At 45.6% G+C, this 144,179-nt stretch overlaps 1 protein-coding gene across 2 annotated transcripts; it reads right to left on the bottom strand.

Annotated features, from left to right (window-relative positions):
- Positions 1–5,935: 5,935 nt before the first annotated feature.
- On the bottom strand, positions 5,936–118,766 carry SYNPR (synaptoporin). 2 transcript variants are annotated; one of them, XM_064453570.1, is made up of 6 exons: positions 118,649–118,766; positions 118,491–118,556; positions 37,172–37,296; positions 17,837–18,035; positions 8,461–8,652; positions 5,936–7,716 (listed from the first exon to the last, which is right to left on the bottom strand). In XM_064453570.1, exons 1-6 carry the CDS (start codon positions 118,664–118,666, stop codon positions 7,450–7,452), a joined length of 867 nt encoding a protein of 288 aa, XP_064309640.1. In that variant the 5' UTR covers positions 118,667–118,766; the 3' UTR covers positions 5,936–7,449. The 2 variants fall into 2 exon arrangements, with proteins under 2 accessions (XP_064309640.1, XP_064309641.1); XM_064453571.1 differs by lacking the exons at positions 118,491–118,556; positions 118,649–118,766 and adding an exon at positions 52,348–52,482.
- Positions 118,767–144,179: the final 25,413 nt, after the last annotated feature.

Below are 144,179 nucleotides of genomic sequence, written 5' to 3' on the forward strand. Positions count from 1 at the left end.
CGCATGAGAGGAGCTTGAAGGGCTCTGATGAACTTTGTTATTTATTGGCATGGATATCGCTATTAGAAAACACACAGCTTGTCACACTGCCTATCTCTGCGCATGGTGTCCTTTCTGCAGATCCTTTGCCTAGAGGTGTCTGGACAGGATAACTTCGACCTGAAAGACCAAGCGGCTGTTTTAAACCCAGGGCGGTCTGTTAGTAGGTAGTGACTTCAACTGCTTCATCCAGCTCATCATTCCTGGTGAAAGGATAAAACACTGTTGTTAAAACTACCCAGGATGAGACTTTATGTAACAGGACATGAGAAGGAGACTGCAACAGATGGCCTAGAGAATTAAAATGTTTTCTTCATTTAGTAGAAGCTAAATTACTGAAGGCTAATGAATAAGGATGTTCACCACCTTACTGTTCCTGGATTTTAATTATCTTTAAAAGCATGGGAAAAGAGAACCTTTAATTTTCCATCTAAGAGTGTCATTACTCAAACAATTCAGAGCCTTTTCTGAGAGGTTTAAGCTGTCTTAGATCTCTAGTGCGTTCTTTAGGACTGGCTCATGAATAAAACAGCCTGTAATTGCAATGACGCAGCCAAAACACATATAATCAATGCTCATTATCCCATCAATTAACACACTAAAATTAAACAAGAATTCAGGCTTAGTAATCTGCCATCAGCTAAAAAAAAAAGAGTCTTGATATCATGTTGAAGTGATAATTCCCTTTCACATCTGTTGAACCGTACAACAAGGCATGAAAAGCCTTACATGCCGGTTAATCCGCAGAATGGTAATGTTTGGTCTTAGCATCCAAGGTAAAAATGAGAGTGAGAAACAGACTCTGTTGCATGTTTATCAGCTACAGGCAGTGCTGTGAGCTCGCTGGCAAAGCCAGCCCTCTGTGTTTTGGGCTCTTTCCACCACAGATCAGATTTCAGCTCACAGGTTTTTTAATCTAACCAACTTCTGAGAGCCTGAGCTCTAGAACAGGTGATTTGCTTTGCTGCGGTAATAACAAGTTCAAGCAAGCCTGGGGTACGTTATCCCTCTAGGATATACTAATTAGCATATGCAGGAGCAGTAGTGCCTAATAGATAACGGGTACTGCAAGGATAACCCTTGCCTTTGCTGACGATCATCTTTGAAGACAGCAAGATTTTGGCTGCGTGTGTTGCTCGGTCAGCAAGGTATGCAGGGCGCCAAGCCATCTGCTCTGTATCTATTTTGATACACACTATTTATGTTTGAAATATCCAGGTGCTTTTATTGGTCAATTTTTAGATGTTTCACACTTTAACAATATTGTCTGTGCAAAATACGCAACCTGACACTTAAAACTGCAAGTCCTTTACAGGCAGTTCACTTAAAATAATTGTCACTGCAAAAAGCTGCAGTCTCCACTGCACTTTTGGTATTTTCCCAGAGTTTTCCCATTCTTTTAAGTACTTTCTGAAATTCAAGATGATGTACGTTGTGAAATACATGTGTGATGGAGCCCTGGCTCCCTTAGAGATGGCCCTGCAATGCTCGGCAGGGGCAGGCGTGGGCATGCCTGCGGCGGGCAGGCATAGCCGAGGGACAGAGCCACAAGGGAATACTTAAAACTGAAGATGCATTCACACCGTTAGCGACTCAGACTTTATTTCTCAGGTGAACTGTTCAGCAGCTGCAGGAGATGTGCTGCCAACTTGCACCCAGGGAGGTAGTAGCTTGATTTCTTTGTGACCAGAATATGGTCATTTTTATCTTACAGGATATGTGTATTTTTTTCCGTTTTCAAGACTGAGAAGCCCTCTGCTCCATCTTAACCCACAGCTACAGCCCTATACTATTTTTCTCTTGCTCCATCTCTTTGAAATCAATGACTTAATATAGGAAAAGATAGCAGAAGCAGCAGGTCTGATGTGCTCACTGCAGTTGGTCTCTCAACACCAGCCACAACCCGTGGTGCCCCTGCACTGTCCGTGCCCCTTCTGCTTGGGCAAGCGGGCTCAGCCCTGCTGGGGAATGATCTTCTTCTCTTCTGCATGGTGGTGTGCAAAGAGAAGACACAACCCAGCACAGGTTAAGGAGGGGATTTAACCAGCTCAAGGGATCAAGAGCTGTGCTGCTGCAGCAGGCAGTCTGCTTTGCACGACTAAGTTAGCTAATGGCCACTGACCCCTCTGGTCGCAGAGCCAAACTGGCTGCTGCTCACCAGCAGCTGGTTTGCCTGTGCTAACATACTGCTGAGCATCCAGAAAAAAATAATCAAAACCTGAACCCCTGCATTTATTCCACGAGACAGTGAATGTGGAGGATAAATAAAATCAAAGGGTGTTTCCTACCCATTTGTTTCTTCATCACCATGCCTTTTGGGGAGCGTGCTGCTGCTCCCATCTGTGCTGGGATGGCATAAGTGATGTGTTGTGTGTCCCAGGAACATCTGCCTCTTGGCCATCACTGTGGTGTTTTAAAATACCTTTTTGTAGCCAATTTGATTTCACTCAAGGGTGAAATCTGCACCAGTATTTATCTGCATCGGTTGTGCCAGGCACAGTTTGCCGACCGGTGCCTGATGGTTAACCTGTGACCAGTGCTCCTCCGGGTAATGCAAAACGCTGCCCCGCAGGGCACGCTCGGCGGGTCTGTGCAGGGGTTGGGGTGAGAAGGAAACCCTGGCTGGGAGGCATCGATGGGTCAGCCCGTCTCTCCTACCGCACACGTGGGAGATAACTCTGCCCAGCCTGGAATTTAGCTCAGGGGTCACAAATATTTAAAATATTTATGAATCCTAATGCTGAGACAGAGCAGGTAAAATGTTATTTAAGAAAAGCTGTTAGAATTGGTCTGTCTGCAGGGAGACGCGGTACAGCACTTTGGCCAAAATACGCTCATGCCTCATATGGGAGCAGCCAGGGAGCAGAGCGGCTGCGGGGATCCTCTGCGTGCAGGCACCCAACTCCCCCAGTTTCTTTGAAAAGCTGACGGATAAGGCATGAGCCCAACATTTTTGGTATGATATTCATTTTCAGAGGGAAGCCTGAAAATGCTATTACCAAGTAATTTTTCCTCTGAGAAATGTTTTATTATAGGACATTTAGACTTTAAAAAGGCAGTTAAGCTCATAAAAAAACCTAAAATCTTATTAAAGGACACAACAATAAAAATGTAAGAAAAGAAACTGGTAGCTAAATGCAACAAATGGGATGCCCCCTGGTCGATTATTAACATTTCATATCAAAATCCTAAGATCTTCATACTGAGGCTGTATGGCATTGACGAATGATGGGACAATCAGCACCAGATATTAATCCTAAAATACAGATTTTTGCTGCAGTTAGAAAATTGTAGGAGAAAAAGCTCTTGGGTTTAGTAGCAGGAGAGAATAATAAGTAACCTTGAAAAAGAACAGTTAAGTGAGGGAGAGCATAAGGTAAGTAGCCCATCCATTCACATAAATAAAGATTTTGATTAAAATATGGCTTAAAACTAGTGCACAGAGGACTAAACACTTATGCCGTGACATGGCATAATATGAGAATAACTTTTTCCCTGAAGGATGAAACAGTAAGTGGCAATTTTTACTACCTGTCTGTAATATTAACTGTGAAATTCTGGAGATGTTGTCAGAAGCAGAATATAGACAGGTACAGTAAGTGTTCCATGCAACTGCCTTCTCCACCAGTACATCAGAGATTCAGCCAGTGGTAATTCAGGGCTAGAGCCCAATTTGCTCAGTCAAATTGAGAGCATATACAGATTAGAAATAATTAACCTAATCAGGTCAGGCAATTGCAATATGAATTCATGCAACAGGAGCACAAACTTTCTCCAAGCCCTGGCCATCACTGAGACTCTGTTATGGGCAGCTCGATGGCCGTGGTTAAGATTTGATCAGTCATTGGGCAAGAATCTCACAATAGAAAAAATACCCTGTCAAGCAGGGGCACAGTCCTGTGGGCTGGATTTGTAGCTAAATTCATCCTTGCCTCCCTGTTGTGCTGGGCAGGGAGCAAAGCAGGCTGCAGAGCCACTGGGTACCCACAGTGGTGCTCCCTTCCCCCTCCAGCCCTCTCCACGGAGGGGATGATGCTGCAGCTTTGCAAAGTGCATCCCCTCCCCAGTCCAGAGCAATGGGGCAACCCTAGAATTGTGCCTAAGCATGTCCATTCCTTGGCCTCTGAGGCACCTGGAGAGAAAGTCCTGTGCTCCCACCTCCCCTGCCACACTCGCAGAGGTACCTGCCTCTCCTCCACAGCTCAACCCTTGATAATGCAAACACGTTCCCATCTCGGGTAGCTGAGAAATGGGCTATAAAGAGAAACACATGGGAAAACAGGAGGGACAGCACAGAAGATCAAGGAACATGTTTTTTCCCAGGCTGACCTAGTTATTTAACTAACTGGCAGATGAAGTAGGTAGATGAACTGGTAGATGAAGAATGATGAAGTAGGCAAGCAATCATTCTGCTAGCAGCAGTTTCACAGAGGATGCTCGAGTTTACTTAGCTATTTGTCTTAAACCCAGGAAACACCAAATACAGCCTTTTCCATCTTGCTGCTCAACACTTTGCTAAACAGTCACTATTCCCAGTTCAAATAAACTTCAAATTTCTCAACAATTGCCAAAGGGTGTGATAAGAGTTGAATCCAAAGGAACACGGAGGAAACATTCAGATACATTTTCTTATATAAGAGAGACAAGCGCATGCATCATTTTTGTTTTCTCTTTTGCTGCTGCCATACTATATTAATCTGAGAAGCTATAGATGAAGAGGTTTTTCATGCCTCCTAATTCACAGTGAAGACTATAGTCCCCAAAGGATAGCAACCAGCTCAACTGTTCTGTGTGGCAGCAAGGACCTAACGTACCTGTGAATGTCTGGCCAACTGGGTAAAGCAAAGGGCGAGTCTTTCATGAAAACTCGCGCCCCTTTCACTACTTTTGCCAACTCTTCTACCAGCTCTGCCCTTCATGAGGAAATCTTAGATTTAGAGTTCTGCAAATAATACCCAAAGTAAGTCATCATCTTAATTCTGTCCCCAGTCTTGTATTAGAAACTGCCCTTTCTCCAGGGGTGTCACTCCTGAGGGCTTGAAAGCTGCAGTTCCTGTGCTCACATGGTTACACAAGAATTTCAGCTTCTTTGAAATGCAGGAATGAACTTCAGCAAAACTCAAGTTTCTTACCCTCAGCATTGGATAGAAAAGTTTGGAAATGGGACTTTACTGATCTAGGTGGAAAAGTTGATGAAGAGAAAGCTAGTTGACTAAAAAACCTCTATCTATTTCTAGTGGAAAGGCTTTGATGACCCAACTTGGGATATTCCTGATCAACCAATACAAAGTGGGTTAAAAAAAAAAAAGTATGACTATGTGGGAGGGGGCATCAAAAGCATATATCCCATCCCCACCCCTTGCATCCCGTGCTACACACACAGATTTTACTTTCTCCTGGCTTGCCTAACTATTTGCAAACTAAAAAAAAAAAAACAAAAAACAAAACAAAAAGCAAAAGAACTAAAAGCTGAAATAAAACTTTTCCTTGACCCAATAAATTCTATTTTGCTCTCATTTGGAATACCAGGACATTTAGATATTCCAGTTTGTCCTCTCTACTGCTCAAACATGACTTTCCAGCAATCCACAGAACTGAGACAGCACAGTACTGGGCTAGTCCTACTGACAGGTGGAAATAGAGGTAAAGAGGCAGGCAGGTATTAAATTGCACAGTTTTAATTTTTTTTTAAAACTTGTGATACTGACCTTTAATGACAAATGTCTGTAGAAGTGTCATACTCCACTGTACATTAAAACAATCCTCAAAAACGTTGGAAAACAATAAGAATATGACCAATAAGGTCAAGCACAGGAATAATTATTTACCTTTAACAGTTTTCTTCTTAGTTATTTTGCAGTGACATTTTAGTATTAACGTACTCTGAAAACATGCATTGTATGCAATAACTTTATTAGGGTCAAATAGATATCACAATATAGATTCATCCACCGAGTAGCCATAAACTGGTTACAACAATCATAGAAGAGACTAAGCTGTTTTAAGCTAAGATGCTTTCAACATTACAGCTCATACAATAAGATTATATATCGATACACTTTGATTTAGAAATGCAGATGATCAGTTTTGATTAGTATATTGTGCTTCAGGCTTTCATTTGTGTCAACGTGTCCCACACACTGTAGTGAGGAAGGGCTGCATTTCCCAAGGGAGAAATCCAAATGGGCTACAAGTCTGGCTCTGGCTATTTTAAGATGAGCTCCTCTGAGCCTGGGTTATTTGGTCAATCCAGTTACATTCTCCAGTAGCACCAAGCTAGCGCTCAGAGCAGCAACAGAACAGAGGGATTTCTAACAATCTTGAAAGAGCACGAATGGAAAGGTTTTCTTATTACAAGCGGGTATAAAGGAATAGTTATGTTTTGTAAGGTCACAACAATACATGCGGTTTTCATGTTTTGCTGTATTAAGAAACAGGGCATTTTCACATGGTTTTGTATACTGATATCTGCACCTCTGTTATCATAGTTAAATAAATACCTTTGTAAACATAGAACACAGTTACTTGGTCCTTATTTTCCACAGCTCACATTAAAAGATTCACAAAACATCCATAGAAATAGTGATTTATAGAATGAATACTTAGCTGAGTTAAATGGAATAAACATTGGTCAGGTACCATATATACTACTGAATGCCATTTGAAAGAAAAACATTTCAGTTACAAAGCATTCAGAACTTGGGTAAGCCATATATTCAACTCTGCAAAATATATAAAAGATGCATACTTCTTTTAAACACACATTTAACAAAATGTAGTGGCAGAAGTTGAGAAGTTCCATTTACACAGTCCAGACATTTGGTAGTATGAAACTGCTTATCCATGCACTAAATTATGGATTACTCAGTTAACTAAAATAATAGCAAAATCTTCTGAAACAAAAAGGTATAACCAAAACAAATGTTCTGAAAAGTCACAGACAGGCAGTTTTGAAAATTTAGGTGCCATGTTACATGCATGGATATACAGAATAATCCGTAGAAATAATAGTAAAACACTTTTGTTTTTCACCAAAATGCAGAAGGAAAGTCAGTTATATTATGCATATTAAATACTACAGACTTGAGGCTACAAAATGCTTCTACCATCTTAACACATACAAAACTACCATAAAGTTATCTCTACGACATACTACAACACTGACTCCAGGTCACCACCTGCGATGAGCACATTCCCTGTATCTGGCTAGTCAGGGAAAAAAAGGCCACCTCCAGCCCTCCGGCCACCTCCCATCTGTCTCAGGAGGTAGGCTTAGATCTTCAATTGACATTACACAGCGTGTTGTAGTATTAATTTGTGTAAAACCCTTAGAAACCTGGTGCCACTGAAACTTGAGACCTGTTAGACTCTGTATGTGTGAGGGATGCAAGAGCTCGTGCTGTGTGAACCCTAAATTTGATTAGCGAAGGAGGTCGGCCCGCTCTGGCCGTAGCTCTGGGACTGGCCGTATTCACCCACCTGGCCGTAGGAGCCCGGCTGGTTGTAGCCACCAGCTGGCCCGTAGCTGTCTTGGTTGTAGCCACCTTGGTTGTAGCTGCTGGACTGCTTCTCCATGGTGTCTGGAGGGTGCCGCTGGCCTGAGGAATGCCAGCCCGTCTCTTTAAACACAAACCAAATGTTGCCTGCCCAGAGGATAAAGTTCAAGAAGCCAAAGACCTGGGTGGGGAGAAAAGGAGCTCATCATCTGGCAGCCATGGTCTCACAGCCCAGCCTAATGTTTTGGACGCTGCACTGTCCTGGGAGAAGTCAAAGCTGCTCCTAGTCCATCCTTCTCCCAAAACCTGCTGGAAAATTTTCTCAGCTTTGGAGCAAATTCCCAAATTCACCTCCCTTAGCTGTAGTTCACAACATGTCTGTTTTCCTTTTTGTTTCCAAAAAAAGTTGAGTTTTTAGGCCAAAATATTTCTTTTGTTTGAAAACATAATCTAGTTTAAAGAAACTGTGGAAAGACAAAATTGAAAGAAAATATTTAAAGAGGGAGAAATTAACTGCTCCACTGGCCTAAAGCATTTTTTTGTTGTTTTTAGACATTCTGAAGACCAATTTAATGTTCTGATTTTTAAAGGAATCTGCAAGGCACAAAACCTTTTCTTCCTAAAGGAGTGCACAGAGCTTTTTTCAAAAGCATTGTGGTGAGCAAGTTAAAAGCAGAGATGCCAACCAATGCACTTGGACAGACACTTTGCTTTCTTCCCGTCCCAACCCTGCACGCTCATCCCGCTGCTGCTCCACGGCAGAGACCTGATGTGAGTCACACTGCCTTTCCCTGCAGCAAGATTTTACTTCCAATTAAATAATTTCAGCTAACTGGTTTACACCAGCTGATTTAGGTCAATACATGGGTAAAAGAAATGAAAATACGTTTGCAAGGTAAGGGTGAAATGTAGTAAAGTCACTTACAACCGAAGTGTTGAGGCTTGACATAACAGGGCTGCGAACAGGCAAGCATTTGTTGGACTGCTGTTTGCAGGCAGACATCAGCAATAGCACTTCGTCTGGGTCGGTTGCAATCTTTACATCTGACAGTCCTTTAGCCCAAGCAGATGAGCCCACTAGCCACAAGAATGAGAAGACCACTGTCACAATGAAATCCTAAAAGACAAATTAGTTAGAAGCATTATACTGGTGTGTCCATTGAGAAGAAAAAACATATTTTAAAGTACTAGAAAACTGGAAGCTTATGTCAGAGGAGAAAAAAACCAAGAGCTTGTTATTTCGTGGAAGGTTGTCATTACTATCATCACCTACAGAGCTAATTATCAGAAGTGCTTGACGTGCCTAATGGGGCAGAGCCCTTCAGCTGCCATTTGCATTTCCAACCCTGAGGCCAGATTCCTACAAGCATGAGGCTGGTACCCAGGATCCTAAGCTGCCTCGGAAATCTGGCCATTCATGGCACCTGGCTGATGAAGTGGGATAAGTTAAAAGAATATAGGAGCCTGGAAAGGAGCTGGGGCCTCCTGAGGGCTGGCTCTTGCCCCACACACTCCTACAGACAGCCAGGGTGGGTTTCCGATAGGAAGCTTTTCCATCTATGGCAGCATCTCAGGGAGAACCTGAAACTGGCTAATCCTCAACTACCAGCTGAGGAGTTTTCTCACCAGCTACAGGTAAGGCCAAACGTCCCTGCTCTGCACGAGCCGTACAGCCGCTAATTATCACGAGTGAACAAATAAACAGCAAGACTTGCCAAGCACAGAGACTCCTCAGCTCCTCTCTGTCCCAGTAAAACATTTGCTCCTAATTCCCATCTACGTGAAGAGGGGAGAAGAGGTGGCGGTCCCTCCAGGATCCAGCGCCTCCGAGCAGCTCTGCTCTGAACCACTCTGCTCGCTTTTCCCTCGGAAGACTCTCAGGAGCACGCACAGGCATAAACTTCTCCTTGTCTTAGCCAGAACAAGTGGCCAAGTGACACTGTTGTTGTGTGGGTTTGGGGGGAAAGGAGGGAGGAGGTGTGATTCTTCAAGCTTTCTTGTGTCTTGCTAAAACAGAAGAGCCTTTCTGCTGTCATATTTCATTCCATCTGTCAGCCCACAACAGATGGTAGAGGTGCCAAAGTCTAACATACCACTAACTGCATCGCTGCGTCTTGATATCCCACCTCCCCTGGGGGCTGCTTCCCCTTCCCCCTTACAAAGCAAAGGTGCACATGGAAGGAAGAGAAAATGGTCATTAAGAACACAGCATTTCCAGGTTGCTATCCAAAGAAATAAGTAATCCCTGGGAAACATCGTTCTCCTCTTTTACAAGCACAGCTGACATTTGGGGAAGGTGCTCTCCGCAGCACCGCAGGGACAGAGGACGTGAGCTCCTTCCACGATGGAAGGTGCACCAGTCAATAAACCAGCTGCACAAGTGAGCCATGAACAAAGGATTTCTCCGTTCACGCAGATGGGATTAAATTAACTGTGCTTGGGTGCTTTCCCAAAGGATACATCCTTCTCTTTTAACAGTGCCACAATTTGTTTTCTGCAGCCTGTGTCTGCTGCCGAGCTTTGAGCTCCTCTGACCTCCCTTCACGCTGGCCAAATGGGCCTTCTTGAAGAGTGTGAATCCCAGAAGCTGACAACTATCTTAACACCCAGAGACACTCTGGGTAGGCAGAGGCATACAGCCCAGAGTAATTTTTCTTCTCAGGGAGATTTCCAGCAAAAGAAATTACTGTCTTATATGGCCTAGCAGTAACTGAATGAGAAATGGACTCCTAGAGGCAACAGTTCAATTGCAAACATTTCCTAAAAATTCCAGCTGGTAGAAACACCAGATATTCACTGAGATATTCACATATAATGGGATATGCTCTTTATTTGCTATGAGGCTTGACATGTTATCTACCTGGATGCCAAGCCCCCATGTAGGTACTGATTGACATAATAGACAGGGACACACCAGAGTTTTGGGGAATACATTTTTAAAATGACAAGCAATTCTCTCTCAATGCTACTACACTATTAGGCTTCGCAAGCTAAATCAAGCTCTGCAATCAGTGCATTGGCAATAACAATAAAATAAATGCATAACAGCAGGTAGAAATTTGAAGCAGAGACAAATTGACCAAAACTAACACAATGTAGGAGTTTAAGCTTGCTAAAAAGAGGGAAGTTCTAAAAGTGAGCAAAGTTCTTCAAGCAGGTGAAAGCGGCAGGGGTTCAGACCTGCTGTCGGGCTCTCAGATCCTGACCCCATGTTGGTGAGGCATTTGCACAACTCTGCAGTCTGCATGAGTCCCTCACTCTAACTGCTATTAGCTTGTGTCTTAGGCTATAAAGTACTGCTAGGAACATCCAATAGCACTGTCCAACTGAGGGGCTGGTCCTAAAGAGACCAAGTATTTAATGTTATTTCTCAGGTCTGGTCTTCTCCATCTCACTCCATCCTCCAGCCTTCTGCTGGCTTCCTCTGCTCTCCTGCACCAGGGTGTCCGCACAAGCCTAACCCTGCCCGATCCTGCCCTCTCTACCTCTAATGCAGAGAGCAAATCCTATCTGAGAGCAAATGAGAGCCTTGGGGAAAGGGTCCATGCTCCCGAGGGGCTGGGATCAGGCCTTTTATACAGGAACTCCCAAAACATGTAAAGTCTGGCTGGATGCAAGAAATGCGCCGAGCCAAAAGGGAAAGACTGCACAGCAGGACTTGGGGAAGAACCTACCCAAACCCCTCCACCAGCTGGAGATCATGACTGCTCCCAGAAACATGTTACAAGGCCAACAGCTTGTCAGGAAGACAGGACAGAAAGGCTAATGAGACATGAGGAATTTTTCAGTGGGTGCTCTCACCAAGGCTACATGGCCAGACTCGGGCCCTTGAAGGATTTGTTCCATCCCCTCTGCATGACTAGAGCAAACTTGTGTCTTCCTATTTCATTTGAATCTTTGCTAACCTTCAGCTTTGGCTGGAACTTGAACCTCTCTTGTTTTCAAGTGGGTTTGGATTTCTGGCTGAACATTTTCACAGCTCTGGGTGGAACAGAGTTACAAGATAATGACATGCTGAAAATAAAAGTGAATTTCAAGCTAAGCTGTTCTGTAGCTTAATGTCTATCTGGGGAATTTCTCCTTGGTAATTAAAGCCAGAGTGCCTGCATACTAAAACAAATCTTACATTTGAATGTTTAATATCTCCATAGCATGGGTGATTTTTTTTTTTCCTTTGGTACAAAGTAATTTTTGTAGTTGCTCTCTTGAAATGGTGTCTATAGATCTCTTCAGTGTGTATTGTTGTATGCTTACACTGTACTCCTAATTGCAAAGTTTCTTTCTCAGATCTCAGCTGAGATACTTTGGTCTGCCTACAGGTGCCTTTGGGAAGGAGGCAAAATAGGAACATGTAGGAGAAAGCAGAAAACAAGATCTAAAATATGCTGAATATCCAAGGAGGGAGTTTTTAAGGGCCTGAAGTATATGTAACACACACAAAAAAAATATCTTGCTGCCTTTTTCAAGTTGAAACTTGCTATAACTGAGTTTGCCAAAAATGCCTACTTGGAACAATTTTATATATTATATGTTTTAGAATAGAACTGTGAATGTGCCTTTTCTTTTCATGGTAACTGAAACATTTCTCCTTGCTATCAAGCTACTAGCTTTTGCAAAATGCCCGTCTTGGGAGGGGGCAGTCGCTTAAGTCTCCCAAGCAGAGTTTTGGGTCCCCCAGCACAATCTCACCCAGCTAAAGGCAGCTGCAGAAGCTGCTTGTTCGCTCAGAAAGGGACACATTTCGCCTGCCCTGAGCTGGTCGGTGGCTTCAGCAACCCCCGGAGGCCTGTAACACACATGTCCCTGCACGCTCTCCATGCCCTGCTCTCCCTCCCAGCCAACATGGTCCAAGTTTGGCACAACAGCCCTGGGCTGTTATGTTTGAAGACATGCAAAACCTCAGCTCCAGCCTGGCCGCAGGGCACCTGGCACCCTTGCCATGCTTGCGCTCTCTCCTCCCTTGCTGAACCACAGCTGCTGGCCCCGTAACTGGCTTCTACACAGGGCTTTCAGTGCCTCTCCACAAACATTTCCATCCACTAATGTTCATGCTACAAAACCTTTTCATTTGACAAAACCCTTTCCTCCATTCACAGCATACAAGGGAGCAAATCCCCAAATGCCAAAGCCTATAAACCTTCCCAGCCAGAGCCTGTCTAGCCCAGCAGCACTACCAACAGGTTTCAGGCACAGCCACGCAGGAGCAGAGGGAGGTTTCTTTACTCCAGCCAGGGCAAACTGCTCAGGGGATTTGCTTTCACAGTCACAAGTGACCTAAAAATTCAAGAACCACCCCAGCGAGAGCCATAGCCCCAGCCCGGGAAGGTGGCCAACAGCAGGTCGCTGCAGGCAGCGAACGCCCTCCTATGATGGCATTTTAGCTCTTTTTTTGTTTGAACAAGGTCCCACCCCAGATTTTCTGCATAATGAAGCTTTAAAAGAATTACACACTTCTCGCAATGGTGTATGGCCTTGCGAGCTTGGTTCTGGCAGGGACATGGAGAACCCTTTGGGAGGCACCAGTGGGTACAGCAAGGTCACTGTGGCTTGTGTTTCAAAAAGGAGATGGCAAAAGCGGGCTGAAACAGCTCTTTGAAATGCAAATAATTATTCAGGTTATTCATAATTTCATTTTTTAATTGCAAAGGATTCAGTCTTTGTTTTTACAGATGGCTCTTCATTCTTTTCCTATCTATTTTTTAGAAAGCAGGACAAAGGGGAAGAAACAAAACATGTTTAATCAAAGACATCTCCCAAGAGCAGACTAGGAGTGTACTTAACTCACTGGGTCCGCCACACATGTAAAGAACCAAAGGCCTTTCTGCTTAATGTGATTATTCACAGGACTCCAGATGCAAACCAAAGATCTCATCATCTTACATGTAAGCATCTTTATGCACTGTAAGAATGAGATTATCAAGTAATCACCATAAAAATGAAATATCTCCTTTCAGGGCTACACCAGTCACTTTTCTTGACTAAATAATTTTAAGTTTTTATATTAATTGATTGGAATACTAATAAAGAGACTTACATTTATACATGAATGCATGTGGTTTTTCATGGTCAATCTATAACTTCCCAAAGACAAACTTGAAGGCACACAGAGACAGAGTTGTCAGGGTGTGAGATTTTAAATGAAATATATATAGGGTATAGAAACTATGGGAAAAGTTAAAAGTCTGGGTGATGGGTACTGATACACATGTACTGTGACTTCTTTCATTTATGTTCCCACTCCAGAGATAAATGGAAGTGCCTACTCCTGATCCCCTAAAACCTCAGCCCAGGACTAACTGCTGAGTTGGTTACTCTCTGCTTGCAAGCAGCTGCATATATATAAATCTGAAACAGGGCATCAAGGCAGAGGTCCTTGGGGTGGTATTCCCAGGGTGCAGGTCATCTCTGCCCTCCCTGCAAACCAGCAAAGCCTCCCCAGGGTACGTGGCATTACACAAGTGGAAATCAGCTTAGGTTAGGCTTAGTGATGCAGATATACTGAAAACTGGTGAGATTTTGTACATCACATTCTTTAAAATCTAATTCACCGTCTCCAATCAATTTCTTTAAAGATGTTTCTGGCTCTTGAGCACTAATCAGTCATCTGAGAAACTGGCTTGCACTTGTAACCGCTGAGGCGAGCCCCCCCAGCTCCTCGCTGCACACGTGCATCGGGTGAGAGTTTGCAATGAAATTAAAATCACAGCTGCCATTTGCAGAGCTCAGAAACACATGGCACATATCTATTAGGTATTTAATCCCAGGTAGACTGCTGCCTCCTTCTTCCTTTAGGAACTGGGAATCCAAGCTCCTCTCTTAGGTGTATGTATCTAGTATGAACCCCCCTGAACGATCTCTCCATGGAGCCATTGAGACAAACAGAGGGCACACATGGCAAGGGCTCGATGCTGATAGCCCCGTGGGAAGGGGTGACTCCCACCTCCGTCGCAGACGAGTAACACAACTGGGGCCCTGTGTGACCGAAAGGAAGACTTTTATCCCCAAAACCTGACAGGCAATGTTAGCAACAGACATGGCTCACTGCAGAGTGAATAAAACATGCCTGTGCCGTCCAAACTGCCATGGAAGGAGTTAACGGCTTCTCCTACTGGAAATATTTCCTTGCTATGATGTCTCACTTCACACTGAACATTAAAATATTTTTCTACAGTTAAAGTGATGCTTTGCTGAGTTGGGTTTCCCTATATCTGTATAAACCAGATAAACTTGAAACACTTGTGACAAATTTTCTCTGCAAGTTTCTTGTGACTTAGTGGTCATTAAATTCTCTATAATCATATTTTCTGCATCCAGTCAGGCCACTGCTAGTTGGTAATGCATTGATGGTGCTCTGACTGCCTGTGCAAGGGTTTTTGAAAAAAATATCTTAAAATTTCAAGTGAAAGGGTTTTTCCCCCCTCTCCCCACTTCTCCTGCTATGCCCCTTTTTAAAATCCTGAATATTTGTCAGGAGGAAAGGCAGCCAGCTCTGAGAGGGTGCCACTTAAAGGCAGATGTCACCCCAGACTGAGCAGATATCAAGCCAAGAGGAAGTACAAGGCTTAAAATGGGAATGGTTTTAAATACGGGATTGTGATCAGGCACTGCATCAGAAGCAAGGACAGATGAAACCATGATCTTCTAACTCTACACTAAGAGGCAAAAGACTGGTACTCTGGAAACCCCGCCTGACACACGGTGACGAGGAAGGAGCAAGGACTGCCCTGCCACCGGCACCAACACGTGCTGAGTGACTGCTGGCTGGACTCAGGCGTGCACAAAGCACGTGGGATTTCTGCAGCATTTTTCTTTGTGAGGAACAACCTCGGGGATGAGACATACTCACACATCTGATCTGATATATGTGTGATCTTGCTGGGTATGCCAGCTCAGTGTAGCATCTGCCTGGAGCTGGAGGATGTGTCACCTGCGTCCTTTGCACAATATGTTGCATCCTTCAGGTGAGCCCTGCAGCCATGGGAAGCTGGTTTTCACTCTGAGTTACCCTTGAATTCCTCCTGGCTACAGCTGCATGCTTTTTCTCTGCCTGGGGCTCTGCATTTTTCCTACATCTCCACTGCACAGTAGAACCCACACCCTGTCCCAGTCAGGCTGTGGTGCTGCAATCATTGCACTGGGCAGCCTCCGGGGAGACCAGCAAGGATGGGGGCCAGGTGAGAAAGGTTTGGGTTTTTTTTCCCCTAAAAATACCCAACACAGAGCTGGAAGTGCAAAGGAGATGCTGGTTTGTGTGGCTGGGGCAGATGGGACTCCCCTCCTGGCAGGTGTAAGCTGAGCATAACCTTCAGCCACTTCCCAACACCACTCACTGGCAGGAGCTGCTTTTGCTGTAGGACAGGCTCAGAAGCATCTTTATGTTCTAAACAAATGAGGTAATTTAGGCTTGGTTTAAAGACTGGGAAATTGCAAACAGAGGCTTTGGTAACAGACACCGGTTAAATTTAACCTGTAGATTCAATTACAATCCATTACACAGAACAAAGCAAATCAATGCCACATTAATGCTGTAGCGGATTGTACCATGCATCCTGTGACAAACATGACTGCAGCAGCTGATTCAGGGAAGTCCTGAGCAACAGCAAACAGCCACATCATGATCTGACATACTAGTATTATTTTTTCTTTCCTTTTTCTGTTGCTACACAGGACAGCGTGGTTGGTCAGAAGAAAGAATTATTTTCTGCAAGAAAACTAAAATGTCAGATCTCTGCAACTAATTCTTTGATGAGACAGTTTGAAATGAGATATTACTTGATATCAACTGAACCAAGCAGAAACAAGGCACTTTATTTATTCTGTGTTTCTGTAGGGACCCCTTTATCTTGCCTCTTCTACCTCTCCTATGTGAAGAGCTCCCCTCCTTTCCTCATGATTTTCTAGGGAGAGAGGAAAGGTCCCAACAACCCCCAGATGAAGAGGATTCATTTCCTTTGATGTGGAATGAGAATTTTTCCTTCTGTAACAATTAATCGGTTTTGAATTATGCAAACTTAATTAAAACAACTCATGTCTTGCAGTAGGAAAATCTTTCCCTCAAAACTCCACGATGCTAAGTTTACCTACCTAGAGTTTAATCTTCTGCTTACTGTTACTGTAGTTATTTCCTTTAACAGGTACAGCCCTTCTGCATTGGTGATTTATTTTCCTTTCTGTTATATTTTCCTGATGCTCTTTATTGTTGGCTTTCAGTCACTTAAGGCACAAGTCTCAGCCAAATATCCGGTTTCCGTCAGTCATAAACTTTACGTTTTTCTGAAATCCACAACTCACTCTTTCCTTACATCAATCCCTGCTCAACTCCCCCACCTCCCCTTTGAATGGCTCTCTTCACATCAAGACTTCAGAGAAATATTTCCTCTAGCTTAGCGTAAGGGAGAGGAAATCCTTGCAGTTTATGGAGGAGAGGGTTGCCCGTGGAAGGGAAAGCGTGATGCAGCCCTACAGCCCGCAGATGCAGACACCTGACCCAACTTCAGCACAGGGGAGGATCAGCACACAGCCCTTAGCAGCCTAGCAAGGCCAAGGGGTTTATCACGGAGCGTGATGTGCTGACAGGTAGCAGACACCTGGAACAAAATAGCTCCCACTGCCTTTACAGTCTTGATTTATGAGAAAATGAATGCACAGGAGCACTTTTTATCACAGGCCTTCAGGAATCAGTAAAAAGAAAAATAAAGGCACAAACAGCCACAGCTTGATGGATGTATAAAATGATAACTGGAAAGTGAGGAGCCTCATAAACCAGTGGAGACTCAAAAGTGCTGGGAGCCTAGGGTAATACTGAAAAACTAGCCTCATAATTGTCCAAAGCAAAATCATTTGGCTGAACCCAGCAGTAATTAGCAATAAGCAATCTCCCTGGCTAGGCTCTGGTCAAGGGTGTGGTTTCATTTGTCTGCTAGGATGATGCCAAAGATCTCCTCTTCCAGTTTTTCCCCACCAATGAAGCTCTGCTGTCCCAGACATGGCTCAGACCCTGATCCTCCAACCACCCAGCTACATCCTCATTCTTTGTGTGAACATCATCACTGCAGGCAGTGGGAGAGAAGCAGGGAATCCCACACGTACATATGGGATTGGGACTATACTCCACCTGTATATAGTCTCTGTTACCCTTGAGGCTAAAAGTTTAAATCACCATTAAGATATCGAAGCAGGGGAATACAGAGATGCATTGGGCATTGGACCACTTGGATATCCCAGACCGTGCCACAGCCTTAACCACCAAAAAAGCAAGAGATTAAGACCTACATCTGAAAACGCTGCAAATGCACACTTACAATTAGAGGCCCTCTGTTGTTTTCACGGTACTTGTTCTGGAAGAAGATATAAACCACGGTGGCAGCCAGGGAGTAGAGGAAGGCAAAGACTGCAATGGTGACAAAGAACTCTGCCGAAGAGGAGAAGTCCCCTATCAAGGAGAGCTTTTCTCGGTGCTTGCCTTCACAAGTGGGAACATCGAAATTCACTTGATACAACCTGGAAAACATCCCAAAGAGCAGCAGGTGAAGTACAGAAAAAGGAAACTGTTACCTGAATAAAGATATAAATACATTTGCTCTGTCTCCCTATCCCATTCCTGATGCACATTGATCCCCAGCTCGAATAACTGGCTCTATAAGTAGTTGTGCGGGCTGTGCTCTCCAGAGCTGCTTATACGTGTGAGGTTACTTCCATGCAGGCACCTACGTGAGACTGAGGACCTGAATCTATCTTTTGATCAATCTCAGAGAAAAGTTGATGTTCTAGTGGTTTGGTACACCCCCACCCCCCTTCCTCTCTGGGGTTTTGCCATGGCAACAACTGAAAAAGGATAACATAAGAAACAATTTGAACCTCAGATTCTTACAATCAAGGCAGCAGAAAACAGGTCGTATCCTCTATATTAAGGCTATGGGATACTTGTATTTGGAAGCTCACAACTTCCTCATGTAAAATAGCTTAGTGCACAGCTACCTATGGCTATTAGCCCATGGGACTGTGAGCCACAAAGTGCCTCTACATTAAAAGCTTTTAAAACCAAGCTGCAGCAGAAATACACAACTTGGGTCAGAGAAACAGTCTGTGTGCCCTGGTTTAAGCAATCAAAGCCCTAACCTTGTACTCGCACAATCAGCGACTGGGCTAATAGGTTTGTGGTTCTGTCTGGCAGCTCTTGCTAGACCTTTCTTTGCTCTAATGATTTTGGTTTCTGATTCAGAAAGAGAAAGGGGATCCTTGGAGGGGGTACTGTGGCTGGTCCTGTTGCATGGCCCAGATTAGCATCACTGGGGACATGGGGCCCAGCAAGGGATCACGCTGTTCTGCTCTGCACAGGGAGAGCGGAGGGGATGAAGCCAGCAGCAAGTTAACAGCAGCAATTAAAGAAGTTATGATCTAGTGCAGAGAAAGGATGAGGCCTTCTGGGAGACATTCCTCTGCTCAAGGGCAATTAATGTGTGCAACAGCAAGCCAACAGCAGCAGCAGCCATAAATATATGACTAAATAAAAAGTTAGGTCCCCAGAGGGAAACCAAGTACCCGCAGTAGAAATCACAGAAGATGGATTAATGGACGTTGGAGGATTGCATGGCTTTTTGCCTTTCCTGGTCCAAACTAAATGTACCCGAACATGTAGGCAGAACCTTTTCATCAGCGGTTGATGCATAACGCCGGTTATTTGCCTCAGGCGTTTTCTTCCCTCAGCTTCTGTCGCTATAGTAGTGGTGGGATGAAAACAAGAAATGCGTCTGCCTAGATTGCGGAGATGAGCAGCAGCTGACTCGCCTCCCCTATGTGAACACAGCAAAGACTGATGAAAACTGAACACTTCAGAGAGACTCCAACGCTCATGATCAGACAGTTTCCTGACTTGGTTTCAAAGCTTCCTGGCATCAGTGTGAACACACTTTTCATCAGGGCTTATTGTTCTTTCCTAAAGTAGGGGGGAAAACGGGGAAGGAAGATTTCCTAGCGCCTGTCATGCCAATTCTGCAGCCAGGAGAGAAAGTGGCTTTGCTTTATCCATCACTAGGATTATGGAAAGATTTGAAATGCATGATTTTCATGGTCAGAAAAGAAAGTTTTCTCTGCTTTCCTCACGCACAGCTGCTTGGGCATTGTATTGACATGGCTGGGGGCTGACCTACTGGAAAGCGGCTCTTTTGAGAAGGACCTGGGAGTGCTGGTTGACAACAAGCTGACCATGAGCCAACAATGTGCCCTTGTGGCCAAGGCCAACAACATTCTGGGCTGCATTAAAAGGAGTGTGGCCAGCAGATCAAGAGAGGTTATCCTCTGCCTCTACTCTGCCCTGGTGAGTCCACATTTGGAGTACTGTGTCCAGTTCTGGGCTCCCCAGTTTAAGAAGGATGTGGAACTCCTTGAGCAAGTCCAGCAGAGAGCTACCAAGATGATCAGGGGACTGGAGCATCTCCCTTATGAGGAAAGGCTGAGACACCAGGGTTTGTTCAGCCTGGAGAAGAGATGACTAAGGGGGGATTTCATAAATACCTATAAATATCTAAAGGGTGGGTGTCAGGATGATGGGACCAGGCTCTTTTCAATAGTGCCCAACGACAGGACAAGGGGCAACGGGCACAAACTGGAACACAGGAAGCTCTACCTGAACATAAGGAAAATCTCCTTTCCTGTGCGGGTGCCAGAGCAGTGGCACGGGCTGCCCAGGGAGGCTGTGGAGTCCCTTCCCTGGAGACATTCAAACCCCGCCTGGACGCGGCCCTGTGCCCCCTGCTCTGGGTGTGCCTGCTCAAGCAGGGCGTTGGATGAGATGATCTCCAGAGGTCCCTGCCAACCCCCCCATTCTGTGATTCTGTGACATAGAATAAAACTGGGAACCTGCTTCAAAACCCCTGGAAAACAGTGGCAGCCTCCGTGGAGTTTTGGACTGTGAGGGAACTTGGCCCATCCCTCCTTCCCCAGAAGAATGCAATGCTGTGCAGCCAGAGACTGTGCTCACAGCCCTCCTCAGCTCCTGTTGTCAGGGCTTGAGGCTGGGTTCAAGCCAGGTTTCACCTTGCACCCAGCCCATGGGGCTGCAGCCCAGGGCAGGGACGACACCTGTGATGGTGTGCAGAGCCAGGCTGGGGACCATCCTACGCTCCCATGCAGTGGCAAAGCTGGGGTCCCCAATCAGCCCAGACTTTGCAGCTCAACATAAAAGCATTCAAGGCTGGGTGTGGGGTTATTTTTGTCTGGTTTTTTTTTTTCTCTCCCCTCTCTCTCCCCAGATGCTTAAGTAAGATTTTCTGGTTCTTCAATAATTAATCACATGTGCTGTGTTTGTACGGCCACACTCAGGTACTGCAGCTGCCTTTTAAGGGCCCCGCTGCAGCGTGCAGTATCTGCTTTTCCAGCTAAGCACAGCAAGAAGGCTCAAGCCCCTCACAGGAAAGCCAGGCTTCGCTGTGATGATGGGAGCTCCACGGTTTTATGTTACCACCTCACACTGCAAATAGGCTTTAGAGAATTGCTCTGGCCCTCACATTGCTTTCACAAGCACTGTGGAACTGAGATGAGCTACATTAAATACAATCTGATTGCTTTGGGGGGAGAAAAAAAGAAGAACAAGGCAGTTCTGCATTCATTTTAGTGTGTAAAACACGTCTTTAGGGTGGTTGGTTTTTTTTCTCCCCTGGAGTCCTGAAATAGCTTGCCGGGCAACGCATGGTGATGCAAGTAGCAGTTCAAACTCCTGCACATACCAAAGATGAAATAACTTAAGGAATGTTTCTACCAAGATTTAGACCAGGAGTTCCTGCCCACCCCCTGCACCTCCAGCTGGCCTCAGCCACCACAGCCCCATCCCATCTAATCACCAACAACCTACCAGCCTTTCTGAAACATGGTAAAGTAACTGAGATCACTTTCCTTTTCCATTCCCTGTTTTCCTGACTACACCTTAGTTCTGAATCATGATAAGCCAGAAAAAAATGTTCATATATTATACTAACATCTTACTCGTATCTTCCCAGCAGTGCTTTTGTGGCCAAGCATCTGTCAGTGAACCAGATGACAGAAGCCTTCTTCCATCAAGTTATTTTTATTCACTTGCTTTTCTTTTTAGATTTCCCTAGCCTCTAAGAGGATGTGCAGTAATTGGTGTCTCTTGTGGCCACCTCACCTCTGCCCAAACAACTGAGATCTCAGTTGTGCAAAGGGCCCCAGAATAGACCATGATTCAGCCCTGCGAAGAGGAGGCAGTGGCAAGGAAGACAGGCGAGCGACCCAAGCCCTGGGGTGGTTAGGGTGGATGCTGACTTCACAAGATGCATTTGAAAAGTTTCTTTAAAGCAGGGGAGGATCAGTGACGAAAACCCAGTTTTACTAATCGAAACCTCTTTGATCTGGAATGGCATCTCAGAGAGAAAGCCCTGATTTTTCCACTGATGTTGCAGAGTCAGCCTTTCTGGGGGCAGGATGGCTTGGTGATGACTCACAAAAGATTAATTGTCTCTACCTCTGCCTCCCACCTTTGATGTAATTCTACCTGTTCTGCCTCTTACTTCCTCTAACTTATTCTTCTTTCACCTTCTTTTATCTCTCGTTCTTTACACCCCACCTTTTCCTTCAAATCATCCTTGGCCAGTGTTCATTCTGCTGCTTTTCTATCTCCAGCACCACCCCTGCCTTTCACCTTTGCCTTCCATCTCCTAAACAAAATCAGGAGCCCCGAGAGTGACCCTTTGCAATCACGCCCTTTGCGCTTTGTTAACATCAGAGCAATACTGTTGGGCTGCATTAGCAGAAGTTATTTTCACTGATTGATGGATGATGCAAATAAGGAACACTTCAGTAATAAACTTACCCAATTAGGGAAAAAAAGTAATGAAAAACCTTTCCCCCCAAGTTCCTCCAAAAATGAGCTGGACAGCACTTTTTGCCTTGTATTGCACTTAGTATTGTTATTAATTCACAAATAAAGCTGATGACTCAGGAAGGAGACCTGGCAGCCCACACTCAGCAGAGCAGCACTAAGGTCAGCCTCGCCGCTCATCGCTGCTGACACCATCCCCTTTGCCTGCTGGGTCTGTTTGTTAACAACAGCCACCATTGCCAAGCCATCCAGGTCTGAATTCCCTCAGATTCACTTGACTCTGAAGCCAGTCCACCAAAGACAGTCAGGTTTCACTGATGAAGTCACAGTAATTAAGGGCTTCTGAGGTTTCTTCTACCATTTGGCAAACTTTCCTTTGCCGTGGGAAATATGATGACAAGACAGCTGTATTGTCTAGCTTGACAAGATCAAAAGAGGGCAGGAATGTTTTACAGTAAAAAAAAAAAGATTTTTACATTGTTCCACAATAGCAAAGAGCAGTTACGTTTTCAGACACTAATTACCCCTGCTCTGAAAACAATACATGAAGCCAGACATGCCGAACAAAGCTACAGCTGTTACATGTGCGTGGGGGAGCAGAAGCTGTGCTCTCTCCATATAAACGTGAAGTTGCCTTTAATTCCTGAACTTCCTTAGTACAATATTCAAGGCAGAATTTGCTTTTAATTATAGCCCCTCTTTTTTTTTTTCCAAGCAGCCCAGTCCACCTAATGATCCTTGAGCACAAAAATGGTCAGAGCCAACCACCCCAAAGACCTATCTTGTCCCGTGTCCCCAGCAGACACAGAAGAGCATGCACCAAGTGACCTAATGTCATCTGACTCACAAAACCTCCCCCTTTAGCAATGCACACAGGGCTTAGACTTGAAGCCAACAGAACATGCAATTAACGGCAAGTATGTGCTCAAGTATTATTGATGAACCGGCACAGATTTCCTCCCCTGGGCTTTGATCAGTGCCTGGATTAATAAATAACAGATATAGTTCTGCCTCCGAAAATTCTCAATGGGGGTTAGTGTTCCTCCGTTCCTTTACTAGGACGTGGTGAAAAACAGGCAAGAAAAAAAAAAAGAAGCTGTTTTGGCAGGTTGTCCTATTTTCTGAAAATAGCATCTTGTCATCCACCCCCCAGCCCGTCTATGACATGCTTGAGCAAAATCTGCAACACCCACACATGTGCTTGCAAAAATCCAGAGATCCATTATCCTTTCATTGGGCTTTAATTCCCCCTCACTTGTTTCTGGTCAAAACTGTCAATTGCATTTACTGTCTGCAAAGCAATGAGAGAAATACACCACTGGAAATTAGTTACTGCAGGTAGCACTTGTGGAGGAATTTGTTGTGAAATGTTTATCTTGGCTGATGATCTCCAAAATGAGGGAAAAATGAAATTTCAAAACACAGTAGTGAAATGCTGAAATGCACAGGGCCCCTTAGCGAGTCAAACTTCTCTAGTCAGGCACAAGAACAGGACAGGGGGTTTTGCCTGGGATACAAAGTAAAGGCGTTTCTTTTAGCTAGCCCTGGAAAAACCGTGGCTCCCTTGTTCCAGAGGACTGCGCTGATGTACTTGCACACCGGTGCCTCCAGCCAGCCAGTCCCTGGGCAAATGTCCCTTCTCAAGGTGCCAAATACGGATATTTTTTTGTAGGTTTAGTGGAAGAACACTAATAAATGGGAGCCTTTTCCTCTCACAGCAGAGCTCATCATTCCCATAAGATCTCTCTAGAGATGTTTGTTCCACCTTGAGAAAAGGAGGCTCAGAGGGGATCTCACCCCCATGTACCAGTACTTAAGGGGTAGCTACAAAGAAGATGGAGACTCCCTTTTTACACAGAGTCACAAGGAGGAACGGACACAAGTTGCTCTTGGGGACATTCCGATTAGACACCAGAGGGAAATTTTTCACAGTGAGGACAGTCACCACTGGAATAATCTCCCCAGGGAAGTGGTTGACTCGACCACATTGGACACTTTTAAGATTAGGTTGGACAGGGTGCTGGGCCATCTTGTCTAGGCTGTGCTCTTCCTAGAAAGGTTGGACCAGATGATCCCTGAGGTCCCTTCCAACCTGGGATTCTGTGATTAGTTGCATGAAGAAAAATATTTTTAAAGTAACCTTTAATACTCAGGTGAAAGTAGAAATCTGCCTGAGAAGGAAAGGTCTCTAACGAAATCAAGGTCCGTTGACTCTTCCAACACCCTTCACAGCCTGCTCTCAAGGAGGAAGCAATGCACACAGTGCTCCTCACTGCAAAGAACATTTCTCCTGGTGCCAGGCATCCCCGGATGTTCAGTGCTAAATCCTGGCTATCTGAGAGGCTGCCCCCACAGCAAGGAACAGGCTACCTTCCAGCCTTCGGGAAGGTGGATGGAGCTGACCTCTGCAGCTTTCTCCTCCTCCCCCCAGACCTGGTCTCTGAGGACAGGCTCCTGAGGAGGGGAACCCTGCAGCAGTGACGCCACACTACGAGCTCTCATACACACTGTGAACTCTTGCAGAGGGAGCCACTGCTAAGCAGTTGCTCTCAGTCCACATTTTTTTGCCAGTTATAACCCTTATCCAGTAATTCCCACAGGATCCGAATCTTTGCATCCAGGCATCCTGGAGCTGTTGAAGCCAGCCTTTTTGGGGTAGCCAGCCTGTTAATACCACCTTTGAACAGTGTGAAGTCGTTAATGAAGTTCTCTCCAGCTCTTCAAAGTCCAGTAGCTGAAATGTTAATAGAGCCCTGGACAGTTGGGATGTTACGGGCTTAGCGCAGCAGCCCTTTTGCACCTGTGATGTTCTGGCAAAACCAGAGTTTTCCACCCCTTTGCTAACAGCCACAAAACAGTTTCTCACCCCAAGCCTGCTCTGTAACAGCTCTTTTCCCAAGATGAAGAAATTACCATTTACTCAAGCATTCTTGTCCCCCACCTTTCCCACTGCCCATCTGCCACAATGCACATCCCAGTGCTGCTTGCATATGCCACAGCCATTCGAAACTGTGAGGTGCTTATTAATATTTCCTAACTGTCCCTGCAATTTTCCAGACTTCAATCTACCAGCCCCCAAAAAGCAACACCCTCTCCAGACTCCCCACCATCCAAGGGTGCCTTCAGTACCCTCCTCACCTTGGTCTCCTCCCCTTCCAGAGCAGCAGCACAGTAGGTTCTACCACATAGCTATTCCTATGAAATCAGTTCATTTTTCTCTGGAGACAGGAAACAAAAATAAAATTCTTCAGCTGACTCAGCAATCTAAGCTTGGTCTTTTGTTTCTTTGCTTTCTAAAGGAAGAAAGAATAGTTTGCTGATCAAAGAGTATTTGAAAGTATTTCACTTTGAACTTCTGTCCTCTCAATGAAACCTATCCATTTCTTCCAAAAAATATCCCAAAGCCCATATCTCTAGAATTAATCAATACAAGTAATTTCACACAAATACATACTTCATCTTGCAAACATTTATTCCTAACTCCTGTCCTGGACATTTGAATATCCTAAAGATGTCCCCTTTGTCACAGATGTCTTCAGTGGCTCATACCCATCCAAATGCATGTCCATCACTAAAAACCACCAGAAGACACTGCTGGGAAGCTGACCAGGAAAGCTGTAGCAACCTAGATTCTCTTCTGATTTATGTCCAGTCAAAATAATGGAAAATATTTCCCCCCCTCATATTTTCATTTTCTTAACTTGTCAGGTTCCCAGCTCTTACTCGCACATAGCTGTTGTGCAAACATTTGGCCGGTACTATTTTCCTACAGTACTGTTTTTAATAGGACAAGCTGTCAGCCACAGTTGCTGTCTCAACACACCACATTGCGTGCGCCGTGCTGGGAGAGGTGGTAATTCCTCCAGTGCTGGCAGCTCGGAACAGGCACGCCGTGATGCACTGCAACAAGTACGTCCTCTGCTCCGTCCCCCTCCACCTCATATCTCTTCTCCAATTAACACAGCAAGTCAGAGACCCTCTGAGGTGCTCGGGTCTCCGGGAAGGGAAGCTACAAAACCCTTTTGAGGATGGCGTCTAAAGACACGGGAATAGGGACAACCCCAGTGGTGGTGGGGAGAGGGCACCAGTGCCACACCTGCAGCTTGGGACCCCTCTTGCAGGACCTGCTCCCAGTGATTGTGTTTACAAAACTTTTGAAAAACAGCCCGCACAACAGCTTTGTCATGCTCCTGGAGGAAGAAATATCCCAGGCATGTGCCAGCCGTAGCAATGAACCTCCCCAGACTGTGCACATAACAGCAATGCAAAGCCTAGTACTCCGCCGTAGCACCAAAAAGGAAATAAAGCGGCTCATTTTAGAACACGCGCCGCCGGGAGCACTCAGAAAGCTGAGTGGGTGATCCCCAACCCCACTTCCAAGCCTACATCCAGACCCAGATTTATCTCCCGAGATATTTTCACAGCTCTTTTCGGAAACACACGCTTTTCCTTGCTGTGCAAGCAGAGCATAGCACTCAAAGACATGCTCTACTGGTTTTTACAAACCCATATACCATCCCAGATTGGGCACTTCCATTCCTTGTGGTACAGACTGGTGGCATTGCTCTGATTTCCCTCCACTTAGATATTTTATTGGGGTGAACTGCTTCCTAGTCACTGGGAAGCTTAGCTACTCTCTCTCAAGGAAGATAACCTTTGATTATCTTAAAAAAAAGTCATTGTGTCCATGGAAAAAGGCAAATGAGGAAGCCTGGAAATGCCACAGGCATGTATTTGCAATGCCACATACACAACGGTCCAACATTACCTGGTCCCACCATGAGATCCTGACTGAACCCATAGCTCTGTTGTCCCTCTTGCTGCCCTCTTCTCTGGACAGACGTGGGAAGCAGCTTCCAGACTAACAAGCCTCTGCCAGAGCAGAACAAAAGCATCCATCCAGAGAAATATCTACAAATATCTAAACATCTAGAGATACAATGAACAATAGAAAGCATAAAGCAAAGGCCTAAAAACCAGTCATTGATCGTAATAAGACCATTTCTGGGAAATGGGTGTATCAAATCCCTGGGCAGTGCATTTGTGTGGAGCAATGTAGGACTGCTGAGACCCCCTTCCTGCTCCCCAACATGCTCTGTTGTTGCTCACATTGCTTCACATTTGTACCACCTCCAGTTCACCCACAATGAAATGAGCAATGAACTCCACATGAAATCAATCCAAATTCTTGGGCATCACCTGATGTTCAGTCAGAACCACCTGAAAACATAAATCCTTTGCCCTGTGAGAAGCAGAGTTCACATACAGTTTAACCTAGGTCTATAAACCCTGAAAACAGTGATTTCACCTCTAAGACCAGCTGAGATGAATGCATGAGCAATTACAGAAGATGCAGCAATGTTTATTCCTTTGTATTGTATTTTAACATTATCTTTGTATTTTAACAATAATTTTCCCAAGTCTATGGTCCTAAGGTACTTAAAGCGATCAAGTTAAGTCCTCTGTAGAGTTTTAGGGGATGACTCCAATAAAACTCCCAGTCAAAATATTTTCATTTGAAGTACACATCAAATTCTTTTCTCGGGGAGCCCGTGGGCTCAGTCGCAGGCTGGGCAGCGCACAGGGCAGGAGCCAAGGCAGACCTGCGGGTCTGCTGACGGGCCTGCAGCCAAACTGCTGGCACCTTCACGCTAAATAACCCATGAAGTGTCACTTCTGGGAATCCAGACAGGACAGTGAGAGGTACCTCACCGACTGGGGCGATGCTGGATCGGGTTGGATGCCTGCCCTCTCCAGCCTCTATTGAATAGGAAGAAATATTGCATTAAACTCTTTGCAGATAAATTCATGTAGAAGCCAGGTGTGAGATGAGACCAAAGACATCCCACGTATTCAGTTCCCTACGGTCCTGGGGAAGCCTTCAAGGCTGCTGCACAGCGAATGCACATTTGGGAGCAGGAAAAAGGGGAAGAACATGTGTTTGATTGTCCCCTAGCTGGGTCATCACATGCTGTCTGGGGTATGGGATCAAACACCAAACAAAGCAAAGCTGAAGGGTTTCTTCTTTGGTTGCTTCTGTACTGACAGCATGAAAACGTGCAAAAAGAAATTTGCAAGGGAAGTTGTAAAAAGCCTGACTTTTAGAAAAAGCCTTTGTGGCAGGCACAGATAAAACACCATCGCTGCTCAATTCCGCAGAGACTATTCATGAATATATATTAAAATTTCAAATTGTGAAAAAGCTGCATATATTAAGAAATCCAAAAGTGACTTCCACTTTAAGAACAAATTCTGGCTAAATTATTAATGATGAATTTTTCTAGCATCAAAACAGTGTTAAGCATAAAATATAGCCTCTACGAAGCACAATAAACCAGTCTGGATCAATACCATCCAAATTAATCACAAAGCCAATTGTTTTGAGTGCCAAAAGGAAATTTTAACAAGGATTTAAGCAGCAGCGTTCTCCCTTCTCTGCAGCAGACACCATCTCCAGAAAGTTGCTACCACTTTCCTTCCCCATTTACTTACCAGCCAATTGCGTGTCTGAGCTCTGTGTTCATGCAATGTTTGTGCGTGGACATTTGTAACAGAAGACAACAGCCAACCAGTCTGAAGAGTTGCGAAGCAAGACAAGCCTCCTCTGTGGTGCCAGGCAGCACTCAAGGATGTGTTTGTTTCAAGTTTTAAGGGATTAAAACCACAAAGTAGAAGACGGAGAACACTGAGGATAGCAACTGAGAAGACCTCAACAGCTGGAAAAGTTGTCTTGTCTGCAGAGCTGCTGCCCCATGACGAGCCTACTGGCCGGAGCGATCAGCTGCTCCCTGGTCGCGCAATGGACCGGGGACTTCACAGTTTTACAAATATTGGCAGCCAGACCTTCGCTGACCTGCTCAAGCAGCATATCGTTGTGTGCAGCCAACACACCAGCGGCATGAATGAGCGAAGACTTTGCCACTTATGTAGCCACCCTTGGGCGGTGGCTTCTTGGCTGTGTACAAAATAGTTTGGCACAGAAGCTAAGCCAGTCAGATCAGCTAGCAAATTGTGGGGGCGGTGGGCGATCTTCATATGACAGAGTGCATCAGTTGTGCCAAGGACCACGTGCACAGGCTCAGCCTCAAAAAGAAGGTGAAGATGTGGCTGTATCAGATTTCTGGTGGTTTTCTATAGATCTCATGCAGGAACAAAGCATCAAGAGACTGGGAGCATGTCCCGGTCCCTCACTGCCAGGAAAAGGGTAGCTGCATTTAGGTGCAGTTCAAAAGTACAATCTGGCAGTAATAGCCGTGCTTTGGCCAAGTTGCCAATCTTGAAGATTTCTACAAAGTAGGTTTTGAAGATTGTATCTGGGGTCAGGAAGAGGCACTCAAAACTAGAAAAGCCACAAAGTCATCCTTATTTTATCTGTTTTAATCAGACCAGCAATGATTTCACCTAACTCCCTGACAACAGGAATCAAATGGTACATTGTGCTCACCGACAGCCTCTACTGTGGACCACAGCTGTCCAAGTACAAAAGCACAGACATTTTTTCCCATTCTACTATCCTCTTAGTCTAAAAAAACCCCAAACCATCCCACAGGACATGCAGGAGCAGAGAAAAAAACCAAAGACAGTATTCGCAGAGCTAGTGCGGTCCTTGAAGACCCATGAACACTGGAGAACACTGATTTGCAGATTTTAATTTCTTCAGTAGTCTGTAGCCATGCACAAGTAAAGAAAAATCAGATCAGGGCTCTGAATTATGGCATTCACTCTCTAATAATAACTGGAACTGGTTACAAAAATGTGAAATATTCTTTCCTATTAAAAACTATGTTCATTTAAAGCTGAAAAGAAATATATTTATTCTGCAGACCTGGATCACCTTTCCCCGACCCAGGAGACCATGTAAGAGCAAACAGCTCTAACTAAGCCAATAGCTCACTGATTAGAGTGCTCAGCTTGGCTATGCGAGTTCCACATCCAGGTTGCTTATGAACTTGCTTCAGTACAGACACTTTACCAAGGTCTCCAAAGCCTTCACTACCAGGGAAGCCATGTGCTGGAGCTGCACATTAAATAGTTCAGAGTGTTCTTGTGTTCATATCGCTATGGAATAAAATATTTTTACTGGGTTTCTATTAAAAAAAGATTTTGAAATTGGAGCTGCAGTTTTCTGGACAGCCCATAAATTACCAAAATGTACTAATAACAACTAAGAAAAAAGTCTGTATTTCCTAGTTAAAAATACATCTTAATGCTTTGGACAGCTTTGCATCATTAGGTCACATTAAACATGAAGAGACTTTTGTGAAGGTGTCACAATTAGATATATCTGTATCCTGAAGGATTTATTTCCTGATTTTTTCTCAGCAGGATGCAACAGTAGGCTCCTCACATCATTTCCAGTTTCCACTAACAGCAGTTAAAACCTTGAAGTCCTTGTCAGGCAAATCTATTCAACAAAAGGCCAAAATTAGGTATAAAAAGCACTGCTGAGATCAGGGTTTGAAACTGTTGTGGAAGAAGATAATTAAAGCCATGACCGAGCCCTTAGTGCCCAACCTGAAAAGCCAGTTTATATAATCGGGGTATTGATGAAAATCTCCAGCTTCACTGTTGTATTACTGAATGCCCTTCCTTGTCAGCTCAGATGTTAACCCCAGATCTGCAGTGCTGGATGAGGTGGCCACAGTTTAGCAAGAAAAGGGACTAAACTGATGCAGCTTTCATGGACCAACCAGTTGCAGAGCCAGAAGGGACCACTGCGACTGCACAGCCTGTGCTCTTCGCTGCCGAACTTCACCCGACCATCCTGCGACCCGTTTGTACAAAAGCACAGCTTTTCAAAGGGCACCAGGTTTCGATCTAAGGAGTTCCAGGATGGAGATTTCTTCCTTCATTAGGCTGGAACGGGTCACACAGAGTGTAACCAGTGCCTCTCACGTTCCCAGGAGCTCTGCCAAATCTGCCTGGGAACTGGGGCAGGCACATTTTGGCAGAGAGCACAACTGAAGCTAGTGCAACTTCTGCTGGCTTGCATTTGCTTCTGCCTACCCACAGAAGTGTTATGAGGCCACATTTTGCCTTTGTAGAAGGGGCATCGTCTGTGTGATGAACACGTGCAAATAAAACATGAACCTTAGGGAGTTTAACTGATTACTTTATTCCTTCCTATCTTCCACCCTCAACTGGTACAGCAGTCCAAGACAGCTGGGAGGAGAGCCTGCCATAGTCACCTGAAAGTCAGCATTGCAGGCAACTAAAAGACCTTCTATTTATCAACAGCTCCTGGTCTCCCAGCCATAATAGCCATTTATAATCTCTTGTTTTCCAAAATGTTTTCCACGGAATTCTGAAGCAAGATTTACTACAAATGGATAATGAAAAAAAGAAGGCTAGTACACTCTGGCACAGGAATGTGCTAATATTAACAGAGGCTTTTTCCAAAGAAAGATAGTTGCAAAGCACAGTGTTAAGCTTTTTCCTTAATTATCATCTGTAGCTTCTAAGTAGGCAATTTAGATCCGGCTGTCATATTTCAAATGAAAGACTAGCCTACCCATCGCATGCAGATGAGGCGTACATTTTAAAGGGTGCTCAATGGGAATGTCTTTAGTCAAATGAGAGGCTTAGTGAGTGAATGAAAAGCTCCCATAAAATACAATTTCCTTCTCCTTCAGAAGCAGGGATTACTTTGAGACAGTTTTACTAGCACACTGGAAAGATACTAACAGATGATTTAAAATAAAATGGAGAACAACATTTGTTTTACTCACTGCTGGTATTTAAAGATGTCCATAGACATATTCTTTCATCAGGCCCTCTCGTTAGCAGCACCAGGCAATCCCATGCTGTCCCACTAGTAACTATGGCTCAATTTTCCTAACACCTATGCACATACTTACCTTAACCATTGACTTAGGTGAGGCTGTGTTTAAAATTTAATCATATGATCCTCTGGGCCAATATTTTCCAAGTAGCTTGCAGGATGACAGCCACAAGAAAAGGCAACATATACTCCAAATGAATTCCCATGCAGCATTTAACTTGGGGATATCCTGTGTATGTAGGCTGGGCTAAAGCACCTCCAAAAGCTAACGGCAAAGATATTTTAGTTCAGGATCTGCCTCAAGACTTAACAGACAACACACTTATGGGACTGTATTGAAACGCTCCTCCCTTCCATTGCACTGCAGACCCCTGCAGCCCAACCCCTCCCTCCTAGTGCTCACCCCTACCACCGGCCCTGCGCAGCATCACCCTACAGCCAGGGTCTGAGTGAGGCATTCCTCCCTTGGTCAGGACAGGGATTTGCAGCAGTGAGGTAACCACAAAGCAGCGGGTGATAGCAGATAACATCTCTGGCCGGCAGTGTGCTGCCTGTCTGTGCAGCACAGCATCATGAGAGCATTTCTGCTAAGCAAAGTTTCATCTACATCAGTAACTGAAGCCCAGACATTTCAGTGCAACTCTTCCAGTTACAAGAAAAACACTAAGTTTGTGACCTGAACAATTATACAGCAAAAATCTTCTGTACAGACTTGGTAAGTCAAGCCTGACAACGGAGCTGGCAATCAAAAAGAGTTTGCTTTTAGGAGGATTGGTTAAAAAGCACTTTAAAATAATGAATATCAGCAAATATGTGCATGGCAGGTATATTATTCAACAACTTACTATCAAAGTAAAACCAATGAACAGCAAAATGCACAATAAAAATGTCGCTGGAATCAGTAGAAAATAATAAACAAATAAATAGGACCTTCATCAGGACCCTTAGTACAGAAAAAATATTGCTTCAGGGCACTTGGATGAGTGACAAATCTGATCTGAAAGGGTGATGGACTGCAAGAACAACAAATAATTCCAAGATGCTGATTCCCCCCACCCCCACCCCACCCCTCAGAATCATTACTGGGGTGAGGGTCAAGCTGATGAACATCCTAATGCTTGCCAAATTTGCAACAGATACTGTTCCAAGCACAGATCCTAATGCTGAGAAAAACTGCTAGTGTGGAATCAGAGCAATTTTTTCCTTATATGAACTTGTAAAACTTTTGAAATACATATACAGGTATCCAGAAGAAAGATTGATTTGTGTTTTAAAGCATGAAAAAGTAAAGAAATCCTTTGTGATAAAACTAGAAGTGGGTAGAAGAAGGGAGAGAAAACTCCAGGTGTTCATTTGAAATGGCCTTATGAAGATCCACTTGGATGAGTCTGGCAGGGTACGTAGAAAAGCATGGCTGAGCTTGAGGAGACACTGCTGGTGGGTACTGGGGTTTGGACTACAGGTTGCTTTGCACCTGACAGGGTGACTACAGCATCATGGATCTGGGTTACAGGAAGCTTAAATGAATCAGTGTAGTTGTACATGGGAAAAGCATCACCTTGTCTCCTATTCCAGGCGACACAGTGGAGCCAGATTTGGGTTCAATTACACAGCAGTGAGGTGGGGAGACTCCTCTGCAGTCACTGCACCCCAGTAGCACAAGCAGAGAGCAGAAGCCCCAACACGGGGTACCCCTCAGATGGGGAACAGCTCTGCCTCCCCACCCCCCTGCCACACAACAGCCCCGCACAGGTACCCTCCTCGTGGGCTTTTCTCTGAAGCGACCACTTCTCCCAGCGGTGCATAAGCACCACTGCACCAGCTTACTCTGATCATCTCCTCTAGCAATTAACGTACTTATCTGTATTTCCTCACTTCTTCCTTTTCAAAGGGCATAATAATCGAGGTCCAGAATTAAATTGGAAACAGAATGTGATTCTGGCACAAATGAGAAGCAGCCACCTTGTGCAGCAGGTTTCTTTGGGTGCTCCACATTTTCCTGCTGCCAGAGTTACAATGGCAGTAAGATAATGCAAGAGCCAAGCACAACTATCATTTTACCATAACTTTAATATTATTTCTTGATTTTTTAACTGTACTCTTCAAAACTCCCTGTCTGCTGGAACTAAAGATTACTCTTGAATACATTTACATTGTTTGCTGGAGACTTTTGCAACTTGTAGGTTGCATCTGAGAAAAATTTCAGTAAGAGGGTATGGAGATACTCCTTGGTTTGCAGGAACATCTGGAACTACCTGCTGTGAAGTGCAATGCTTCTTCAATACATTCAGGGCTGGCCTGGGGCTACATGAATTACTGATTTGAAGTCAGCTCCTGGCAATCAGTATGTTTTAATCACACATCCCCAGACTCCATCAGCACTGGTTTTGCACTCCTGCATCCTCCCTTTCTTTATCTACTGTGATGGGTCCCAGAAGCACATGGTCACAAGTGAGATGTCCCCCTTTCAGTCTGGAAAACTCCTTCCCCATTCTGATCTTGCTTTAGTGGGAACATTTCAATCTCATTTCCAAAACATCCAAGTTGTTCTTGTTTTGCCAAGCTGTCCTGTTGAGCCTTACACTTTTGTTTTCTTGCTTAAAGGTCTTGACACTTACTCATCAACTAGCCAAGGTCTAGCACTTCAAATTCTAGGAGAAAACAAAACCTCAAACTCACAGCAACATGAAGGAAAGCAGCTGCTAGCAGAACTGCATGGCTTTCTTCATTTCAAGTCAAGCTCAGAAGGCAGTGCTCAGGTATTCAACTGCTTCGGTGTCATTGCTGACAGCCACAACAGCACTGCGGTGTCAGATGCTCAGCAGCATCTCTCCTTCCACCTACACCTCCCTCAGCTGTCAACAATAATGAGAACACTGAAAGCATTTGAAAGGAAAATGCCATGTGAATACGGACTTATTCAGACCTGGATGCAAGGTAAGTGGTAGAAAATTCATCCTACCCACACAAAGCTTACATGCCCATGCAGGCGGATGAGCTTCAGGATTGGAGTCTTGATGAGGGGGCCTGACCTTAAAATGTGTCTGCTTCTTCCAAGAATATCAACTGCTCTAATATGAGATTTTACCTTTCCCAGCTAAGCTCACCTCTGTTTTTAGAGCATCCCTCTCCAACCTGTCAAAGGAGCAATGGAGAAAAGTGGAAAGAACAAATGTATGAGGAAGTCATGGGAATATTTAGATAAACAGTAAAACTACAGCAAGTTCCACAAGTAGCGCCTGGCCAGATTTTCCAGGCACACATCTGCTGCCCTACGTAGTCTGTACACATTTGGACACTTTCTGCATGTGTCTCAGGTTTGCTTGCAGAGTTCCAAATTGCATAAAAATTTAGTATCTTCATGCTTCTCCCAAAGCACCAGCTGGCTAAGTGTCATCTCCTTTCTCACCTGCAAATTGCAGGTATATTTCCACGATGTGGTCAGCCCTCCCACCGTACATGCCATACACCCAATCTTCAGGTGCAGGCTCCTCCTGTGTGCCACTCTGCCCTGAGCACACCCAGCCGCAGCTGGGAGCCACACAGACAGTTCAAGGGCCACCTACAGCCTCAGCTGGATCTCTTCACAAATAAATCCTATTTTGCATCAACTTTCCAACACACTGGAATCCTACAATTACTGTTTGCAGTTTTCTAATAAGCAAGACTGTGGGAAATTGCAGATCCAGCCACATCCTTCTAAAAAGCAATGGTTGACATGCCTGGTGTAACTCCAGGAAATACTTGCTGGCTGCTTCTCTCCGTTTTATTAACTTTCTACATAAAGTACTATTTTATAATCATGCAAATTAAAAGCACTCTACTGTAGGGTGTATTCTGTAATGAATGCTGAGGAGATGACCTATTTGGAAGTGAATCACATTACAAATTCACATAACTCAATTTTCAGGATCTCTCTCATGCATACTAAGCAGAAATGAAAGAAAATGCAGACAAGTTCCAGACAAAAAATAAACATTTGTAATACCAGAAAATGTGACTCTTTGGAGTAATAAAATGTGTGTCAAGGAAGAACAACAGTTCAAGGAATCAAATTCAGTTTCCATGGTTTGGAAGATGCTATATTTTACAGCATGTTAAAGAAGTAGATGCCATTACGTCTGGTCTGTGCATAGCAATCATAAGCAAAACAGCATGTGATTTCCCAAGGAAGCAAAATAATTTTAGAGTCACAGTGTACTGGGCCTGAGATTGGATTATGCATTCTTTTCTTAATCATCTCAATTCCTTAAAGAAATCACTTATACAGAAGTGAAAGGTTTCTAAGTGGACTTGACATCTTTAAAAACAGAACTGTGGATGTTCTCTTGAAGCAGGATCCTAAATGGCACGATTATTTTTATAAATATATTTATATATTTTAACCTCACTACAGCTTTCTGACTTACTTAAACAACATAAAATCTGCTTTCCTAGGTCACTAGGTTCCAAGGTTTAAAGTATTCAGGCACTGAGATATGTAGACAGGTAATTAGTAGAATTTTCAAAAGCATTTCAAAAATATGGTTCAAACTTGTTTTGTCTTTTGCTTCCCCTTCCCCATGAAGTGGCTCTTCCAGGTCCTTGCTACTCCTGTGACTAGGGATCCTCCCTCATTTCCAGCTTAGTTAATGGCTACACAGTTAATGGCTACTTTATCTCCATTTTTCTTGGGCCAGTGGTTTTGTTCTTTTTCCTTCCTTTTGCCTGTCATTTTCCACCCCGAGCTGTCCAGGCCTTTACAGGGCTCTGTATGCCCACAACTGCTCTCTTCTCCTTTGCTGAGCTCCCATTCCTCAGCGGTTCCCGTGACCCCATCCACACCAGGTCTAGCCAAACTCATTCCTCCTGCATACCCAGAGCCTGAACAATACTGTGAGGAGAATTCAGGAGCCCCAGATTTGTGCTTAATCAAAAGCTGCTATAAATGATGGGAAACCCCACTGAAAATGGGCTTCGCATCAGCCCCCGAACACCTGCCTCCCTGCAAACAAACCGCCACGGACCAAACCGGGTTACCTGAAGGGGTAGGCAAAGTCTATGTCAATGTTGAGGTCACTCTCTGACTTGTTTGCACAGTCCACACTGAGGCGCAGTCCTCCAGAGTACCCACCGCATGTTGCAAATGCAAAGATTGCAAAAAGCTGTCAAAAACAAACAACATTTTTGTTTTATTTCATTTCGGCAACCACCACAAGCAGATCCGTGCAGCAGCACCAGCCCCCTCGGGTCAGGTTATCCATCACTCCGTACACTCGAGGTGCTGCCATGCATTACTCCTGCACCCCTCCCAAAAGCCAATACAAACAAGTACAAAACGTGAAGCTCTGTTGCCGCAGACAGACACACCACCTTTTGCCTGTGCCAGGCAACTCGGCCCTCCCCTCCTGTCCTGAACCCCATCTGGGATTCACAACCCAGGCAGCTACTTCAATCATCCAACTGACAGGCAAGCTTGGACAAGAGAAGGATGAATACTGACTGGGCATAACGAGTCAGTCTTTACCCAAATAAAACACTGGCAGAAGTACTTTTCAGGAGCAACCGGGAGCAGCAATAGTGGACCTGTAAGACAGTTCATGTGGCTGCCATCCCATTATATAGCAAAACACAAAATCATGCTGTCCCTCTTCCATTTAACGTATGACTTGGAAAAAAAATACAATTAATTTTTTAATTATTTTTCCTAAATTACTACCGTAATCTGGGATGGACACAGAGGTGCAGTAAAGTGCCACTCAGCGAAACAGACAAAAAAAAAATCAAGGAGTAGGATAAGCTCAGGCAAACTGGACAGGAACAAAGAGCTCGTGTGGTTCTGATGCAAGCCTCTATCAGATCTTCATCTTCCAGGAGAAAACAGTGGAGGAGGGCGTGTGCAGGCCAGAGACACATCAGCATTTATATTTACATCAAAGGTTCAATCAGAGGAATTGGAATCAGGAAACGGTATCTTAAAACATCATTGATGTAGGCTTCCTTGGAAGCCCCTAAGCAGAAGTGAGGACAGCTTATTCATGCAGTTGTAATTTAAATTAAAGGACGGGCTAGATCTTTTTGATTGTAGCACTATAGATCTGAAGTAACCCATCGGCTCTAACAGAGTTATTCCGAGATCTGCAGTGGGGCAGATATGGGAAGTGACAAGTAGACTCCTGATCCCAGTCACAATTAAATAAGCTAAAAGCCAGCGACACAGAAGAAACAAACTGTGCACACATGTGAAAAGAAAATGTGTACTAGGACACTGAAAAAATATACACCAAGCAAATATAATGGCAAAATACAGGACTGAATGATTCAGTAAAAGCAATATGAAAAGATAATAAACAGAAAAAATAGACCTATCCTTGCTGCAGAAGGCTCTGCAAAACACACTGTTAATCTGAGTTCTCCCAGTTCGTAGCATGAGCAAGGCCAGGCGTTTGAGCAGCCTCCTTGGACCTCAGCTTTGCATGTGCGTGCTTTCCCCAGACACTGCCAGGTTACAGGGGCGACTCCTGAGCACTGGGGTAGGGAAAGCCTCCCCAACTGCTGTGATGTGCTGAGCACAATGGAGCACAGAGAATAACAGGAGAGCAATGCAATCCCCCACCCTGCTACTTGCTTCCAATGTGACCAGGGCGTATCACACTGCAAAGGTATTTAGGTGCCCAATGACAAGGAAAGGTGATAAAAACTTTGACTGAATCAATTCTTCATGCTGAGCTTGCTGAAAAGAAGGAAGGCTGAACTTTACTGTGAATTGACTTGTTAAATCTGTGCCATGAAATAAATGTTTCTACTATAACTTTAGTTATGACTATAACTGAACAGTATTCCTTCATCCTGAGACGCTTCCTCTGTAAATACAAGAAGTTTCTGCCCTTACATGTAGCACAGCAATGAAAATCAGTATTAATCATCTCAGTTTAATTTGTAAGGCAATGTCAGAAAACAATATATTAAGGAGAACAGGATAGATTAGTGCTGACCTGCTTTCAGGCCTAATTAATGGAGTTGCAAATGCAAGTGTTTTGCAGATACACAGGGAGACACAAAGATTAATGCAGTGATATATAAAGAGGGAACTGACGCTGCGGTGCGAGATGGACCTGCCATAAAGGAAGAGCCATCCCCTCTCAGCATGGGGACAAGCAGAGGAAAGACATGCAATTGAAATGCATCTCCTTTAATAAAGTATTGGAAATAAGCAAAAACGTATACCACCATCTTTATTCACCAAGGCCATGAAGCCATGCCCAAAAACACAGCTCAGGCTGCTCCTTCTCAGAAGGGATCTCCTCCAGAGTTCCCAGTTTCTCCTCTCCCCTATTGAGAATATCTTTGACAGCAGACTCAGGCACCCGAAATCTCAGTCCCTCAGCCAGTTCAGATCTAGCCTTTACTCACTCTTTAGCCCCACATTCAGCTCTTAACCAGAGGCTTTTCAGATGCTTTCACTTGTTCAGCCTCCTTCCTCTCCAGCCTCAACCTACCAGGGCTGTGCACCAGTTTCCATCCTTAGTCAGCACAAGCTCTGCTACAAGCACCCAGGCAGCACCCACAAGGCGGGTAGGAAAGGAAAAAAGACCCAGCTGGAGATTTTTATACTGAACTTCAGCAAGGCCTCAGCCAACCCGAGCTTGGCTCTCTGCCGTGGCTGAAGTAGAGGCTGCTAACGGCTGGGATTGCCCAGCTGCCAGTAACGCCCCGTCGGTCCCCACAGCTGTGTGCCAAGGCTATGCAGCACCTTTTGGAAGCATATTTGTTTTGCATTGCGGGAGAACAGGATGAGGGCTGTAAATCTCTAGTATTTCACTGGGGTATCTTGGCCAAGCAGCAGGTATAATTCTCCTCTTGACCAAGCAACCTCTGCGTTTTCCTTTCCCCCCCCCCCCCAAGTTTTGCTTTTTTATGTTGTCAGTGGAGCGCCTGGTGCATTAAGCCAAGATTTACTTGTTGGTTTTTGTGCACGTTGTAATTCTGTTGCAGTTGCAGGAATGCTGTAAACACCACTGTATTTTATTATAGCAGGATTTGTGTAAATGGCAGTTGTAAACCCCATAATGGGAGCTTTATGGGCCAGATTCAATGAAACCTCCATCTGTGAGATAATTTTATTGAATCTGGCCTCTCTGAAATTGAAAAGTTTATGAAGAAAGGCAAAGCCTTTCCCTACGTTCCTATTTACTCTTTGCCTATAAATCCACACTCAGCTCTAGTCCCATCTGCAGTATGCATGCACATTGCTTTTCCCCTCCATATTAGATAAATCTCCCCAGCACAGAGTTACCTCTGGTTATCACATGGCTGTTGCCTCTCAAAGCTCAGCCCTGACAGCCAGTACTGCGCCTGCCTTTCCCAGAGGAGCAGCAGCCGCAAGAAACACGGTGCCCTTGAGGCAACAAATCTTGCTGCTGTGGCCATGCTGGGCTGCTCCTGCCCGCTGGCATGGGAGCAGGGCAAAGCCCAGCCATCCTCTGCACACCCCGTCCCTCCTGCAACAGCGATGCAATGGGGAGGTTGGTGGCTTCGCCCCTGTCTGGAGCCTTGCGGGAAATGGAAAATGCCCATTCCCCAGCCTGAATCAGCAGTCCACGGCTGATGTGGGCTAACACCTCAAGCAAGCATCACACTGTTTGATGTGCACTGTCGAAGCACTTACCAATCCACCTGGTGAGGGCATAGACCAAAGGGAGGGAGAGGAAGAGGCATGGTTTGTGCTGCCTGGCATTGACCGGAGCAATGCGCATCTCCCATGTCCAGTTCAGCTTGGCTGGAAGATCACCCTTCTTCCACATGGTTTCAGACACATCCCTAATGAAGCAGCACATCTCTGAAGTTCGCAATGCCTTTCTGTATGGTGATTAACACCCCATCCTCTGCTCGAGTTATGGTGATATTCCCTCTATTAACTTGCAGCCTTGGCCTCCGCTATTGGTAAATTTTTGTAAGGAAGTCGGGTAAATCCCGTAGTCTAACTTAATCAACAGAAATTATATTTATTATGGTACTGTGCAATAATAAACAGCCTTCACTGTCAAACCAGATTTGCATGTTTTAAATATCAGTTGGCTCCTTAGCACATTGAGAAAAAATAGCAATATAATTTCCCGCAGAGCATGTGCTTCTCACACCAGCTCAGGGCAGACAAAGCTTCATCAGCTGATTTATGGGATCAGCTGGAAGACCTCCTTCTTCTGATGCCAGGCTTCAACTCAATGGCAATGGATCCTCTAATTCAGTATTCAGGAGCTGTTACTTATCCAGACTCCAGACTCAAGGGTGGTCCCCTCGTTTCCCCGCCCAGCTGTCCTCGGTGGTCGGGGGCTCAGGGCGTGGGATGCCCTGGGGGAGCTGAAGTCCCAGCTGTGCATTAGACAGTTGGCAGTGCCTCAGCCTGTGACCCCAGACATCACTCATCCCACTGCGGAAAGGAAAAATGGTTTGATTTCCCATTGCTTCTCTGTGCTTGGCTTTCCGACAACTCCTCTCAATGCCTGCTGAGCGACAGGCTCTATGTGTGCACCAGAAGAAGGCAGAAGGGTTCCTGACAAGGCGAATTAAAAGGCTTATGCAGAGCATGTTACAGCTAAAACATCCTGTTAGGAAGATAACACTGTCATTTAAAATTGATGAAACTTTTATATAAGCCACTTGCTTTTCCTGGGAGCACTTCTGCCCCGTGCAGCAGCCTTTGGCACCTCGATGGCTGATGAGATAGAGCTGACTTGGAGATGCATCCCGAATTCCCCCCACCGCTGCAAAGGGCAGATCCTCGCTTCGCCTGAGGGCTCCTTGGCCACTTCTCCAGGACGGTGAGATCTTAAAAGGAAACCCTGTCCGTCTCGCCTGGAGTTAAGCTGTAGTGGCTGAAGACACGCTGTGAGGGACACGTAACTCACTATGTGGGTTGGTCTTCAACACTTTCACTTGGGGCTGAGGAAGGAAAATGGCAATGAACCTGCTGGGTGCTTTCCCCAGGAGGTCCCTCCTGGCCCCCCCACTCATGCCCTAACATTGGAAAGGCGAGGGGAACTCCTGACACTTTTAAAGAGCAACCTGAAATATTTGAAACGCCTACTCTTTTATTAGTCATTTTACACATTCAAAGTATTTTACAAAGACCTAATTTTCTGGCATCATTTCTGGATGTAAGACTTCCCTTTCTTTGGATCTCCATAATAAAGAGACTGCAAAATGTTTGCCAAATGTTATATTGCTTTACACTTTCTGCCGCTCACCGTGGCTGACAGCGCATGTGAGAGTGGGGAGGGAGCACGCCGCTCCGAGGGCCCTGGAGACAGGTCCCCGCAGCCAGCATCGCTAACCCTGCAGAGCGTCTCATTAAACTGAGATTATTTATTTATAGAGCAGAACCAGTAACTGAACATTATTATTAAGACTGTAAAAGGATGATTCAAAGGCACTAAATGATTGTACAGGAAAACATTTACTGCAGAGCTGATGGCCCAAAATATGTCACCAGTGAAGGATTAGGAAGCACTCTCCTCCAGGTCCCTGCCTGTTTCTTTTTTAAAATCTGGCATTTTTCCTGCTCAAATCTGAGCTGCAGACTTCCTGGAATCACTTCTCCTACATACAAGCCTTTGTGCACTGGAGATTATCAGATTATTGACTTTGGGATTCCTAATTATATCAACTTGACTGGTTGATGAATTAGAGTTGGATAGCATCGCAGCCGACGCAATGCTGGGAGGGGTAGGCGATGACTAGCAGGAGTCATTTTCTTCCAACAGCTATACAGGGAGAAAGCTGCAATATATTCTGCTCCTACTGAGAAATAAACCCTAAAGCAATTGTTCGCTAATTGCTGGGATTTAGTGTGCCCCCTTACAAATAAACAGCAGCATTGCAAAGAATAATCCTGTGCCTGCCCAGACCTGGTCTGCATGGAGGAGAAAGTCCAGGGATGAGGGAACATCATGGAGTTTGGGGCTTGAAGAACCACACGTGCCCCGTCTGGGGAACACTGTATGTCTGCCCAGACATCAATCCCCAGCGGTGCCTCGGTTGTAGCACTCTGCTGAAAGACCACTCAGGCGCCTGTCCCGCACCAGGAGGCACTTGCAGACCACGGGCACCGCCAGGATGTGGTGGCAGCTGGGAAAGGGCTTTTGGTGTCACCATGCTGGAGATGGGGATGTACAACCTGTCCAGATCTCACACAAAGCACCTCATAGCTTGCACCTGGCTATCAAACGTAATGTTTCCAACGTCTCCTGAAAGGGGAATGGAAATGTGGCTGCAGTTGTGCTGAAGGAAAATTTTTGCATCAACAATTTTGTATGGCTTTACGTTGAGCTAAGCGAATGAGGCCCTTTCTTATGCACGCTGTGTGGCCGGGATGGTGAGACCCGCCTGGAGGAGACCAACTTCGAAACGTCCCCACTTGGCTGGGGACTTCGCCAGGGTGTTTGCAGCAGCAAACCTCTGTTTTGGATTTTAGGGCACCCCACAGAGAGCAGCCCTCAATGCCACCAGCTGGACAGAAAGACCTGACCCCACAGTGGGCAGGAACCCTGCAGCATCCTCTGTTTAAAGCACAGCATTTCATTTAATGTTTTGCATTTTTTAAAGAAAAAAAATACTTAATTTGATTCTTAATGGAAAGATTTATGGAAATGAAATTGGGGTATTTTTAGTGAGTAAAGATCATGTTATAATAATTTGGTTCTACAATACTTTAATCCCAAGGAGACAATTTTCTCTCTTTTTCTTCGAAGAAAACTGTTATCTTTTTTATTCATCTTTCATTGATTATTCTAAAAATCCCATTTAGATCCACCACATAATGGCATGGTAGTCTTTTCTCATTATATTTTAATAGAATAAAACACAACTGTATATGAGAGGATTAGATAGCCATTCATTGAGGTAAAGAACATTGTTCCTCCAGATGGCCAGACAGAATCTGTGTAATGCCTTTCCTATTTATTCAGTTCAAAATGTAATGCAAGCTGATGAGATGTGTTTCATCCAGTATTTAATGGGTCAGCCATAAAGTTGAAAGCTAATGCTAACATTGGCAGCATGCATGGAAGAGTTAACAAGCAGAAAATAGAGACATATTTAGCGCATCCCTTCTTGGACTCAGTGAAATGAAAAGTTGTCAGAGACAAAGCTACTTACACAAGTGGGGCAGAGATGCTAAGCTCTTCCAGCCCCTCTAACAATTTGTCAAAGGTTTGAGATAATTGAAGACATTTACAAGGACCTGAAGGGTTTTTTTTATTTATTGTACAAATTGCTTTCTGCACATGGACATTGACAGATTGGCAACAGGTCTTCTATGAAACAAAATACACTGATACTTGCTGCAAGCAGATTGAAGAGTACCGGGGGTAATTACTGGGTGCACAGTGCTTCATTCGGGATGTATCACAGAGTGATGGTTTCACTGCCTTTACAGCCTGCAGACCTTTCTTTTCCCCAGCTGTAGAGCAGTCTGGAAGCTACAGCTCTTCCTCTGCAGTCTCTACAACTCCACATTTGTACTCTCTTCTTTTAAGGAGGTGGGAGCCCAAGTTGGACAGATTTGTTTAGATTTGTACATATGATCCCTGAATAACTCATGTTGTGACATATATCACTTCAGCAGAGACATGCGCTCCTTTTTGGGCCTGAATACTTTTCCAGTCCTAGACTGCTAGCAAAAAAGACAACCGTGGTGGCCTCTACCAGGATCCACATTGCAACAGTGCCCAGAGCGTCGCGAGTGCCAGCCCGGGAGAACAGCCACCCCCAGCCTGGGTCCCCTCCCTTTTGCTCGTGCCAGCCATCCCGCCGTGTGCCCACATCATCTCATGAGCTGCTTTGGCATCAATCACCTATGACCACCAGAGTCGAAAAGCAAGGAAAGCCATGGTCAGGTAAAGGAGAGGTTTTCTCACAGGTAATCTTCTTATTTTATTAACAGGTAAGGTTCAGCAACCCAGCACACACTCAGGTTCATGCATAAATGTAATTCTGTTCCTGCTCCTCTTGAAAATACAGATTTTGTGCAGGCTTAACAAGCTGATTATATGGGATTTATTGTGTAACAAGTGTAAACATTTAATTATAAAATAAAAAAGGTTGGACGGTTGCTCATTTCCTTGCTCACTTGGTGGATTTAAAAGCATCTGGATTTAAAATGGCCCACGATAAATGCATACAGAGCATGATCCAAGTTATTACTAAGTAGGATTTACTCCCTCTAATGAACACAGGAATTTACATTATGGCTGACTGACATCTACACACGGGAAGCACTCTGAGAAGGGAAAGTGCCCCCAAACGTAATGTTGCTAAACCCCTGATGTCAATACAGCCTCAGGGGCTCAATAACAACCAAGACTACACCATACCTCCTCCGACGCAGCATTGAATGGCAGGGGACTGCAAAACCAGGTTGCAAAAGCAGTGCTGTGCACGATGCACACACCGTGTGCCCTGGGCTGGGTCAAGGCACCTCTCCCACCTGCAGAGCCAACCCCATCCCCAGCTCTCCCAGCATCCCCATCAGGCAGCACTGGGCAGGTCGAAGCCGCTGGCAGCACCACCTGATGACTGCTGCAATTGCTTTGTTATCTAATTTGTGTCTTTGTTCTTTCCATTAGCTTCAGCTCCTCTTTCCCAGCACTACCTGGTAGACCCGGGCTCCAGTGGAGCATTTTCCTGCTCTGATGACAGATACGCACAGCAGAAGCAAGAGGTGGGAGCATTTCTCTGACCAGAAAATGCTCTGACAGCTCCGTCCCCGCAGCGTGGCACAGCATGGGGGCTGCAACAAAACCCTCCCCATGTCAGCACCGACCGAAAATGATAATTACAGGAAAGGCTCCTGTCCTTCAGTCACACTGTATTATTTATGACCTAATGATCGCCCATTGACTAGCAGGGATTATACGTTCGTTAAGATGATTCTGGGTGAATGAAAGGGCATTAACCTCATTATTATCACATCCGTGCTCATCAGAGGCCATTAGTAGCTTCCTTGCAGCTTCCTGCACTGCTGTGTAGCTATCTGGTGTCATCTGCCGCCTCTCCACACGCCCGCCCCACACGCATGCATGCCTGCATTCGGCTCTGTCTCCTTTCTGAAGCACATTTAAGGAAATGGGTGAAAATTATTTCACTTGGGAAGGAATCCTGAAAACCCTTGGGATTAATAATCTGGCTCAACAGATTTTCCCGTGAGGATTTAAGAGTGCTTTCAAATTGCTAAGCACTGGGACCTCCAATCCTTCTTCCACACCCAGCACAGCACTCTTTCAGACAACGTCTGGCCATTTTTAACCTTTATTTCAGCCCCACAACACCTGTACAAGCAGGACCACTGGCAAGCAAAGCTCTGCTTTTGGAAAAGCATGGCTGGTTTTCTAGGCAGTATGTCTGCAAAGCCCCGCAGGGACCACCCAGCCCTGGCCACAGAAGTCCATTAGGGGTGTGCTTCATTAATCCAACCATCACAGATGTCCCATTCTTGCTCCAGACCCAGCCTCGCCATGGCACCTTTGACAATGGAGGATGGCTTGAGCCTTCTGTACTGGAGCTCTGCCCAGTGTCCTGTGCAGGTGGGACCCAAACGTGGGACCCGTTGGCTCATCTCAAACCAGTTTTGGATGGAAAATTCCACTGGAGTTGGCTCCAACCTAGGCACCCGCCTCTGTGCAAAAGGCTGGAAGAAGAATTTGCTCCTGGCTAACTATCAGCCCACATGGTAAAAATAATTTCCTTTCTAATAATTAAAATGATGGGCTATAAATGAATGTTTGCCTTGCTGAGCTCTGGGAATTCACAGGGAACATTTTGAGCAAGAAACATTTTTAAAATTAAAACCTCCCTTTCCTCTTCTTTTCCACCACTCCTCGTATACTCTGTCCCCAGAGATGGCATTGCTCTCCTTCCCCACACTTAATCATAAGAAGCAATACCTAAACATGAACATTTTTAGGAAATGCTAATAACAGTGTCCTTAAACTGAAAAAAAAAAATATTCCTTATCTCCCTAACTCTTGACATGCTTCACCTGGACAGCTTAAGCTGTTCTTTTTCCTGTACATCATCCCTCTTACTGTGCTCCTCCACAACTCTTGCCTATCTCCTTCTTTTTTTGCCCTTTCATTCACATTCCCTGAAATCTGCAGCCATACCTGCTTCTAAACACACAAAAAGATAACAAAAAAACCTTGGCAAAAACCTTGTCTAATGTTCTTCATTTCCTTCATGGTTCAAAATACTTAATTCTGAAATAACCAGGCATCCTTTTCTCTCTCTCAACTGCTAGTAGCTGCTGGACATCTTCTGTGCCACTTCACAATGTACTTCAAATCCTCCCAGACCCCAGAATAAAGCAAGCACTTGTACAAAACCAATAATGCATCAATATGTTTTTGGCTGTTGCAATCTTTGTATCTGCACTGCTGGAGATGATTATCTAGCTTTTTTGTATCTGTAGATTCAGGCCTGTGGAATAAAACCATGGCCAATAAAATAAGGGAGCAAAGAAAACACAAGCAGAATGAAAAAAGCAATTGAACACGCTATAAATTGAGAATCAGGTGAAAGCTAATTATGGCCACACTCACTAGAAAGATGAGGACACAGTGAGGGAGATAGACTTATTAATTATTTGTGTTATGGTAGCACTTAGAAGCCCCAATCCTTTATCTGGGACTATCTGTGCTATACATGGCAAACACTTGAATATATCTTTGGGTAATTGCACACAGTTTTAAGGAAAATGTGCAAATGCTCTGTTCTTTCTCCTTCAGCAGTTTCTGGTTTGTTAATGCTGTTAAAGGAGACTGAGTTCACCATCAGTCTCATTCTGAGCAGCTCGCGGGATGGTCTTGTGGGTCAAAGAACAAATAATTCAGCATGAGGGCACCCTCCACTCATAGCTGGATTGGGCAAACCACAGCAAACCCCCCAAAGTGGGCTTGAGATACATCCATCACCAGCCCCGTCCCCTGGCGTGGGGGACAGACAGCTCACCATTGCCAGCAGGGACGTTTCATCCTCATTGACTCTGTGCAAGTTTGATTGCTTTTCTAATTAAGATACATTTTATGGTAATCTACCAAGCCCCTTAGACTAAATCACTCACTTAATCTGTTGTTAGTGCCCATATGTTTACAGCTTTCCAGCCTGCTGCAGCATATTTGCTTTGCCACGGCGCCAAGGAAGTTTAGTGACAGATGAGCCGCTGCGCAGCCATTCAGGTGGCGCAGAGCCCTCCACCCAGACAGCCTGTGCACAGCACGGACGGACGGACGGACGGACAGCACCAGCACCCGGCGGTTTGGAGGGGAGAGGAAAGGCACAGCACTGCAGATACGGCACCCCATGCTGATCACCTGTCTCTTCCTCTGTCTCTGCAGAAGGGCCCAGCACATCCTTCTCATTTTCCTTTCTTTCTTTTTTTTTTTCTTTTTTTTTTTTTCCTCAAAATAAGAGGTTGTACATGACAGGAGAGGAAGGCTGGAGTTTCACAGTATCGCCATGTCTCCAGCCCCAGAGCTCACTTACCAAGGAGTCTCACTGCAGGTTCAAGGGCTCTGAACAGCCTTTCAGGTGAAGGGCAACCATCACATTTGCGAACTAAGGATAGGTAGAGTCAGACCCTCCATCTGCACTGGACACCGAATTAAACAAAAACAGAGCAAGCAGTCCACAGTTCTGCTGCCGCTGTCTCTGCAAGCCCAGGCAGAAGTGTGTGTCCCCAGCCCCAACCTTGCCTGCAGCCCAGGCACACTGATGGGCCCCTTCCAAATTCTTCAGGGCTGGGGCTATGCCACCGCATGCCCTGGCAAGGAGCTAAATCTCTCCTTCGGGCTCACCTGGGCTCTCTAGCAACACTGCATCCTGCCTACGGACATGCATGTGCTGTGCTGGCAGGCAGTAGCTTCATCTCTTCGTCTTACATCAGGCTGCCCACGCTGGCTTTAGATGAAGAGGCAGGGGTGCACTGATTTGGGATGTGCCTCTTGCCCATCCCCAGTCCTCAGCTCTCTTCATGCCCTCACACACGCCTGCATCCCGTGGTGGTACCCGCACAGACAGAGCTCAGGCAGGGACCTGGGGACCCCAGTTCAGACTAGCTGGGCTGAGCCCTCAGCCCACCACACACAAATGCGTTGTATTTATGAGGGTGTACCACGCTACTGTTTGAAACGACTTGTGCTCAGCTTGCTGCGGGATAGAGAGCCCAAAGGCAGAATCAGGAAAGACCAAACTCTAGGTCAAGTTGCCATCTGCCATAATATGTACAGGGAAACATTCGCTGAAAAAAAATGGTCATATAATTGTACAGGAACTCCTAATCAAGAGTGACATGAAGGATAAAACACCACCTGCCATCACCAGCAGTGACAGGCAGCTGCTATCCAATATCAACACGTATACCTTTCCCCCTGTGGAGCCCCTATTGATCTGAACAGGATTAACAGAGGTGAGGAAAGTACTCATTAAGTCTTCCAAGGACTTGGCTAAAAAAAGAGTATCTGGCATTCAAGAGGAGCCAGATATTTAAGAAATCAATTTTTAAAGAGTTTAAGGAATTTTTCTAGGAACTGTTTGAGCTGCTAGAGGAGCAGCCGAGGAGACAGATCTCAAAGGAAAAGAAGCTCCCGAGGATCCAGACACGCCTAAAATAATGCTTCAAACTCCTTTCAAACTCTGATGCACCTGCTAGGAAGGGACAGCAACTCCTCCATCCCACTGGCACAAATCTCACATCTTCAGCCCTGGAGCTTGTGAAGCAAGCCCTGAGGTCACCTTGCAGAGAGGATGTCACGCTCGTGGGGAGGTGATGGGGGCTGCTCCAAGGCCCGAGAGGCCAGTGGTGGCTGGGGTTGCTGGACTGGGGAGAAGCCACCCCCAGACCTGCTACCAAGTACCTGGAGATGAAGGAGCACGACACATTGCAAAGCTAGGACGGGCAAAAGGCAACAAATGGAAAACGATGAAGACTGACGACTTTTGTATGCACAGCATGAGGAGCAGGGCAAGCTCTCCTGTTCCCCTGAGTCTGTCTCAGCTGTATCCTGTAGAGATGGCATGTAGGGCTGAGGGGATCATTTCTGCTCTGCCACAAGCTCCTCCGCCAAGGAAAAGTCTTGCAGTAATGGACTTAACCACATTATTCACTTTGTGCCTTACACTCCCTTGGCTGCTGGCAACCTGCCTTCAGGGACAGGGGTGAGACCTGCCCCCTGCCTTCCTGCAGTCAGACCAACCATCCCTGGTCACTTTTCCTGCTTCAAAGCTATTAAGATGAACTGAACCAGATTCTTAACAAACCGCAGCATGCCGAGCTTTCAGGGCAGTCTGGCACCCCTGCTATGATGAGTTACATGGCACAGAAGCCCCAGGCCTGTAGTTTTGCAGGGTAGGAAGCAGCAATCGTGCTCCTCAGTTCATGCTATCCAGCCCCTTCCCCTCCAGGGTTACTCAAATGTGCACTTTGACCATCATCCTTCTGCTCACCTGGAGGACACTGCACTGAGCCAGACACCAAGGCTCAGCAAAGTAGAAATGCTTAGTGCTGTCCTCAAGCGAGAAGGATTATACCTAGAAAGTGTGTGATGTGCACTGCTCAGACACCCATGTTCTCCACACCTGAGGAGTTAAACTGTAAAAAAGGCAATTATTGTTATGTACCATGTTCTCTGACACTGTGCCGAGCACATACATTCAAGTTATGCAGCTGGTATAAATATATATGGTCCTTATGAAACAGCAGTCATGCAAATACCAAAAAGCCACTGAACCGAGTGCCTGCTACCTACACTCCTGGGAAGGAAGCAGAACCGAGCTCATGGACTTGCCTGTGCAGTGCCCTGTGCCCAGCTGGCTGCCCATCGGATGCTGCAGCTGCAGCACCAGCTCCTGCCCGGCCAGGGCTTGGGCAGCCACAGCACAGAGCCCAGCAGAGCTCCTGAGCCCACTGCGGGGGGGCACACCACAAAATAGTCCCATCAGCCCCTCCTCAGGCAAGGGCAACTATTCTGTTTTGAAAAAAACAAAATGACTAAGCAGTTATTGCCAATTTGAAATTCCTCTCTGGAAGAGTTTAGCTTGGACTGGCAGACACAACATCCTTACCTTCTTCTGTGGGTTTAATAAACCCAGTCACAGTCTTCTAACATCTTATTAAAGTACACTTTATATGTCTATTAGCATACCCTGGTATCATGAGAGTAGGCAGATTATCCTGGGTGTAATATGTTGATTTTCTAAGCAGGTATTTACTCCAGCATGTTGTCACAGCAGCTCCAGCTTGTGCTACAGCTGGAGTTTTTAAAGACTTCTGCAACACCAAAGAGATCGACTCCCATGAATATGATGCAAGTATGAAAGAATCAAAGTGCCAATAAATAAGTTAATATAGAGCTGCAAATTCAAGTATTTATTATGCAGTCTAAAAGTATTACAGCTATACATTTTGTGTTCCTCAGCCGCACTATTACAATCACTGTCTTGTACTGCCTGGAAAGCACACCAGGAGCTATGCCGCGGGGAGATAAATAACTGCACCTCGCTATTATTTACAGGTAACAAAGAGGTCTCCAAGTTAGCTGAGATCGCTGACGAATGAAGCTGCTGAGCTGTACAAAGCAGAGGCAAGGAGCAAAAGTCAGAGCAACAGTCTATCAACCTGTATTAATGATGTTACACTCTGAAAAAGAGGCTATTTTCTTAATTACTTTAAAGATTTTCTTTATTTCATTACTACATTTTGATGAGGAGCATGTTGCTGCCAACGTGCCATACTTTAGATTGATCTTTCTAAGGCAACATGCAGTCAGATATTCATACTTCAGCTTGATCAATATTAAATAGATCTTGCTGATTCTTTTTATATCAAATATTGCTGCATTAATTTTGAGGCATCCTTTATTTAAAATGCCAGAATGAACATGATAAATCAGAATTCCTCTTCCCTTTAATCCTCACTCTCCATGTTTCAGCTGTAAAATGAAGTGCAAAACAAGTTTTCAAAGCAGGCACCCCCCTCAGCAAAGCAAAATACAAACCAAAAATATTTCAGCGTATTGAAAAACCATGGAACAGTTGGGCTCAGCATGAGAGTAGAAAGAAACCAAACCTAAAAACAATTTTGTGGGCTTCATGATTCTCGTAAAGCCCCGCTTCTCCCCCAAACAGTACATTTACAGAAATAGATAGAGAAGCATATAACTTACCGGAGCAAATATCACCATACACATTTACAAAAGGATTTATAATCCAACTTGTGTCTCCTGAAATAAAGCAAGGTTTGTCTCATACTAAAAATAAAGGCTCCCAAAAGCTTCTCACAGGAGAGAGAGAGGGAGGGAGGGAGGGAAGGAGGGAGGGAGGGAGGGAGGGAGGGAGGGAGAGGGAGCAAGCGAGCGCTAGCTCCTTGCCTCGCTTTTTATGAAGCAAATAAGGAGAGCAAGAAAATCAATGCCGAGAGAAAGTGAGATGATATACCAATCAGGCAGCAGCCTCAGCCTTATTTGCAGAGGGATGGCAAAACGCTCATATTATTAGACAATGACTACACACAGCCTAAGTGGAGAAAGCGAGTACTTTCCCCTCGGTGAGAAGCTGATTGCTTTGTTGTGGTGCAGGTACCACCACAGCAGGCTGAGATGCAACCCCTTCCTCCCCACCGCTAATGCAGCATCACTTTATTCCTTGTGCGTGCTCTATAGGAAAGGAACAGTTCACAGTTCTGGGCTAAAGTTGTACTAAGCTTAAAAAGCCTCCAAACCTCTGGCACTTACAGAGTGTCATCGGGGCAGCGCGTCTTTGTTGCTGGGTTTGGGGGCTTTTTGGACTCTGTTATATTTTCAGAGCATTTCAGGAATCTGTCCTGCAGCTACAGCAAGGAGCCCATCCTGAAAGGGGAAAAGACCTCTCAGTTCCCCCATACTTTAATGTGCACCGAGTTCCTCCTGTGCTCACACAGGACCAGACCTCCAAAGCATCTCCCTGGAACTTGAGATTTTGCCCCTTTTTGTGTATCAGACAAAACCTGTGGGAATCCCATGGGTGCCCTTGCGCCAAAAGGGAAAACTTCTGTGTTATTAACCCACTCAAAAAAACCTTTTGCTGTGCCCCTGTGTGTGTTGGAAGAAGGTAGGAGGAGGTAAGCTCATTGCCTCCAACATGCAGGCACCTGCTTGCAGGTAGGACACCTTGGTGGCAAATGCACGCCACTTCTTTCGACAGATGCCACATTTGCTCTCCCTGCCAGCAGCTGTACAAAGACGGAAACCCCAGGCTCTGCCACAGCAAACCTCCTCACGAGAGGGGTTTCAGGCTAGTCCCGTGCCTCCGCTCTGCGTTCAGGACATCAGCACGTTAAGAGGATCCACAGATCCCTCTCTGCAAGGTGCCCGGCTGTGCGCTTACCCTGTGAGCCTCCGTCATCACCAGCCCAGCGCCCCAGCGCCGTTTGGTGTAACTGAGACTGTGAATCACGCTTCACGCTATTTATTTATCAGCCCTGGGTTTATCGCTGTTTTGCCCTCTTTCCTACACACTGCATCAAATATTTTCAAATACTTGTGACTTAACAGATGAGACGCAAGGTGAACTTCTTTTATTTGGAGACAGAAGTTACATGCTGGTATACAGAAACACCTGCTGGGTGACAACAGCTCTCTACGCAGCAAAATTGGAGCACAATTGCTTTTCCCCAGCATCTTGGGATTTACACTGTGCAAGAAGAGCTGGAATTCACTGGGAAAATCCTGAAGACAAAACCAAGGAGACTGAATTAATCTGATAATTCAGTCTCTCTGTTCGGGGCTTGCACTTGTAGCACAATCCAGGCACAGAGGAGATTCCAGCAGCCCTTTACGAGCGCTGAACCTCCAGGCCCCTTTCCCACGAGCAGGAGCCACGCTGCCACGCTGACAGACGTCACTGCTGACGGTGCGGCTCCCCATTTCCAACAGGTACAGCCTGATGCCAGCTGATGCTGTAATGAGGAAACATTGTGGTGCTGAGACAGTTCTCCAGGCTGAAGCACTGCTCTGCTGCTCGGTGCATTTGAACGCACATGAAAGCATTTGCCAGCTATTGTGCATACTGCCCGAGTCCCAACCACAAAGATTAAACAATTCACCACCTTTGGTCTGCAGAGCTGGGCAGCATTTGTCTCCCACTGCACCATGAGCAGCCCTTTGATGCCTTATCCACGCGGGAACTGCACTCTGCAGCCACGCGCAGACCACACAGGCTGCGGTAGTGTGTTGGCATTTGCCTGGTTTGCATTGGCCAACACACGTTCCTCCTCGAGGACAGGGCTCACGCGTCGCAGTCCTCCTCCCTTACCATCTCTGGAAAAGACAGACCAGCCCAGACAAGGCATGGAGGAGGTTTTGTAGGAATAACGCAGACCCAAAAGGGAACACGAATAAAAAGCCAGCCGTGGGCAAAGGTGACTGAGGACCACACAAAACTTACCATCCACTGCATCAGCACAAGGGGCGATGCTGGCTCTCCCACACCCCTGGGAGAGCTCTTTGCCAGTCTGTGGGCACCTGGGTTGCTCCCACACATTGGCAGAGGATGGCGGGAGAATGCTCAGCCTGCCTGAGCTCCCCAGCTGAGACATCTCATTGCTCGTGGCCTTTTTCATTGCATTCAGCTCTCCAGCTGGCACCGAAACATGCTGTATCTCATGGTGACCAGCTTCTTGCTGCAAGGTGTGACAGTAAGTGAAATGCAAACACCTCTCATTTTCATTTTCCAGTGAGATAATTTTATTTTCCCTTCCCACAGCTACACAACTGCTGTTACTTAAACTCACTAAAGTCTTCTGAAAACTTTGGAAAACATCCACTAAAATAGTTTTGCAGAGGTGCCTCTGGGAGTTGCTGTGTCTTAGCCCTCCAAATCAAGTGCCCACTTGGGCACCTGCGCGAGATGCCGGGTTGCAGGACGCAGTTTTAGCTAAAGCATGATGTGTTGCAGCAGGTGATGACCCATCTTGTCATACAGCTCCTTCAAACAATGCTGCAAAACAGACTCCACAGCATAAGGAGATCAAAGCCTGCTTTTTTTCCAAACCAGTAACGTGCCATGAATTCTGTGGATCGGGTCTAATACTGCTGAAAGCAGATGTGTCAGCGTTTGCTGACAAGGCAAAACAGTTGTCGGGCTGCGGCGGACCCTGCAGCACTGCAGGCTGGTGCTTTCTTCAGGTTTGTTAGATTCCTTTGCAAAAATTCATCTGAAATTCTAGACGGGACACTTGGTACCACCAAGCAAAACCAGCTGCTGTCAATGCCAGCACAGTTATGCCATGCCTCTCTCTGTGCTGTATCACAGCTTTCTGCTTTTGATTTTTAAGTTGGTAGTTTCAAAGCAGACTGAAAAGCTTCATGAGATTTAATCCCCAAACTCCTTTAGATACTACTGAAAAGCTGTACACATCCAGCAGATTTCCACCAGCTTTGCTACATCACTCGAGGGCCTAAAGAGATTTAATCCCGCGCCTGTTCACGGCCAACGTAGCTAAAAGGGATGCAGCAACACCAGTAATGGTAAGGTCTGCAGCCTGAGGAGAGCCTTCCCTGCCCTGGGTACAGCAGTAGTGATGGCAGCATCTGCAAAAGGACAGCATGAAATGGGGCTGCTCTTCTCTCAGCTCCCCACCATGCTTTGCATCTCTTCCCACAGCCTGCTACAGGGTACCTAAAGCCCACATGGTGGGAGCCCGAAAGCACCGGTTGCACATAGACCCTCTCATTGCTGATGCTTTACTCTTAGCATATTTGCTCATATTACACTGGGAGCCCTGTTTATGCTTGCATGTGTGCATCTGGTTTTATAGATGCCTGCAAAATCACACATGGCATGGTGGAGATGAAGTTTTATTTGTCCTGCCATGGAGGACCTGAGCTGGAGTTCCTTCAGCATCACGGTCCTCAGCTCCGCCCGAGGCTGCATCGCACCCACACTCACCCTGGGCAGGCTAAGGTAGGGGCAGGCAGCACCACCATGGGCCCTTTGCACCATGCCACTACAGCTGTGCCCGCTTCACATTTAGTAATATCAGAGCCTCCATCGCACCTGTGCTGTAGAGAAAATATCAATCAAGGCAGCAGTGGCTGTGTGAGCAGTCGGGAGCCTGGCAGAGGGGCTGCAGCCCTGGCTAAAAAAAAGAGGGGAGTCAGCCAACCTGGAGATACTGCTGCAAAGAACCCACCAGTCCAGGAAGTATTAAGATGGGGTGCCTGTTTGCCAACAAAGATCTCCACGTTTCCCTCTCAATCTTTATTTAAATTTGGGAAGACAGAAAATTAACGAAGTCTGAGATATATAACTGAAAACCATTTGTTTTTCTTGTGGAAATGGAGCGTTTCCTAATGAACTTCCCCTCCCCCTGTGCTGTTCAGCTCTGGATGCAAATATTGCTGCGAGTTTATCAATCTGCGGCTTGTTTCACGCAGTTTGCAATGCTAATGAGTAAACCAATTTTGACATATTATGTAAGCCAGTTTTTGAAACAGAGATTCTTGGCAGGCCAAATGTAAACACAGACACCCTCTTGCATCCAATTTAAATGAGCATGTTGCTGAAAGCACTAGGGGCTTGATTCTGTTGACTTATTCCTGATTTACTCCAGTGGGAAGAAGGGAAGGAAAAAAAAAAACCAATAAAAAAAGCCACCCCTCAATTCAATTACTAGTGCAGCAGCAATTTGCAAAATGGATTTAACTTTGTAACACGGAAATGTGCTGGAATAAGCTAATGCAGGGTGGTGACTCGGGCACTGTATGAGCATCACCACAGCACACGACGGGGAGCACACATGCCATTCCAGATGGAGCTAATGGGGAAGATGACAGATCACCTCTCCCTCATCCTTCCAAGCCAAATTTAGGTCCAGGTAGTGCCCCATGTGTTGGACCAACCCCAGAGGGTGACTCCTTTCAGCTTCCCTCCTCTTCCACCATGGCTTTGCAGAAAGACTTTGCCTACCTGGGGAGCAGGCAAAGCCCAACAGCAGCACCAGGCATTTTGAGGCACAAGATGCCCCTGCTGCAATTATGCTGAGGGTGGTGGGAACCCAGGGCATGAAGGAATATTTGGTCAGCAGGCACTGAAGGGCTGTGGCCAGTACATGGCCAGGTGCCAAGACCCCATGAACCACTCGCTACCTTGTCCACCTGGCCCAAAACTGGCAACCAACCCCACCACTGAGACAGTTGGACACCTGATTAACAGATTCTATCCAGTTTTTACAGACTACGAGCACCAGAATGGCATGCTGGAAGTCACATGTGTTGGATGGCAGACTGCAATGACCAGCAGCATACCTTCCAATGACACGGGTGAGCTGAAGGTCACAAGCTCATAGTCAGGGGTAGGAGAAAGGAGAAGGGATGCATTTTACAGGCCCCTTAAATCCTGTTCATATCTCTAGTAGATCCTTTTTTTTTTTTATTAAAGCGAGGAAGGGCTGGAATCAAATCTTTCATTCGCGCTTTTCCCAATACCATCTGGAGCATTTGCATCTGCCAAGAGCACAGCATATTTTTGTCGACAAGCAGAAGCAAATGGGGTAGCAGCATACCTGGAGATGGCCTTTGTCCTGCTAATGGCTCTGGGCATCTCCAGAGTGTTTTAAAACTAAAACAAGTTTGAAGTTGAACTGTGATGTTCCTGTCATGGCAGAGGAAAAGAAATAAAATGAGAGACATGCTCTGCTGTGAGGTCGGGTGTGCTGCTGCAGAGCACACTTATTGCATGTGTCAGAGATCCCACGAGGCACCAAAGCTGCAGAGCAAAACCTCACACTCAATCGCCTTCACAGTATCAGGACCAGGATATCATTTATCATACCTGGCTCTTTTACATTATAAAAGGAGAGCAAGAGGAAGAATACTTTTAGCCTCCAAGCAAATATCCCATCCTGAGCTTTCAACGATGAGAGCAAACCCGAGAGCTCTTTCCTTTGTGCTGTGTAGTGCTTTCGAGCTATGATCATAAGCAGCTAAAATGCCACACGTTTGCTGGCTCATCAGGTTTTACCCTGCAAGTTTGGAAATAGATAGTTGCTAAAGTAATTCAAGTTTTTATGGCATAAAACTCACTGCTGTCTAGACATAGAAAAGGACAGTGCTTGAAAGGAGGGCAGCTGACAAGTAACATCATTTGGAATGTAAAGGACAGGGAGACCAGATTACCATCTGGCCCCAGCCTGCCAGCACATCGGTGCACCTTGCAGCACTGTGGGGCTGCGGAGCAAGAGCAAAGATTGGCAAGAGAAGATGCCCTGCAGACCTGTGGGACCATGCAGGTCCTTGCCTGAACTAGCGCAAGTCCAACTCTTTGCCAGCTGACAAACACTCCCCCCCGCCACGCTGCCATCCCAGCACAGAGCCACAGAGGCCAAGGTGGGAGCGAAGCCCAAAACCAGATCACTACGTCGACTCGTACCCCACGAGGGAGGCGAGGGCAGTGAGCGACTGACATGCAGACTGCAGATGCACCACAGCACTCCCCTCCTTCCTGTTTATCTGCACATGGCACATTACAGTAACAGGCAGGCAAAACAATGCTTAATTTCTAACAGCTTCTTTTTACTGTACTTTTAAATGATCTGGAATAACTTCTACAGTATAGATGCTTAGAAGTGCGGCTATTATTCAGGGTGAGTCAATTTGGAAGCCCCCACTGTCCATTTAATCATCCCTTGGATTTCTGGTGTCCAGAAGTGTTACTGCCACCCCCTTTAGTCTTAGTGCTTTCTGCATTTTCAACATTAAGTCCTGGTATAGAAGACATGCAAAAAACCAGACACTAAAAGCATATAAAATAATGATCTGAAGTCCAAATGGGCATGGACTGGATGATGAAAACAGCATGGAATAAGAGAGAAACGGATGAGTTTCTGTTGTAATTTTTACAGCTATTTAACCGGAAGAATGAAAAAATCTAATTACTGTCAACTGTAAGTTTTCAGCTACCCAGCCATCAGAGTGCTGTTATTAAACTACTGTATAATTGCCTCTTTTACTCCGCTTCCCACAGAACTTGTGTTATTTCACTCATAGTTAAACTCATAATATTGGCTTCATAACTAATCCTGTCAATCGAAATCCCTGGGGGCTGGTGCAAGGGTAAAAATAGCAAGGAGTTGTTTCTTCCCTCAGCTTTCTTTCAAAGCCCGTTTCTGCAAGCACTGGGGCTTGGCTCAGCAGTGCCCCGGGCTGTTGCACCCACCACCAACACATGGACACTGCTCCTCTGGCTCAAGCCAAGCCCAGGAGAGGGACGGGTCCTTCAGCAGGCAACACATCCCTCTGCACTGTGCATCTGCCCCAGACAAGATCAGTCCACTCTGTCCCTCCCTCCTGACACAAGTAGCTCAGGTAAGATATTTGATGTTGCATAGCTGAGCCCCACCTCTAAGCCCAGATGTGACTGCTTGCCCTGGGACTTCACGTCAGCACTGAAGTTCAGCCGACACTTGCAAAGTCTGCAGATGCATGAAAAGTGCAGGTTTCTGCCTTCCCTGAACACCAACTGCTAGGATGGTATCTCACACACAAAACCACACTAAGACACCCAACTACATGTTCAAGCACCAAAGATATCCACTGAGATATCTGTGGGACTCGATGTTACGGTCTTTTCCAGCCTAAAGTATTCTACAAGATGAGCACAGCTTATCTGTGCACTTACTGAGGACACTGCATGGAGCACTAGATTTTTTACCCATCCAAGTTTTATAAGCTGTCTGAACCCCTACTTGCACCCTGTGCGTTGGACTGATGCTCCGGGATAACTCCCAGCATGGCCCTTCCCTGGAGGTGACAGGGGATTTGCCTCTTGCCAAGACTTCACATGGCAGCACATCCTCCCTGCCTGGCAGGATGCTCCACTTGCCCAGGACTCAGCATGCACAGTGGGGCCAAATGTACCGTTCAGGTCAGGTTTGGAATGAGATGATAGGGCTGGAAGGGGTGAGGGAAGATGGATTTGGCCTCCCATGCAAACCTACCATTCCTCTCTCTGTCTCTCTGGAGACAACAACCCTGTACCGGTGTTGCTCTCTGGTGGGCGCGCACAGAAACTGCTGAGAGCTGGCAAGGAACAGATGGGAAACAACACTTTGGGAAAAGTGGTGTCCCAGAGCGAGGGCCCGGTGTCCATGGGGGAACCACAGGCCACTGCTTCAGCTGTGGTGTTTTTCCTCCTGGAGCCACCAACCTGCCTACTACACCCACAGGCAGGTGATATCGCACCAAGCTACGGTACTGCAACCTTCACTCAGGGTCTGCAGTGTCCATCGACCCAGGAGAGAGAACAGCAGAGCAGCAGTTTAAAATTCTGTGCAAAAAAAACCTGCTCAGTCTCTCCCCCACCCTGCAGCAAGGAGGGACCAGCCCCAGCACAACGCTTTGCAGCCACACAGAAACCATTGCTTCCCACACAAGGCTGAGGTACCCTTACCAGCATTCAAGAGGGATCCCAGGGTTTAAAAACCCCTCTGCATGCACTGCGAGAGCCTGTGTGCTCAGCGCAACCCTCTGCGAGAACAGAGCTCTCCCCTGAGCTGCCTCACTCCTTCCTCCCTCCATTATTGTATTCGCTTTACTGTTTGAGATAAGAGGATAGAAAATTTATGCCATTGCCTGGGCTGCCAAACGGCACCACGGTGCTTTCAGACAGCCAGGAGAGCTCCCAGCAAGCCCAGCCTGGAGAGCCCCAGTGCCCTCAGGGACTGAGAGCCAACTGCCTCCCAGGAGGTGGTCCTCACAGCTTGCAGATAGCAAGACTACAAGACGACACTCCTGGAGCCAGGACCTGCACAACTGCCTTGACTGACACGCAGCAGGCCCTCAGGTTCAAAATAAATGCAGCCTGATGTAGCGGTCTTTTTCTCACCCATGGTGCTTTTGCAAATGAACCTCCAGGCTGATGGGCCTCCTCACCCATAAAGCTGCAGGGGCCCAGAGAACTGTGTTACAGGCCAAAGTTACCCTGGCAATGGCTCTTCACTGAACTGCCAGCCCCTGGCCAGAGAGCAGAGCCCACAGCCTCCGCACCTGTGCCAGACATCAAAAGGATTAAGGAGGGAAGCACCAACATACGGGGCTGAAGCAAACCCATTAGCATGACTGAGAACTGTCCCCGTGTCCAAGTACATGAGAGGAGAAGAGCAAAGGGCAAACAAGGAGAACTGAAGCTGCCAGGCACAGGGGCAGCAAAAACTCCTACGGGAACAAGTGTTGGTGATGGCATAGCATGCAGAGAAGCTCAGAGCACCAGAACAGATAGGGTGGCATGGGCCATCCTGCCTCCGCTGGAGGTGACAGCATATACCTCCTCTTTGGATGCTCAGCCAGGTCCTCAAGGAAAGCATGGCAAAGCTATCACTCTTACAAAACACAGACATTAATATCTAGCTGCACATCCTCTGGGATCGATTCTTCAAAGTCTCATACACTACTGGGGGGTCCTGATCTTTCTCCATGTTCCCCAGACTCTACTGCTTGTGGTGTGTCCATTCAGATTTGTCAATTCTTCACCTCCAAAGAGGAACAAGAGTCCCAAGCTACTCTGTGCTCCTGCTGTGGCACAATGCATTTCAGCAGCTTCCCATCAACCAGCAGTAGATCCTTCAGGAGGAATCTGGAAGAGGAGAGCACAGGCCACGTAAGCACTGGGTAAATTAAGGCCAGCACAACTTCCGATTTTGCACATTGGTCTGAGCATGCAAGAAAACATGTGCAGGGTTTCACTATTCCCCAAACTAAAGTACTGTAGATAAAAGGGTGAAAACATATTTGAACTGACTACTTAGCCAGGGAAAAAGGGGGGAAAAAAAGCACATTCCTGCTTCGATAACATCTAATTAGCAGTAGGATTTTAGATGCAAAAGCAAAGCATTCATCTTGCCAACTACTTTTTATTTAACAAAGTTCAGTCAAAGAGACCATAAACTTTCCTACATAGAAGTAATTAAGGAATACAAAGGCTGTTGTACTTGCAGAAGGGAGCCTTTCCTATCACAAATCTTGTGCCCCTGGATGCATCCAACCCACCAAAATTTCTCAGCCAGATGTTAACCCAATACTTGTTCCCAGATGTGGAGCTGCTCATTGCTCCAACAAACAACTCCCTGCTGCTCCAGCTCCCTCAGATTTGTAATCCTTCCACCGCCATGCAACTACATCCATTATGCAAGCCAAACACAGCTGCTTCTGACCAGTGCATGCTGTGTGACAGACATACCCATGTGCCTGGGTGCAGGAGAGCAGAGTTGCCTGCACACGCCTAGCTCATGATGCAGGTCACTTGCACTTTGGTCCTGTGATGGATGCACTTCTAGTCACACCCGAAGGAGTACGTGGCCCCACATAACAAGACTAGGGACCACTGAAGAGCCTCCACATGGAGAAAGAAGCTGGAGGAAGGTAAGGGGTTGGCCATGTGGTGAAAGACTACACCTTTCCAATTGATGCCCAGGCAGACAGGGCAGTACTAGACCAAGAAGGTATCTATGCCAGTGTGCGGGTATCTGTTTAGCTCTGAGACACGCTGACCACTGAATGTCATGAGGATATCTTGTATGGTCCCAGTGTCCAGAAAACAACCAGCCATGCCCCTAACAGCAAGTAATGCAGCCAATGCAAAAAACCAGATAATATCTTACCTGAATCATCATCAGCAAGGGTCTTCCAAACATCAGCTTCAGGAAGGTCAGGTGGTGAGGTACTGTATTTCCCCTGTGAACGAAGGGGAATGGTGCATTTTTTTTAAATTTCACACTAGGCAGCCACCCAAGTGCTTTAGGTGGACCTTCCCTGTGGATCGCAGGTGACTGTCCTTGTCCAACCAACAAAGGGTTTCCTCAGGCTTTTGTGCATTTTTGTGCATATAAGATTCAAGCGTGTTGTTATTTCTTGAAGTGAGGAACCCCCAGGAGCACCTAGAGGGTTTGCATGGAAGACAACACTCTTGCACACCAGTCATTTCCAGTCAAGTATTCCATAAAAGTCTGGGTGTCCAGTACATGCTTGTTGGGAACTTATGCAAATGTATTCTATGAATAATCTTGACAAATAATGCTAAGAGTGAATTTGAGCTGAGTCTGACTGAGATCGCAGGTGTTGGTTAGGTTATCAGACATAGTGGGTGGCATGCTAATGAGTTCACTTCTTAACTAGTGGGTATAAGTGAGAGGCTTAATCTACAACTGAAAGAAAAAACTGAAAGAAAAATTGAATTTAGAGCACAACAGCTATTCCTGAATAGATTCACATATAAGCACTTGTTTTATCGCAATGCCTATATTAAATATGCATGGAGCAACTGTTTCAGGGTAGCCCGGTGCATGGACTAGCCTGTAAAATGAGGTTTCTTGTCTAAATATTAAAACTGGCTGTCTGCAAATAATATCAGGTAACAGTCTCTTACAAAATCTCTGTTATGAATTTTACTGGCATTTATCTGTGTAATGTTTATCTGTGTAATACAGCAGGGAGGAGGAAGGAAGAATGGGGAGAAGCAGCATCAGACAGGCCTGAAAGCTAGCAAAATAAATTCAGAGTATTTTCAAGAGGACTGCTTGTCTCACAGTTGAGAAAGCACCAGAAGATGGAAGAACAGGTGTGGGTCTCATCTCTGCCATGGTCTATTTATGTCAATTGTTAAATCCATGCAGTCTTACACGCTCAGTTCTCTCACACCCTAAATACTAAAGATTAGTGCCCCAAGCCCCGGCCTTGTTGATCAAGGCTGTGGTCTGAGTTCAAGACGCTTCCTGGAAAGTCAGGATGTAGAAAAGCAGGATGTATTTCTTGCACTAGACACAAAGAATTTTCTCTTAGTTGATCCAACACTAATTTTTCCTGAGCATTACATCAAACAACTTACAGTCTTTGCATCCTACTGTAGCTTCGTTTTACTGTAATGGCCCTTGTTTTAAAAAGGAAGAAAAAATACCTTCCCTCTTCCTTAAAGCAATTAGAAATGTCATTCACGTTACCCTCTGGATGTGAATTGAGCTATTCCCAACAGCCACTCAAAAAATACATAATCACCATAATTACTGGTGGCATCTAATTAACATTCAACTTCCTCTCTACAGCAGCTACAGCTGGACAACCCATTTATTTCAACCTAAAACTAATGGTCTCCTAATTATTTTCAGTCACACTAAGCAGCCCACCTGTGTCTATCTTCATCGACATCTCTGGCTGGCACAGTGGTAAGAGGGCAGAGTAAGCCAAGCGAGCACCTCCGCACGCACCATGTGCGCTCAGCCTGCAACAGGCTCCTTAACAAGTGCCCCGTGAAAACGCAGGGACCTGCACCCTTAATCATACAGCTGCTGGCTCTATTAACCACCAAAGTAGGAAAAAAAAAAAAGGCAAAGGACCTGCCTACATCAAATGCAAAACACCCCTTGCTTGGCACCATCGCTGGGGCAAAAGGCTGCAGCCACCCTGAGGTACCCAGTGCTCTGGGTTTGACCTCACGGGAGAGGGCACAGGATAAACAAGCCCATAAAACACACGTGCCTCTTGTTCCTGAGATTCTGGGGGGTATTTGCCCCTTCCCATATCCACGGTCCACCCTGACTGTCCAGGGTACTGCAGCTGAGCAGAGGGCTTTGCCTATGCATGCGCTGCGCCACCACCCTGCGCTCACACCAAAGCTATTTCTTAGTCTGCAAGCTGCCAAAATTTACTCCCATCAGATCGGGGGTAATGGGCTCAGGGTGGGCAGGCTGATGCCCCAAAGCATGGTGTGTCCTGGTACTAGTCTCCAGGCTGGGGCAAACCCTCTGCCAGCACCTTTGTTCTCCTTCCCTGGTCACTCTGTAGTAGCAACAGGATCAAAACTGTGCAACCCAAATGTGATTATTTTAAAGTAAAGACAGACAAGGATTAGACAGATTATAAAAACAGGCTGCTTTATCTGCCCAGTATCAGGCACTCATTCTGAATAAACTGAAGTACACGTAAATCCATGATACCCCTTTTCTTTCAGTCTCCTCCTGGTTCTTCTTTGCAGTTCATTCTACTCCCATCCACTAATCAGGCAACTTTTTAATTCTCTTTCACTCTCCAGACACTCATCACCTCTTTTGGTAGGAAAAGCAATGCCTGCTGCTGCCATCTAGATGAGCTCCAACTCATTAGCTCTCTGTTTCTTTCCAAAAGCTGGCAGAAAACTTATTTTCTCTTTTGCTCACGCCTCCCCATTTTCCTCTCTCTTTGCTATTATCTCTCTAATGATATTATTTCACCCTATAATGATTGTAGTACTCATAGGAATGATGCTCTGCAAAATTACCTTGTATTTGCATTTACATTTGAGCTTTCATCATTACACCAACTAGATATATCAAGGGGGATGAGAAGGGAACTGACAGTTACCAGGGGAAGGTCTGGCTGAACTTCTCCTGAACTCAGGAATTACTAATGTTTCTTTCCCTTCTTTCCCGCTTCCATTTGTCATCTTTGGTGTGAACCTCTGCAGGCACTAAGATGTCTCTGCTCAGCCCAACCACCTAGGGTCACAAAACACACAGCAAAGCAGTATTCACCCCCAGTCAAATTTGGTTATGACAGGCTAATGAATTTCAAAAATCTATGGAGAAATGGAAGGGGCTCAGACAGCATGATCTTGTAGGATTCACTTGCTTCAGAGATCGATGAGAAAAATACAGAAGATCAAGAGTTGTCATGGATGGCCTGAGTTTCAAGGGGAGTGGGGAAATCAGTCAGTGCATGCAGATTGGTGGGCTATTTATGCAGTAGTCAAGTAGTTACGGTTTTGATGCCAACATAAGGTCTGCAAGCCCCAGTTAAACTCAGAAATTCAGTATCTTTAAACTCTGCATGAATTTCCATATCCCCCCCCATCAACACCCAGAGTGGTAAAATGCCTCCAAACTGAGTTGTCCAGCCCTCCCCAAACAAATTTCCAGCTCCACAAAAGATAATATCATCTTGGGAGCTGACTTGTGAAACATTTTAGACAAAGCTATAAGCAGATGATCAAACTTTATGAAAAAGCCCTAGCTCTTATCACAGCAAATCAAGCTAAGGAGGATCAGAACATTGAAGTCCCAGCATTTCATAAATCAAAGATCTGCCAATGTGCTACACTGGCTGTCCAGGAGCACTTGTATTTGAAGGACTAATTGCAAGCCAGAATACTTTTATGTGTTATTTTTCCAGAAAAGAACCTAACAGAGTTACCACAACAATGCTATTCTCCAGCCAGCAAAACCTTGCTAAGGTTGCCCAGGTGAACCACTTGCTCACCTTCCCAATGCAGCCCAGGTTTGCAGACGCCTGGTTTTTGGGCAGCTCTGCAGGTACCAGCAGCTCACCCTGCATGCTGCCCTGCCCAGCATCCCACTCAGGGGCTCCTGATGCTGCCTGGGCTCAAACCTCCTGCTGCACATCATTTCTCAAGGGAAAAGCACCCAAGAGCATCAGCAGGGAACGAGCCCTTGCAAACCCCTGAGGCCTACAGCTGGCCTGGCAGGGGATGAGGTGTAAAGGTGTCCAACACAGCACAGCTGCCTTGCAGCTCCACCACCACCATAAGGACTCAGCAGTGCTGGCAATCAGCCTGCCACCTCTCACATTCAGCAGATTTGGCTCCTTCGTGCATGCTTCCATGGCCAAAGAGGAGACATGGCCTCTGACAGAGGCTGTTGCTGTCAAGCCACATGCAATTTATTGATCAAAAGAGAAGGCAGGCACTTTTTTGAAGACAGAAGCTGGCGGTGCTAAGAAATTGGGGAAAATACATCACAGCAAAGAAAAGCATGAAGCATTAAATCCCAACAGTCTCCCCAGCCCCTGGCTAGCACTGGCAGCTCTGCATTTCAGCCGATTAAACTTGGGTCTGCAGGGCTCCGCTGACACACTTTGCCAGCACACACCAGACCTCGCCCCGCTGCGCTTGCCTGTTTTAATTGCCAACAAAGCAGAAGAAACCAGCTCTTCCCTTCCTCTTGCATTAGCCCTGGACACGGCATGCTCCGTGATGCAATGCCTCGCCACACAACCCTTGCTTCGCCGGATGTAGTGACTTTTTATGTGTGCACTGGGGCTAAAGAAACCCCGTGGAGCTGCCTTTCCAGTCCTCTCCACTGTGGATTCTCTGGTGTTTATAAAAAATTGCATGTATGCTACCTCTGCAAGTACTCTCAGCAGGGACTGTGTGGGAATTGTGGGGTTTCATTTTACTTATGTTTACAAAACTTCCAGAAATGCAGACTCTTTGAAACCACACCACCCTGTCCCATCGAGTTGAAGCTGGCCAGCGGGTTCAAAATACATTTGTACACCTTGTTGGGCTGCAGGGAGCCAGCCACCACGCAAGCTGAGTCACAACCAAATTACTTCAGCTGATGCTTAAAGACAGGACTTACAGACAATAAAACAAACATTCCCTTCGAACTAATGTCCCTCTCCAAAAGCCAAGCAGGTAGCAACCTATCGCTTCAAACCTCAGCTAGCACTCGCCTGCCTTCCTAATTGCTTTTTGTCTCCTCTTGAGGCAATTAACTCCACACCCACCCTCTGACACTTTCTCACTCCAAAAAGCAGTTCCCATTTTACTGGCACAGGGCTCTGCATTTGGATCTCAAGGTTCCATACTTACTCCCTTTCCTCCACAAGGCTCTGCATGTGTTTGTGCCTGGGCATGTGTTTTCTCACCCTGATGATTTCATTATTTATGTGGCTGAAAGAGCAAAGCTGCTGAAATGGTTGTTCATCATTTAGCTCTTCTACATGTCTCTCAAAGGCATAATAAACATTATGGGAAAGCAAATATCCATCTCGACAGGGTTGCCTGAGTGAAAACACAGAAATCAACTTGCAGATGCTGTGCAGAGGGTATGCCGACATGCACCACGCTTCCCTGCCTGGCATGGGCCTAAAACCCTCCCACCTGGAAGCTGCCAGGTTTCAGCCATTCCCAGCACCCCGGCACGATGCCCAGAGCAGCCCCAGCCTGGCACAGTCAGTGAGCTCCAAGGGATGTGTGCTCTGCGTGAGGCATGTTCCCAGACACACGGATGTGTTAGGTTTTAACAGATTTAGCAAGCGTCACTAGAGGGCAGAGCTGTTTCCCCATAGCATATCCCAGAAGGAAAAAAAACCCATGACTTTCAAGCAGCTTCTGAATTCTCCACAATCCTGTCCAATATCAAAAGCCTGTTAATATGCAGAAGCCACCCAATGTATTTCCACTTAGAAGCAACAAGCACAGACATTAATGAGCCAACTGAGAGCCTGCACTTCCTTGCTTTGACTATTTTCACTAAGATTGGAAGACCTCCAGGTGTGGCACAGCCTCTTGCCAACACAGCAGCAGCATTGCCAGCCAGGGTCAGCCCCGGCTTCTGGCAACCCAGAGTGCACAGAGCAATACAAATAACCACCGCAGCAGGCAGGGAACAAAGCCTGTTTTCTTCCCATCACTGATGTTGATAAAAAGGCTTTACTCATCAGGAAGCTTTGATCAGAGACCTGAAATTAGGGGCTACACTGATACTTCACTGCCCAGGCTTGCTGCTAAGCATCTCAACAGATTAAAAAAAAATAAAAATGCTTCCAAACAGGCAAAGCCTTCCAGGCTTTGTTCAGCTGTGGTTTTCAGCAGATGACCACAGCCCACAGGAACCCCTGTAGCTGGGCAAGCAGGACTGTTTGAGGGCACATCCACTCCACCTACAGCAGGATCTATGTTCCAGAGAGCAACTCCACCAGCCACTGCTGCCAGACCTCAGCTCGCTGCACCTTGCTCAGCAGGGCTGGGAGGGACTGAAATTCCCAAACCTGAGACGCTTCTGCTGTTACATGCACAGGTTTTTGGACAGTATACCCTTGCTAACTTTTTTATTGCACTTTGCTGCAGCGCTCCTGGTACTGACACCTCCCTCAGACAAGGACGCCAGCCCTGAGGATCCCGCTCCAAACCACTCACAAATCGTTTTCTTCTTATTTCCCCAGTGCATACAGTGTGCTTTTCTTTATTATTATCAAAATCAGTTGTACTGCAGGCCTGCCACCTGTTGAGTAGGGAAGCAACGGTGTCTTGCATCAAAGTCACTGTTTGTTCCACAACCTGAGGAACTTGTTCACAAAGTACCTGAGGCACCTGGCTCCACTGCCTATAACGGCACTTTGTAAGAAAATCTCTCCTGAGAGGGGGAAGAAAATGCCTGCAAAATACAACTCAAAGCATAGTGCATTAATGGCTTAGGCAACGGCACAGAATAATGCTCGCTATTTTGCCAGAGTGAAAAAAAAGTCTATTATTAATATTTAAAGAGAATGAAGGAAATAATTATTATATTAGTTTTATGTCTCAGTCACATCTTGGTCCTTGCCACAGCTACTTTTTTCCATATCTCTTCTTCCTGGGCACACCCTGCATCTCCTTCCTTGCAGGGGAAAGGCAACACATTGACTCATTTTTGTTCAGAATGTGCTTTCAATGCCATCATCGCAAAGAGGGCTGGAAGGATCCCCAGAGCAGAGGCCAGGCAGACCATCACCCTGCCTAAGGTGGGGTCAGATCTAGCTTCTCTGGCAGATGTTTGTCTAACTTCTGACCCCCAGTGACTGCAACTCCACAACTTCCCAGGGCAAATCTACCCTAGTGCTTCTCCATCCTCATCTTAAAATTATATATCCCTTAATATAGTTTCTTCTTATCCCAGCCACCACAGACATAGAGAACTTCCCATTCCCTTCCTTTCTGCAGCAGCCCAGGAGAACTCAAACAACATGACCTCATCTCCTTGCAGTTACCTCTTCTTGAGAGTAAACAGCCTTAGTCCCACAACTTTTCTCCCCACAACCTCTATCCTCAGCTCATTTTTGCTGTTCCTTTCTGGTCCCTGTTTCCTCAATCATCATTTCCTTTGAGGATGAAGCTCAAAGTGGGATGCTTTCCCAAGCTCTAACCAACAGAGCAAAGCAGGAAGGATTGCCTCACCTCCCTATTAGGCAGGGCTCCCAGTTTGCTGTAGCCCCCTACCTATTCAGCTACTTTGCAATAGCATACTCATTTCTTCCAGTCTGTGAAGCATCATCTCACAACCAAAATATTTTCACCCCTTAAATTACCTTAAGGAGCAGCCTATCTCTTTCCACTAGCTACATAAAAAGCCCACCCAGACTGCACAGCACAATTTAATTATCCTAAAAATCTCTTGATCCCCTTACTCACTGGTCACTTTGGTTTGCCTTGTGCATATCTTCAGTCCCACCCCATATATCTCTACCCAGAAGTTGTGCTGCAGATAAAGGCAACAAGAAGGATCAGGCAGGTCTGACTTACATGAGCACATCACCTGTTCAGCTTGCACTTGCACCAGCCACTTGGTCAAATTTGCTGCTTGCTCCCTCTTCCTCTCTTAAAAGCAATGGCTGAATGAGACGCTGCAGATGTGATTAATGAGAGTCTCTTAAACTTTCAGTCCAGTTGACCTGAGCTCACATGCACTGACTGAGGGATTCAGGGTTCGGTGATTTAATTTCATGCTCACAAATCCCAAACTCACTGCAGGTGTGGCCAGGCTCCTCCCCAGCTCATCAATCACCCCTCACTCCCTCCCTGGGCACCTGGCTTGGCCTCACCAAGAGGCTGTGTGCAGCACAGGCAATTTCGGGTGTGTGCAAAACCTGAGCAACATTTAGATTTGCAGATAAACTTCCTTCACTCGTTTCTGCATATTGAACAATTTGGCATGCAGTTATCCTCTCTATACAGAGTTGGGCAGAGCACTGAGATGGATGCTGTCCCTGTTCCTCAACTAATTATGAACAAATTACTCCTGGAAAGCAGCAGTAGTATACTAATATTAGATACATTTCTTTCACCAGCTGCATGGTCATCCCTCTAACTGCGACTGTGGTTATCATGTACAGTGGTGTTGGAGCACTGTGCTGGGCTCATTTAACTTCACTTTACCTCCAGGTCTGCTGTAAAGTCTCATGACTAGTCTGAAAAAAAAACCCTTCATTTTTTCATAGAAGCTGACTCTGAATTACAGATCACTCTGGGGGAGGAAAAGCTTATGAAATCAAAAGTGGTAAACTGTATATGCATATGAGTAATAAATTAAAAAACAATATAAAAGGACTAGCTCCCTACCAGGGAGAACACAAAATACTAGCACCCCTGCATAAAATGAAATTAAGCCAGACAAGGTTTAGGCAGCATTACAAAGATAACATCCCTCCAATATTAATGACTAAGCCTGAGCCTGGTTCACCCGACACTCCGGGTTTTAGCATATAGCAGTTCTTGACTCTAGCCCAAGTATACCTGCCAAACCTGCTTGCATGCATTTGCAGAACCTCGTATGGTAGTTGTTCAACAAAATACCTGATTTGCACATGCAAATTCTCATGAAAATCATAAGTGCACAATTAGCTTAGACAATTTTTCAGTGCATGCTCAGAAATTGTTCAACAATTTAATAATTTTAAGTGTAAAGCACCTTTTTTATGACTGCTGAACTCTGCCTGTCATGAGGTTCCAAATAAAACACACACAAATTGCTGTCTGAGGGGTATGAACCATCAAAGCCAAAGAACACCAAGGCCTGGATGGATTTAAAATCAGAGCAGGGCTGGCATGCATCAATAGAGGTAAACAAGACAGTCTTCAAACAATTGAACGCACAAGTCTCCATGTGTATGCATTTGGCTATATGTATTATCACATTGCACGTGATGCGCGTAATACATGCTTATGTATTTAAGCCTAGGTGGCCGTGCAGGAGGAGCTTGCGGAGTGAGCACGCAGGTGCCATCACTCAGCGGTTTCGGAGCAGACGGCGCCTCTCCTTGCCCATGCAATGCCTCCCATGCCCGTAAAGGCTGCCTCTCCCCGCACCTGCAGGCACAGCCAGCGCTGCGTCCCACGGCAGGGAGGAAAGGGGCCCAGCTCAGGGGCTCCGATGCGGAGGACCTGGGCCTGTAGGCCCGGAACGTGCCCCTTCTGAGCAGCCTCACAAGGCAGATGGTGCTGCAGGCAGATGGAGCGGATGGGTGCAAGCCGCCGTGCAGCAGGGATGGGGCAGGACAGGTGGTGGCCAGCCTCCGAGCTCAGGGGCAGCAGGCATGGGTGGTAGGAGCTGCAGCCGTGTGTTCCCCCCCGTGCTCCCCACGCGCTCCCCGGTGGGTCAGCAGATGTCGGGCTGTTCTCCCCATGCCCCTGGGTCACTGCCTCTATCGTCTCTCTGCCTCGCACCCGCAGCTCGCTGCTTCTTCTGTCTCAGATGGCTGCCAAGTATTTCTGAAGAGTTATCTCATCAGTTAGTTAGGGAAAAAAAGAAAGGATTAAAGGACATCGGATGTGACATTAAAAACTGAGAATCACCTTGTAGCCACTAATCCACATAATTAACAAACCCATTTTCTCTTCTTTATCATGAAAGTATTTTTAAATTCAGACATACTGGCTTTAATAAAATCATGTTCCATATGAAAGAAAAAAAAGTTGCTTTATTTGTAATATAACTATTTGATTCTTTTCTCAAATATTTGCATAGTTTTGTTTAATTTGATAGAAACCCAAATTGGAGACTGAGCTCAAAGAGACTGATTTCACTAGAGACGATAGGTTTTATAGAGCCCTGTAAAGTTGTACCATCACCTGAAGACATTTTAATGCAGGAAAGATCTTTACATTTCCACCCTGCCAGTTTCAGTTCAGACTAATAATTACAGTCATAAATGGACTGCTGGTTCTTACCTGAACTGTGATTTTAACACCCAGTTTGGAGGCGACATCTCACTGTTCGTACTGGGCAATATGGGGCAGGGTTAGAAATGTTTGTATCAGCCAGGTCGCTCACAGCAGACAACACCAGCGCCCATGTTTTAGATTAACTCAAACTGCAAATACTCCACTGTACCTTGAGAAGGAAAGAGTGGGAAATAAGAAAAAAAATCTCTAGTCCTATGTTTAATTCAGCCAGTCATATAGTATTCTACTATTTTATTACATTTTCTTTTCATTTTTTCTAACTGGAGTTTGCTGGCTCCTTCGTATAAGGATTGTCAGTGACAATATTCAATAATAATCCGCAGAACATGACTTCAAACATACACAGGATTAAACGAGGCCATGGTATCCACCCGGCAAAAAGCTGTGCCCTCAGCATCCCTCACGGCCCCTCCAGCTGCAAGAACTGGTGCAGCCACCCAAACAGAGCTTTCACAGGAACATGCAGCCACCCAGGCCCCGGGCTGCAGGGAATGCCCGAGTTTGGGTTCAGTGTCTGGCGGCAGCAGGGAGCTCACCTGTGGGAAATGTGCCAAAGAAAAGGAGCTGCTCAGCCTGGTGACAGAGCTTTGGGAGGAGGTGTCCAGGAGGAGTATCAGCGAGTCAGAGCCCCCACATGGGGCACGGCCGCCCTGGATGTACAGACAGACTGGGGATTGAGAGGCTGGAGAGCAGCTCTGCAGAGAGGGACCTGGGGGTGCTGGTCAATGGCAAGCTGAACATGAGCCAACAGTGTGCCCTGGCAGCCACGAGGGCCAACTGTGTCCTGGGGTGCATCAAGCCCTGCATTGCAGCTGGTCGAGGGAGGGGATTGTCCCGCTCTGTCCTGCGCTGGTGCGGCCTCACCTCGAGTGCTGGGTGCCGTGTTGGGCACCACAGTACAGTAAGGATATAAAGATACTGGAGAGTGTCCAGAGGAGGGCCACGAAGTTGGTGAACGGTTTAGAGGAGAAACTGTATGAGGAATGGCTAAAGACACTTAGCTTGTTCCCCTGGAGAAGAGGAGGCTGAGGGCAGACCTCACGGCGCTCTGCAGCTTCCTCACAAGGGGAGGAGGAAGGTCAGGCACTGATCTCTCTGGTGACCGATGACAGGACCCGAGGGAATGGCAGGAAGATGTGCCAGGGGAGGGTTAGGTTGGATATTAGGAAAAGGTTCTTCCCCCAGAGGGTGGTGGAGCCCTGGAACTGGCTCCCCAGGGAGGCATCACGGCACCAAGCCTGATGCTATTCAAGAAGCACTTGGACAGTGCCCTCTGAGATATGGTGTGAATTTGGGGCTGTCCTGTACAGGGACAGGAGCTGGACTCAATGACCCTTGTGGGTCCCTTCCAGCTCAGGGCTTTCTATGATTCTATCAGGCTTCGTAGGCAGTGATACTAACGGCTATCAAAACAAGTGCATTCACTCACCTTTGGGGGAATTGATACTGTCTGTGACTAAAACTAGTTGCATCAAAATCAAACAAAAGTCAGACTCTGCCCTTACTTTTACACCCATTAAGTGCTGGGAGGTGGTGGAAGAAACAGGCCATTATTCATACGGCATACGTTTTCAGCCAGCCCACTGAAATAACCATGGCACTGCAAAATTAATTACAGTTATTTATTTTTTTAAACCATCACAAAAACAAACAAACAAAAAACTCCCTAAAAATTGAGGATCATTTTCCAAGCCCATGGCTAAGGCTCTCTGCCGCCAGCACATTCCCACATTAATGCTGCAGAGTGAAACGCAGTTCCTACGGGGGATGTTGTACATGGCCCAACCCGGGGCCATGTATCCACATGCTGGAAAAAAGCTCTGGCTTCTTCTGCAACAGTTTTCCTTGTTTCTCAGGAGCTTGATTATCCTGGAAGGGCAGAGTTCAGTCACTATCCACCCCAAGCTGGAGTGGCTGTACTGGATCTTCAAGATTTTAACTAATTAAAGGAATAGAGCACAGCAATTTTGCTTTCTCCACCTCCTTGAGGTTAGGACCTAGGAAAGACACAGAAGCTTTGAAATTCTTATATGCAGGACTCCTGGGAAAGCTGGCGTTTCTGCCAGTGGGGTTTATTTTGGTGCCAGCCCGCTCAAGTGCAGGACCCCCTGCGGGAGTGCTCTGTGGGGTCGGTTGGAGGCACGGCCGATGCTCACTGCTCCATGGGAAAGCAGTCCTAGAGGTGCTTTGTGCAGAGGAATTTGTGCAGAAATCTCACAGGCTATAAAAACATGCAGTTCTCAAACACACCGACCCCTCTTTGAAGAGATTTTTTGTTTAAAAAACCAATTATTTGTTCTCCAGCTCTCTGACCCCCCGGGGTATTTGGCAGCTCCCTTCCCAGACCAGCCAGATGCTCCTGGGCAATGCACCAGGGCTGGCTCTGCTGCAGGGACTCCCTAAACTCTGGGCTGGAGCTGATGGGTGCAAAGCAGTTTACTGTGAGGAGATCCAGCCCCACCTACACAGATGATGCTGACCCAGTGGCAAGCAAGGGTCTCCTCCAGAGCCTGGTTTGCTCAGTCTTCTGCAGATCTGCTTCGTTCTCCCCAGGTTTCATCTCAACCCTGTTTCCAGTTTGGTGCCTATGGAGATAATGTCAGACCAGAGCATCCCACGGGAAGGTCAGGGTGGATGTGTCACCCGGGGCACAGGCCAGCGTGTTTTGGAAGAGGTGGTATACAAAAACAAAAAGAGCAAAGGCTGCCTCTTCCACAAAGCTTACAGCAAGTAATAAGATAATGCAGGTATTTAGCGATCTTGTCACTGCTATAATCCAGGCAAAGTCACGGCTGAGTCCTTATGGTGCTTTGATTTTAAAGCTCAATCCTTGTAAACAAGTTGGCTGAACTAAGGATATGGATAAAGGCAGTGAGAGGCTTTTACTCTGCAAAGAGCAGAAAACAGTTTGTCTTGAAAAAATTTAATCGCAAAAACAGGCCTTTATTTAAGCAATTTCTGTCCAAAATTTTGGAAGGGATTTCATTTCCCCTTGAACTCGACATGAAAGCAGACATTACATTTGCGTTAACAAGCAACAGAAGTAAAACCAATTAAAATTTTACTGTCACCGAAGGCAGAACCAACTGGGTATAACAGCCTTCCAGATTTTCGTTGATGCGGTGGTGTAACACAAATATTTATGAGCAGAACGCTGCCTCCAATACCATTCAGAAAGAGTCATTTTTGTGCTCCAACCAATGTGTCACGATTTACAAGAGAGGAGCTTTGCAACAGATAAGCTCTTCACCTTAGCCCTCCTTGCAAGGTGGACACCAGCAGCTGCACTTTATCACCATGTGTATCTCTTCTTCATCAGTGTTAGGCAAAGGCAAATGAAAGTGTGAGACAGGATAATACCGCTCAATAAAGAAAGAATGAAAAATCTGGAGATAATTCTGAAGTGATGAATCAAACTACTGCACACAAATATGCAAAAGAAAGCCTATTTATATGACTGCAACGAGGCTGATGCATTATTAAAAGGAACAGCCTTGAGCTCCTGATAGAGGAAAAGAAGATCTCATTTACAGCTGAGGCACAAGAAGAAACTCCTTGCCAGCATCTCACAGAAAGTCTGTGACTCAGCCAACAACTGAGCCCAGATTTTTCGGTGGCAATCCAGCACCAAGAACATATCCTTCCTATCAGAGGAAGGCTGGAAGAAATGCCCTGGCAGTGCTAATCCATACAAGAAAATTAAACCTACCTAATGAAGAAAATATTCCTCTTTGTCTGTGAAACCTATTACTACAGGTCGAGAGGAATTTGTCTCATTGTCTCACAAACATCATGCATGCCTCACGCCGCTCTGCGCTACCTCAGCAATGCGTTGGTGGAGGTCCAAAGGGATGTGGAGAGAAATATGGCAATCGTGGCACAGCGCCAAGCGGTCCCGTCCATAGGGCAATCAGACACAGCCTCCTCTGGGGAGGAGAGGGGGAGGAGCAGAGCTTGCACAGATCGATTCTCACTTTCCCCACTTCTATCAATGAGTGGATTAAAGACTTGCTGAACTGGAAACCACCTTAAAAAGCTTCTCTTCCTTAAATCTGCCTGCAAAAGGAGCTCTTTTTCGCCTTTCTCTTTCATGCCATTATCAGGCAATGACTCCTACAACTTCACTCAACTTCCCCCAAATCAAAAGCTATTCATTTATTTAGGACTCAGCTTTTTAAAAGGCTGTTCACCATTGCCTGCTATTCTATACCCAGTTACACCCAAGTCACACATTTGAGTTTAAAAACTGAAGTGCTTGTTTTCTGTATCATTTGAAATCCTACAGCGACAGGTGCAGTACTACTGTTATGTGGTTATGGCTGTAACTGAGTAGTGTTAATTTTTTTTCCTCACTCTGTGGCTCACCTTTTATGTACAATATAAAAAGCTACTCAGCTTAATTTCTGTCAAAGCACACTATCCCAAGACTGACAGTCATCTATTTCAAACTTCTGTCTTCTTCATAGCATGTTACTCCCATGAAATAAATGAAAAAAAGGTAGTTTGGGGGTACTGAAGCACTGTTTTCCTTCCAGGGAGGTAATGGGTGTCCATCACAGGGCATACTGGGAATAGGTAGGTTAGATAAATCCCTGTCAGGAATAGTTTAGGCTGATCCTGCCTTAGGGAAGGAGAATGGATGAAATGAACTCTCGAGATCGAAAAGGATGTGAAACAGCTGAATTACATGGAAAAAGTATTACTCACTGGATGGACAAAATTGAGCAATTAGTTTATTATCTTTATATTTCTCTAAATGAGAAGAGATCCTGTAAAGCCAAGTATGGTCACACTGCTGTGGAAAGAACTGCTCATATCAAGCATCCTATTCCCAAATTTACTGTCTCTGTCACATACCCGTACAAACCTGAAAGGTACGTACAAACCTGTTAAGAAAATTATTCACTTAGTACCTATGATGATATGATCTACAGTGTGTTCTCAGAAGGCTGTGGAAGAATACAGCAGCCAGAAACCAGAATTGGGCCAGTTATTAAGTCCAAGCAACATGTTAATTAAGGAAGAAAACCTCTGGACCCTAAGGAGAGATGGAGGAAAACCACTCCCCCCATGCGCCTGGCTGGTTCAATGTCCAGCTGCAGGAAATACACTCAAACAGGGACAAGTGCTGTGTTCGTGCCTGGGATGGTGCAGGACTCTGCTTTTGTTTCCTGCCCAGGTCATTCTTTCTCCATATGGAAAAAGGTGGTACAGCTGCAACCTCTAGAAAATATAAGCAAGAAACCTCACCTTAAACTAATAGAGGGAGATTCCACTTTGACCTGAAGGGAAGAACTGAAGGTTAGTTGAGATGCTGAACAAAAAATCCTTTACAATCACCGTACTGCTTTTGCCCATTTGTCAGTTTGCAGTTTTGTTCGACTTCCATAAACAAGAATCTGCTATCAAACACATTATTTCATGTATCTATCTGGGTGATGCATGAATCTGAAGGCTGAAGTGTGTCGCAGAGCCATACCTCACCTGTGGAGGTGGCTGCTCAGCGTAATAACTGCCCAGCCCACATCACCCCATAGGTGCCAGACAGCCACAGCATGAGTCTCCCTACAAGATTCATGGGCAACGTAAGGAGTGCAGCACTTGGGAGAGGAACAGGAATTTTCTGACCATCAGCAATGGAAAGCAAACTCATTTGATATACCACAGGAAAGCAGAGAGTGTGCCTGTAGAGCCAGGGAGTTTGTCATAGCTGCTTAAACAAACAGAACAGAAAACAGGTACTTTGCTTTAAATTCTCCTGTAAAGGAGCACCATTTTTGCACTCACTGAAAAAAATACACTGAAACGCGTGTAATAATTATGAAGACTACCAAAATGAAACTATGCAGTACAATGTCAAAACACAGGTAACCAGGAAAAAATATTTTCATTTATCATTCCCTTAACATGAATTGATATGTAATACCCAGTAGCAAGTTTTACAAGGTGTGAGTGTGGGATTACCCCCAGGACTTCTGCGGCACCTGACTTCAGGGAGCATCTCCCCAAGAGCCGCTTCATTGCTGAGCTGTGAAAAGCTGGCGATGCCAGAGGCACTTACCATAACAAGCCCATGGAGCCGAGCAGACAACAGCAGTGTTCTGCAGGGCAAAGCGGAGGTGGCTGGGATGCTGTCGGAGGGGCGGCCGTGCCACCCGCCGGACCACGGGCATCCTGCACCGCCACCGCTGGGAGATGCGCTCCCCATGCGCCGGCCCGGGGCTGGGGGTGGCCCTGCCTGCACCCACCTTTTACCTGCTGGGAAAAGCAGCAGTGAGCGACGAAGAGCCGGAGAATGATGCCTTCCTTGTGATGGACTTCAGCCAGGGCTTTTTAAGTAGCTTCTTCAACTTATTTCTAACTTCCCTGACTCTCTGCCTGGGCATGGAGTGAGGTGCTTTTGGCACACACAGAGCGCTCAGCGTGGGATAATTTGCTATACCCACAAATGTTGGTGTTCACCTCCTGACGAAGCAGCCTTTTTTGCATCGTCCCTCTGGCACTGCAAACAACTGGGTAATCTAATAGCTCAGAGCACCAAGCAGCACAGTAAAAAAGTCTATTAAAAACAAGGGAAGACTCCTGAGTTACAGTGCCATGACTGTCGGGGAAAGCTGCAGTCACCGCAGACCGCATGAAGGACAGCCACTGAAGTTCATTAAAGAGCTCTCAACAAACATTTATAGTGTCAATCCCACTCCAGAGTTATCCTCCAGCCTCCGCCTACGCTGGCTGTACACTTGGTTCCTCTGAGGTATTTCAGCGATGAGCAGCTCTCGGGACAGGGCATTGCTTCCCTGCTCTGCCCAGGAGAAGGGCCAGGCTGAGGACATCAGCGCCCTCAAAGTGGTGAATCCTGCTGGGGCAAAGCCCATTTAAAAGAGCTTGATTTTCTCTAACCTGTCTCTGCTTCACAAGCAGCAGCAGCCAGTTCCAGCAGCCAAGCTCAGCCTGTTAGTATTTTTCTGAGAAAACAGCACTGGGGCTGGGCTGGGGAAAGCAGGCTTGTTCTTTTTGTATTCTCCACCCACGAAGACAGTCCCCTCTGGGCTAGGCTTCCAGTGTGACCGCTCCAAATAAAACGTACACACATCTGTTGAGGAATGGCTGGATGTGATCCTGCCTTTTACACACAGTCACTTGTCATCAGTCTTTGCAGTTAGAGGTCAGGCTGCCTCCTCTCTCGCCTCTGAGCTTTTGCGTTGAGCCCCACGCAAAGAGCATGCTTGTACTTGCCTTTAATATCAGGGTGGTTGTAGTTCCCCAGACAAACATAGATTCTGCTTTTATGGAATTATCCCCCATGGCACAGGTTCAGTTGTGAGAGGAGGAAGATGATTTAAATGCAGCTGATAGCTGTGTACATTCAATATAAGGCTGAGCCTTCAAATTACCCCATACTCATTTTCTGGGTTTTGTTTTGGTTTGTTGGTGGGTTTTAGTTTTGGGGTTTTTGTTTGTTTTTGTGTTTTGGTGGTTTGGTTTTGTTCTGTTTTTTTTTCTTCCCGTATCCTTACATTGTAGGCAGCACGTGCATTGGAGATGGGGATGGCAGGGGATGAACAGGCAGGGGAGTGGGGACTTAGGCATTTCTCACGCGTTGGATGTTACAGGAGAACACAGAAAATTGTGGGTTCCTCAAATCCTTTCAAGTCAGTAGCTGCTGCCAAGCACAGGAGCTTGATCACAGCATGGGAAATAAGAACTCATCCCAGGAGAGATGGATTGCATGCATGCAAACCCTCAGCATCTCACTGTCCTACTGCAACAACAGGCTCTTTCCACACCATTTTAAATACCATTAAAATACCACTCTTAGCACACAGTACACATAAATATGGACTAATCTATGCACAGGAATACCTTTGGCTGTGCTGTCTCTGATACCAGAGTTATAGCTGACGGCACAGCAAATGGGGACCATTGCTCTTCATACCAAAAAGCTTCTCCCTGTATTCAACTTCACCACAAGAAGGTTCTTATATAGTAAATTTCTGCAAATAAATGCTATTTTGGTGAATTATTTTGTCAGCATTTTTATGACAATGGATACATACATAATGCAATGAATCTATCCTACTGAAGAAAAAATGCAAGCATTTCTGAGAAAATCAGAAAGATTTAGAGGAAAAATATTCTGGTCTGGAATGACTGTCAGTATCTTCATAAAATTATTCATTGATTCTTTCACTGGTGAAATTTATTGCAAATGAAGGAAAAGAAAACAGAATTAAGGAGAAGAAAATAAGTCGCAATGACCACCCTCTGCAAACCACCTCTTGGAGCTTGCTTGCCATTTACACCACGCCACAGTAAGCAAGGATGACAGGGCTGGTTTCCGACGCTAGCTTGCGTAACGCACAAGCGTCGGCAGCAAAGCCTCCCTCTCTGGAAGCTTTCCAAGGCCTTGATTCACCATCACACACATCTGTAGCACATTAAGCTGTGCATTTGTTATCTCTGAACCTTGAGAATAACATCCCCTGACTAAATAAAATCACATTACTGCTTCAAGAGACATCACCATAAGGGCTCGAGACCCAGGCAGATCATCTTAGTGGAGCACCTCAGTCCAGCACCTTGCAATAACATAATCCATTTAGCCTTGCAAGACCAGGCTGCCAGCAAAGTTCAACGTGTTGCAGCTGGGATCTGCTTAGAGCAGAGGTGTTTGGACACCTTGAGAGCAGAGTATCCTTCTGCTGCTCCCCTGTAGTGATGTCTCCCAGTACCAGCCACAGCTGGTGGCTTTTAAAAACAGTTTTCTAAACCACAACTGTAGACAGAACTGTGGGCTTCAAGAAGGCTCCCTCCGTATTTCTGATGAGAGTGCGAAGCAGTTTATTGCATAGATAAGGCCAGGTATCTTTTTTCTTTTCCTTCAAATATGCTGTGATCTACCAATATGTGTAATGCAGATTACAGACTCTGTGTACATGTAAAAATGGTGCCTTGCTTGATAAAAAGGTCAATATCACAAGGTTGTCCCAGGTCATGAACAAAAAGGCAATATCTTCCCTTAAAATTTTTAAAAAGTAATTAAAATTAGTGACTATCTTCAGGCTGATGATGCTGCACCAGCTGTTCAAGCTTAGAGATGTTTTATCAAAATACATTCTATGTTTGGAGTCCTCCATCCATATGACATAACCCCAACCACAGCATTTTTGACCTGGAATAGTCTTGGCAATTATGATCCTGTCATTGTACCCCCTAGTACATAAGAAAAGAGAAATAACTCTTTCTGATTTGCTTTTAGCAACATTTTAAGGGATTTGATGTAAATATAGCCACCTGTGCAAAAACAGGAAACTCACGCTCAAAATAAGCTTGATTGCCAAGCTGCCCCAGCTGCAACAAAGCCCAGTGAAACACAAACCCCCAGCCAGAGGCGGAAACATCAGTTTTCCCTCTGCTCCCCTTTCCTGACACGTGTGCATGAAAGGCCATCTTCCAAATTACGAGGGGGACAAACTGCCAATTAAATATGGGCTTTTATATCTTCATATTCATTCTGAATAGTACAGTATTGAAGTGAATTTCGATGCTTAAAATTTTCACATTTATTGAGATGGAGCATTAAAAAAAAAATCTAATACAGATTCAGAACAGTTCCAGAAGTTCACAGCCATTACAACAAACACCCAATGCATCATAAGAGATACACTCGGCTGGGGTGTTATTAAAAAAATCACCTAGAGTGGACAGTGTTACAGTCTCTGTCCAGTGCAGAAGCCAGATGAGCTCAAAAAGGCACTTTTAAGCATTTTAGACCAGAAAAGCTCTTTATTGACTATTTCTGGGAGGCACACACAGACTTGGCCTTGACTGGAAACAACTGCCACCCTTATCCATGCGCAGGCTGAGCAGCTCGCACGCTATTATAAATGTGTATATGTGTGAAAAAATAGTATATACTATAGTATTTTGTGTGTGTGTATATAAAATACCCCAACTTCATAAAACAAGCTTACACCAGTACATGCTTCCCCATTGGCCTCCGCACCCATAAAACTAGTCAAGTGAGATATTGTAAACCTAATATACATGGTTACGCTACTGTATAGACAACAGCAATACATGCAAAAATGGACACAAATCTATTTTCTGCCCATAAGGATAAACGAAAAGATCTACTAAGAACACGAATGGAGTAATTTTGATATTACCATGCCTGGGAAAGCAGGGAGATAATGAGCTGTCACAGCCAGTAACAGTTCGGCACCAGTGATGCGGCTCTGAATGGTTGCAGCTACCAAATAATAATGTTTACTTCAGCATTTCTGTTGAGATCAACTTGACGCTTCAGAGAGTTTGGGCAAGAATCACTTAGTCAACATGCAAAATCTAAACTCAACCAGAGGAAATTAATTAAACTGAGAGCATAAAAGACTTATAAAACATTAAATAATGTCTGAAAAGACACCTTAGTACAGCTGAACTGACTGGGATTTGGAAAAGTCTCTATTTCTATGATCTTAAAACACCAGTGTTTATAGGTCATCCAAGAAATACGTTTGATAGTTAATCTCTTGCAATAAAGCCATCACTGGTGAAGGACATCAGCAGCAATACCTTCTAATGATCCTTTCATGTCACTCTTCTGACATAATGATGCTACACTTCTATCGCCCAGAAGATATGATTGTAAAGAATGAAAAATCACTTTCAAGAAGTCTTCATAAATATTTTAATGGCTTTTCATTTTACACAGATTTGGGCCTGCTACCATTTTACTCTAAGATGCAGCAAGGATCCCAACTGCAACTTCGCAGAGGCTCTCCCTTTGGCTCTGCAGTGGCAAACACCACCCTGCATGATGGTTGTTGCTCATCCAAAACCTCTGCTCCATACGTGCACCAGCCCAGCAGGCTCCAGGTGTGCACCGGAAAGGTGCTCACACCAAAAAGGGTCAGTGACTCCAAATGTCCTCTAACTAGGCAAAAATATTCTTCCAAGTCAGATGCTGGCAAGTGTAGCAGGTATGGATAAATGTAAGCATGCTATTAACCTTTTATCTGACTCCCCATATCCCTGTAAGATAAGGAAGATACAAGTGATACAAAACATGCATCATAATAAGTAGACATGGTATTTAGTCACTCCAATATATACTAGATAAAAAGTCAGTTGAGCTTAACCTCTGCTACAGTCTATTCTTCCCCAAATTTCTCATCCAGGTGATCTGAGAGGAGGGTATCAGCTGAATTCAAGCAGCTAGAAAAAGGCACAGACAGTCTCGGGCACATCATCCTGCCTGTGCCGGTAGGAACCACGTCAGAGTTGGGATGCTCCCATCACTCCACACAATCACATACCAGGTTTTACCGCTGCAAAAACCCTAGAAAACAATAACTCTGATTTGGAGCGGTTTGCCCTTGTCTGAAAACAGCAGCAAATTCTGCAGAAACACATTTAAAGGGCACTCGTTGAATCTGGGTCAGGCAGAAGAGCGCATGTTTTTCAGCAGATTTCACAGCCGGCTGGAGCCTGCCACCAGGTGTCACTAACTTCTTGATTAACACAGATCAGATCTGAAAATGCTCCTTCATCGGGCTATTTATTACTCAAGGGAATTGTTCTCACACATACCACCAATAACCAGAAAAGACGGCCACTCTCCCCTCCAAAATCGGATGCTGTTTTTCTCCGTTCTTGTGCAAAAGCTTTCAGTACAGTTGCCTCTGGATAATTATCTTATATTTGCAGTCATTCCTACAGCCTACCACCTTACAGAAAAGGAAAACCTGACCCAAACACTGAGTTTAACTCTTATCCCCATAAAGCATGTCAGGGCGACCTGGGAGTGTCATGCGCTGCCTCTGAGCAAGGCAGACTGAATCCTGACAGTCTTTGAGGAAACCCAATATTTCAGCCTTTGTTTTACTGTCAAAAACCAACCCATAGAGAAGTTATGGTCCAGATATCCAGAGAGGAACCGGTTTGGGTCATTCCCACAATTCCAGCTGAGAAGGAATTAGCCCCAAGATGTGTAAATCAAGGTATAAAGCTTGAGAATTAAAGAGTACCTTGGAAAAGTTAAATGATAACTGTAAAAAGCACAGTTACCTATCCTGGTGTCTGGAGGAAATGGTGCTGAGACAGAGACTCCCTATGTCAATCTAAAATAACACAAAAGTGAGTGCGATGGAAAGAAAAACAGCTCAGATGGGGGAAATCATCTTTCCAAACAGCCTCATATCTCTGTGTACAAGATTCTATGCTCATATGATCATAGAATCATTCTAACATGCATGACATTTCTACAATCAGCACGATATAAGAACTAGAGAGAAAATATGAGTTACTAATACTTCTGCATCAGTTACAAAACCATCCCCAAAAAAGGATATCACAGAATGGTAGGGGCTGGCAGGGACCTCTGGAGATCATCCTGTCCAACCCCCTGCTTGAGCAGGCACACCCAGAGCAGGGGGCACAGGAACGCGTCCAGGCGGGGTGTGAATGTCTCCAGGGAAGGGACTCCACAGCCTCCCTGGGCAGCCCGTGCCACTGCTCTGGCACCCGCACAGGAAAGGAGTTTCTTCTCATGTTTATGTGGAACTTCCTGTGTTCCAGTTTGTGCCCATTGCCCCTTGTCCTGTCATTGGGCACCACTGAAAAGAGTCCAGCCCCATCCTCTTGACATCCGCCCTTTTGATATTTATAAGCATTGATGAGATCCCCCCTCAGTCTTCTCTCCTCCAGGCTGAACAAACCCAGGTCTCTCAGCCTTTCCTCATAAGGAAGATGCTCCAGTCCCCTGATCATCTTGGCAGCTCTCCGCTGGGCTTGCACAAGCAGTTCCCTGTCCTTCTTAAACTGGGGAGCCCAGAACTGGACACAGGACTCCAAATGTGGTCTCACCAGGGCAGAGTAGAGGCAGAGGATAACCTCTCTTGATCTGCTGGCCACACTCCTTGTAATGCAGCCCAGAATATTGTTGGCCTTCTTGGCCACAAGGGCACGTTGCTGGCTCAGGGTCACCTTGCTGTCCAACAGCACTCCCAGGTCTTTCTCAGCAGAGCTGCTTTCCGGTAGGTCAGCCCCCAGCCTGTACTGGTGCAGGGGGTTGTTCCTCCCCAGGTGCCAAACCTGGACAGAAGATAACATACCGCAGGCTCCCAGTGCAATGCCACGCGTAGAGGCAGGGACACACAAAAGCAGCATCCAGCACTAACTCTGGGAATGCTGCCACCATACTCGCTGCCTACAGACATTGCCACACTTTGAAGATGATCAGTGAGGAAATATTCTTGCAGCATCTTGACACTGCCTCATCATGTGAAAGACACTCCCAGAGGGACTCAGAACTCTCTTTATTCTGATTTGAGCTGCCATGGATACTAATGTCTAACTGGGAACAGACCTTCCTTACTGGTCAATAAGCCCCAGGTCCTTTGGTTGAAGCAAGCAAATCCTTGCAGAGTGACAAAACTTAACAGCAGCCTTGCAGCCTTCAAAATCATATGAGAATTAGGACTTTGTTCTTCCTCTCTCTCCCTCTGGTTATCCATCCCAATGTTGGAGCCTTGCTAAACACCCCAGAACCTATAGTATCTGTCTGGGAGGTCCTCATGTCATCATACTCTGAAATTGTCACTATCAGGTCCACTGAAGGCACCATCACTGTGGACACTATCCATGAGGTTCAGGGAGGATGTTGTCCATATCTTCATTTGAGACAATCCCTGGAACCTGAATTTTTTTGCAGGTGCTTCATTAGACCATGCAGATGCTGCATTCAAAAAACAAACACAAGACCAGAAATGTTTTACTTTGTTTTCCAGGCATCACTTCATATGGCATCCATTCCAGGAATATTTTCATATTCTCTACATCAAGCTTAAGCTACGATCTTCGTACCAAAGCTGCCAGAAACCCTTTAAGATTTTCAATTGTATTTAAAAATCTGAAAGTTTTCAATTTAATGTAAAGCTGTAAGTAAAAATGCCCTCAATCTATATTGATTTCAAAGATGCAATGTAAAATTTGCAGCCCAGCCTTGCCTGATAGCAATGCAAAACCTCAAGGGTATTGTACAAGGTGTCAAAAAAACTTGTGATCTGGGACAGCAGAGATTTTGACAGTCTGTAAAGCAGAGGTGCTAACTGCGGTTTTAGGACAAGCACATTAGCTGAATTGTTCTAGTAAGATCTTCAATAGTGAGTGACCTTGACGTGTTCAGTTTATTTATCACCAGGAGTCACAAATCTTGCACCTCTCTCTGCTTCTCTGCAGAGCCAGAAAGATACTTTATTCTGCACAAGGAAATGCACATCATGCCTTTGAGCCCATGGTAGATTCATGCTGCATACTCTGTTGTGAAAAACATAACACACTACAGACATGCGCAGTGAGTGAGGCAGAAATGTCCCAGGTTTGGCCCTGTTCCCGCAGTGGATCAGGAGAGCACAAGCCCAGGATCAGATCCTTTGCATAAACAGCACTCAGAAACAGCTGAGCAATTTTCTCAGTGAAGGTACCTTCTCCTCTGACAGTGCCTGACTCAAACAAGCAAAGAGGGCTTGTGTTCTGCTTTGATTTTGCATCTCGTTTTCCCACTCTTCACAGTGAGCAGATGTGAGGAGGCTTTTCACTTTTTGGAGCATTGCTGTATCCAGACTGGGTAGAATACACCAGACAACTGCCCAAATACATCAAAGTGCTACAGCCTCTTGTCCCTTAACCTACTGGTTAACCTAAAAGTAATTCCAGACCTCCTCCTCTATTTAATTTTTTTTTTCTTGCTGTGTGATGAAACCCAGCTTTGTTAGCAGCATCAGTAGGGGAAGAAGGTTGTCACATCACTAAAGCAGTGATGGGCACTCAGGAACCCTGGATTAAATTCCCACCTCAGACACCCATTTCCTGCCCAAGCAAATGCCAGCCTTTCCCGCCCCTTCCTTTTCCATGCATTAAACAGAGGTGGCGACTATTCCTCCAGCCTATAAAAGCAGGGAAGAGGTTTGGCAGTTCTTACAACAAGCCATGTTTCAATCCAGCAAAGGGTGTAGTGAATGCCTAACCCATACTGAAGGGTTTTAATTGTGTTTTTATCAATGATGAGGCATTGCAAGGCAAGAGCTGTGACAATACAAATCACACGGGATTCCTACATTGTGTCAAACAAACATATAATTAAGTAGCTTTAATATATTAACAGTTTGGAATCAGATTAGTGCTTTATTAGGCTAACAGAGTTGGTCCCCATTAATCCAGATCAATTGCTCAACTCTGTTAGTTTATTTAAGATTTTTCTCAGAAATTTAAAAACATAAATCTAATTCCCAGCAGAACGTGCACATGCTGTAGGGCAGGATTAATTCATCAAGATATCTGGGCACGTGGATAAACCAAGTGCAGCTTAACCGCACAACGCAGAACTAAACCCTCTAATCCCCTGTGATGAGATTTTTGTGCTGTACGAACAGAGAGGGTAGCACAAGAAGGGACAATGTATCTGGGCAGCAAGGTCCTGAGGCGTCTCTCCACGTGTGCAAACGGCACTGAGCCCCGTGTGGCTTAACACACTCCAGGACCCGTATTAGACCCCAGCACCACCTTACGTCGCAGACACAGGTGACCGAGGGAATGCTGCTTTTGGAGACAAAAATGCAGGCGTGCAAGGCACAGATGCATGTAAAACCCGCTCTGCACCTATCCAAGCTTTAAATACTGGTCTTTAGGGATCACACACATCACGAGAGCAATGCTGGGGTGTCTGCACCTGTCCATCATGAATGATCCCAAATGCAGGGCTTGCACTAGAGTCATCTTTGAGAGCCAGCTCAAAAAGGGTCTTTATTTTCCACCCATATATTACTCTTCAGGGTGGCTCTAGTCACCCTGAAAGATGCTTCTTTCAGTCTAAGCATCCAGCTGAAAGAAGCTGTGAATACTGGGGCAAGGAGGGGGGCCAAGGACCAACCCATATTGCTAATGACCTGTGCAGCACTGATGAGATTTAATCCAGCCTCGTTTAATGCAGCCTACTCTTGGCACATCCAAATACAAGCTTCAGCAGAGTCACATCTTGCCCTCTTAAGGTTTGGTACCAATTTCAAACTCAGAGGTGATGGTTCAAATCCAGATTCCTACAGCCACCCACACACGCTCTCTACTTAATTTCTACATACATATGTGCTCATGCGAGCGTGTGTAAATATATTCCCTCTACATATACATATTTTCTATAATCTATACATAGATGTATTCCAAATTGCAGCAGGGCAATTGCAAGATGTCACTTCTTTAGTTCATCTGACTAAGGCAAAATCACACATTATAGATGCAATCTCTTTTAAGCCAATTCTATATTGCTTTATACTCATAAATCATGGAATAAGTTTAGACAAAATCAACATCTTAATACTTGTCTTAAACTGGATCAATTGTCCACATTTTTCTATATCACTGAAAACAATTCATTTTAACAGGTAATTTAAGCTGATAAACAATGCAGTTTCTAACAAGACCATTTCTGAAGTTATTGTCTACATTCAAGGTAGCATTCAGCCAGCAAGAGATGGATTTGATTTACATTGTGAGAGTACTAGTGAGCCACCCAAGCACCCATAAAGCAGACTATACGTGTGGCAGTTAAGTGCCAAAGAGCTAATTCATCATACCCTTTCTGAGACAAACCCTGTGGTGCAGACAGTAGGATGCCATAGTCACCTGGCATGTGGACACTGAGCTTTTTTTCATGGCGAGATGTTATTCTCAGTACAGAGTACCAGGCCTTGAGTTACAAAGCATAAATCCTGATCCACAGTGTTTATGCTACTGGGAACAAAAAGTCTGTTTAGAAATATTGCCGGGAAAATGTCAAGCAATGAGCTATACGTGATGGAATGACATGGAGACGATGGGTTTCATGCTGAGAGTAAAATGGCAAAGTACAGAATGTAAATAGGTTTGGACTGCACTGTTTTTGCCAAAGCCTGAAGCTTAGCACACAACACTAAAAAGAAAAACCACTTGCATCTGTTTCATTTATGATGGAGTCATTAACAGCAGTCAGACATTTTTGGTTTGCTATCAAACACTTATTGATGTGTAGTTCCTCACTAAGATGAAAATATTTTATGGCAAAGACATCAGCGAGCATCCTTGCACCAGCAGAGCACAATACTGTGCTGAAGCAATGTGTTATAAACTCTTCTCTTCACATATATTGGTATTTACAACATGCAGCAGTAAACAACACAAAAAATACAGCCATAGGCACTTACCTTCAAGGGTAGATTCAGTGACATGTCATTAACACGTATTTGGTGACCATTTGGAAAGCAAACAGGAAAGCCTGAGCAGCAGCTCTGCTGGCAGACAGCTCTCGGGTGCAGCTCTACCTCCCCTCATTTTCACCACTTTCTGATGGCCAGGCATGTTTTCTCATTAATATTAGCTACAAAACTAGTACCAGACACAGTGCTGCACATGGGTGGTTTCCCCTGAGGGCCAGGAGGCTCCTCTATTTGGGAATGCACCTTTGGAGCACTCGCTCCTGACAGAGGTGCCAGATGCTTTTGGAGGGGAAGAGCAGGACCCATGAGGAGGCACTGTGCAAACATGTGCTCCCCCAACCCTGGCACGTCTCCCAAGATCACCTTGTGAATCACTTTTCTTCCCAAAAGGCGCCAACCTGACCTTCGCTTCACCTTACCTTTCCATTTGCAATCAGCTGCCTGCACAGAGCCAAGGCTGCAGAGCTGCTGGCTCCTTGCTTTGTCTTTCCATTTCCAAATGCCTCAACACTTCTTCAATCGTTAGCAGATAAAGCCACATGTCCCACTGGGACTGTGACAGCAGTGCCATCAGCCACATCATTCTGGAACATCCTGGCTTCTGCCAACGGGGGGCAGCGGTGGGAGAGGATTTCCTGAGAGCTCTCCCAAGCGCTGCTGGGACAGCAGAAGACCCTCCCTTTCCATCAACAAGAGACCAGCTGACTGAGCCTCAAGAGAAATCACCATTGATTCTCAAAGTATGCTACAGGTCTATATTAGCCATCTCCTTTTCTGTTAAAATTGAAATAGTGTATTAAGTGATGCAGCTGGAAAAGAATTTCCCAAAGAACTGTTATTGTGCATGTGTGTTTTCCTCCTTAAAATTTTGATTTGCCACAAATAATTGTAGGCAGGAAGGATGACATGTTCTGTACAGAAATTTTTTACATTGTCAAAATTCTTGTTCTGAAGTTTTCAAAATGAACAGTTTTGGTTGAAAAATACAGTGTTACAAAATTTTAACACACATAAAGTATAATGGATCAAAATCAAAATAACTTCAGCTGACCAGATCTTAGTTTTGGGGTGTTGTTATCTTTTTCAAGGCAAACAGACTTTCAAGATTTCAACATTTCTTCCTGACTCAAAACAGACAAAATTTTGGCAGCCTTGCCTTTTTTCAGTGAGACGTGAAGGCTGTTTCACACATTGCTTTGCCAAGCATCACTGAGGAAGAAATTACCCTCACATGTAGGGAGAGGGCAGATTTTTCTTCTTCCATGCCCCGCACTCTGCAACAACCCCTTGAATGCACGGTGGTGGCTGCAGAAGGAAACACCCGGCTGGGGCAACCAGGGCCACCCTCTGCCCCATCTTGTCCTGAGGGCATTGCAACCACCATGCTCTCCTGGCTGTAACCACAAGAGTCACCAAGTCTTCTGCTGCAGAGGAAGCACCACATCATCACACTCATAAACGTCTTAGTTTTCTCATAAAACTAGCTTTGTTTCCTTTCTTCCCACCACGCTGACAGAGGAGCCTCATCATCCCAACGGTTGCAGTGTTCCCCTGACCTATGGTGTGCCTACAGCCACACGAAGTTGGTTCATTAGCTCAAACAGCTGTTGTCCCCTTCATGTGCTTAAAGAGCAAAGTTATTTTTAAGTGAGCCCATTACACCAGAAAAAAAACAAGCCAAGCCCTCTTTTGTCTCCTTTTCTCATCACACCAGGTCTTTTTTACACCTTTCCCTGCTATTGGTAAAAATTTAAAACCAAACACCAGGCGGGAAAGCTCTCCTTGGCCATCTCTTTTGCTCTTTTTGCAAGATGTGACCCAACTGTAAACGTTTATCTTCCACAAATAGTGCCTAACCTCCAAAACCACAGAATATTTCAGCCTTTTCAGTATGACTGCTAACAGATTTATCACCTCCACCTATTACCTGGCCTATGACACTGTTAAGATTAATTCAGTTTCTAATACATTGAGAAGCAGACCAATGCTGAGGGTGAGTTTTTCCCAGAAATCAGACTTCCAGCAGCATGCAGAAGAAAGGGAGGTACAAGGACCCCTGACAAGCATCCCACTATCCACTCCAGCAATCCAGCCATGGGCATCCACTGCATCCCAGCATCCAAACAGCTTGATACCCAAGGAGACACCAAAACTTTGCTACTCAACAAAGGCACCACAAACAACCCGGGCTTCACGCTCAGTCTGGCAAACGTAGGTTTGTTTTCCTCATGAGCTTCCCCTTCTGCACACGAAACATGTGGGAACTGCAGTTGTGCCACTGAAGCCAGGATGCTCATTACCCCGGGACGACGAAACCCATAGCCAGATGTTTTATCCCACATAGAGGTAGAGGTTGTGGCCACCATCCCCACCTTCATCTCTTACATCTATTGTTTGAGGATAATGAGCCTCTAAATGATTGCTTTTAAGACTCTGCCACTTAAAATAAATCAGATGGAGTCTTGGTTTGGTTTTATATTTTGGAAAGGAGAAGGAGGCAGGTTCTGATATTGCCAAAACACACCAAAAAAATCCAAAAAAGTCAAAATAAATTATTTACTTATAAATATCAGAAGCTTGAACTAGCATTTTATTTGTGCTTATATAGTGATGACATTCAGGTGAGACTAATAATAAAGTATTAAGTGTCACAGGCTCAGAAGTAATGATTTCTAGGTAACAAAGCATTTATGAAGACAAATCTGCATCACAATTTCATTCATACTCAAATCCGAGAGAATGAGTCGGCATAATTGACAACTCCATCTTTTTGACATATTTGTCATTTGCTTAAAAAAATTAATGCAAACACAAAGTTAAAATGTTCAACATAGAGGATTAAGAAACACATGATCAATGTCTCCCACTCCCCTCAGCTGGAGGTGACACATTCCCTCAAACACAGTATTTATCTTGGCATTTCTAAATTATTCACTGTTATTACTATTTTTTTTCCCCTAAAGACACACCAAGGCATTACTTTCCAAATTACTGGCTTCTATTATTAGTTTCCTGCAATTTCCATCTCTCATGAAAGTCAGGGCAGTTGCATGGAGCTGAAGGCTGGAAGCATGTGGGACTGTTTGCCCATGAATCCCATGGCCTTCAGAATGCCACAGCTCCGGGACTCCTCCAAACAAAGACCATGAGAGCTGCCGCCCGTAGCAAAGGGGTCAAGATCAGAGGGAGGGGAAGGGAAACTAAGTCACAGAGCAGTCACTTCCTAGGGATCACCCAGGAGAAGAGGTAGGTGAGGCATCCTGGCCATCGCCCTGACCAATGCCCGCTTTCTCCCACCACCCCAACGAGCAGGTTGTACGAGGAATACACCACCTTGCACATGGCTATGGCCTCTACAGAACATATTGCTTAAACAAGTGCCAATTGTTTAGCACTTAAGAGAAATTTGGCCAAACCCCGTTAGAAGATGTTGTTTGGAATCATGTTGATGCGTCATCCTCTTGCTGTGGTATTTTTAGAGAGATCTGTGATTTCTAGCCCTTTCCAGGCTAGAAAAAAATCCCACTTTGGCCATGATGGGCATATGTCAAGGAAAAGCAGCCACGTAAGTACCATTGCACTATGAATATGTAGCAAGCACTGGTACCCTTTTGCTGTAAAACAGAGGAAGCAGACAACCGAGCATTTGGAACCAGATCTTCTTCCTTCAGGTACCAACTCTAAACACTTTGCAACAGCTAAAGCAGCACAAGGATTCCACATTCAGTTATGAACTTCTCCCTAACCTTTGTGGTGGCATTAGCATAAGGCAAGGAGACATATTTTGACTCCCATCTGTGCAAATCCTCCCCGTGCTGCAGAATCAACATTCTGTCAACCAATTATTTTATGCTGTATCACAGCACCAGGGGTGGGGGGGAGATGAGGGGGAATCATCACACCTACAATCAAAAGAGCAAGGTTTTGCAACATAGCATGTACTAAAGATGTCTGTCTTAAGTCAAACTAGCAGCCATATTTTATTCAAGAAGCATGTAAACAAATCTGGCACATTCATTATAAAAAAAAATTGTGTACCTAGCATGTTCATCACATTTCAGATATTCCATTCCTCCCTCCCCACTGAGCTCCATGGAGACAAGTCAATCACAGTTAACCATCTGGTAATCCTTAGCCCAGGCTGTGCAGCTGCTACCTACCATTTTTAATCAGGGCTATGCCTTCCATTCATGCTAAATAGGAGGCATGAACAGCTGCTTGGCCAACACTTTCAAGCAAGCGCTCGCTTTCTCTTTAGTATTCCTGGCTTCTCTTCCTTTCAGCTTTACATTTTGCCCATGTTTTACAAGCATTCACTTTTAAAAAAAAGTAATAGTGAAACAAGAGGAAAACGCTTCTGATCATTAAATCTTTAGAGGGTATATCTGCTCTAAACAAGTTCCTGGGGGACACAGACTGCAATCACAGTCTCTGCCTTTAGAAAGTAAAAACCAGTGCATTCATGGAAATGCATTGGGTTTTTACCTACAGAGCCCCACAGAAAGGCTCTCCATTGCACAGTTCAGGTAGTGAAGTTTCAAGCATGTCAGAGGTAAGGTAAAGTTAAATTATGAATATAGGGGTTAATTTTTACAATGGGCACAGTAGTTTCTCTAGCTTGCAGGGAAGTTTCCTGCAGCCTTTTCTATATCCCAGCACCTAAGCAGAAGCCTCCGTGCCTCCAGGAGATGCAGAGTAAGGGCACATGCTAAAGGCTTGTTAACCAAAATCACCACCAAATCAGGCTGTCTCACCTGCTTTCTTGGACCCTGAGGAGCTGCTCCCCTGTCTTAAGCTTCTCCCATCATCCAAAAAAACTTTGGGTTTATTTTTGTAGGATGTCCAACTTTTATAGCAACCTACCATCCTTTCCAGAAATCTAAATGTTACAGCATCAGCATCAGTGTCCCAGCTGCAACTGCTCCGGAAAGCAGCACATATCCTGCTCAGGTGACAGATACCAGCCCCGCTCCACGCTGGGCACACACACGCAGTCCCTTATTCTCTCTCTTGCATGCATCCAGAGCAGTGACTGTAAATGCGTTAACACAACAACAGGAAAAAAAACAATATCAGCTTTTATCCATTGCCAATGACAGATTTGCTGCCAAGTAAAGAAGATGGTCATGGCAATCTACAGTGATGCCTCCTAGTAGAAATGACTCAGAGTGAATTGGTATCCAACCCAGCATGATTTCCACCCGGATTTTGCAGGTGCAGACACCGAAGTGTTAGTTGAGCCTGTTTGTTTAGGCCAACTCCTCCAGCATAGGCCGCTTTTGTAAAACATTTCTTTGCATTTGTTTTTTCCTGAAATCCTCCTCCTGCCAAGAGATGTGTTACCTATATCAGCCTTTTTGGAATAGCGGTATCTTGAGAACAGAAATGACCCATCACCTCCACATACTGTGCAACAATAGTCACAACGTGTAACCAACACTTGTTCTGCAGTGTTACAACACTACCTGTAACATTGTTACTTGCTCAACCCAACAACAGACAAAACCAACAGGAAGGTCACACTGAAAATAATAATAAAAAAAGACACAATGCAATAGCTATTAGAAATCACTGTCTTTATTAACGACATGTCACTGGGGAGGTAAAGTCTTGCATGGTCAAATCAATTAGTTTGTCAAAACAGAAAATAAACAGAGGACGTTTTCAGTACAGGACAATGCATAAAGGTTAACGCAACCATGTATTCCCCCTAGCCTGCCACGAATTCGGCATTTGACTTCTAAGAGTTTGCCACAAGTAAAAAAATAAAGAGATAAATTAGATGACAGGATGGTGTTTCATCTTGTGGAGGGAAAATTCCTCCAAAACACAAAACATGTCACAGCAAATTTTAAGAGAAAATACAAACGGTCTAGAAATGCAGTAGAAAGACCCTGTGAGAAAACAGCTCTAGGATAATGAGTGCCATCAAATTGATAAGGTTCACTTCTCTTTATGGTCTTTATGCATACACACACCAAAAACTACAATAAACATTCTGCTTTAACGGCATTTTAGGATTTCATAGGGCATAAAAAATAGTCTTTGCTGCTGTATCTGAATGTGCAGATTCACTTCAATTCTTGCATCAGTCAGAGAGCACTGGACAATCTTTAAGTTTCTCTGTTACAGATTGAAGAATAAAACACAAACCCTACGACAGGCCTTTTAGGAAGTCTTGTTTCAACCAAAAAAATCTTCCTCATGAGTGATGGACCAATACATGCGCATCTCTAGGACATGCTCAGGCTGACAGCACTGAAAATGGGGCAAGAGAGGAGCGCAAGGAAGAAAAACAGCCAGCGAAAAGAACAAGTATGGATGATTCCTTGGCAGGAAAAAAATAATGCATAATACAGTGGAACAGTTTTCTGCTGCAGACTAACTAAACTGGAACTATGTGCTGTACATATTAAACTGGCCCTTGCTGAAGGTTGTCTTCTGCTTGTAGGTCAATATTGCCAGTCTGCAAATTGTGCGTATGTTCTCTGCTAACCTCCAATGCAGCCTCCCCGTCGTGCACCCCTCCGTGTAATGGAAGAGAATAAAATTTAAATTTAGGCTAGAAAACACAGTAAAAGCCAATCAAAAATTTACACGCAGTAACAACAGGCAGCACCAAACTAAAGGAATATTAGCAAGCTATGAGAGCTAACAGATTTTATAGTACTTGCTCTGATTGTGCCAGCTGCTCTACCTACTCTATGGACAACACTGAAAACACCGATGCTTTTCCAGAGGTGATAATGTGGCAGAAACTCAGGCTCAGCAGCACCACCTGAACAACTTTTACACAAACTACCACATGCCAAGAAAGCACCGAAAACACCTTCTGTGACTGAAACGAAGAGCAAGAGATTTCCTCAGTCACTGTAACGCTACAAAGTTGTAAAAAGCTAAGCTTTGCAGCCAAAATACTCATATATTATTCTAAGCACTAATGCCCATGTTGTAGCCCGTGGTTGCTATTTCTGGCAGAAAAGCTCATTCTCTGATGACACTACTGCTACGCCAAAAGGGACCATCTTTTCTGATAAGGAACAGTTTCCCCGAGCCTTTGATTGCACTGTTACAAGTCAAGGCAAGTGATGTTACCCCTTCCCCAAGCCAGGGACTTCTATAATTAGAAGCTTATGCACTTAAACCCCTTGACAGGCAAGTGAAATGAGTGAAGTACCATTAATCCTCACAGCAATTAATTCAGGGTGGAGCAAGCCTGGACAGACACACATCTACAACTGCAAAGGCTCAGAATGGCTATGTGCTTCCACACTGGAATAAAAAGTGCAGATCTACCTCAGATTTTAAAAACTCCAGAGTGCAAATACGGGATGTGCTGGGACGCTAGGATTTAATAATTTAATCGTGTGTGGGGTTTTGTCATAAAATAACGCCTTCTCTTTGGGAAAAAAAAAAAATATCTAATTTTTACAGAACACAGTCCCAATAAAAGAATGCATTCTTCCTTAGATTTACTCCTGAATAACAAACATCTTGGCATTTTTGTTGGCCAAGACAAAAACAAATCACAACCTGCCAGATGTGAGCTATAATAATGGTAGTGGTGATGATTTTGAGTTTGATGTTCATCCCCCCCCAGGTCCCTCCCTCGCCAAATATACTAGTTATGAAACAGAGACTGAAAGGACTGAATGAGAATTTCAGAATCTTTAATTAAGAAAACAGAATGAACTAGAAATCTGGAAAAATAACTTGTGACTAATATGCAGATTTTATCAGCTTGTAGATCGGAAGCCACAGTTTGCTGGAAGTTGTCTCCTTTTTGCTAATTTTCCTCCGATGCAAAAGGCACTTGTGTTCCCTTTCTAACTGAATGCTTTGCCTCCATGCCTTTTGCAGCATATGCTCAAGTTTGCAGTTATTACTGATAGAATGGGAAAAAATTACAATTAAGATTTTATAAAAATTATTTTTAAGCTTAAGTGCTGTAGAATTTAATCTATAATTCAGATATTCACACTCAAACATCAGTCCCAGAATCTTCCCTTGCAAGATTCCTACCTTAGGTGGAATTTAATTAAATAAAGGCTGCTATGGTGCATGCATTTAGACTGTGTCCTCATCAGAGCCTGCGTACATGCATGAGGGCTGGCAATGGCAATAAAACAGTAGAAGTGTTCAGACTACTTTAGGTCAAGTGTCCAGTGGAACAGTTGAAAACTGCTAATTTGGAAGACGATAGATACAACTTTAGAGTGAGAAGAAAAGTCTGCTCTGCGATCGTTAGCTGAAACCCGGGAGTATCCGCACAATTAGCAGAGGGAGCTGGCTTAGCAAGAGGACGCGGGCTGGGAAAGCAAAGCCCCACAAGTGAAGGATGCCTGTGCTTTACGTACGCCTTCAGATCAGGCATTTCTTGAACCCACCAGCCCCAGTGCTAAGGAGTGGGAAGCTGAAGTCATCAGTCATAATCTGTGAAAGGGACAAAACCTGTATCACACGCACGATTACTCCTGCAGGATTGGGGCTTATAATCACTCTCAACCACAGTGTTCTGTAGGGGTCAAACTCTTGGTTCCTTCTCCCCAAAAAAAAGAAAAAAAGCCTCTGCAGAAGTGCCAAGGCACTAATGCTGATGGACTCTGGAGAGCACCTCAGGGGGTCTGTAACAGCAGCAGTAGACTTAGTCCCACTGCAGCAGGAGTAACCGCTGTCAGCTCATTACCCCTACCCCATGTGTTGGTGCAGCACTTGGAGTTTGGGGCAGAAGGTGCGCGAGATGGCGCCTGTGGGCCCAGCGCAGCTCTGCTCCTGCCACTGCTCACCTCTGAGGCTGCAGCCACGCCACAGGAGATGGGATGTACGACGGGGAAAGTACAGACGGGGCATTACGCTGCACATCTCTATTATTTCTTCCTTCTGCTCTGATTTGAGAATTTTGCAAGATGTTTCGATCAGAAAACGCTAATTATGCCAAACTTGGATCACATCAGTGTACCACAGTATATAACTCTGAATAGAACAACTAAAGGCACCACAAATAGGAAGTATATGCATCTAGCTATAGGAATGCCTTTGCTATGCTCAGGGACTGCAACTGTGAATTAGACCTGGGAACAAACTTTCCGTTTCCTAGGATGGTGCTTTAGAAAAAGGCCTACGGATACAGGTTCAGATATAGAAGCTCACACAATCTCGCAATCTCTAAACTGAAGTGAGTAAAGCTATGATAATATGTATGACCAGGTAAGAAACACGATACTGTCACTCAGTTAACAACACAATACATGAGAATGTAACACAGAAAATGTAATCCCAGGGAGTGTGAAAACACGTTAACTCCTTGATGCTCTTCACAATCCATTATCAGCTAGAAAAGGCATGCCATAATATCCAAATACCAAGTGTCAAAGATAAAAGACATGATACACAGCTGTAATCAATTTTAATTACATTGTTTCATCCAGAATCACCCTGTAAACAGGTCAGGAGCTAATTGGATCAATAAATGAATTCCCGTCAAGCACAACAAGCTACACATTCAGCAGGATAAGTTATCCCTGCCTAGGGCTACAGAAAAAGAGTTCGTTCTCAGCATTATCGGGACAAGATCACTTTTAGATTGGCTCAAGTCACGGACCACACGTTGCCAGCCCACTGCTTCCCAAAGGCTCGCTGCAAAGGGCAAGGCTTTCGGAGTGGCTGCGGATAGCTTACATACCCACCACAGTGGTCTTCATTATATTCAGTATTTGAAGCATAAAAAATTCAACAACAGGATATTTTAACTCCTAAAACCAGTCAATTATGTTTGCTGAATGAGACCGTGTGACTGAGTTGGTAAGTGCAACAAAGGAATAAGAGTGAAACAAAAGCCCAGTTTAAAATAGGTTGCTCCTTTAGAAAATTTTGTAATTACACACTGCAAATGCATTTGCATGTTCAATGAGTAACGTTTCTTGCGATGAGAAAGCCTGGAAAAGCTTAATCAAAGCCTAGCTTATCAGCAAAGGCTAATTGGCTTCCATAGTGCATCATCCGGCAGAATCTAGCATTAGTGCAAGCTTTGCCAACCATTAGTTGGCAGAAAATCCCAATTTATTTTGATAACAGAGGTCTTACCTCCGGGGGTTTTCATGACCACATAATCAGGTGGTGCATCAGTGGCCCATCCCACACCCTCCAGTCAGCATCACCCAGTTAATCAACACAACAGCCAGGAAGGATGGGAACTGACCACGATGCAAAGAGTAATTTGGGAAGGAAGAAAGATACAAGGGTGATACATAATGAGTTGAAATATTTTCCTTTTAAGAATGAGTGCAAAATAGAAACTAATTAATAAACTGCCACGAGTAATGCAACCCAAAAATGCAAAATAATGATGGACTGAAGTTTTCCCTACAGCGAGCTGTCATCTCAGTTTGTGAACTGTAAGGCTCATTTCACCAGTGTTATGCAAAGAAATGCCCCTTTTTTTCTTTTATTTAAGACTTCCTATTTTAGCTGCTGAGCCCTCTTTATATTGAGGTGGGTTTGCAGGCAAGGAATAAACCTAACCCTTCTCTTCCTAGGCATGATCTGCCTGTGCAAAAACGTGGTAATATTCTGGGGAAGCACATCTTGGTACTTCCAGACTTGGATTTCCACCAGGATGACACATGACAACAAACAACAAAATCTAAAGAAAGTCAGACCTTATGGGGGGTGGAGGTTAAACACATTTTATATAAAGATTAATTTATTCATTTAACACTCCATTTGAAATAATCTTACATCTATGTCACAGCTTGAAATTGTTATAATCAACCTAGTAGAAAGTATCATGAGATATCATTTGCTTGGTGCAAGTCAACAGCAAGGAGCTAGAAACAGAATTCATTGCCATACTAAATCTAGTACGCAGGAAATATTTTTGCCATTTCATTTCAGTGACTAATTCTAGGGTGAAAAATCAAGTCCCACCAGGACCACCTGTAAGCATCTGGTGGCTATTTGCCACCAGGCCACAGCAAAACAGTATCTTCTTTGAGTCTCATATAGCTATTAAAAAAGCATGTATTATACAGTGCAGAGGCAAACGAGCCAGCTCTGTAAGCATTATAGACTCATCAATACACCACTTCACTGCTGAGAAGCTGAGCTAATTAGCACTGCCCCGCTGACAGCATCACATTAGGACCCAACCCATCCCCTCCGCGTGGCACTGCCTGGTGTTGAGCAGGTCCCACCAGCTCATCGAGAGCCGGCCAAGGCATCTCAGGATGTGTGATGCATGTTCCACTGATACTTGTCATTCAAATTGCCCAGCTACAAAACTCCAACTACTACATTTAAACACAAGCAAAACAATCTAATTTGGGACTTCAGAAGACAACTAAGAGTCCCCTCACCGCCTGTAAATCCAGGTGTCAGACCTGGGCGATTAGGACCATATGTTACCTAGGTGATAAGCCTTTCATTTTTCTGGAAGACATTTGAAATAGAGCATAGGAAGATTAATCCTCCCCGGAGAAGGGAGAGTTCATTGGCTAATTTCTCTTGCATTTAGATGTAATAATTAGGCATATTGATTCTTCTTCTTTGTTCCTTACCGTTATAATGAAATAATTAAGGCAACTTCAAGGAAATATTTGAAAGCTCACTTCACATTGTCTCTTCAAACATGGGCCACCTAACACTTATGTACACACTCAAAGGTAAAAGCAAAGGCAGACTCTCGCCTTATTTATCTCCGTAATTCATCAGGCACCAACTTCAGGCAGCAAAGTGCTGCCTCAGGCTCCACTCCATTTGCTGCCTATCATGAACAGCAACACAAATGAGATCCATCTGGTGTGACCAGGACACATATTGCTCTGCTAAGCTCTCACAGCAGCTTGTTATCAAGGGGGACTGGAGAGAGGTTGACCCCCTCCAAGAGATATGAAGAAAAAAGGGCAATATTTGTAATATTTGTAATTCCCCTTGCAAAGCCTCATGGTAGCATTCCCGCAAAATATTATTCAAAGTTTTAAGTTTAAGATTCTCGGAAGGTGACGTTGAAGTGTCTATGCTGAAGAGCACTCATGACCTCCATTCTCTCAGACAGCAGCACAAGCAGGTTTTTTAAATACAAGTATGAAATTATCCATGAGGGCTCAGTCCTTGCACTACACTCACAGGGGGGAAACGTATCCCTGAGAAGTGGTTTGGGGGCTCCCCAATGGACCTCAGGGATATACAGCTTGGCTGAATGGATCGGGGCCAGAACTGTATGCATTGTGCACATTTGCATGGATACTCAGGGAGAGGCAAAACTGGAACAATTATTAGAAGAATGAATTAAGATATTAAACATGTAAAAAGTTCTGAGAAAGGCCTCTTAAACTGAAAAACATTTTCTCATGTCTAAATCAACATTACTAATTCAACAGTCGATAAGTGTTCTCTGATCTCTCCAACGTCTCAGTTTTAAACAATTTTCAGCAATTTTATATTCAATAACCTTTAAAATATTAATCTTGTAAAAACACAGGGAAACACATATGCATTTTAACATGTTTCCTTCAAAAATACCACTAAGACCAGCTGATACAAAATCATAGTCTCCCAGCTGCTGAGGGGCAAAGGGGACGACTGAAATAAAAGAGCTCAATCCCCCAAAAGCATGCAGATACGCTGTCCTGGAATATGACACCAGATGTGTTAGATGTGGATGAGCATTTAGGTCCAAAGTGAGCACCGAACTTTCCAGAAGTGGGGCATTGACTGTGATCACTGGAGTATCTTGACCCAAGAAGTGAAGTTGCAGCCTTCTCTGCCTTTTCCCTTTGTGCAAAGCTCACTCAGACTCTTGTGACTGATGAAGCTCTGGCACAGTATTAGCTATTAACATTTAATAGGCGTCTCCTGTATCTAGTGGTCACTCTGACAGCAGGGGACCAATGTTTGTGACTGAACACTTCAAACAGAAATCTTAGATGTGGCTACCTCTCAGGAGGAGGAAACATCTGAGGAATGTGTTTCTCTGATATTTATATTGCCTTAGAAATGGTGTTTTCTGTATGACTCACATCCATGTTTTTCACTTGTGATATTTTTAAACTCTGAGATCCAGCACTGATTGGAATGCAAAAAGTGTGACTTTTCTCCCATCCTACCCTGAAGGGCCTTTCAGCCAGGTACAGGTGACAGTAGGAACTGGGAACAGATCGTCTCCAGGTTTACTATGGGAACAGAAGGCTTAAAGAAATAGCCTTGGGATTTATGAACATCATATGTTAAGCTAAAATCTGGCAAGTTACATAGACCCATTTCCTATGAGAGAGACCCCCATTTCCTATGAGAACCTTGTGTATGTTTGAAAACAAACAGAAAAGCCCACCCAGAATAAGGGCTCCTTTCTCTCCCTTCCACCCAAGAGTATCTTTACAGTCTAGATAAGAACTAAATTTTAAAAATGCAATTAATTAAATAAACAATTCGAGGAGATATTCTCATGCCAAGTGACTCAATGCAGATTGTTTACATGAATTTCCTCCCCTGCACATCCCTTCTCAAATTCAGCATGCTCATACGAGGGCATCACAGAGAAACCCATGCCTGTCATGGCTACGTGGTAGGGGCTGCACCCAGAGTGCACAGGTCTGAAGTGTCCAGGTCTCAAAAAGCCAGAAGATGTGGAAAAGATATACAACAAATAATGATAAAAGAGTTTCAGTGCTTTGAAACTGCTCCCCAGAGTCCAGCTTCTCTTTCAGCCTGGAGAATGCTGAAGGGTTCCTTGCTGGAGGAAAGAAATCTTGTTGGCTAGGCTAAAATGTCTTTAACATCAGGCAAATGTAAATGCTGCCTTTCTTTAAATACAGTTTAGTTCCTTTATAGTATCATTCAAGAGACATAAATGCAAGCCTCAAGCTCAGACAGACACAACTAGCTGTTCAATGGAAAATCACGGGCAAGATTTTGCTCTGGGAGGAAGGAATTTGCTGACGGTTTTGCAAAATATTTTTTTCTGCAGGAGCCAGAAAGAAGAGGAAAGTTGAGGCAGAAGAACCACACAAGCAGTCAGAACAACAATAAAGCCTGAAACCTTGAGAAAAGGTAGGAGAGGGCTTTCTGCCCAGCCAGGGGGGAAGGAGGCTGTGAACACGGTGTCCCTCGCTGGGCACAGGAGTGCACCAGGCTCCTCCGTACTGCCAGTGCGAATAAACACGAGTGCATCACCAACAGGTCTGAAGCAACTTCTTCTCTTAAAAGAAATAACCTGCAAAGGTCTGAAAATTTGGCTAACGATTCAGAACAAAAGGCGTAACATTATCACAGAAACTCATTCAGTCTATATAAAAATTTCTTCAGTTCTCCAAGTGACAGCAAATACACTGTTTTCTTTGCAGTAATCCAGAACTGTACAAGGTACAGAGTTTAAATACAATTCCATTCAGATATGTTATCTCTTCCTCTCCCCACCAGCAGCTTTTAAAAGATGCATCTTGAACTTACAGCACTGGAGGGCTATTTCTTCTCAGATTTTTAATTCACTGGCATCGTAAAGACCTTTAGCAATTTATAGTGTGAAGAGCACTTTCTCTTCGGATTGCCCTGCTTTGAGCCAGTTGTACGTTACAGTTACTTCATTACTTACATTGCATTACACAGGGGCAAACAAAGCAGCCGTGCTCCTCTCTGCAGCAGATGCGCCCGGGGGCCGGCACGAGCCAGATGTTTCCCAGGGCGCCACACCAGGCGCCGAGGCCACGCTGCCCGGCTGCTTTACCCCAACTGCCCCTCCACAGTGCCAAGGCAAACAACAGACTTCCTACCCTAACGCTAGCTTGAAAATAGGGTAAATCAGAGAAATACTGCAGAGGAGGCAGCCACATTATCAGGCTACACTAATTAAGGTGCAGCAATTAGCAACACTAAAAAAAACACCAAACCAACAGAACAATAACAACAGACTTGTGGGAGACATCCAGATTCTGTTGAACGATGGAAGGAACACCAGAGGGACCAGAATATACTTCTTCCTGCCTCTTGCCATGATAGTCTTGGCTATTTGTCCAGTCTCAGCTATTTGTCCTCCTGCAAGTCACTGGGACGCAAGCCAGAGTCCTCAAAACCTGAAGCAACACTCCCATGCATAATTTTGGTGACAGTTTTGTCAGGGGTCGAGTCACAGATTTCAGGTTTAGCAACCGTGACCAACCAACACGCAAAGCTTTCGCCCTGTTACTCAGTTACTGCCTAACAAAATGGCATCTTGGCCAGAAAATCCCTCAGTTTTTCTTCACACACATTCAAAGCAGAGCACTCCTGCAGCTCATCGCCTAATTCGTGACCGCTGCTTCTGCGAGACGTCTCTTTTCCCTGGCCCTTCCCATCCGTACATGCTATGTGTTGGCTTTAAACATCGCAAACAAGACAGGTGGTAAAAACCAGAATAGGCTGCAAGAAGCTCACTTTCCTCTTCGAAGGCACCTGCGCTTTCTTGGTAACGCGGTAAGCTGAAGAAGTGCCAGGAGGCCAGTCTATAGGGAATACAGGAGCGCTATACGTGGCACGTTGAATCCGATTTCACTGCATACCACCATATGGAACAGAATTTCAGCAGCATCAAACGTTTACCTAAACTCCATTAATGTCTTCTCCAAGCCAATATTTATAGCATACACACCAGTAGCTGCTGTCAGAGTGTGTATAAATGTTAAACTGAACTGTTAAAGAAACATAATGACAGATGTAGAGATGCTGAAGAGTGCAATCTATTCTAATTTATGATAATTTATTTCCATCATCTGGAGCCCTATTCAGAAGAGAAAGCTGAATGCATCCCAAAGCGCATCACGGGATGGAGCGTAAAAATCCCCAGAAAAAAAAAATCTCTTTTAAACCAAGCAAGAGTACTCTTGTCCTAACACCCAGGACATGCTTAGCAATCTCTCTGTGCAGAAGTAATACAGATGTGGGGTACTTGAGCCTGGCCTCCTGGCAGCCCAGTGACACACAGGTTTTATTGCAAGATGGGAATAGCTGGGAACTGTTTATCCCATGAGAGACGTTTGATCATTGCCGAGTCACTACTTTTTAGGGACTAAGCTGTGCAAAGAACCATTTATTAGCTCTGTCAGAGCCTCTTCAGCTGCTTTAACATCCAACACTGCACCCATGGGTGGCCGGTGCTAATGAGCACATAAACAAAAAGATGGAAAACTATTTTTAAATATGAGTGAATGTGCAATGGTGAGCTATATGGCAGAAAGAGCTTTCTGTTTAACTCTTCAGCAATGCAAGCTGTGCTGAATCGGTTCTGTCATGAGACCCAGGCCCCATCTCAGTCTCCTGTTGCTGTTATTCTGCTGTGAAAACCACGATGGAGAAGATGAAAAAAAGAAAAAAAAAAAGAAAAAAGCAGTGACAGCACTTGGTCCCCGCAGCAGGGAGTGCCGCCAGGCCGCGGAGGACCGCAGGCAAGGAGCTCATTTTCACGGCATCACCCCTCCCTGGGAAGTGCCGTAACACGCGCGGCGACGGCAGGAGGCTTTCTGCTGCGTGGCACACCCAGCGTCCCCTGCATATGTCGGCCCGCTGCGAAGCCAGCTCCTGCTGCCTGCCAGGGCCAGGGCCTCACAATCTGGCCAGGCACAGATTTTGTGCTGGAACAGGCGCCCTCTCCGCAGAGCCGCCTGCCACGAGTGACAGGCTGCAATGGCAGCAGCGGGAGCGTGCACAGCCCACGGAGCCAACGCAGCAAAACAAGGAGGCTCACAAACACAGCTCGCTGATTCTCTGCTAAGTGGACTGTGTTGCCTCTGTGCAGCTCTGAAAAACTCCACGTTTGACCAAAAAAAAGGGCTAGGCACACAATATAAACTAGAATTCAACACCAATATGCTGTCTTAAAAGTCAGATGAAAATTTTTCACCAGGACATTTTCAGCTTTTAGACTTGCTCATCTTTTTCCAAAAAGAGTTGTCATCTTCCCTCTGAAAATATCAACTCTCCTTTGCAAGTCCCAAAGTTAAGGGCTTGCGATATCTGCCCTGGGAACACTACTGCTGAGCCTCCAAGGAGTCTGGGTTGGCCCCTCGCGCTGCCCCTGCTCTGTAAAACAGGCTCTATGGCCAGTCTACACTGTCCCCAAGTGCAGGAGGGTCACGCTTGATGTGATCCATCACCAATTTCTCCAGGAGAAGCAAGCCTGGGGCACTCCAGGGGGATGCTCCAGGCTGTGGAGAGGAGAAAGAGAACATGACCTGACCGCTGTTTCTTTACAGAAATATTTTGAGCTGAAATATTGTAGTTTCTGGCAAAAATATTTCTTCATTCACAACCTCACCAGAATGCCAAAGCTTCCAATGGAAATTTAGGCTAAAAACTATTTTTCCCTCAAGGAACTGAAATTCCTTTTTCCAAATCAGCTCTGCCAATGACTGTTCGATGCAGCAATGATGGACGCTTCCCTGACACCAAGGTACAGCCCAAATCACAAAGGAAAAATACTCCACATGCCAGTCACCTGCCCCAGGCTACAAAACACGAGGGAGCTCACACTAATACCTTTCCTTGCCATGAAAATACTGCATGCTCCCAGCTTGCTTACCTCCTCCTGTCATCACCGAAGCCCAACCACCAACAGCACAGGGAAAACCTGTAACCACGTCTTTATTTGTAGACTTCTCACTCTCAGAAATCAGTGGCGGTGGGACCACTTGGCTGTGTGCCCCTTGGTACCCACACTTTGCATGGCTGTGTAGAAAGCCAGTAGCCTGCCAAATGCTCTCAAACCAGGCACTTGGTGGGGCCAATCAATAGATGTGCCCAGTCAAAGCCATACAGCGTTACTTCTGCTCTCTGAGGGATCAAATTTTATTAATTATCCCACTTGAAAATGATTCTGTTTCACAATAAAATTCTCAGCTTCTGGCCTCAACCCTCTCAAAGAGTAATTCCATCAAGGAAACTCTTCTTGCAGCTCCATTCACAGGAGGAGATTAAAATGGGGAGAGAACATGTTCACTATTGAGCCATATTCATGAATAATCTCCCCCTCCACATGCCTTTGGTCACCAACTGGAAAAGTCAGTTTGCGATGCACTTGGTACTTGGCAGCGTGCAGCTTCTGCACTCGCATCCACACTTAAATGCATCCTTGTGTCTGCGTGCAAGATTACAACAAAACGCTGCTACGACACAACAGAAGCCACCATGTATGTCAGCTCACTGAGATCAAAGGCACACAGCAGCAAAGAATTTAATTAAAATGTTAAAATTAAACAGGAAGGCATCCATTGTTTAATTTTTTGGCAGGCGTGTTCTTTCAAACCCAGACCTAATTCCACTCCAGCATGCTCACTGCCCTTGGAGATGGCAATCAGGAGAGCTCTGTGGATTTATCAGCTGCTGGATTTGGCGGTGGGGGAATCCCACACTTGCTTTAGTTTTGCAAGGAGAGGTTTTCAAGCACAGTGTCTAAAAAAGCACTTGGAGAAACTGCTCAACTCCAAAGGATAATTACTGCAATATTCGTATTCTACAGTAATAAGCCAATTTCCAGCGTCAAACCTAACCCCATTGGGCTGAGCACAACATACACCCACAGGCATCATTCTCCCTTAAGAGTCCCATCCGGGAGCTGTGACCTTGTCACGTTCAACCACTCCCAGCCACCCCTGTCTCCATACAAAGGTTGTTTTAAACAGGGTAAAACACGGATGCAGAGCAGTGCTTCTTTTGTGTGCAACATCGCCTCTGTGTGAAGGGTAGCAGGGGAAGCAACCGTGTGGTTTTAAACTTGCATACAGATGAGGGGTTTGTCTTGTTTTGCTTCGAGCATACATCCAGGGAGAAGATTATTCTGAAAACACTTCAAGAAAGGCTCAAGTTTGCTTGTTAAATAACTGCAAGATATTTCCTGGCATCCTGGGGTATTTTGACTTGAATGCTGAAGGCAGCCATCAGCCATAATACGGCCCACATCAGGGAGGATGAACCAAGAAGCCAGTTTTCTCTTTGGTTTTTGGAAACCTGGCCAAGGAATATTTTACTACTTCTGTAGTACTATTCGGGGTGCCACAGAGGCTTTTCACCTAATATTAGGAAGATCAGCAAATGCAGTGTCAAACACGGGGCCCCAATGCAAGCACCCAACATGCAAGCACCAAAGGATTTGAGCTGAGGCTTATCACTTCAAGCCAAAGATACTTTGGATTTGCATCACCTGAGAAATAACACAGGAGGGCAGAATATTAACATCAGGAAAAGTGAAGACTGAGGACAGACACAAACTTCTTTTTGAAATTCAGGTTGCTACTGAAGAGCTGTTACTATGAATTACTTCCTGATGTATCAATGATCTTGCCGATGTTAGGTAGCATTTCTTTCCGAGATCTTCTGGGCAGAATTTCACCCTTAATAGTTCAGCTTCCTGAGCCCTTCTAGTGAATATTCAGTCAGGCTGTTTGCAGCAGGCTCTGGTACTTCTCATGGAATAAAGATCAAGTTGACAGGTCGGGAGTTTTGCAAGACAGTCAAATCAGATTTATTTCTGACAGTGGGTCTGGGGCTGTACACCTCCCTTCTGAAGATTTATAACACTATTGAAGTCTTCCTGCTCCACAGTTTTTCTCCTGCTTCCCTGACACAGGGAAACAGGGGACTTCCTCCCCACTGCTGACTAGCACATCTCAGCGCCTAGGTTGCTAATTGGGATCTTCTTCACAAAGAGACATCCCCAGTCCCCAGCAAAAGGCCCCTGTGTAGGGTGTCATGATCTCTGCCCACTCGGAAAATATCCACGCTACATTCTGCTTTGCGATGGCGCTGCCAAACGGGGGCTGGGGCACCGGCACCTGCACTTCGCTGGGAACAGGAGCCCCCAGAGCTTCTCCTGACTTTTATCCCAAGCTGCAGGCTGCAGCACTTTCTGCTCCCCGCAGCATTAGCTCAGCAGCTCCTGCAGGCTCTGCCTCTAACACAGCCTTCTCCCCAGATGCTAAGGCATTTTGGAAAGGCACAAACAGAACAGCTTATTCAGAGAAACACATTTATCTATCCATTAGAACATCAAGAAGAAAGGAGAGGTAAAACAATAAAGGGCAACGAGCACATTACTTCAGCCTTTCCTGGCCAGTTTTCTGTGATCATGTATATAATCCACTGCTTAAAGGACCAAAGTTGGCATTAGACTCGTGAGACCTTTCTGCTTTCCTCTCCACGCTGAGGACCGTAACATTGCTTCATGCCATGGATGGCTGCCTGTCTGGAAAACCCCCTCTCGAGGGGCCACATCAATCTAATCCTCTGCTGAGCCTTCTCCCCTAGCAGCACCATGAAAAAACCACGGCAGTAACCAAGCTGTCCACTGCAAGACTCCCTGCCTGGGCTTCACTCCCTCTCACCACAACCAGCCTCTGAGCCTGACTGGCAGGAGTTGTCACCTCACCATGCATTTCAGCTTCAGTCTGAACAGTTTGCAAATGCATATAAATACAAGAAAAAAAAAATCTCTGGACTGTGTGCCCATAGACATGCCCAAATTCATAGGCTACTAATGAGAAAACACCTAGCATTTTTTGTTTATATAAAAGGTTCTTAGGCAACACCACCTGATCTGACTGAATGGCATTGCCAAACCTTTCTAGTGCCACAATTTTTAACCCCCATCATTTTATGAGATTTAAGCATTTACTTAAGAACGGGGAGCAATATTAGCTTTTCTAACCGAGTGAAGTATTCTGAATGGGAAAACACTGCTTCCAAAGACAAATCTGAGAAGTCTCTACAATGGCCAGAAGATAAAACTGTGCAAATTAATCAAAGAAAAAAGCTTACAGTTTGTCTATATTCAGTATTCTTTTGCTTTTGCCAAAAAGCAAGCAAGCTGTCACCTTAGCAACTATGTCACACTTTGCAGTACATATGCCACTTTGAACAAACACCTTAAAAGCAGCACCTCCACACTGTCTGTTCATTTCCATAATGTTCTTTACAGCACTTTGCAGATCCCCCCTGAGATTAAAAGCCATTAAGACCCCTTTGGCCAACTGCTGGCTGGACAGCCGGCCAGACAGCCAAGTGCTGTTTTCCACACTGCGCCCCAGGACCATAATGCGACTTCACCGCTTTTATTCAGTGCCAAAGGAGAAAGCTGCCCTTGCAGAGGTGTGGTTGAGCACTTTGCCTTCCATCACCAGCCCTGCGCAGAGCCCAGTGTTATCGGCCTTCTGCCTCTCCCCTTCTCCCTCAGCAGAGTGGATACTTCAGCCAGCGACCAGGGGGTCTCCCACCCCTTGTGGTCACACTAAGTGCCATGAATCCAGGATAACTCAGGGACCACAGGATCCAAATGATTAAAGGGTTTTACCACAAGCACCTCCAAGCCTGTTCTCCCCTGGCTGCAACATTTGAATCCAGAGATGTCAACATGCAGGGCTTTTACCTGGGGCTCCAATTATGCAGATACTGATTTACAGGAGCGATGACTGAAACATCTCCCTCAAAAATTGACACGGAGACTTCAACTGTGTACATCTGATGGCAGAACTCTCTATCTCCGTGCATCTTCTTGCTAGTTTGAAAGTCAGATCATTTTTTTTCTTCCTTTCATAGAAACCTCGTTTGCATATATAATCAAATTTAGCATTAATGAGTCTCTCTCCTCATCTTCTATTCCTAATGCTTCAAACAGCCACACTCTGATAACACCAGTGGATTCTGCCATTGAGAAGGTCACTTACCACGAGGAAAATTTTACCTGTTTCACCCAGGGATTCCTACAGAAGCAGTACCTAACTCCGGAAACTCCTGCCTCCTGGAGCACTGTATCTCAACCTCACGTGCTAAGCCTACATAGCTGGTTTATACCAGGCCCCACTCTGCGTTGCTTAAGAATCATCAGGATTTAAATGAATTGTTAGGTGACCTTCTAAAATCAACTCTTCCACAATCACATGAGTCTAAGTGGAAAATGGTAGGCACCCTTCAGATGAAAGATGTCATCTATTTGCAATGTCATCAGGCATTGCTGACCTTTCCTCCTTCCCTCCTTGCCTGTACCAGCAGTTGTGCCATTTTAACAGCAACATTTTGATGGGACAAGATTAGCACAGTTCTCAGTTTCCAGAAAGATATGCACACAGATAAACATGCATGTGAACAGCGCGCAGAACAGGCAGCTCTCTGCAGTCTGTGTAGAACCATGGGAGCACGAGACAGATTTTCTGCTCTTTCACTGTTGTTCTGGGTTTTCAGTCTTCAGGGCTTCCATCCTCCTTCTGGTCTGATCCAAAAGCATGTGACTTATCAAAGCCAAAAGTTTCAGAATCACAAGACTCGCAGAAGTTGAGACTTCAAGACCACAAGGTAAAATGCTACATAAACTGTTATTCTTCTGCTGCCTTTATCCCTGTCCCACTGACAGAGTGACCTACGGCTTTTACATCTGTCACCACTGAAAATACAAACACTTTTCAGATCTTGCCTATCACACACAACAGAGCCTGATGTCTAATGGTAAAATCCACCTCCCAGTTCTTCCTCGTAAAAATAACTTGTCCAACAGTTCCCTGCCTGCAGATTACTGATGCCCCGATACATGTTCAGAAGTCATATGTCCAGTGACAAGGACCGATAAAGCCTGCTCACAGGGCCCGGGTCTCTTGGCGCTCACATCCCATTGTTTCACTGTGGCAATTTTGTCTGTGCAGAGCTGCAGCGTATTTTGCATGCATTATGCTAAGCTGCCTATAAGAAATCATCCAATTAATAACAGCTTACAGAGGAAGGTTAGTTACACAGTAATTACCTTTCTGATATTAAAATACCATAGAAATGGATTTACATTTTTTGATTAAGCAGAACATGTTTTATTGACCTGACACTACATATACAAGGTTCCTTTGAGGTAGGAACCGGGACCAGGTTTTCAAGATACCTACATTCCAAGGCAGGCATCAAAAAAATTGACCATACATTTTTTTACATGTGTTTGTGCACCTTACAGATCAAGATGGATGGACCCAGCACTAAAGGCAGCATCCGATCCTGGCATTTGCATAAGTGACATCAGCAGGCAGAAAGAAATATCCTGTTCATTAAGGCTTTTCTTTCAGTATGAGGGTAGAGAAGATCAAACACTCAACGTTTCCAGTCCTGCATCCATGAGGAGCATTAAGGTTCAGCAAGGTTACCCTGCTCCATCACCTGAAGTCTCTGCCCGTGCCAGAGTAGACAGAAGCCTTCTAGTTAAGCATAGAATCATAGAATCAGTGAGGTTGGAAAAGACCCTTAAGATCATCAAGTCCAACCGCTAACCTATCACTGCCAAGTCCACCACTAAACCATATCCTAAAGCACCACATCTACCCTTCTTTTAAATACCTCCAGGGATGGAGACTCCACCACCTCCCTGGGCAGCCTGTTCCAATGCCTGACAACCCTTTCGGTGAAGAAGTTTTTCCTAATATCCAACCTGTACTTCCCCTGGCACAGCAAAACCAAACGAGCACAAGCAAATGTGATGAAGAGTCTCAAGCAACTATAAAATATCTCAGGCCCATAATACTAATCATATATGCCTCATGCAAGCATTACCTTCTTCATTTTTTCTTCATTTATTTTCAGCATCTCAAGATATCTAGGCTGTTCTAGGACACACTTGAAAGCATGCAGCTACTTATGTCCATTCATATGCATGCAAATATAATCCAACAAAAGCGCTCCATGGCCAGATGAGCAATCAGCATTAGGACAAAAGACAAGACTTATTATCAGTCTTTCAAGATTCAGATTCCCTTTGCTTTCCAAATACATCTGTTTGCAAGGCAAGGGTTGCTAACCCTTTCAGAAGCTATACAATCAAAGCAAGCTTGACTTTTGCCAGGCTGACAACAGCCTGGCCTTCTTCCTGGTTCACAAGTCAAATGATAACATTGTGAAGGCAAGGAGGCAGAACAAGGTTAGCTTGGTCCATGTACACACAAAGTTTTGAAACCACCTTGCAATTCCTTTGTCCAGTTTCCATCAGAGATGAATGGTGATGTGTTGTCCAAATGTCCTGAGCTGCTTTGGAAATCTCTGGCACATCCCATGAAGATGCTCATCAGCAGTGATGATTTGCACTCATGCAAGGCCTGGAACGTGTTCTTTCTGCACAAAGGCAAGAATTAAAACAATTCCTCAGACACCTTTGGGTTCGTTGAACATCCTAATGTCCACTTCCAAGTTGTCCTAGCAAGAAAAGCCCCGGTATCCAGAAAATTTGTCCTGCAAAATAAATTGCTCACATCTATCCCGATACAAGCAGCACTGGCTTAGAACCACTTATACGGTCTTCATGCCCAAAATACCCCCTCTGCTGCATCCATACCAGACTAGACAGGTTGCAAGCTGGCAGAGCAGGGAGGTCGTTGCACAGTATTTTAAAACAACAACCTGCAGATAATCAGCAAGGCAATCACAGAACCTTCCGATTTGCGAAACAGTGGAGTATCTGCATCTCTGCTATTTATCGAGGCTTACGGGGAAAGGTGTCACGGGCAGCACTGCAACTCCTGTTATTTCACACAGAAACTGGACAAATGTCCGGTTGCTTTGGGTCTGCAGGAGAAAAGTTGTTTGCGGCAAATCACTCTGAGGAAGCAAAAGAAGTAATTAAAAACCTCAGCCTAGTCATACAAAGTTTCTACTTTTACAAAAGTATTTGTGCAGGTAACCGCCTGATTGTACAAGAGGTAGTTCATATACGCATCACGCTGTGATGCAGAGCTTTGCTTTCCACTTGATTTGCTTTTGTAGGGCTCAAGGGAGGCAACGACTGCAAAACAAATGGACCTCAACTGACAAACTTGCTTGTCTTGCTTACTTTTTGCAGACACCAATAAAAGCAGTCTAAACACATCCAGAGATCCACAGAACTGACGTTAATCCAGGGAGACGAAGGAACATATTTCTTCTCTTTCATCTTTCCTTATTCATTATTGTCAGGTGCATGTATGGGACAATCATTTCTCAAGTGGAGTTGTAATAGTGTTTGTGACTTTGAAACTGGTTGTAGTGCCACAGTAGATTATCATGAGAAATAAGTTTCAGAAGGATACCTTCTTGTGCAAAGATCTGTGGAGTAACAGCCAAGGGAATAAAGAGGAGCAAGACCAAACACGGCTTTTCAACAGCTTTTCCCTGTCCCTAGCATGTGTGATGAACCAAGAGTTGACTCAAAGCTGGAAGCACCCTGGGCCTATCTTGTACAGCTCTGTGCAGTTTTCCAAGCCCAGATTTGTGATCCTCATACGGTAAGTACACAATCTATTACCAAGGTAGAGTTCAAAAAAAGCAACTCTTGCTTAATTTCTAAAGTCACTTTTTTTTCCTTCCTTCTCTCTCAACCTTTCCTGGGCCTGAGCCAATATCGTCTCTTAATGGCTTCTAAACACAATTTCTTTGCTGAAAATAAGATTACAAAGTGCATGAGAAATACAAACGAAAACCTATTACAGTGATGTGAATATTCAGAAGAATCAGTCTTATCTCAGCGTCTTCTCTCCGGGTGTTAGGTGACAGTCAAAGCAGAAGATTGAAGAAGGTCAGATAAAGTCCCTGCTCCTCAAGGCAGAGGTCCATGTCTGAGCCAGAATACAGGTAAGCTAGAATTTGCACACCTATGGATTGCTTCTACAACAGTTAGAGTTTCACACGAGAAACCTACAGCCACCCCAGGTGTCTCCAGACTTGCAAATGTTTGCACTTGTTAATACAAAAATTTCAGCAGCACCGCTGTACAGAGGTTTATTAATAAAGATGTGCTGACCCTGAGCCACCGCGGGCCTACTCAGCTTGCCCAAAAGATGAGAGTGGAAATTCAAGCTAGACTGCCTGGCCCAGCTGAGGATGCTTTTGGTCTACACCATCTCCACCCTATCAGCCCTTCTGAGGAACCTCCCCACCTCTGCCACCTGTGCTGCAAACCCACGAAGCCTCCCCACAAGCATGAGAGCCACCCAACACCCAGAATCGCTGTGTCACCAGCTGGGCTACGGACTTTATTTCTTTGCAAATGCAATCTAGGACTCAAGTGGGAGGTGTTAAGAGGTGCCATGAGTAGCATATGGGCTATAGTACACAAACAACAGGGCAGAAACACCAGTTTTCTTCTTAGATTGCAGAAAGGGCTTTCCCCACCTCTGTGTCCTACCTGTTTGCTTTTCACACTAGAAAGCCAAAACTTGACTTTCTGGGAAATATGCATTAAAAAAAGCCTAAGTTTTCCAAAAGCAGACATTAACACCTCCCTTTTAGATGACAAATAAGCCAAAAGAAGGTAACACTAAAATTACTTGCACTTGCTTTCCCATTTCCTAAACCTGGGTGTTATGATTCAGCCACCATGTCCCTCGTGCGACACCGGCCACACCCCCCGACAGGTGATTACTGAAAAGCTCCAAAAAAACTCATCAGCATTAACAAGAGCAGGTTTAGTAACTTCCATTCTTGACAGCGCTTTTTTCCATAAAAAACACCACTCACACGTCATTTAACACCTGAAATGGAACAGCTGTAAATCCAGCAATTAGTGGCATAATTTGCCTGCCCTGATCAAGCGCATCAAGGGCTGCGAGGCTGCTGGGGAACATGGAAGCGGACACAGAATTAGCTGGACCATTTGGTCTTTTTTTGGAAGTTTAAAATTATAATTAGGCTGATAAAAGGAGTCCGAGGGAAGGATGGATACGTAGTTGAGACTGGAGATGGTAGAGAGAGGTGGATAGCAGTTGGTAGGCATGGTGGGAGGAGAAGGAAGATGAGAGCACCAGGATGAAGCGAATAGAGCCGGCATTTGGGGAATACAAAAAGCCTTTCAAGTATATTAAAGAAAAAGTTTTCCACACTCTGAGATATCATACACTGAAATGTGCTTAGTTCTACTTACACATACATGTCAAAAGGGGAAAAAGTAATTTCTCAGACCATCTTAAGGGTTAACACACTCTGCACCCTTCTCCCACGTTCCCTTACTGCCAAGGACTGAGGCACCTCAGCCATGGCAGAACAGCTGTTTACGTATAGCCGCATGTGCGGTGATACATATACAAACAGGCGACGTCCGCACAGAGCGGCCGGAAGAGTTCTACGCGTGGCTTTCAACCATGACAAAGGCAACTTTTATGCTTGGCTGTTGGAGGAAGTTACAGAACTGCAAAGGAAAAGTTCCCACCTGCTGTCCCGAGGACACCAACATGCTGGGGGGAACAGTTCCCCTGAGGGCACAGTGCACACCCCCCGGCCTAGAGCCCTTCCCGAAAGAGCTCGCCTCCCAGCAACCACCAGACACGGCTTCACTGGGCAGGTAGTCGAGAGACCACACTCCTAGCAAGCAGCTATTTGCCATAGAGAGAGCTTTGTTCCCCGTTCTGCTTCGTGGCGAGCGCTGCATGGTGGTTGAAGCACCCTCAGACTCGTGTTTGGGGCTCAACCCCTGGATGACCTCACGTCTCCTCAAGGTAAGAGCAACAGCACCAAGTGGGTTTGTGGGAGCTCTGGGCAAGCAACACAAGGGACTTCATCCGTCCTCCGCACGCAGGTCACCCCGCTGTGGAGCCACCTTGGCCCAGGCCCATGGCAACGCCACATCCCCGCCACCCAGCTCCACAGGACCTGGTGCTCCGAGGCACCCAGCAGGGAAGAGAAGCTGCTGACGGCGAGCAGGGACCGGGTCCGGGGTGAGCGGCCGCCCCCAGCACACCAAAGCACCCCCTCGCAAAGGGCCCACAGCCGGTGGGTGCGAACATGTGGATAAACGCACCCGCACGGGGACGTGCCCCCCAAAATACGCAGCTTACATAATTCGCCAGCCAGTCGGCGTTAGGGGAATGTGATTAATCCTCCATGACATGTTCTGAACTTTCCGTTCAGAGAGGCTCTCTCCTCCCGCAGACCTACTGGCGATGAATGTCATTTGACCTGCAGACTTCACTACAAATGAGCATCAGAGCAACAAACAGTGACATTGCTCCGCAAACCAATTATCTGCCTCCTTCCCCGCTCGGCCCAGAGACAAGTTTGCTAAATGCATAATAAGGATATTTTTTTCCTCGGCTTTTTTTTTTTAATTCTTTTATATCCAGTACAAGAAGGGGGGGGGGGGGGGGGGGCACTCACAAACCCAGCCCTCCGCCCGCCCCGCGGGCCACATCACTGTAGGATGGGAGTCCCAGCCGCAGCCCCTCGCCCCCCGTCCCTGTCCCCGGCCCCTCCGCAGCCCCCGCCGCCGTCCCAGCCCGGCTCCCACCTGTTCCGCGGGGCAGAGCGCCGGGCGCGCACTTTGGGGACTCCCCCCGCAGCCCACCCGCGGCCGAACCCCGCCCCGGGGGGGGACTCACCCACTCGAGCACCCTAAGGAAGGCCAGCGGTTCCTTCACCACACGGAAAGTGCCGGCGGAGGCGAGCTGCGGGCAGAGAGAGGGGAGTCAGCACCGCGCCCGCTCCGCGCTCCCCCCGTCTCCGCACCCCGCCCGCCCTCCCGCGGGGCTCCGCGTACCTGGTCCACCGCCTCCATGGCGCCGCAGCCCCGCGCAGGGGAGCGGAGGGGCGCGGAGGGGAGCGGAGCCGCCCGCCAGCCGGGGATGCGCGGCGCTGCCCCCGCGCAGGGCGGGCGGAGCAGCCGGGCGGGGCCCCGCGCCCCCCGCCCCGCCCCGCCGAGCCTCCCCGCGCCCTCCGCGCCGCCCCGCCCCGCAGCGCGCCCCCCGCCCCGCCCCGCCGGGCCGCCCCGCGCCCCCCGCACCGCACCGCAGCGCGCCCCCCGCACCGCCCCGCCGGGCCGCCTCGCGCCCCCCGCCCCGCACCGCACCGCCGGGCCGCCCCGCGCCCTCCGCGCCGCCCCGCCCCGCAGCGCGCCCCCCGCCCCGCACCGCCGGGCCGCCCCGCGCCCCCCGCCCCGCACCGCCGGGCCGCCCCGCGCCCCCCGCACCGCCCCGCCGAGCCGCCCCGCGCCCTCCGCGCCGCCCCGCCCCGCAGCGCGCCCCCCGCACCGCCCCGCCGGGCCGCCTCGCGCCCCCCGCACCGCCCCGCACCGCCGGGCCGCCCCGCGCCCTCCGCGCCGCCCCGCCCCGCAGCGCGCCCCCCGCCCCGCACCGCCGGGCCGCCCCGCGCCCACCGCACCACCCCCCCGCCCCACTCCGCCGGGCCGGAGCCGGCCCCCCGCACCGCCGCGCACGGCACCGACCCCCCGTCCCGCGGGGCCCCGCGCCCGCCTCCACCCGCTCCGCCACTTTTTAAAAATTATTACTATTTTTTAAAAAATATATTTTTTAATTCAGAGCAGGAAGGACAAGGAAGACATCGAGGAAAGAAAGAAAAAATAAAGAAAATGAACTGCCTTCCCCACTCCCTGCAAAGAAACTGTTCATATTTGTGTGGAAGCAGCGGGGACGGGGGATGGCACCACTCGCACCGTGCCCTTCTTTCCCCTCTCGCCCCCCGCCGCGGGGGCGAACTTGCCTGCCGCCCCCGGCCCCCGCGGCAGCAGGGCCACAGCTCTGCTCGCCTGCGCTGGAAGCGCTCGGTCCTGCTTTTAACATTTCCTTGACAGCAAAACAGCATTTTCTTTCTTGCGTTGCCATCGTACTGGCCTCGTTTCCCAACATAGCCTTAATAATCGTAATACATCCTAGGGGGCACAGCCTGGCAGGAGCTGCCCTTCCCTGCGTCCGCCCGATGCTCGTGTTGCTTGCTGACAGCATTTCCAGTTCCTCGTGGCATTAAAACATCACAGAGAGGGTTTTGTGATGGAGCCAGGTCCTGCCCCAGCAGAGGCTCAGGAAAGTGCTGAGGGCACAAACCCACCACCCTGTTTCACAGCACAGCACAGCAACTAGATTTAGGCGCCGATTCTGCAAACATTTGCATGTTCGCTTAACTGCCACCCTGACAACCAGTTGTGCCACCAGAAGGACACCAGTGCTCAAGTAGGATTTGGGCCCTAAGTAGGTCAGAGACTGCAATATCTGCCTAAAAAATACCTGAAGCTTTTATACCCTGTAAGGAATCAGCCATCTGCAAAAGTTTAATAAGTCAATTACTTTTCCTCAGACTAAAGCCCTATTAAAAAAAAAATCCAAATGTATTTTTGGAGTAAACAAGATGCGGGGGGGGGGGTGGGGGGGGGGAAGGGGATATTAATCTTTGAATGTTTTATTGGAACTTGAGGCAGAGGATTTTGTGCCAAAGTCACAGATCTGCAACAAACCCAGCTAAAGTCTGTGGTAGCAACGGGATTTTTTTGTCCTATCAAAACCAGCTTTGAGGTCAGAATTACAATTACATTTCATTTTTCAAGAAAAAAAAACAACAAAACCGAGGCGTTCATTATATTTTGTGCCTTCCTTTCTGCACTAGGAGAAAAAACAGTAAAGAAAATTTGAGAACTTTTCCTTACAAAAATGTTATCAAGCAAGCTTTTATTTATTTATTTATTTGAATATCAGCCTTCTGGAGAAACAAAACAGCTCTCAGCAGTTCTAGTACCTGCCTGCTGATGGCCTCGTGCCATGGGAGCGGAGTCCCCTCAGAGATGCACGGGGACAGAGCACCCCTAAGTCTCCAAAGGGCACAAACAGGTAGTGAAACAGAAGTTGCCCCCTGACTTTTGGCCCCAGCTTCCCCCCCGGTGCAGGGCCAGGTCACTGCGAGCCACCTGCCTTCAGCTCTCACGCCTGAGGAAGAAATCAGTTCAGTCCCCAAGAGCAGCAGGGTAACCGTGCTCCGTCCTGCAGAGATCTCCAGCTCTGGCATCAGATACCGGCCATAGTTAGTCCAGCACAAGTAACCACTCAAGTTCTTGGTTGTAGGAAGTTTCATTGCTTGCGGTTTACCGTGACTCTCATGTGTTGTTTCCTTCAATAGGTTTCTTTCATGGAGAGACTTACAGCTGTGGATGGATTAAAGCAGTTCGAAAACCTCCTGAGAGATTAAAAAATAAAACTGAAACATTTAGTAAAGGCATAACTGAGCAGTAGGCTCGGGAGAGGTGGAGAATCTTTTTTCCTCAATTTTATTGATAGGATAGTCTGGAAGAAACATATGCCCAATCTCCATTGACTGCCATGGAGAACTGGAAGGCTAATTCACTCACCCCTTACTGATTACCTCCCATTGTAATCCTGAGATTTTTAGTTACACTTGAACTTCAATTTTCAAAAATTGTCAAAGGCAGAAAAACAAAAGTAAATATTCTTAAGACCTTCCCAGCTGGTAGGTTGGGCTGTCTTGAAGACACTGCTCTCTAGCTCAGCACACTTGGGTTTGCAGTGGCTACAGGAGCTCCCTCGAGCTGCATTTTCCATACCCTTTCTACCGTCCCAGCTGTGTTTTGGCTTGGCGTTCTTCAGTGCTCGGCCATCCCCACCTAGGCTCCCCCTCTGGCTGCAAACCCTTGCGGAACCATGGCAGCAACCTGATTTTATAGCCAGTGTTCGGTGCCTCTTCTAGCCATTATAAAGTCTTCCAGGTGGCTGTTAGCATTTGTACTTCAATATGGCAGAGAGTCTCTCTTTGGCTTTCACATCTGCTGTCTCCACACACGGTCCCAGTTAGCTCAGAAACAAGAGCATCTCCTTCCCAGTTCTCGAGACTCCTGGTACAAACCTTGCTCTGCAAATTATGTTAGAGATCCACAGTTTTTTGATACTACATAATAAAACACACTCTGAGACAAACATCGAAACTAGCAGAGACGATATGTCTGCAATTACTGGGGATACAGCAAGAACCTGTACACCTGGTCCTATTCATATAGAGTGAATATACAAACTGTATTCACTATTCTCACACCTGGATGGCTGCGCTTGACATGCATTAATCAAAACAGGCCATAGAGGTGCAGTTACAAGTCTCCATGATGAATGAAAAATAGCGTGGGCGACCAGAGGTGTTTCACAGGGACAGGACCTCACACCATGAGCGTGCTCCCTAAAGACAGGAACCTCCCATCCTTTCCTTTCCTTGGAGAGGGTCCAGCAGTGCCGTAGGGGAAGCGGCAACACCAGTCCTGCATCACTGTGGGGAGCCAAAGTCCCCCATAGGACACTATTACTGCAGTGCTCTTCCTTCTTCACTTTGGAAAAATAAATTTATTTGGCACAAATTCTGATATGGCAAGTTTAAAAGCTGACGTCCTCATTTCAGGATTAGCATCTTGTCCAGCTACAAGCAGTGATTTCTTTCCCGTTTCTAGGAAGCATGTATCCTGATTTTTCATTTGGGTGCAGAGGGTGGGAAGCTTCCCTGATTAATGACAAGTGCAAGAACTACGTCTGTTAGATGTTATATATCAGTAGGAAAAGCAACAAGAGGTGCCTATCTCTCACTCTTACCTTGGAAAGGCTTTTTCCCAGGACTTTACCAAGAGATACATGGTTAGGCTTCTTCTGACCTGCCTGAACCTCTATTCAGGCAAATAATTTCCTGCTGTGTGCTCCAAGCACCAGGTCAACTAAATCCAGCCTTTTGCTCCACACCTGTGGACTGCAGACTACACTGTGCTGGAAAGCATCATATCAAGAGGCAAATCAATGCAAGCACGGCTGTGCCAGCACCACTCCTGAGCATGTGGCTCAGGATCAGATTGTCCCCGTGGGAATGGAGAAGCAGTCCCTGCAAGAAGGGGACACTAACTCCAGGGATGGTAGCGATGCTGCCCCTGCCCAGGGTTGCAGCAGGCAAAGCCATGACAAACTCGAGGGCCTGAAAGAGGACAGCAGGGATTTGTCCTTGCATGGGACACCTTTGGTTTAAATCTTACTTCCATCTTCTAATGGGGAAATGGTAGGGAACGAACTCTTGATCTCCTGGACCAGACACTAAATGTAAGACAGATATACTTACATATATATATGTGCACACACACCTATTAAAAGTAGTTGAAAATACTTTTCTCCTTGCATGTGGCAGAGCACAAAGCCTACGACCCATGGGTCATCCAGGCTGCAGCAGCAAGAACCAGACGGTGGGGTCATCCAGTTTGAAGGGAGTTTAAGGCAACTGGTGATAGCACCAGTGCTATTTTTTTTGTGAGCAGTTGGGTGTGGAAATGAGGTCTCGCACACGCGCTAGGAAGACCATATGGCACTTAGCACACCAGATTTCCCAGCTCCAGCCAGGCCTCAGTCTCACACTCTACCTGTCACTCTTCTCAAGATCCACACTGTTGAGGGTCATTTCATCCTCTCGGGGTCTCCATCAAATTTATTCACAATACATTATCCCCAGAAAGGGAGAGCTTGGTGTCATCTCTTGGATCTTTCTGGTTTTTTTAAAGCTACCAGTCACTTAGATTAGATTACAATATTTTCCCCTGGGGCTGTGTTCTGCACCAGGGAGCTTTTAACCTTCTCCTGGCACAGGGGAGTTCACTCTCCCATCCTAATGCCAATTGCCCGTCATTTCATGGCTTGGCTTCATTTGTTTGATGTCTTCACTCTGAAATTTAATAACAGATAAGCAATAAAATATGAGGCCTTGCAATAGCCAAGGATTGCCTTCCATGTGACTAGGAACCACGTGTGGGGATCCATGGGAGAGAACAGTCTGTCCCTTCAGTCCCAGCCAGCTCCTGTACCATGTTTTCCAGCACCCATGAGCCTCCCACCTTGTTCCATTTTCAAATTCTACGTTTGCACCCCAGCCTATAAATAATCCTTCGTAAACCTAATTTCCCAATTTTCTTTGTGTCCAGAGGATAGGGCCAAGCAGGGACATCAATCCCCCGCACCGCATGTTAAGGTCAATAAACTAAAATGCCACAGTATTGAAGGATATTCTACCCTCAGAAGCTGAAAAAATGTCTGCATACAGAAACCCGTGTGTGCTTGTCTCAGAGCAAAATAGCTTGGAAAAAAAAAATGCATGTCTCAGTATATTGCCAGATAGACAACAAAAAGTCTTCAGGATTCAAATTAGAAGAGCAATGAGGCCATAGCTCATTATTAAGCTAAAGGTACAAAAGTATTTTTAAAAGAAGCTTTGTTGAATCAGCATTTGTTTTTCTAGCAACATGCACAATTTCTTTAAGCAGGGTTATTTGCAGAGTATGGTATGAAAATAATTATGGGGCACTATCTAAAAGGTTCAGTGGTTAAAGCAAGCAGCCAGCTGTTCGGCTGCATGGCAGATGTTGACCAAGAAGTATCATGCCTACAAGTCAAACTATCTTAATATCTCTAGATCTCACACAAGACTTAATTATTTCTCTCCTGACCTCTAAGAATAGCTGCAGAAATCATCTTTGGTGTTTCTTTTTGGATTTCAGTTATGTGCCTGTGAAATGAAATTAAAAGTTATATTATTGAAAGTCAAGTTTTCCTGAGTCCAAAAGGTTTGCCTGACTTCGCTGCAACCTTTGTTCCGTGTACAAAAAGCGATCCTGATTTGATTTTTAAAATTAATCAGTCATTTTTCTTTTCCTTCTTAATCCCTCACTAACATCAAGTCTTGTCATTTTTGATCCTAGCTTCCAGAGCGCATTGTCTGGCTTTAATCAAAAGCATTCTGTAATTAGGTTCCAGCTAATTTAGCTTAGACTATTAGAAAGCAAAAAATAACCTTGCTTCCTGGTAAAACCCAGCTAAGTTTCAAAGGAGCTGAACGGGGGTAGCTTCATTTCATAAATATATTGCTGGCAACCAAATCCTTCCCTTAAAAGCATGGGGATATAATTTATCCTGGGTATTTTGAGGGTGATTTTGTACACAGGGATACAAAGAGCACAAATGAGCATGAGGAGCACCGCTGCAGTCATATTCTGCCTCTCTCCAAAAACCTGGGTCTGGAGCTCAAGAAGGGATGCTATCAGGGCTGGGATCCTTCACATCCGACCTACTTTTCCATTTCATCCTTTACCAAAGTAATGTTTAAATGCTAGATTTTTTTTTTCCTTAAAGGAAGAGGGAAAATGTCAGTGCACCAGCTCCAAGGTACAGCTGCAGAAACCAGAGCTGCTTTGGGGTAACCACAGAGGAAGGTGCTTGCAGCACATCCTGCATGGAGATGATGCCCTCAGCTCTCCCAGCCCCACAAGGGACACGTTCCATGCTCTCCCTGGCCCAGTGCCTCTTTAGGGCACCAGAGCAATAGCAAAACCCTAAACCCACCTTGCTACTGTTTAGTTTAGCATGAGTAAAGCTCTTTTCAGGGTAAGGGATTAGAGGGTCAGGGCTAGCCAGTGGTGGAAAGGATTCACCTTGACAGCTCCGGGATTGAATGAGAAATACTACAGACCCAAACTTTGCCCCTGATTACTGGTATAAAGGGAACACACACCACTTACATCCTTAGAAAGGGATGAGGTAGGCATACTGCATGCACATCTCTGTATCCCAAGAGGTATTTCCCCTGTCCCTTCCTTGATAGGGGACTATCTATTTGCCTCCCTCAGTCTGGATTAAAGCTCTTCAATTTGGCAGCACATTAGGTGCAAATCTCCCAAAACACAAACTGGAAAAACCAAATTCACCAAAATCCCCAATTTCATACCAGCACAGCCCTGCAAGTTGGAAGGCATTTTTCACAGCTGGCTGCGTACGATAGCTAACAAAAATGCAAAGGATAGGTGATATCCCAAACACCATTGCTCTCCAAGGCATACCCACGAAACTCCACGTGCACCCACAGCCAGGAGCTGGTGCCCCATCACTTTAGAGAGCAACAACAGCTCCTTCTCCTTAAAACTGCTACTTGCCTTTTACCCTGCTGCCCACTGGTCTGAGCTCTCACGCAAAGCATGGGAGGAAAATTCAGTCTCTCCTCCAGCCAGGGAAAGTTCAAGCTCACACCATCCTTTGCAGAGGCTGCCCCAAGCACAGTGCTGCAGACGAGGCCAGGCTGAGAGGCAAAGCATCATCTGCTGCGCAGCCCAGGCAAGGTCACAGCAGCAAGGGGTGTGCTCCAAATAAAATCAAAATACTCAGCAGGTTTCACTGGTGAAAGCCTGTCCGTGCAAGTCATTAAAGACAGTGATCCACTTGGATGTTCTTGTGAAAGGCATCTAATTAGTACTTGATGGGTAGATAGAAGAGTTAGGCATGCCACCAATTCCTGTAATCTGCAACAGGATTTCAATAAACTTTTAAGAAATGAGCAGAACTTTACATCCCATTTTGGGGATCAGAAACAGAAAATGGACTAGACAGTGTATGGTATTGGAAAGCAAGAGCCTACAGATCTCAGACAGACTGCCTATAGCATCCCCGAACATCAGCCCCCAGTCCTGCTCTCATTGCAGGCAATTCACACATTATCTTTCCTTTCCTCACGCTGACTACAGTTTTCCCAACTGCTTTCTCAAGCTTTGGGGTTGAGCAAGAAGCACTGCTGTAAACCTTCAGGTATTAGTAAGGAAATTTGCTGGATTTAATTGGAAATTCTGCTAACAGTATGAATAGTTTGCCAGCAAGTACAGAAGTCAGATTATCAGTAGCACCTCAAAACAGAAGACATATTACCTGACATAAACACAACTATTTAAAACAATAGGTAATTACCAAAAAACAACTGGAGACATTCCTTTTCATAACAATTAACATAACGTCCCTTTCTCATGCTAAACTTTATCTGAATTTCCTTCAGATCTGCAATCTGGCTAAAGCTGTTGCAACAGTCATGCTGGCTGCTGACATACTATTTATAGCACTGTTGAGAACACTGAAATCTATTCCCTCCTCCAAGGATTGTGTGTTTTAAAATTTGTGTTTCATCATATTGAAACTAATAAAAAATTTTAAGGTATTTTTGAGGTTTGATGGAAAGATTAAAATAAAATTTAAAAAGAAGACCAACTTTTAGTGCCCATTCCATCAGCTTGTTGAGTCCATTTTTCCTTGCAAGGCACTTACAGGGAGGGGTCCAGCTCCCCCAGCGCAGTGCCAGCTCCCCCCAGCCCAAGCACTGACATCTACCCTCCCCACCAAGGACTTCCAGGCCCTGCTACATCCTCATTTTCAAAGGACTCAGGTACTCACAGGTGAAACTGGCTGTGCAGCTTCACAGGCGCCCACAGAGGTGGGGCAGAGCCTGGATTCTCCCAACTAGACAAACCCCGACTAGGCTCTCTCTGTCCCAGGGAGAGTGTGAAAGCAAAAAGCTCCTTTTGTCAGTTTGTTTCTGGGGGAGTCCAGTTAATACTCCTGAAGTTATTATTTAAGCACTCTAAAGCACAGAGAACCAGCCAGTGTATTATTCCTACTTACCAAACAACACCCAGTTTTTATCACAATAAATTAGCTTTCCCATCTGGTTAGAAATAGCCTTTTAGAGTTGTCCAAACACCCACAGTCCGTGAAAATGCAGAGGAAACAATTATCTTTTGTTTTGAAGAACTTAGACTGCCCTTCTTTGCTGGAAAGAGAAACACCAGGGGACCCTGTAGGACGGAGAGCAGGCAAAGTCCACTAACCTGAAAACCCTAGTGAAATGGTGTTACCAAACACAAGAAACAGCATGAAAACTGAAGTGGAAAAGTAGGATAGAATAAAAAAGGAAAGGGGATTAAAAGACCCACAAATATAACCAAAAGAGCAATTAAAAAGAAAGCGGACACAGCCCAGCACAAGAATCTCAAGTAGCTGCAGCTGGGCAGAAGATACAAAGAGCTTTGCTGGAGGGAGGGATTATATTGAGTTAGCTCCTCCCAGAGGCATCGTTAAGTCAGTAAGGGCTGGGGGAGGCTGTGTGTAGTGCCTGAGGGGGGCTTCTGGCTTTTTTTTTTTTTTTTTGGGTGGGGGATTGGGAATGAGAGAGAGGCGGGTAGTGCCAAGTTGTCCCAAAGTCTGGCTAAACCTACTGAGCGTCTCCTGGTTTAGTCTTTTTTCTAGCTATGTGCTTCCTAAGAGAAATAAATTTTCTTTTCTTGCTGAAGGTCATTTTTCTCAAAAATGAGAAAAATCTTGAGGTTTGAGACCTTAAAAAAAAAGGGGGGGGGGGGGGGGGAGTAGCAGAAGGGAATCCTGCAGTATCTTTTTTTTTTTTCTCTTCTTCTTGAATTTTATCACCTCTTGTCTTTCTTCCTCAAACATTGTCTTTTGCCTATATTTCATGCTGCAGTTTTCAGAAACATCTGAAGTCCTGCAAAGATGTCTCTTCAGGTGCAGGAGCTGGAGGCTATGGCAGCTCTCACAGAATCAGTCTGGGAGTTGGAAAACAGAGATTTGAGTCTCTGAAATTACTTATCTGGGAGAACTGATAAGCTCAGGCTGTCTTAGAGCATTTTGTAGGCCTTTGGAAGAGAGGCTGGAGAAGAAAATAAAGAAGATTCCTTTCCCCTCAGGCTGTTGACAACAAAAGGTGGTGTAGTGACATTGCACTGCTTTTCTCTAAGCAGAAGCAACTTCTAGAGCAGCTTGATATTTATGAAGGCCATATAGTTTATTTCAATTACCTGTATACTCCAGAACTACTTAGTGAGGCTGGAGATCTGTAGAGAAGTCCAGTGTGTGTGTATACATATTCATACATATACCTTAGTGGGTGACTGTCCTAGGGCTTAAAAGGAACAGTGACTTCATTGGCAGTGTCTCCCCATATTAGTGTAAGCTACGGGGGACACATGTGTGGCCAAAGGACCAAATCCAGCTGTTCTGGCTTAAGCGGGAGCTTAGCAAGCGTGACTAGAAGGACAGGGTCTGGTTATTCACATGTCAGAGGACAGCTATGAGCCAGCGGTATGATATGCCCACAAAAAGGCAGACAGTTATGGACACTCTCAGGGGTGGTATTTTCAGTGGGGATAAGGGAGTGTTCGTACCCCTGTACAATTTGGGATGTTGTGTGATGTTATGAACACCCAGGAATGAGAAAAGTGTAATTGCAGGGAAAGGTGCAGAGAGCAAAGTGAAAGAGTTCAGCTGCTTGTCTGAGCAAAACAAGACCTGCAAGGGAGCATTACTCCTATCCAAGTGTCCTGAGCATGCAAACATACTGAAGGCTCAAGTCTCAAGCTCACTCTCTCCTGCCAGGAACAGCAGTTCCCGTGCAGCTACTGCTGGCCCCTTGGCCAAGAGGCTCAAAAGCAGCCCTTGGCTCTGTGAGTGCATCCCTGCACCTCCCTGGATAGGCACCATGGCACGGGAGCTATCAATCTAGGAAAAAAAGGGCAAATCAAGACTTCAATGGGCAAATTTTGGTACTTCCAGCTGGGGAACTCACCACATGGTGGTCCTGGCTCGCTGGCAGCTGTCCCTGATGCAGGAATGACCCTTGTGAAACAGCAGTTGTGGGGTGAGAGTTTGGTGCTGGGGTTTCAGTTCAAACCTGAAGCCAAGTCTGGCTGAATCAGTTCCTGACAGAGGGGTGCTTTGGGAGGGTGTTAAGGTTATCTACTGAAACTTAGGCTGTTTCATAGTTTCTCTCTGAGGATGGATCTGACAGCGCCGGTAGTGTTTAGACTGAAAGCTCAATTGTGTTTTGACAACAGCTTTTCTTGGTGTGATGGAGAGGAGCATATCCCAAAATCTGTTTTGCCCAGGCTTGTGTCTCAGCAGTATTTAATAGTCTGGGTTTGGATGCTCTATAAATAAAGCAAAAAGCTCATGAGCCTCCCTGAGACAGTCTCCTTCCTCTCCTCCTGAGTTTAACTCAGACTACCTGCAAATCTGAAATCCGTGCATGAGAACAGAGGAGTGTTGCATCCAGTGCTCTGTGCCCTACTCCTGTTGCTGCCCCAGGGGAGAGCAAGGGTTCAGATTAGGGACAGCAGCGACCAACATGGCCCAGCCCTTTTGTCTCCATCACATCAGTGAAATGAGGGAAAAGGGGGAATAAGCATAAAACCTGAAGAATATTTTGTTAATTCAATGAACTTTTAATCCTAAAATACTATAGAGGTCTTAAGCAAAGTGGGTGAGAATACATGTGTGTACAAACACCTGATCCGGTCCTGTTGTGCTGGAGGAAAAGATCTAAGAATATCCATCATGGGCAGGTAACAGATTGAAAGAGCAGAAGAAAGGACTCCAGCTGAAGAGCTGATCTCCCCCACACTCCTTATTCGCTGTCTGAGCATGCAGGCCCAGGAGCCACAGGAGCTGCTACATTTCAGAAGTAAAAATCATGGTAATTGATATGAAAAGGTTGATATTAAATGCCTTATTAGGACTTACTGATTTAAAAACAAGGCCATATCTTTACAGTGCTGTATTAAACACTTGATCAATTTAAATAATTGGATTAATTTAAAAAGATACAGATCAGGCTTAAAATGCTTTTCAAAAAATATTTCATAACACATTCCATTCCTTTGATGGGAAAACAGGGGACAGCCTGCTTTGTTGTACAACAAAATCTCGATTGCCACAAAGAACCTTGCCACTGAATGAAGAAAACAATTAAGCCATTGAATGAACAAAAGTAGAATATTCTTTGTGGTTTTAAAGGCTATATTATTTTTTTGGTAGAACCCTTACCAGTAATGACAGTTATGTGCATACAACTACAGGAGGAAATAGATTGTTAGGAAGATTTTCACAGCTCTCAAGCAGGACATCTAGTGCAAAATCTGCTCTGTGCTGTTCAGTGTGAATACAAGCGCAGCAGGATTTGGGTTGTTTAGTTGCCTTTCATGTAATTCTTTTAGAGCAACTGAGTTAGTTGTGAGGAAATCCATGATCGTATTTCTTTTGTAAAAGCAAAGCATTTAGATCACAGGGGAAAAGCATAAACTGAGGACTATCGATAAGCGATAAACATTTCAGTGATACACATTAAAGATCATGTGTTGTAATGTGTCACGTCTCCAGTATTTAGGCTATTTTTTCTGTCTTCCGTAATTCAGATGAAGTATAATTCCATTTCACAAATCAACAGTTCATTCCCAATCTTCATTTATACAAAAGCCTTTTTGAATCTTTTTGTTAAAGCAAAAAGGGCCTAAAAATAAGAGTAATTTGCTAGCAAAGCATAAAGAATTCAGCATGAGTAAGAATCAGATCCCTTACCTAAAATGTGTCAAAAATAAAAACTGCTTGTATTCCATGATTACAGGAACAATTTTTGCAAATAATGACCTGATTATATGCATATTTACATGTTAACCTGAGCTTGCAAAAAAAAATATAATGTTCAAAGTGAAAACCAAGGGAGCCTAAATATTTTATAAATATTAATTCGGTTTTTGTTTTATTTTGCAATTTTTCATGGTGGATATTTTTAGTCAAACTTCCTCTGTGTTGCCATCATACTGCCTTGACATGCCTGGCAACACACACTAGTTACCCTCTCCATTTCTCTGCTGCGTGGCCATACCCAGCGGGGCAGAGGAAGGGCTTTTTTCCACCTCCGGTTTTGAAATTCTTAGTGGGTTTGGGATGATAAAGAGCAAATAAAAAGACCAGTGTCCAGATACTGATGAAAGGATTTGGCAGGGAGAAAGCTGTCACTCAAATCCTTTAAATCAGTGATGTGAGCTCCAGAGAGAATGATTTTCAAACCGCTGGTTTAAATTGAGCACAGGCACCAGGCGGTGAATTCACCACCCTTCCCGCAGGCCACTTCCAGCACGATTTGCTGCTGCAGGGCTGGGATGCGTGTCAAGAAGTTAGGGCGAGCCAAATTTCTGCCCAGGGATGGTTCATTTAACCAACAGATAGTCCTTTCCTGGCTGTTCCCATGCCAATGCAGCATAAGGTACTGAAGCCACCCAGCCGCCCCACTCCCATGGTATCCAGAGCCTCCCAGGCTTTCCCAGGGGCCCGCTGGACCAGAGGATGCTGCAGCACTGGCCCAGGGCTGCTCAGCGCTTCGGGGCCGGCAGCCCAGAGCAGCGGCAGCCGGTCTCGTTCTGATCCGCACAGAGCTAAATCTGGAACAAGTCCTCCGAGATCAGTGGCCTTTCCCTCGCATAAATCCACTGTACAGGAAGGCAGATTATCCCAGACCAGATGTCACTTTCTGCAGCCGCTGCCGGCTCCTGCATGGTGTGGGCATGACTGTCAGCACCTTTCTCAGCTTTTATTGGGCTCTTGCACTTACCCTAGCTTCAGCTGGAGGATCCAGGAGAGCTTGCTCTCATTTCTTGTTTGTCTACCTTATTTTACAGGAGCTCAGTTTCATTGCTCTTAACCACAGGCCTGGCACTTAAAACAGGATTTGCTAAAATAAAGTTAGGATTCTTTACAGTCAAATTTAGGATACACAGGGATGAACGTTTTTTACAATCTTTAGGGCTGAAAAATTCTGTTTAATCAAACAAAAGCCTGAAACTGTTCCTTGAGCCACCACAACTCTAGGTAAATGCCTAAGCACTGCAAGCCTTGTGATTAAATCATGAGATCTGCAGCACTGAAGTGTGCAGAACAGCCCCTTTTAGTCTCTTGGCCAAACATGATCGCTGCAGTTCATCTACTGTCACTAGCTCTGGCGCTGGCCACAGTCTAGCCACACACAAAACTATTTTTTCCTGTTGAACAGACCCTCCAACAGCAGCAAACCGCCCTGAGGTCCCAGGCTCCTTCCAGGAGCATCACTCTGCCTCTCCCAGAGGATGTGAGCAAACAAGCCTTGTCCTGCCCAAAGCCACTATCTGGGCGATTCGTTTTTTCTTCCTGAATAAAAGAAAACCTTGCCTGGCTCTGCATGAGCATATGAGTTTCAAAGCTGGCTGTGTTTAACTCTGAGTGAAACAGAGATGGGATTTATTACTTGTATTGGAGAGTAATTTACAGTCTTGGTCATGTGATAGGAGCTGTAGGAATGGAGAACAAAAATGCTTTGTTCGAAAGTTTTGCCAAGAAACCCAAGTACATACCGGATATTTAGCAGATTTAATATTTTATTTTCTTCAGCTGCATTTGCCATAGGTAATTTTGTAGTTTCTGAGGCAGAAGAGATGGTTCTGTAAAAACTTCTGGCACAGATCAGAATACACTAGCTCGTGAAGGAGCACTTGAATTTGCACAGATAAAAGCTTCTTCCTAAACATCTGTGCAGTTCAGACCCTCTCACGCACATTATTGTGAGAAAAGCAAAGAAGGTGATTCAAACATGACTAGATTACATCAAGATTTAGAGATTGAAAATATATTTGCATGTCATTTGCACACTCTTGGTCCCGCTGTAATCAACAGCATAGCATCTGGACCTGTATTCTTTGGAGGCTTTGAAGAGCAAAGCACTGTATGTGGAATTAACTTCCCTTTTGCTTCAGTTTCAGACACAGAAAGACATCAAAATAACACCAGGGATAACAAGTGGCTAAAGTATACCTAATTTTTCATTGTACAGACTCCTTAATATCATTATGCATATGCTTTCCCTAATACATTTTATAGCTACGGCATGAAAAGCTCTCTTTGGAGCTATTTTGCACAGGTAGACTTTAACTTGGGGGAGAGAGAAATGGAGCAGACATCTGTGCTCCATTACATAGCTTGAGTCTAATTTTGAACAGAGAGAAATGGAGCAAAGGTCTGTGCTCCACTATATAGCTAGAGTTTCATTTGGGGGAGAGAGAACAGAGGTCTAAGCAAGGGGCTTTTCTTAAAAGTTCATGCCTATTGTGCAGGTTGAGAGAGGCAACTTTTGCCCATGTTCCTCCAATCCCTGCTGTACCTCGGCCATGTATAACCTCAAAGGGAAAGGAGCTGGAATATCTGATATTCTCCTCTGGCATATATCGTATTTCACAGCGGGAGTTTAATGCCTAGCCATAATATTTTTCTATAACCCAGCATGCAAGTCAAAATTCCCAGTGCTTTCAATTACTGGACATCTGAGTGAAGAAACTGCTGCTGAGAGGATTAACAGTGGTGCAGGGTAAGTGGCATGCAGTGACCCGTGGGGACCTCGGAGCGGTTCCAGGAGCTGATTTCTTGCAGCAGGAGCAGGGCTGTGCAGTCAGTGCTGGGTGGCCAGGCTCCTGCTCGTCGCACCAGGGTGAGCTGGGCAGTCGTAGCTGCTGATTTCAGCAGGGATGGAGTATTGCATGCTGCAGGAGCGTGAGATTGAGCCCAGAAACTATTGCTGGTGGCAACAGGTGTCCCACGAATTTCCGGGGGGGCAGGGTTGGGTCTCTCATCCCCTGAATTATTTCAAGCAAGATATTGCACTTTCAAGCTGCCACTGAAGGAGGCAACCTAAGTGGTCTCTTGTGCTTATAAATATAGCAGTATGACCCCCAGAAATCTCATCTGATGTGACAATATACGGCTGGTTCTGGGAACTGTAGCAGGTCTCCATACGTAAATGAGCAGCTCAGTCGCAAAGCATAAATGTCACACTACACCAGCCCTGCCACTCCTCTGGAATGATTTTGTATGTCATGATAGAGACCTATGAAAAACAACCCAGTTATCACTTATTCAAGACAAATGGCATGATTATAATGATCACATATAACATACGAGAGCTACCAAAAGGCAGAGCACAACGCGGCGCGCGCTGTTAAGGCTCTCTGGCTTCATGGCGTACGTAGTCGTTTAGATGGGAGATACCTGTGCTGTTTGTGCTTCCCGATGCGCAAAGCGTGGTTTCAAGCACAGAGGAAAGATCTTTTAGATGGGCTGTTACCTTTGTAGTCTGGATATAAGAACAAGGACTGATAGTGCAAGTGGATATACCCTAAAACCCTGCCTGCTGCCTCACGCTGTCTGAGGCTGCAGAGAATTTATCAAGTATCAGCCCCAGGTATGGTTTGATGGATGAGCCACAGTCAATAATTGGAATCCAACCTGTAATCTCACCTGTTACAAAGTTTTCAGTGGTCACCACCAAATAAAACCCCTGAAAATAACATGAGTACATGAGTAAAAAAATGCTTTTTGAAAATCACTTGCACTGGGAGGATGAACAGAACGGGCGCCTGGCAGCTGAGGGGCAGCAGAGCTGCCATGCATCAGCATCTTCTTCCTAAAACCCCCTAGTTCCAAAAAACTGCTTGCTGTCCTGAGGTAGCTGGATGCCTTAGGGGTTTAGCTGTCATTACTGGTCTAAAAGCTGTGTTGAGGAAAGCTGTGATTATAAGAAGTCTGTAAAGAAGAAGTCTAATTCCTTAGTCCTGTGTGAGGCTGTAGCAGGTAGCTTGGACTGTACATTACATTTACAGGCATTCCCAGGCTGCTTTTCAAGGCTCCTTTTGCAATTCTTTCTTCCATTTTCCTCTTACAAAATGCAAACTTTTAATGAGTAACAGGCTGAGGCAGAATAACTCACCCTTTTCATTGCAGAATAGCCTGAGCTCGTAACCTCACAACAGGGAGAGTTATGTCCCTGTGTTCAATATATGTTACCACTCTGTGAGTAGAAGTATCCTTTCAGAAACAAAATCTGTATTCCCTTGCAACAATATTCAGCAATCAAGAGTTTGACTAGCTCTTCGTGTTTCCAAAACGGATGGCATAATTAAATGATTTAAAGCCTGCTGTAATCAGGAGTGCACATTCAATGAATATTCAAACTGCTCTCATTGTTAGGGATGATAAAGAAGCATCCTCTCTTTAGGTGGGTTATTTTTTATTGTCTAAAGAGTCATCCAGAAGATGGTGCCACAGTTCTGCCTGTAAAATGAATGCCAGCCCAGAAGAGAGTCCTTGCATGGAAAATAATACTTCATAGAAATTTAAGAGCAAACTTCTTTTCAAGGGCAGTTCAGAGCGCAAAACCTGACATTTAGTCTGTGTTAAGGCTCTTATTGAAAACTAGGGCAATGTATCTTTATTGCTTTTGCTCTGTCACTCCAGGCAAGGTCAGCCAGCATGACAAGGAAAAGAAAACCCATCCCATCTCCCTGTTCCCTTCTGAAAAAGGGACAAATCTTTGGGTATTTGTTAAACCGCTCTTTCTGGGTAGCAGCAAGCCATCAAAAACAATAAATAAGATGAGGACAAAATAAGCCTCTTTCTGGATGCTTTACGAGGCTTCAGTGGAAGTAGGAAGTGCGGCATAAATAGAGTACATAGCTGTTTCTTTCAGTTAAGGAAGGGAGGCATTTCTGAGGCTTTGTGTCACTGAAGAAAATGATGATGTCAAGCCTGTAGATCCTTGTAATCAGATTAAATAATCTGATTTCCATTTCACAAAGCTTTGCACTAACATAGAAGGAAAAAATGAAAACTGAGATTGGTATGAAGCAAAATCTTTGCTCCTACCAAAAGCAGGCATTTAATCTTTTCTTCCATTACAATTTTCTGTTGTCTGAGGTCTCTTCTCTGTAGCTCAAGCAATTTGTCATCTGATTAGTCTGATGAAGCATAGAGAAGTCATTTGAACTGTAAATTTTCTGCAGGCAAAATAAAATGCAAACAAGAAGAGCTTCCTGTGCCTGCCAAAGTGATGATACTCAGAATACAAATAAGAAAAAGCCATGCTGACAGCATAAGCTATTTTTATATTCTGTCATTGGCTCCTGGGCATGGCAGTTTGAACAGGACCGCATCTGTATTCCCAAACCCAGATAAACCATGTAGTCTTAAGTGAAGTTCGTGTCTTACAGAATAGCTGTTTAATCACAGTGAAAGGATACATTGCAGGAAGGATGAATCATGATGTTGATTCACACTCAAGCTGCACGTTTACTGCTCAGATCAACCCAGACAGGACAGCTAAAGAGAGGAGGGTTTCCTGCTGCTGACATGAGAAGCACCATGCCATGCAGAAGAAGCCAGCAGGGACTTTGGTGCTGGCAGCAGGAGCTGAGGGCACTTTGTGTCGTCGTTCAGTCCTGGAACTTTTGGGAGCCCGCACTGAGACCCAGCTTTTTGTGGTGGCTGGTCACAGCCTCATGGGCACGTTCAGGACATGGGTCTCTGCCACCCTCCATCGTGACTTCCCAGCTTCCCCAGGGTGGCTGGTTTCATCACCTAAAGGTTACCTCCAGGGCAAAAGCTCACCGTAGGACAGCCTTCACTTGGATGGTCTGAATGTAAAGGGTGTTAAATGACGGCAGATGAAGAGGGATGTTATGCTAGGTCTGTCCTTTCCCACAGCCTTAGCATCTCCCCACCTCACCCTCACGTGGCTCCTCCGTGAAAAGCAGCTGTGGCCTCATTCCCTTCTTTAAAACCTAAGGCATTTAGAGAACACAATCTCTTTTTCAACACTCTTTAAGCTGCTGAATTACTGTACAGACATATGTCATGTACTCATTACCTGCCAGGATGCGCTTAACGACTCTGGCTAATTGCAATAACATCTTGCTCTTATTTGCCATCACTGGACCTCAAAGCCTTTCGGGATGTCAGTAGCATTAGCAACAGGCAGGGTTTCCCACAGAAAGCAGAGCTGAAAGGAGCACTAATAGGACTGTAGCTAGCAAATGGACCGTGCAGTCACACAGAGGCCTTGATCCTGCAAGTTGTTCCAAAATAATCCTTTGGAAAATGTTATTGGAGCAATAGGAGACTTTTGTGATGCAAAGGAACCGCTGCTTATGAATTTCTGGAAGGTATTCTTTCTTTCTCTAGGTGAGCATCAAAGGCTGACTTCTGCCAAGCCAGGGGATGTCTTACTGTCCAGGCTCTATTAATTTACCACCATGCAATATTATTTAAGTAATGCCATTAATTCTCACATCCTGAATTAGAAGACAACCCTGATCTCTACAACCTATCACTTTGCAAATCTAGGACCTTGTCTGGGTTTGCAGAGACAGTCCCACAGCACTGTGCATTTCAGGAAACCATCCTCCTCTGCCTCAGCAGAGCTTGGAGCAAATTCCTGCTGGGGTTGAATTTGGCAGCCATCCCACCCAGGAGAAACCTCCCAGTCAAATAAACCGGGGTAATAACCAAGCCTATTGCCAAATTTAAATTTAGTTCTTCTCTTAATTGGGAAAAGTGGCTGAAGTTTTTGCTTCTCCCCTCTCCATCCCCAGCATTTGCTTGGCGGACTACTCAGCAGCTGCTTGGGCCACGTGGTTTTCTGGCAACTGCGGGACACTCAGTCAAGCAGCAACTTGAGTGGCACCAATGGCCATGTCACGAAGGGATGATTGATAACCTGATCAGAGCCATGACTATGTTTCCACCCACGCTTGCTGCCAGTCCCTTTCAAGAGCGAGACGCCTCTGTGCCGTGCTTTGCTTTTGATGAGCGAGTATGGCAAAACATGCAGTGAGATGAGTCCATCAGGCTTTTCACAGCTTTGGACAAGCCTGACTATGACTTTATCCTAACTTTGCTTCTGAGCAGCTGGGTATGTTCAGGGATGCTCCTTGTGTGTCCCAAAGCCAGGAGCTCTCTGGCAAACTGCCTTGCACCTGGATGCCCAGGGTGGATATCAACTTGGGCATAAAAGACTATGAAAATCCTTGCCCAGCCAGGATGGAAAGGGAGCCAGAGATGTGTCCTGCGTCCTGGGTGAGTGATGCAAACCTGTGGCCTCTAATGTCAGTGCTCTCCCAGGCCCCAGAAACCTTGTGAATACTAGCAGAAGTAGATAATTCCCATGCATTTTGAGAAAATGGGGCTTCTTGGTGGGAAAGAAGTTAATCTATGGACTTTTAATTTATTTTACCTTTTTATCAGCCATTTCTCTGCAGGAGGAGGTAAGATGTTGGGGGTTAGGCAGATTCTTGCTGGTGCCAGGGACTGGAAAGATCCTGCAGTTAGGAGGTGCCAATGTTGCAGTGACTTTGCCAGCAGCACGGTAAGGGCTTGCGGGAGAGCTCTGAACTGTAAATCCGTTCTTGCTGAAATCTACCTTTCTCACATTTGGAAGAAAGGAAGGGAAAAATAATACCCAGATTATTAGCAGTGACTTTTGCTTTTTTCATTAGGACTTCACCCTGCAGGAGGAAAAAAGCAAGGCAGAGCTAACGTCATGGATAAAATGGAAGCCCAAACCTGATTTTCATGCTCTATTTATTACAGTAGATCAGAGGTTTTGTCTGAGATCCTTAGGAATGTAAAGAACAGTGAGTTTGTTAGAGGAAAGCAGCAGTTGCATATTTTCTCCTGCCTCAACACAAAACTCAGCTGTTTTCTCAGACTGAACTGGGTCCTTGTTCAAAAACTGACTGCAGGAATTAAGGTCCTTGATGCTGGCTGAGAATTTGACCCCAAATACTTTACGCACGCACCAGTCAGCTGCAGCTGGGCTGGAGAGCAACTGCTTTCCCCTGTGCTGGAGGATGCATCACGCTGGGTGCTGCAAGAGGCCGTGTCTGGCGCTCAGGTGGTGCTGGTGCCAGCGCCAGGCTCCCCAGCAGCGAGGACACTGGGGGATGGCTCAGGTCACCCAGAGACCACCTGGGTGGGTGGGTATGCCATGAGCATCAGGCACCTGCTAGAGCCATGATGTAGTGCAGGGGCAGCCAGGGGCACTTTGCAGAGCTGCTGGCTGTGGGCAGACGTTGTGGCAGTGCGGAGGGGAGGCACACCATCACAGCACCCTCTGAGCATCTTCTCTCTTTGCCCAAATGCACCCAGAAACAAGGGCCGTGCTTCCTCCCTCCAGACAAGTGATTTCCTCAGTGATGCTATTGTTCTTTGGCTGCTATTTCAGACGCGTGGTAACTTACTGGCGCGGTGGTTAGGCGTATGCATCCACTTGTTTTCTCTTTCCAGGATCCAGCTGGGTGCCTTGAGGGCGTTAGAAATCCTCTAACATGAAATTAAACTGAAAATCCCAGCTCTCAGTGAAAGGGCTGTGTTTGTAGCCTGAGCTTTGTCTTTCAGGGGAAATGGCCTCACTTAGCAAGTTATCTGTGAGAGCACGTAGGCTGTGTGCCAGTAACACTATCATCTTGCTATCGGCTGTGTGCTGAATTACTCACTATTCAGTGACCTTTTAGCAGATTATTGGAACTATATTGAATTTCAGTGGGGGTTGCTGGAGCCTGCATCACTTTCAGGCCTGCTCTCTCTGCCCTCTGTTAAATCTCTGAGCTGGCCAGCACACACTGCTGGAACCAAGGCAACGGGAAGAATCCTTCTAGCTGGGTGGCTGGCATGGTGGCTTTCCATGTGTGTGATCTATCAGAAAAGCTGTGCTCTGAATCCAAAAGCAGCAAGACTGTCATGATCAATATTCAACAAAAGTGAGATTTTTTGGGGTTTGGTAGTCAAGATACAGGTTTTTCCTTTGTGGGGTATTTCATGCTGAGGTAGATGCAAATCAACTGATCTTTTCTTTAGGTGTCTGCATTCATTTTCACAGAAGAAGTAGGTTTTAGATTGATATTTCCTTAAATGAACATAACAGAAGGTGAGGAGGAGAGAAAATAATTAACAGATTCAATCACAGAATTGTTTTCAAAGCTCTTCACAGGTACTTGAGAAGGAAAGTACCTAACTGATGGGAAGATTTTGAGTGTGCTGATGCTAATCACAAATGGTCTCTGGTTGGTTGAGTTTAAACTGGGGATTTCTAACTGGATATGTCCAGCTTTCCCAGCTGGACAGGCCCCTTCTAGCGATGCCAAGGAGCCATTTCATTGCTGACAGATCAGCATGTGGAGGAGGGAACACAGCTTGTGAGCCACAGCAAAGGCCACTGGAAACTTTTCTCCTGTGCACGAGTCTTGCAGACTTTCTCATGACTTTCTGTTCTATGAAGATATCTTGAGTGTACTTGAAATAGAGCTGAGCTGGGGTGCAGGGACTTGCTAACAGCAGAGCCTGTTCTCTATTATTCCCTGCCTGTGTAGGCAACATTAGAAATAAGGACGTCAAGCATCTCAACTATTTGTTGATTCATTACAAGCCCTAGGATTCATAACCCTGGACAACACTTCAAAGCCAGTAACAGCATCATTTCACATCCATTTACTGCTGTGACAGTGTTCAAGTGCTGAAATACGCACTTGCAGTTTCTAAGCCTGCAGTTCATGTGATGGGTAATACATCTAATAATCAAAAATTCATTTTGTCCTAAGCTTCCAAAAGTTGAAAACTGTATTTGCAAGGTTGCACTTGCAACCCTGCCTGGGTTGTGCCAGGGTAAGGGTTGGGAAATGGGGTGGTTTGCAGCCCTGGCTGGAGCTAAAACCAACCACATTGCCTTTCACCAAAACTCTGTCATTTGTAACCCACTTATGCAGCAGGTGGGGTAGTTGTACACACTTATGTGTGAGGTACAGACACATCCTGCAATCTTAGCTACATTTCTAAGGATTACACTAAATAATTGCAGGTATATTATACTAGAACCTTAGAAACCTGACAACACTTTCAGTGAAGAACAGCATTATAAATAGTGGCACTCGAAAAAAAAAAATATTAGTACTTCTTAAATTAAATTTACTGTTGCAAAGAAAAAGACTGTTTCTAAGCTTCCCCTTTAGCAAGTGTAACCATTTGAATCGGTGCTGCTAAACACGGCCAGCGCCCTTTTTATTTGCAGAAGAGCATAACATCGGTAACTCCGATTGTGGCAGGGCAATATGAAAGTGAAATACGTAAATATTTAATCCTCAAGGACGACTACTTTAGTGGCGTTTCCCTGCAATTTGCTGAGCTGCCACTTGATGGGGCCGAATGTCTCCTTTTGCGAGCGCCGCTCCCCACGCCGGGTGGGGGCAGAGCTCGCCCACCCTCCGCTCCTCGGAACCCACCGCCGCGTTCTGGGTCTGGCACGCTTCGCCAGATCTCGCTGTGCTCGCCTTGCCTCTTCCTACACTGAGTCATGGTTGCACATAAAATCGCTCTTTGAACCCCAAGGGAAAGAGAGAGGGGTACCGATGCTTTACCTAACGACAAAGGGCTGGTAGGAACATCTGGCTCTCTTGGACAGGTCAAATAGCCTCACAAAGTGCATATGCGTGGAGCTGACTTCCCTGGAGAAGCCAGGGGAATTTATTTTTCCAACTTTGCTTGCTAAAATGTGCTAAGTATATGTCTAAAAACTTCCTTGAAAGTCAGGCCAAGGGAAGTTATTTTCCCCCTCCCCTTAATTTTCCTCGTGTAAATCATCCAGATTTGGGCCCTTCAGTTGAAAAGAGATGTAGAAAAAGAGGAGAAGGACTCCTGGAATGCTGCTAAGATGGCATGGGACTGGGGCACATGGTGAGGGGCATGCCATCAGAAAATTGTAGCTTGTGAATATATGCCCTGGGGCTCCTGGTGAAAAGAGCTGTGGTGCTCTGTTCCCTTCTTGTTGGATCAAACAGCTGTGGAGTCACAGGACATCAGCTAAGCTGATCACAAGCCATCCATTTTTATGGCCTTACGCTTGCTAGAACTAATGTAAAGAAAGCTGTGAGTGACAAGTGTGGATGAGAAGGAGAGCATCCAACCCCAGGCATTGTACAGCTGTGCTGGGAGGCCTAGAAAAGCCGTGAACGTGGAATGGGGCTCCACTTCTGCTCTTGTTATTCCCAGCAGAGCCAGTTTCTCCACGTTGAGCTGAGGTTTGAGATGACCTCCTTTGGGCTGCTTTCCTGCCATGCCGGTACCAACTCGCACGTATCAGGAGGGTTGGGGGCGTATTTTCTCAGTTCAGAAACAGTTTGAGTTCTTTTGATCCTTTGTTTTCTGCTGAGGGAGATGAACAGGCTGCAGAAAAGGTACAACAGCACTTGGGAGTACCTCTGTCTGAGCTGGTGGCTGAGTCTGAGGCGCAGACATACTCAATAAAGAGCCAATATTTTGTTACATGTGCTCTAACCTAGAAGCTCCTTGGCGGACCTGGCAAGTATATGAAAGTCATATGATACGTGAATGAAGAATAACCATCTGAGGACTTGAAGGAAAAAAGAAATTAGATGAGTGTCTGTGCACAGGTGAGGTGTATAGGCTTTGGGAGAGGGGCTGGTTTTGCATGCTCTTTTAGCATTTCCTTGCTCCCGAGTTACCATGCTGTGCAGCATTCATGGTCTGGTTGAGCGTGAGGGCTTCAAACTTCCCACTCATTACTTGGCATCGCTTTTGGAGCATGCCACCCAACTGGGCCAGCGTCGCTATCTTAATACTTCTCTGTCTGTAAAGAAACTCCCTTATATTGTGCAAACATGCCGTATGCTGGCAGGCAAAGGAGTGGTGCTATATTGCATCAATTTTGAGTATGATCTTAAACATAGAGCTCTTTTTATAACACCAGAACCATCTTTGTGTGATGAACACAGAGAATGTAGCTCATTACCAGCCCCTGGGAGGAATGAGGCTAGGCCAAGGGACCATGACTTGCTGAGGATGGGCTAAACACGGGCCTTTTCCCCTTTACATGATCACAGCTACTTGCAGCCAAGTGCTACTAATTGCTTCCACCAAAGTTTGTTACCTTGAACTACTCAACAGTGGGTTGTGCTGAAGTCTCCAAGGATGTGGGGAGAAGTACACTAAAGAGGTTGTCATCTCTGTCAGTCAAATACAACAGCTGATTTGTAAACCAAGAGAAGTGTGGCAGGTTTAACAGGCTTGGACATCAGCAAATTGCTTGCTGATGGTGTCCCCAGGGGAGATTATTGGTTATGAATGTTACAGAAGGACTCGTGTGAAAACTAGGTAATGATTTCAAAAAGTTGGGTAAAGGTAAGAAACCAGCATCTTTTTAGAACACCGTCAGGCTAAAGAGATGGCAAAGGGGCTGCTCCTCAAAGAGTGGCCCAGGCTTGAGCCTGTTTCATGTACTAACAGCCTTTGCAAACAGTGCGTGCTAATGAAGTTTAGCAAGGCAAGAGAGCTGGAGGCATTTTCACCACAGAGGAGATCTGACCGCTGGGGAATAAATATGGGATGTAATTTAGTAGAATCAAAGCACCAGGTAATGCACTTAACAAGCACTTCTGCTGTAAGTCGAGGGCTTATTATTTGGAAATTATTGCTCTCCATATATCTGTTGCTAACAGACTGAGAGAAGTGAAGTATGGATGAGGGAAATGGGATCCAAGGATGTAGCAGCAGAGAGCTGCTTCTAATGCCAACATGGACCTAACTGGGGAATGGTGAGCCCTCATCTCAAACGAAGAGGTCCTGAGTTGGAGTGCTGGGGGGGATATGAGAGGGGTCTGTGAGAACTTGGCTTCTTTAGTGAAGCAAAACCAAGGCTGTGTACCGTGCTTGAGGGAAGCACCTCACCCAGCAGCCCCAGCCACAAGCAGCACAGTGCCAGTGGGACCTGCTCAGCTCAGAGCATGGCTCCTTGCCTCAGCAGGT

The sequence above is a fragment of the Phalacrocorax carbo genome, chromosome 6 (assembly GCF_963921805.1).
Source record: "Phalacrocorax carbo chromosome 6, bPhaCar2.1, whole genome shotgun sequence".
In the NCBI taxonomy this organism is placed as follows: Eukaryota; Metazoa; Chordata; class Aves; order Suliformes; family Phalacrocoracidae; genus Phalacrocorax; species Phalacrocorax carbo.

Excerpts from the sequence above, each read along its gene's own strand:
- SYNPR (XM_064453570.1), bottom strand. Across the intron at positions 37,297-118,490 it reads TCCTTAGGGTGCTCGAGTGG|CTTTTTGCAATCTTTGCATT; the intron begins GTGAGTCCCCCC and ends TGTTTTTGACAG. Across the intron at positions 8,653-17,836 it reads ACAACAGAGGGCCTCTAATT|GATTTCATTGTGACAGTGGT; the intron begins GTAAGTGTGCAT and ends TTTGTCTTTTAG.